At 35.2% G+C, this 144,179-nt stretch overlaps 1 protein-coding gene and 2 pseudogenes across 1 annotated transcript; 1 reads left to right on the top strand and 2 right to left on the bottom strand.

Annotated features, from left to right (window-relative positions):
• Positions 1-13,162: 13,162 nt before the first annotated feature.
• LOC129065504 (elongation factor 1-delta-like) lies at positions 13,163-13,710 on the top strand (annotated as a pseudogene).
• Positions 13,711-56,813: 43,103 nt separating this feature from the next.
• Positions 56,814-121,338, bottom strand: LOC129065503 (keratin, type I cytoskeletal 18-like). The gene is made up of 3 exons (XM_054566741.1): positions 121,029-121,338; positions 120,518-120,705; positions 56,814-57,466 (listed from the first exon to the last, which is right to left on the bottom strand). Exons 1-3 carry the CDS (start codon positions 121,336-121,338, stop codon positions 56,858-56,860), a joined length of 1,107 nt encoding a protein of 368 aa, XP_054422716.1. The 3' UTR covers positions 56,814-56,857.
• Positions 102,264-102,347, bottom strand: LOC129065550 (uncharacterized; annotated as a pseudogene).
• Positions 121,339-144,179: the final 22,841 nt, after the last annotated feature.

The following is a 144,179-nucleotide window of genomic DNA, read 5'->3' as shown; positions in this document are numbered from 1 at the left end:
AGCACTCCTTGACTCCAGGCCAATGTCACATGGACAAAACCCAGCCACGCCCAAATCAGAAACAGTATCCAGAAATCTTGCTCCATTCTAACCTGTAGACCAGGACTGCTAAGCAGATGGCTCTTGGGCTTCAGTGTCTCTCCCTGAAGTCTGTGCGTGTGGGGCCAGTGCCATCGTCGCCATACAGCAGCTTCCCACACTAGGGGCCTGGGGCTGCTGCCGATATCTGTAGCTGGTCATGCAAGCACTCTGTCCACAGGCCCCAAGGCTGTCTCAGCCACTGGGGCCAGCAGGCACTTTGGCCCATGCATCTGTGAGTGGATCCCCAAGGGAAAGATGTAGCCAGTCTCTGCTCTTGCTCCATTTAAATCTCCTGGCCCAAAATTCCATGTGCTCTGGCAGGGTCCAGCTTCCCTAGCCAGCCCCCTTTCCAGGCTAGACTGGCAGGTTAGCACCTCCCCCTCCTGCCATATTAACCTTTGGATACATGTACTTCTGTGACCACTGGTTTCCCCTTCAATCAGGACCTGGAAGGGGACAGGAGCGTTTTCCCTCCATCCATCATGCTCTATCCTTATGCAGACTCTGTGCAAGGCTTTCTGCTGTGTCTCCCCTGGGGCAGGGGGTCTGTCATGTGTGGTGCTAACTTGGTTTCCAGAGGCAAAACCATACTGCCACACTGCCTCAGGTGTTTTCTGGCACCCCTCTGTCACCTCAGGGAATGCGGCTTCTCCCACATTGCCTTGGGGCCCCTCCCTCACTTGGCCCAGCAATCTGGTCTGGTCAGAACTCCCTGTATCACTAGGGTTAATAATTAAATTTAGTTTTGGATATGCTGAGCTTCAGCTATTTATAGACCTCTGAGGAGATTTGTCCTAGTACAGAGTCGAAGATTGTTAGAGCAGGGTTTCCATTAAGGTGAGTGATGAATAAACAAAGAAACAACTGGTGAATATTTTCTCACTGAAGGAGGAGGAAAGAAGAAAAGCCAAAGTGGGTTGCAATAGCTTTGTTTTGGGCCTGGAAGGGAGTTGAAAGAGTTCTTGGTTGATGTCCTTGATTTACACAGTAAGTAGGCTAAGGCTGAGGCACAAGTATTATAGAGTTTTGAAAAGATAGGTGAAGTTTTAGCAATATTTACTAAGAACAATAAATGGGAGAGACATCTGAAAGAAAATTTCTTAGGGAGTTATTAAAGAGCCAAATGAAATTACATTTAAAGTGATTTTGACTCAATGCTTTAAATAACTACATGTCTTTTTTTTTTTGGTAATCAGAGATTTATGATACATATGATATGACCTATTATTTGAAAATATTCTCTAATTCAAACCTTTCACTCATTCTATTATAGTCTTACACTAAGAACAAACCAGTGTATATTCCAAGAGCAGCTGCTCTTATGGTGATTGCCTTCTAAGAGTTTTGTATGTTATTCATTCATTTAATTCTTATAGCAATCATAGGAAGCAAGTGATATTATTTTTCTCATTTTGTCTGTAAGGAAATTTAGTAATAGATGATTACGAACGTGTTCAAATTCATGTGACACAAAGGAGATTACTAGTTCTGCTGGCTCCAGAGCTGATGCTCTTTACCTGCTTCTTAATGTAGAATAGCTATAGAGTCTATACGTACACATCAGTTATTTAATTTCATTATACAGGGTGGGTCAAAGTATGTTTACATATGTTGATCACATTCTTTTGATTAATAAAGCTATTGTAATAATCATGACCTATGTGCCTTTTTCCATATCAGTAACTGTAAACCTACTTTTGCCCACCCCTCAATTTTTTTCACCATTAAACCAAATTAAGAAGATACAAAACAAAAAATGTAAAAACAACAAAAAAGTAACACAAAAGTGAGCACCTTTATTTAGTTTTATTTAATGCTATTTGAGTAAATACTTAATATTTCAAAAAGGATATAATCATATGATAACATAATCTTTAAAAATTGAAGAAATATCTTCTACGATGTGCTCACTGTGTGGAAGCAGTTTTCTTCTCATCAAAAGTTGAGAAAAATCTATAAATTCCCTTTGATCACATCATAGAAGCCATTCCCAGGCAATCATATGCAACCATGGTATTTTAGGGGATCTCTGCAAGATCAATACTATCAAAATTGTTAGTTATATAAGTGTACATGATGAAATTTCATTACTTTAAGGATAAGGTATTCTGTAATTATATAGATTGATATGCCCCTGAAATTTACATGACATTTCTATTAAAATATGATCAATACAAGTTATGCAAAATGGCGAGAAAAATTTGACAGTTCCTTAATGGCTCATGCATGTAAGTTTAACTGACACGTAAGAACAAAGAATTTTATATCATATTTTGTAATCTCTACCAACTCTAGTAAACTAACATTAAAATTTATTATTTATAAAAATGAATCATAAGGATTTTATTAATTTCAAGTCCTCAATTATAAAAAACTAACATAAATACATTTAAAAGAAACAAACTGACCAAACTGACAAATATAGCTAAAATTCTAGTGGCCAGAGACAGCTCATCAATTAGGTTCCACTCCTCACAAAATGCCTTTTAAGTCTGGCAGATAAGTCTACAAAATATTGAGTAGCACCATAGCTTAAGTCATATTTTGATTGATATTAATATTAATTAATATTAATATTATATTTAAAGATTATATCTACCTTAGATTTAGTGTATGATTATCTACAAAATAGAACTTTTGATATCTCTGTTTTGCCGTGATGCCAGTTTTCTGAGAGAACATAAGCTTTAGTCTCATTACTATTTAAAAGCATCAATCCAAAGAACACCATGCTTTTAAAAATGGCCTGTGGCATCCCAAACTCATTTATATTGTATTAGCTACTAATTGAGTAATGTGCTGCTTTTTTTGTTGTTTTAATAACATGAACTGTGAGTTTGAAAGAAACCTTATGGTGCTTATTTAAGTGGGGAATTAGGTACCTTACTGAAGAGTTTCCCTATTTCTGTTTCCTCAGTGCATTAATCCATACCACACATCAAGTAATTCAGTAATTATTATTAAGGGTACACCATGTACCAGAAAGTGTGCTAAATGCTGGTTATACAAAGCAGGGTGAGACAATATAAGAATATTTCATGAATTAATTTTGTTGTATTAAAGATTGATACAGAGTGTGGGGCAATCTATAGAAGTATATTCATTAAACATATAGTTATTGGGCATGTATTATATACCAGGTTTATAATGTTGTACAGTCTCTATAAAATAAAATTTATGAACTGAAGAAAGTTAGGTGAGTTTTCTTGAAGAAGCTGACATCTAAGCTAGGTGGTACTGTAATTAAAGAAGCAACGTATACAAAGGTATAGAGATACGAAATAGCAAAAGTTGGGGATCATCAAGTGGTTTAATATTGCCAAATTATGAAGTACACAACAGAAAAGAGATCAAAAGTCACGGCATGAAGGGTATAAAATCTTCCTTAATTATAACTATAAGCACTATGATATCTTCAGGTGTTCTCAATTCCATATCAAATCTATCTTAAATAGTTAGTTACACATGGAAATAAAGATTTGAGAAAAATTCTGATATTAGCCTACCTTTCCATCCTTGGTAACTCATTCTTTCACTCCAGGCAAATTTAGTCTTTACTGTCCTCCTAAAAATATTTGGCATGTTGTCACCTTGCTTCATTGTTCATGCTGTTCCCTGTGCCTGAGAAGCTACATGTATTTGTCATGATTTCACTCTTCATTGAAGCTACAGTTCAAAAGGCACAATTGCATAAAACATTCAGAGATTTCATAAGCCAGTATTATCTCTGGTCTTCCTGAAAACCCCTGAGTTCCTGTATTCAAGATAATTTTTCTCTTAGAAGCTTTTCACAACAGTGAGCTTTTAATTTGTGTGTATTTGTAAAGTTCTCTTCAAAAGTTCCTTAAACCAAATAATGTGTCTTAAGGATCTTTTTATTTTTTGCTACTTGCATTAATTAGAGGAGCAGAGGCTATAGTAAAAAAAAAGTCTCCTAAAGTAATGGCTCTGCTCAATAGAAATTTCTTTTTTTTTTTATTGTTGTACAATTTCAGTTGCCCCCGTTTCGCCCCATTAATCTCCCCAGCTCTACCCACCCCCACCTCCCACATTCCGTCCTCCCCCCACCCCCATTGTCTTTGTCCATGGGTCCTTCATCCAAGTTCCCTGATGGCCCTCCCCCTTCTTTGCCCCATTATCTCCCTCCCCCTCCCTTTTTGTTCAGTTTGTTCTTTATTTCCATGTCTCTGGTTATATTGTGCTTGCTTGTTTGTTTTGTTGAATAGGTTCCAATAATAGGTGAGATCATATGGTATTTGTCTTTTACCTCCTGGCCTATTTCATTTAGCATAATGCCCTCCAGTTCCATCCATGCAGTTGCAAAGGGTAAGAATTCCTTTTTCATTTCTGCTGCATAGTATTCCATGGTGTAAATGTATCACGGTTTTTTGATCCGCTCATTTAAATGCTAGGTGATCGGCACTTAGGCTGTTTCTAGCACTTGGCTATTGTGAATTGTGCTGCTATACACATTGGGGTGCCTAGGTTCTTTTGAATTTGTGTTTTGGGATTCTTAGGGTATAATCCCAGCAGTGGAATTGCTGGGTCGAAAGGCAGTTCCATTTTTAGCTTTTTGAGGAAATTCCAAACTGTTTTTCACAGTGGCTGCACCAGTCTGCATTCCTACCAACAGTGTACTAGGATTCTCTTTTCTCCACAGCCTTGTCAGCACTTGTTGTTTGTTGATTTGTTTATGATGGCCACTCTGACTGTTGTGAAGTGATATCTCACTGTTATTTTAATTTGCATCTCTCTGGTGGCTAGTGATGCTGAGCATCCTTTCATATATCTCTGGGCCCTCTGTGTGTCCTCCTTGTAGAAGTATCTGTTCAAGTCCTTTGCCCATTTTGTAATTGGATTGTTTGTCTTCCTGGTGTGGAGTCATGTGAGTTCTTTATATATTTTGGAGATCAAACCTTTGTCCAAGGTATCATTGGCAAATATGTTTTCTCATGAGGTTGGTTCCCTTTTCGTTTATGCTGACGTTTTCTTTAGCTGTGCAGAAGCTTATTATTTTGATGAAGTCCCATTTGTTTATTCTTTCCTTTTTGTCCCTTGCTCTAGGGGATATACCAGTGAAAATATTGCTGTGTGGAAGAGCTGAGATTTTCTGGTCTATGTTCTTCTCTAGGACTTTTATGGTGTCGTGACTTATATTTAAGTCTTTCATCCATCTTGAGTTTATTTTCGTGTGGTGTAAATTGGTGGTCAAGTTTCATTTTTTTTTTTTGCATATAACTGTTCAGATCTCCTAATAACATTTGTTGAAGAGGCTATTTTTATCTATTTTATGCTTCTGCCCTCTTTAGCAAATATTAATTAACCATAGAGACATGGGTTTATTTCTGGGCTCTCTATTCTGTTCCACTGATCTAATTGTCTGTTCTTATGCCAGTACCAGACTGTCTTCATTACAGCAGCCTTGTAATATAGTTTGGTATCAGGTATTGTGATCCATCCTACATTGTTCTCTTCTCAAAATTGCTGAGGCTAGTTAGCATTGTTTACGGTTCCATATACATTTTTGTAATGTTTGGTCTATATCTGTGTTCATGGAAAAGTCCTAGGCAAGTGGACATGTTGACTGTGCAGTTGTCATCTATCTACACGTTCAAGGAACCAGGCTGTCAGAGACTCTACCATTTTCATCAAGTACCTTCCAAGGCTACCACTAGTATTAACATCTAACCATCATGAAATGAGAATGGACATTGAATGTAAGTAACATTTTATAGGACAGGCACTCCTCACATGGCTACACTAAACAGCAAATAAGTCATACATTTGTATTCCAGATAATTTAGGTGTTCATCTACCAGTCTCTGCCATGTTGGGTTGTTATAACATCTTATATATAATAATACAATCCAATATTTATAAAGCATTTGTTAGACAGTTTTTCCATAGTTATTAACATGTATTAACTTATTTACAAAGTCTTATAAATATAGAGCATCTCATATCTTATTGTGGAAGATGTTGAAACAGAGAAAGTTTTAAAAACTTTACTAAGGTTATATAGCTAGAATGTGGTATCCAAGGGCCTGATCCCAGAGTCTGTATGCCATATTGCATTTAGGAGTGTAAATAACTATGCATATTGTCTTCAGGAGAGTAATCTCTCAGTAGGTGTCCATTGAATAAATACAATGAAGGTATTTCAGGTAACCAAACAGCTCTAGGAAATAAAGATCAATCATTAACATTAACATTTCAATTTCCATACACAGAGAATGGGGCAATGGTTTATTTGAGCTATCCTCAAGGTAAGTTTTAGCGGTCTACCTGCAAAATGTTTACAAAGCAATTTTAAAGACATTATGGAATCGTTCATAGCATCATAGTGAGTTTCATCATCAACATATGGAAATATTAGGAAGCAATAGGCAATTTTCATATTTCATTATTTAGTATAATTCTTAATCAATATATGAAAGCCTATAATAAATATAAAGGTAGTTTTCCTACTCTTCATTATAACATTGCCTGGAGGTGCCTGGTGTGCCAGACATCCTGGAGACTCTGTATTGATAGCTGAGCCTTTGAGTAAATCAATGGACTTGTGCTTTGACACCAGTTCAAAAAGTGCTTTTACCAATCCATAGAAGACTACTGAAGGTAAATGGAAAGCCTTCAGTGAGTGGGGTCATCCATTTTTGTACTTTGTTTTTACTTTTTAATAACAAAGGTAACCAATATGTCTCAACAGGTCATCATGTTTATTTTTTTATTATTTCACTTTAGATTTATGCTCTATGCTGTATAGTCCCCTCCATGAAGAAAAGCATTTATTGATTTCACTTTGTGCAGCCAACTGCAAACGAGAATCTCTTAGCTCAATCAACCATATCCAAAGTATTTGCAAAGCATTAACCCTGAATGATTTTATGGGATGTTTCTTAAGTCTTATCAATTGAGGGAGGCATACTTAGAATAATTTATATATTAGGATTGAGTTTATGTATGGATATTTTTATCAATACAGATATACAATAGTGACTACCATCTTTTGAATTCCTAATAACTCTACCACATTCTTTTCATAACAGTATTTATATTTTTATTTGTGTCACTACCTATTCCTCAGTCCCTGAATGAGGTAGGCCAGTTATCTTTTGAGATTGGCCTTTGCCCATTTCTGGACAGAAGATCACATTATTTGGTTCCAAGGTCGGTGAAAAAAATGCATGAGATTTTGACTAGGGCTACGAATATAGGTGAACAAACTTTTTCTGTTGAATTGAAACTGGGATGATGGGAAGCTGGAGTTATTATTGCTACCTCTCTTTCATTAATCCATTAACTTATTTAATCACTCAATATATAGTTATACAACACCTACTATGTGCCTAACACAGACACTTGGGAAACAGGAATGAACAAAACTGACAAAATTTCTGGACAATTAAATGTAAGAGTCACCCTGAGAATGGAGTTAATACAGATGAAGTGGAGCTGAGAAATCTGAGGTTTTGTTGACATTATTTGTGTCCCAGGATCAAGCTGCCTGAAGAAGATCATACTGGCGTGAAAAATTCTATTTCACAAGCCAATACATTTCCTTCTTTAGTTAGTGTAGTTAAATTTGTCACTTGTATTCAAAGGCAACCAATAAATCCTCAGACTTAAACTAATTTACACTATAAAAATTAGCTGACTATTTTGTAGGAGTTGGACATTTTGTCTTGTTATTTTAAATTTCCAATTTTTCCTGTCTTGCATTCTAGTCTGTTTTAAACCTTGTGGAAAAATATAAAGATTGCATTATAATCAACATTTTATGGTTGAAAAAAATTGAGAATTGGGTACAGAAAGTATACATGTAATTTTGTTTTTCCAGTGCCTGGGACTTGGAATATAAATCAGGAAAGACAACCAACATGATTTGATGCAGTCTCTTTTCATTAGCAATACATCTACTTTATATTGATCTAAGGTATAACATAATTTACTAGCAACATGGTATTTTTAATTGCAATATGCACTCTCAAATTTTAAATGTTTGAATAATTCTTCTTGCACAGTAGTCATATTATTTGAGCAAGAAGAATGATGCTCTGGAAAAGTACTTTTAAGCTGAAAATACAATTGGGCACTTACCATTTAAGCTACATGTTTTTATGTGTGATCTCATATTTGTTTCCAACATGGAAAAAATAATATGTAATCTACAGATTAAATTATAGTTTCTTAATAGATTATGTAATTTATACTATATGCTATTAGAGCAAATACAGAAAAATATAAAGTAAATAAAAATCACCCATAATGCTTCAATCAACTGGCATTCTGGTGCATTTACTTCCAGAATGTATTTAACTAAATAGCTAGCTAGCTAGATATTTTTTAAATGTAAATATTTTTGGATGACTAGTTTTCTGCTCAAAGTATTAGATGCTTATTTTCATCTACTCCTATGTTCTGAACATTTTCTCTCTTAAATGTAAGAAAATAAGATTTTAATGGTCCCCTATTATTCTATTTTACAGACATAGCATAGTTTACTCAAAGTTCCTTTGGTGTCCCAATTTAGATTGTTTCTAATTTTTATCATTTTAAACAATATCATTTCTTATGCCATACTATTTATTTGCACCTCTAATTATTTAATAATGAAAATTTCTGGAAGCTTATTTTTAAAATGTGAGAAAGAATATTTTGTCTTAAATTCTGATTTTAGTTTATTACTTAACATAAGTAAATTTTCTTTTGAGGTTCTTTTCTCATTTTTTTCTACTAACATGCTTTCTTTTTCACTTTGTATTCCCTGTATAATTAAATTAACCCTTGTCTTTCCTATTTATTGACAAAGTTTCCCTTTTTTTTTCAATCTCATATAAGAGGCTGTTGGCATGGAAAGGTTTAAATCTGAATGCTGACAAACTTTATATTATTTTTCTTTGTGATTTGTTTTAGTCCTTTTTTATTTAAGGAAACCCACACCCACTCTTAAATTATTTACATAATCTTTAGATAAACTTTCAATGAACCTTTTAATATATATGATACTAACTTCTAAGTTTAGTTTGTTAGTCAGTTTGGAGCTAGTTTTGAATTGTGGTGTGAGGCAAAACCTTTTTTTAAATTTATATATTTTCTCCCTAAATAACTTATTGTTTAATTTACATTTTCCTCACTGATTTTGATAATTCATTCAATGTATGATTAGGTACAATAAAAATGGTCTCTGCCATTATGTATTCGGATTTATTTATAGTTTTTTCTTCACTGCTATATTCTATTAATGTCTAGAGATATGTCTCTATATCTAGTACAATATCTATATCCCTATTTTTTAACATTTTTCCCCTTAACTATTTATGTATATAGATACACTTTAGAATCATGTTTTAAAAGTATTATAAAAATTACTTTATACTCTTATTGGGACTTAATTGAATATATTAATTAAGAAAAATTTTTTTACTTTCCTGAAACATGATGTGTATCTCTTATTTATTTATGTCTCCTGAAATATCTTTGCACTGATATTTATATGGATGGATGCATATATTTAGGTTTTATTGTCAATATCTAATGTATTTTTTCTTTCCTATCAGTTAGTGTACAATGCAGAAAGATCACGGCTCCTTAGATACTTTAATTATTATGAATTCTACATAGAAAATTAACTACTTAGAGCATGGTTCTTAGGGTAGGAGGAGTGAGACTCAGGGAGCTATCTGATTTCAAGAACACTCCCTTGAACACTATCCGGAGACCAGGAAACTACTGCTACCTTGTCTACTATAACAGTTTCTGGTCTCTATAAAGTTTTCATTGGCCAGTAGATGCAGGGTATGGTCATGAAAACTGTCTCTCAGCACTCATGTTGCTGTATTATTATTGCTTATAATCAGAAGGAACACCTGGAAGAGGGCTTCAGCTTAATTTCTCTCTACTACATCTGGCAGAAATGCAGTTAATCGATTGTCATGATCTTTTTCATGATCTCATTAAAAATTATTGTTGATCCAAAATGCATCTGTGTTCGAACACTCTGTACTATTTTAATTCAAGTTTATTTAATGCAACACTAGTTACAAAAACTATATATATATATATAATTTATCATTCTAAAAAATGTGTTTGTACTTGAAACCTGGTAAATTTAGATTTATACTTCAGATTATAAATTTATAATTTAGATTAATAAAGCATGGCAAATTATATAACCAAAAATGTCAGCATTAAGTCAAAATGAGACTTGTAGTTGGTACTTATAGGTGAGAATAAACTCTTTCAAAATTTTCTTTTCCTCATGATCTAAAAACCAGTTATTCATCTTCTGGAATGTACACTATAGAAGGGGACTATACTTTTCATTAGCTGTGTTTTTGTCTAGTCTACCTTTACTTTGACTCTTGAAAGACATCAGTACTGAATTTGATAACATTTTCCCTACACATTGATTTGATATCCCAGAAACCAAATTATTTTTACTGTCAATACAATAAATACTGTAAATGTGGTCAGGTTACATAAATTCTGCTTCAGAAAATGTGAATTGGCTTGTAATGATTTAGTTGTTAAAATGTGATTAACTTAATATTTTGTTAATTTAAAAATAAGTAGTCTTAATATACCTTATTTTTGAGAATGTTCTTATTTTCCAAGCTTACATATAATATAAAAATTAGCAAAAATATTGTATAGAGCACTACTCCTATCACTTTCATACTTCTACATTAAAAAAAAATCATTTCAAAGCATGCTACAAAAGAAGCATTCTATTCTGATTTTTGTTATTAAACATTCTTTATTGTGGTTGATGTTGGGATGGGAGAGGAAATTCAGAAACTATTACCAATAATTTCCCCGGTTCTCTCTTAATAGTCCTGCTTTTAGTTCACACCGTGGTCAACAAGAAAAGCAATGATGGCATTGACAAGCAACTTAAAAGAAATTTCTTTTATGAAAACGCCTCTCTCTATTCTTAGTGTGTCATTTTATTTTGTAATATTTAAGTGAGTAATGCCAGTTATATTTGTATACTGTTTAGTGTTCTCTATAATTTCAGTATTATTCAGTGCAACATCCTTATAATACAGTAATATTTTATGAGGCTGGATGATTTAGTACATCTAATGTTACTATCAGATAAAAAAGTTTGCCGGTGGAAGGCTTCATTTCTAATTTATTAATGATGTTCTGCAAAAGGTATTGTGTTTATTGTACATGATGTCTGGGTATTTGTATGTATAGTTGTGTGTGGGAATTCACAATTACAATCCTTTGCCCCAGGCTTTGCCTTTATTTATTACCATGCCTATTCTCTTACTCCTCACCAGCAGTCTTCTGTTCTGTTTATTATAGTCTGAGTCAAACACCCTAGCAACTTCAAGTGTCGATACCACAAAAACAGGGTGCAATTAGTTCAAGACTAAAGTAAACCAAAAACTTATAAATCAAGATGTTTTATTTTTCCCTTATTTCCTTTTGTCTGTACCTTCTGAATTTGAAGACAACTGTACACGTGTCGATTTGTGACTATGAATGTGAGAACTTTCTATAGATATAGTAGCTAAAGTTCACTCAGTGACATTATGTTTGCAGCAGACAGAAAACTGACCTGGAAATCAAGAAATTGGATTTCTAGCTTTCTCTAATGTGTTGAACTGAAAGAAGCAGTGTTTTCTTTTCTACTTCTCGTGCTGAAAAGGCAGTTAGAGCTGGAGGGAGAATACCGTTGAGATTAATACTGTGATTGATTATGACAATTATGTACAAGTTGAAGACAAAGAGATTTTCTAAAAAGGAAAAGAAATGTAGAGTCAGGTTCCATGATGGGGAATAAAATGGAGCCCTAGAGGTTTGCTATGTGTATAGGAAACAATTAAATAATACACTTACCACAAACCAGTTCCATCTTCTGGATAATCAATTTATTTAACAAAAGCCATCTATGTAAAGAAGTAAAACTTTAAGATAGATTTCTACATTTAAATCCTAGCTTCAATATACCTCCGTTATATGTGGTAATTTAATACATGTAGCTTAATATAATTAGGATTTAATATTAATTAATTTAATATTTACTGAAAATCAAGTAGTGGAAGTATTGGTCTAGGAGCTGAGCACACACTGTTAAAGAAAACAGAAAACATTAATATTGCTGATCTTGTAAAATTTATACTTTAGGGATTTCAAGTACCGTATATTAACACTGCTAAGATTAAAAATCTTCTACATGACTCTACATGATAAAGTTCCAATAGGGAAATAGACAAAGACTTGAATATTTAGCTCAGAATAAATATTTTATAATTGGCCAATAAATATATGAAAACATGTTCCTCTTCCTTAGTCAGCATGGATATACACATTCCATGTGATACTACTCCACACCCATCAGACTTCCTAAAATGAAAAAGATGGAAAAATACCATGTTCACAGAGAATTAGAGTTAAGCTCTTGCTTCATGAGTAGGAGTAGAAATGGCCATAACTACATTAGAAAATTATCTGGCAATATCTTTCAAAGATGAATGTAAGCATACTCTAAGAACCAGAAATTCTACTGTGAGGCATAGACAAACTACAAATTCATAGATCTTTTCAACAGAAAGCATGCATTATACTGTTTTTATTAGAACTATTTATAACAAACAGAAATGGGAAACTAGCAAAATATCCATACTCATAAATAGTAGAATGGAAAAAATAAATTGTTGTATCACAATGGAATGAATTTCATGCAATGTTAAGCCAATAAAGCCAGGTACAAGAGTACACACTACATGGTGTGTGCTATATAACATAAAAAGCCAAGCAAAGCAACTCTGTTGGTTTGTCAAAGCAGCAGTTACCCTGGAGCAGGGGTATTGTGACTGGAAGGGAATTTGAGGGGTACTGTTTAATACTGGTAATGTTAGGATTTTTTACCTGTGGTACGGACTGTGTAAACAGTCCTTATAGTTTGTGAAAATTTGTTGAGTTGTACACACATGAAATATCTCTTTTTCTATATACATGTTATATTCCTATAAATATAAAAAATATGTACATTTAATAAAAATAAAGCTGTTTCCTGACGTATGTCCTACTGAGTTCAGCCCGTGAAGTTAACTGGTTACAATAATCATCTGTGCTGGAGAGAAGCTCACCTGCCAACCTGGCCACAGCCTTACAGACCCAGCACATGTCTCCCACGTGCCAAGTGGAGCCCCCCTCCAAGAAGGCGGCCACTGCCATGAAAGAGGAGGAGGACAATGACATTGCCCTGTCAGGCAGTGACAAGAGGATGACAGGGAGGCTGTCTGGCTGTGGGAGGAGCAGCTGTAACAGTATGCAGAAAAGGACAAGAAACCTGCTCTGGTGGCCCAGTCCTCCAACCTCCTGGATATCAAGCCTTGGAGTGAGGAGGCGCGCCTGGCTCAGCCAGAGGCCTGCGTGTGCTCCGTCCAGCAGGACGGGTTGACCTGTTGGGGCTCCAAGCTGATGCCCATGGGCTGTGGCATCCAGAAGCTGCAGATCTATTGTTTGGTGGAGGACAACAAGGTAAGGACTGACCTGGTAGAGGAGTAGATCCCTAAGTTCAAGAAGCACTTGAGGAGTGTTGACACTGTTGCTTTCAACAAAATCTCAGCCCTAGCATTGGGCCTGGGTGCAAGGTCCTGCTGCTGTTGAAGACTGAGATTCCCTCTCTCCTCCCCTTCAACTCTACCCCGCCCCCACCCCCCACCATATTGGAGATGATTCAAGAGCCAGGTGAGCTTATGACAGATTTAAAAGTCTTTGTTTCTTTTTTTAATAAGATTTTTTAAAAAGATTTTATTTATTTATTTTTAGAGAGAGGAAAGGAGGGAGAAAGAGAGGGAGAGAAACATCAATGTGTGGTTTCATTTCGCTTGCCTCCTGCTGGAGACCTGGCCTGCAACCCAGGCATGTGTCCTACACTGGGAATCAGACCGGTGACCCTTTGGTTCGCAGGCCAGCACTCAGTCCACTGAACCACACCAGTTAGGGTTATAAGTCTTTGTTTCATTAAGGTTGACAATTATGCTTCCAAACATAATAACAGGACTGTAAAACTCTTAAAGAAAACTTTATTCCACATATTTACCATGTAAACACACTAACAGTAATAATAAAAAACTTGTAACTCCCAAGAAATTAAAATTCACTGTATGTTTAAAGAGGTAGTGATTGAAATACTTGCATATATAATATTAGAATATGAAAATAAATAATTATCTCCAAGATATATAAAGAACTCACTCGACTCCACTTCAAGAAGACAAACGATCCAATCAAAAAATGGGCAAAGGACCTGGGCAGAAGCTCTTCCAAGGAGGAGATACAGAGGGCCCAGAGGCATTTGAAAGGATGCTCAGCATCACTAGCCATCAGAGAAATGCAGATCAAAACCACCGTGAGGTACCACTTCACACCGGTCAGAATGGCCATCATAAACAGATCCACAAACAACAGGCGCTGGCGAGGCTGTGGAGAAAAGGGAACCCTAGTCCACTGTTGGTGGGAATGCAGACTGGTGCAGCCACTGTGGAAAGCAGTGTGGAATTTCTTCAAAAAGCTGAAAATGGAACTGCCTTTTGATCCAGTGATTCCCCTGCTGGGACTATACCCTAAGAACACCAAAACGCCAATACAAAAGAACCTATGCACCCCAATGTTCATAGCAGCACAATTGACAATAGCCAAGTGTTGGAAGTAACCTAAATGCCCATCAGTAGATGATTGGATCAAAAAGTTATGGTACATGTACACAGTGGAATACTACGCAGCAGAAAGAAAAAAAGAACTACTAAACTTCGCGACAGCATGGATGGAACTGGAGAGCATCATGCTAAGCGAAATAAGCCAGGGGGTGAAAGACAAATACCATATGATCTCACCTAGAAGTGGAACCTAACCAACAATACAAATATGCAAGGAAAATAAGACCGGTAACACTGAAAGGAAAAGAAATCAACAGAGACAAGAGGGAAGGAGGGAGGGGGTGGAGCAGGGAAAAGGAAGGGAAGGGGAAAGTCAAGGAACATATAGCAAGGACTCATGGACAAAACCAAAGGGGAAGAGCTGAGGGAGGGAAGGAGGAAGGGGACAAGGGAAAGTGGTGGGGGGTAGGCAGAGACAAATGTATTTGAAAAAATAAATTAAAATAAAATTTAAAAAATAAATAAAAATAAAATTTAAAAATCTAAAAAAAAAAAGAAAATACACATGAATATCTTTGGATGTTTTGGAAGAACAATCGTACACTGAGGGCTTAGAAACTATACAAACCTGCTTCTAATCTGGTTGTGCCACCAGATACTGAGTAGTCAATGCCAAGTTAGGTGATCTGAACCATTATTTTCTGTACACTGATCAAGTTATGTGATCTAAAATGACTAAATCATGAGGGACATAAAACAATCTGTTAGATTGATGAGTGTTGCACTGCATTCTCCACTTCTGCATTTCTTGAGGCTAGTTTATCGTGTGGTAAACAGTAGACCTACTAAATTAATATTTGGGAAATAAGAGAGTTGTATATAGGTGCTCAATAAGTGGTTTAATATATGTGTGATTTAGATCACATTTGAGAATTTATAAATCTTATTTAATTCTCACTGACTATTCCCCAAAGAATGCATTAACACTTCCAGATATAATACAATTTTTCAAAATTAGTATGCGAAGTCAGTACTCCAACTAAAAATATCTCTACCAAGGCTAGTGTTTTTTTGACTCTAAAGTGACCAAATAGATGGTTGTTATAAATATGTGGGAAGAAACACAGTCTCATGGACTATGTATAATTTTCATGAATATTTATTCAAGTCTCTAACTGTCAAGCGTCTTTGTCAAACATACCTTGAATACATCCAGTACCAGGGAGTCTCCTTTACCAGTGGGTACTCACTCTATAAATCCATAGCTATAGTTGTTAAGTATTCCTTATGTTGATTTTAAACCAGCTTCCAAAATAAATAATACCCTTTGGAGAGACAGAGTAAGTCATATTCATTTCTATATGATAATGCTTCAACAGTTTAAATATAGCTAAATCTTCATATGGTAGAATTTCTAGATTGTTCACTGTAATGTTTGCCTACCTTTGGTTTTTGTATTTTAAATAAAAGTGGTTACCAGTTTCAGTGATTCATCCTACATTTTTGTTAATATTACAAATATTACTTAGAGTAGCCGCATAACAATATGGATCTATAGCACCTACATTATAGATTTTATCTTTTTCAAACCTTGTCAAGAGGTACTTCATGTAGGTTCTTCAAGGGTCATAAGTTCCACAGTAACCTTTAAGAAAAAAAATTAAAAATATTTTATACCACCTTCATTCATTTTGTCCACACACCACCCTTTGCTTCTGGCAACCACCAGTCTGTTCTTTTTCTGAGTTTTATTATTTTAAGATTCCACATGTAAGTGAGATCATATGGTATGAATCTTTTCTCCACCTGCCTGACTTATTTTAGTTTGCATTAACACCCTCAAGGTCCATTTATGTTGTCACAAAGGGCAGAATGTCCTTCCTTATTATGATCGAATATTATTTCATTAAATATTAAAATATAATATTAAAAAATGTAAATATACTCAAACTCATTTAGCTATTCATCCAAAACCTAGGTTGTTTCAATTTCTTGGCTATTGTAAATCCTACAATTACCATGGGGTGCATATACCTTTTTGAGTTAGTGTCTGTGTGTGTGTGTGTGTATGTGTGTGTGTGTGTGTGTGTGTGTGTTTTGCTTGTTTGTTTTGTTTTGTTTTGATATAAACACCCAGAAGTGAGGCTGTTGGATCACATGGTAGTTCTATTTTTATTTCTTTAAGGAACCTCCATACTGTTTTCCATAGTGCCTGCACCAATTTATGTATCTACTCACAGCGCATAAGTGTTTTCTTTTCTCCACGGCCTTGTCAACACTTACTAATCTTTTTGGTAATAGTCACTCTAACAGGTCTGATGTTAGTTTTTCATTTTAATTATCTAACTGAGTTTTACATTTGCATTTTCCTAATAATTAGTAATGTCGAGCACCTTTTCAGGTACCTGTTGGCCATTTGCATGTTTTACTTGGAAAAATGTCTATTGAGATGAAAACAATGGTTATTTCTGAGTTCATAATTTTTGTGAAAGTCTTAATAGTCACATTCATTCATTAAACAAATATTTATTGATTGTGCACTATATGCCAGTGCTTTTCTAGTGGCGGGGATACAGGAATGGATAAAACAGAGATCTCTGCCACCAAAGGACTTTGTTCCAGTTCATGCAAGTATCAACCAAGACATAAATGGTGAACTGTCTTCTACTTTTTCAGAAATGCACATTTTTTATGAAAAATTTTAGTGCTCCAAGCCTCAATTATTGGCTATTATAGTTAATGAAATAATGCTCTGATATTTAACTAAGGTTATTAAGAACCATGCCTTCAGTGAACAGAGTCCAGTGAGTTAATAGCTTTCTATTGTTCCTAGCAAAATGAACTTTTTATGTAATTTCATTATTCTTTGAGAAGAGCTGTAATTAAAACTCCAATTTACAAACCCTCCAAATAATGTTGATTCTGGAGTGGGTGGAAATGCTTCCTGAAATTTATTCTCTAAAGTAAAATTGAAAATTACTTCAATGTTTACTGAATTAAGTAAAAATAGAAAGGTAGACATTTCATTTTTTTTAACGAGAATAAAAACAAGCACTATACCTCCAAACATCATTATTTGAATTTGTACCCAAGCAAAACTATTACTTTGTTAATTTAGTATAAATTTACAATTTACAAGCTATTGTTTTGGTTATGGTATAACTTTTCATAAATGACAAATTTGAGTGAAGTGCATAATGGTGGTAGTGTTTAGATTATGTTTACTTTATACACTACTTAAATACTATTTCAAAACTCTAGTAATCCAAACCAAACTCTCAGGAGTGAGAGGAAACTTACCCAAAGTATAAGGCACATGGAAATATTTTCTACTTGGAAGAAATAGTTAAATCACAAGTGGGGTAATTATTTGATTCCCAAATTAAATATATTACAGAGGTTAATAAGGATTATCTCACTCTATTACTAGTATTAATTATATTTTTTAAAATAACATACTTTGTTTGAATGAAGCAATATATAAAATGCAACCCTCTAGCACTATGGAAATGCTTAATCACACAACAAATGTTCAACCATGGGTGAGTTACAGTTTCAATTGCTGCTTAAGAACAATTTTACCATCTATATACTAAGACTGTTGTTTAAAGTCAGTTCCCCAACAATATGCAAATACATTCTATTTTCGTATCAGTTGTACATCAAATAGCATATCCATTAAAATCCTCATAGTATATTTATATTTAATTCAGTCTCTAAATTTACTTTGGCATCTCTGAATTCACTGTATTCAAATTGATGTCACTGTTAATGATTGTATATTACTCTACTTGGACTGCCATAACAAACTATCACAGGCTGGATGGCTTAAAAAACAGAAACTTGCTTTCTCACCATTTCAGAGGCTTGAAGTGATCCAGATCAAGGAACTGGGAGTTCTACTTTTTGGTGAGACCTCTCTTCCTGGTTTGTAGATGGCTGCCTTCTGGCTGTGTCCTCATACAACCTTTTTCTATGTAGAGAGGGAGAGAAGGAGACAGAGAGAAAGAGGGAAAGAGAGAAAAAGGTCTATCTCTTTCTCACCAGTCTTATTGGATTAGAGCAACACCCTTATAACTTCTCTTAACCTTAATTACCTCCATAAAGACTCCCTCTCCAAAAACAGCCCAATGGATCTTCAACATACAAATTTGAGGGGGAGAGAAGAGATGAAATCTGTTCATTATAGATTATTTAATATTATTTTTTGAAAAAATAAACTTCTAATTTTAACATAGTTTTAAATATGATATCACTGTTGGTATAACATTGATACTGAGCTGAAGGAATTCTTGTCAGCTCAATGCTCATCCTCTGTGAAGTTCCTCTTTTTGTCGACCTTTTCATACCATATCCTCTGTGAGGGAATAAATATGTGCTGACCACTCTTGAGGAGTCAGGAGTTAGTTTCCACCTTCTTAGGGGAAGAATATCTATGTAAATTACTTAGAATTCTGCTGCACTGAAAATCTGTTTCTTCTACAATTATTTATGCATTTAATCATTTATATAAGTGTCTACATAATCAACGTCCGAACCTGTAGAGAATTTTTATAAGAGTTTATTTGAGCCAAACTGATAACATACGCAGGGGAGCAAGATTTCCAATGAACAGTTTTGCAGTTATTTTGGTGCATTTGAAATTAAGGAGAGGATGTAAGGAAGATTACAAGGAGGTGGAAGAAAGCAAAACTGGGACTGGATTATAGGATAGTTAACAAGATTATGTTCTCCCTTGAGGGAGGTTATCTTATTTCAAAGATGTGTTAACCTAGATGTGTTGAAAAAATGGACAGAGCTTGCTTAAGCAAAGACAAAACTTTTACTTAAAAGTTACAGGCCTGGGATATGACAACGTACTAGGACCTGCCCAGTTAGGAATTTATAATCAATCAGACCACGCTGTGAGGTTACTTTTCATGGAACACCCTCTTGTTTTATGGTACACATAAGTTTATACTAATGAACAATGATTTTATGCATTGAGCTATAGTCGAACACTACTTTATTTTCTTGCACACATTGCCATAGCTTTGGCCATTGAGAGCTCTTTAACTTGGCTCTTTTGTCTCTTTGATATACTCCAACTGATACAGAGAGACCTGATCATATCACTGGGGAGGAGTAGCGAGGGGATGTGGGAGGAGGTTGCCCAAGGCAATGATAAACAGCCTAGGTTGGGATTGGCTGATACATTGAATGCTTCCAGAGCACATGGAATTATGGCCAGAAGATTTAAAATAAAAAAGAGGGCAGAGACTGGCTCTTTGGCTCTCCTTTCTCAAGGGTGCCTGGATGATCATTCTGTAGCTGACTGCATTTCGCAATGGATGGCATTTTGGATGGGAAAGAACTCCAGATGCAGCCTAGGATCAGGCTGGCCTGGCAGAGGGTGGCAGGTTTATTTTTCTTTGGGTGCTTTGAAGGGAAGAGCTCTGAGGCAGAAGCCTGCTATTCTTCCAAAATTGTGTAGATTTTGTATATTATCTGGTTTTAGTTTGTGAACTAACCCTCTAGAAATAAGATAATTAAAACCCAACAGGGGAAATGATAGGAGAACTCAGGTGTTAAAGATTTTAGCCTTAATTGATAGGTTGAAATGATTAAAGAGTTAAAGATTTTAGCCTTAATTGATAGGCTTAAGTGACTAATCCATGTGGAAAGCTGTTATTCCAAAATTGAGTAGCTTTTGAATAAAGACTCCTTTTCTTTATCACCAAACCTTTGCCTCCAGAATTTTACCTAGAGGGTGGCAGTGGGTGGCATTTACTATTCAGTAACACAATTATTCTGTGTTTTTTTTTTCTTTTTAATTGTTTGAGAAAGTTTTTATTCCCTGGCTCTACAAGATGTATCAGGATCCTCTTGTATATTTCCTCCTCTAGCCCTAGAACTGTAGAATCAGCTCTGGTTTCTTTTATCAGAGAAGAGTAATAATCTGGGTGGTAGGTATGCTCATTAACTCTGGGGAGTGGTTACTTCTAGGCCCTCTCCAAGTGACAGAGCAAGTGTAACAGTGGTTTGGCCAAAGCACTGGAGAAGGCAGGGGGTAGAGAGCAAAACCGTAAGGCAGAATTGAAGATTAAAAGCAGCGTGTACTCCCTGAAAAGGGAGGAGCCTCCAGAGGAGGGAGATTGCCCAGAGCAGACAAGCATCTCTTGACTCCACAGAAAGGAGCTTGTACACACCACGCATGGTTCAAGATTTCTGCCACCTTGTGGAAAATGGCAGCCTGAAGAGAGTTGAAAAGGTGGACACTCCTACTGGCTTCCAGAGTACCAGGGATTTTGAGAGAGGACTTTTAAACTGAAGTGGGCAGAAACTGCCCTCTTGCTTTGCCCTGCAGAGGCAGGAATGACAGATGCTGAGATGGCTCAGGGGCTTAGGTCTTACATGGTTGGATGCCAGCTCAGAGAGGCAAGGTCCCATGCTGGGATGCATCTCACTGTGACAAATTGCAATCCCATATATGGGTCCTGGGCTGCTTCCACTCTCTCATCCTGAGGGCAGTGTGCAAAGACTGAGAGCAACACATGGGAGGGGAGTGCTGCTAGGAGGTGATGGTAACTCTGGCACCAGACAGAGAGAGAGCCTAGAGCTGGAGAAGAAGAGACCAATTTCAGTAGTGACCTTAGGTTACAGATAAGCAATAATGGGGAACTTCTGGACACGGCTTTGGACTTGAATCTCTCTGGGAGGGGCTGGTTTTCTGTGCTTTGAGGGAGAATTCAGCTCAGATGGCACAGAGCAGGAATGCTCCCAGCCCCCTGAAATTGGGAACACTGTTAATAAAAACCTATTTCCTTCCCCACAAATCTTGTGGTATGTGTACGCATGGTGACAAGCAGCCAGGCCCCATGCTGCTTAGTTACACAAGGAAATATATTTGTGTATATAATATACATATGTATCTATAATTGTATATTAATAAATATTAAAGAAGTTACTATTGCTATGTCCACCCTAATGAGTTACCACATAAATATCTCCAGTTTTCTCCTCTTGTTTACTTGTCACCTCCTATTCCAATGGTGAGAAACCTTGTTCCCACTATCTGCTACCCATATTCCTAATGATTACATTCCATTATAAAGGTATAGAGATATCACAGCTGTTAACGTATAGCCTCTGTAAAAAACAAGTTTATCAAATATAGCACAGTACTTATGTATAGTTCCTTTTGCTTTGCTTTGCTTTGCAGATTCTACTGATTTTTGAAATTACTTAGGCTAGCAACTTTTCTTCCTACCACTTGCTGTGAGGGGTTTTCATACATTTATAACATAATTAAATTGTTTTTTCACATTTTGCATTCTATCCTGAGGTCCTCCAACCTCCTAAATGATCTTTTAAAAATACATATACATTTAGTTTTATTCTTTGTGCCATAACGTTTTATGTGTTTTGACAAATCATAGTGTCACATATCCATCACAGTATCATATAGTATACTAGTTTCATTCTCCTAAAAAAAATCTTATTTTTTGTCTATTCAATCAATAGCAAACACTGGTCTCTTTACCACCTCTTTACTTTTGCCATTTCCAGAATTTATGTATGGGCATCATCCAATATTTAGGCTTTCAGACAGGCTTTTTTCACTTGGTATTATGTATTTATAATTCATCCTTGACTTTTAGTGGTTTGATAGCTTATTTATATTTATTGCTGAATAATATTTATTACATGGGTGCATGGTCTCCCTTTCTGACATTGAAAATTGTATTCTTTCTCTCCCTCCCTTTTTGATTAACCAGGGTTATTTATTCATTTTTTTAAAAATAGCTTTTAGTTTTGTTGACATTTCTCTATTGTTTATATTTTTAACTTAATTTTTATCTGCTGACATTTGGAATATTTTTTCAACTTGCTTTAATCTAATTTCTTTGCCTTCTCTCTTTTTTCTAAGGTGGAATCTTAGATTAATGATTTTTGATCTTTCTTATTTTTTAATATGTATATTTAAAGTTGTATGTTTTTCTCCAAGGATGGCTTTCACTGCATTCTACAAATTTTCATTGTCATTTAGTTAAAATACTTTTTGAACTTTCCTTGAAATTGCTTCTTTGATCCATGTTTTCTTTGATCTCCAAATGTTTGGGCATTTTCCAGGTATCTTTTTTTTTTTTTTATTAGTTTCTAGTTTAATTCCATTGTGACCTGGAAACACACATTGTATGATTCCTATTCTTTTCTTTTTTTTTTTTTTATTGTTTATGCTATTGCAGTTGTTCCCACTTTTTAAAATTTATGGTCCAGAATATGGTTTATCTTGGTGAATGTAATATTGTATTAAAAGCCAGACATATTGTGCTAAGTAATTAAAATGGAGGTAAATGGGCTTATATAGCATGTAGCTTATCTGACTAGGAGTTGGGCTTTGTTTAATGTTTACTATAGGTGTAGGTGCCAGAAGCTTTGTATTTCTTATTTTTGTTTTTACTCTTGGCATTGGGTTTCCTAAAGTATTTCTCTTCGGAGAGGGGGCTACATCTTCCAGCTCTATCAGTGGTAATTGTCTGCTATTAAAATATAACCCTGTTGGTGTGGTGATATGGTATTGGGGAAGCAAGATATTCTATACTCTTCTGACTAAACTTCAGTTATTTAACGAGTCTGTGTCTCTGTGAGTTTCTGCAGTGTAGAGTATGTCTCCCAACCCACCCCCTCCAATACACACACACTTTTAGGTGAGGTAAGCAAGCTAACTGGGGAGTGACAGGGAACAGTTGTTCTCACCTAGCTGGGATAAGGCTTTGGTAAACATTTTTCTTTGGAGAGTAGTCTTTGTAAGATCCTGGCACAGAACTTGAGGGTAAAGCCTATTACAGTGTGGGGAGCTCCCTAAGTCTTCAGCTTCCAGGAGTTTCTCATGCTCATATTAGTCTATGCTCAGCCTCTAGAAGTTCATGAAATTACCACTTAAGTCTTCTACCCGTCTGGGGCTCCAGCAGTTCTGTTCTAGTTAAGCAGATCTCACCTGTGACTTTAATTTTTGGTTCAGCTTTTGGGGTATCAACTTGCCCTGATACCTCATTCTCTGATGGGCTAAAATAAATCAGTGAGTTTTAGTTTATTCAGACTTTTCTTATTATAAGAATGAAACTGACGACTTCCAATCTATTTACATATCAGAGCTGAAATGTGCAGTCTCATGTTTTTCTTTAAAAGTTTTATGTGGCCAGATGTTTGCCCAGACTCTCAATATAAACATCTGTAGCTATTTAGACAACTCAACAAAATGCTAATAATTTTATTTATGTACTCTGAGAGCAGATAGCCATCTTTGATTGCAGTCAAATCAATTGTGCGTGGTCCCTATCAATGGCAACTTCTGAGTTCATGTTCGAGGCTAAATTTTTGTTTGTGACTCTTTGAGAGTTTATGTGGTTTAACAGCTATCATAAATACTCAAGTTAACATTTCAAAATATCCAGATGACAGCTATAGTAGGCAGGATCCTAAATTTTCCCCCATCATTCCCACCAAGCTGGTGTACATACCCTATATAACATCTCAATTTGAGAGGCACTTGTAATATGATATTGCTTCTGCAATTATGTTACATTATATGGCAAAGGAATTTTGAAGATGTAATTAAGGTTCCTAATCCGTGGTTTTTAGTTACTCAAAAGAGAAATTATCCTAATGTAGCCTAATAGCCTAATTTAATCATTTTAGCCTTTTAAAGAGGTCAAAAAGATTTAAATCAGGAGAGTTTTTTTTTTCTTTTTCCTGACCTTAAAGAAGCAAAATCCATAATTTGAATTGCTTATTTAGGAGCTGAATGGCAGTAAATTGAAGGTGGTCTTTCAGACTGAGACGTCTCTGGTCAACATCCAGAAGGAAAAGGGAGGTTTCAGTGTTATCAGTGAAAGAAACTGAAATCTGCCAATAACTAGTAAGACTGGAAGAGAATGCTGAGCCTTAAAGGAAAACACAGTTCTATCCAACACTTTGATATCAGTCCAATGGGCCTCTGAGCAGAGGTCTCACCTAGTTGCTACCTGGCTTTGAGCTATTGGTAATGAATGTATGTTGTTTTATATCTCAATGTTTTTGGTAATTTGTTACATAGCAAGAGAAAACAAATACAAAAGCAGATAAAAACAAAATGTAAAATATTTTTATACTTTGTTAACATTGGCCCTAGTGGAATTTAGAATTAGTAGAAATAAGTCCTACTTTTATTCCTATAATTATAAAACTTACATAAAAATAAAAATATATTGACTTGATTTATCCAAAGATAACATGCTTAGGTGTTAGTTTGTGCAGGCTGCCATAGCAAAATATCACAAACTGGGTGGCTTATAAAAACCAGAAATTTGTTTTTCAAATTTCTGGAGACTGGGAGTCTAGTCTCAGGGTGCCAGCCATTTCCCAGACACTGACTACCTCTTCTCCTTGTGTCCTCACGTGGCTGAAGGGGTGAGGGAACTCTATGGGGCCTCTTTTATAAGGTCACTAATCCCAGTTATGAGAACTTTACCCTCATTACCTAACAACCTCCACAGACCCCACCTCCTAGTACCATTACCTTGCAATTATGCTTTTAGCATATAAATTTTATGAGAACAAACCATCTAGTCTCTAGTGGGTGTGCTAACACCTTCAGCTGAATTCAGTCTTCATGTGCTCGCGGCAGCCAGACAATGTGTAAGCATCCAACACTACCATGAAACTCAGGTGTATTCATATTAAATGGTCAGTTTTGATACCAGATAGTCCTAAGTAGGTAGTGATTTCTTGTAAGAGCTGTGTGCTTTGGAGTGTTTATTAACTTAATCCTGATTTTAAGAAGAGTAAATATTTGGCATTGTTTATGGCCTTTTAATTCAGTGATCCCACTGCTGGGATTGTACCCTAAGAATCCTGAATCACCAATTCAAAAGAACCTATGCACCCCAATGTTCACAGCAGTGTTATTTACAATAGCCAAGTGCTAGAAACAGACTAAGTACTCATCAGTAAATGAGTGGGTCAAAAAACTATGGTACATGTATACAATGGAATACTACACAGCAGAGAGAAAGAAGGAGCTCCTACCCTTCTCAACAGCATGGATGGAACTGGAGAGCATTATGCTAAGTGAAATAAGCCAGATGGTGAAAGACAAATACCATATGATCTCACCTGTAAGTGAAACCTAATCAACAAAACAAACAAATGAGCAAAATATAACTCAGTACATGGAAATAAAGAACAAACAGACAATGATCAGAGAGGAAAGGGGGATAATGGAGGAAAGAAAGGGAAGGGGCAAGTCAAGGAACATGAATAGAGGACTCATGGGCACAGATAAAGGGGTAAGGATTGACTGTAGGGGGGCAGGGGAGAGCAATGGGGAAAAAGGCAGGACAACTGTAACTGAACAACAATAATATATAAAAAAAAGTAAATATGATTGAGCACTGTATACCTAATTACCATGCAAAATGCTAATTCATATGTTAAGGGAAGATGAAATTAATAAAGAATAGAAATTCTAAATCCATAGATAAAATGGCAAAGAACACAAAAGAAATAGCAGTGAGAATACTACCTAAATGCTATAAGATTAGTCAAATAGGAAAACTGTATGTGAAACATTAATAGATTAAGATAGAAAGAATTATAAATGGAATATGTGTTAAATTGTGTATTTTATTTTTTCAATTTTTTGTTGTTGTTGTCACTTTGTCTATTTGATCTGCCCTCTAATAATTTTTATCTGGATGTATTTCTGTTTTAGCGTTCATATTCAAAAGAAACCTTTATCCCATATGTTTAACTTTCAATAAATAGCCAGAATTTGCATATATCCTCCAAAATCTGATTTCAGCTTCTCAGAATTTGAATCTTGACTTTGATATGTGTTATATCTGAGAATGAGTTTAATTATGTTCATAAGAGATAACGCAAAATATGTTACTATTTTTGACTAAAAAAATAATTTGTTGAAATGTTACATACATAAAAATAAACTATATATACAAACTATACATATATTGTATGTTTGTGCACATTAAAATAACCAAAAGATACTTTTCCTTGGTACTGATTTTCCCATTTACATTACAGTAGGGAACATTTTTAAATGGGTCAGAATTGCTAAAAATAATTCTTATTTAAATTTATTTAGGTATCATTTATAGGTTAAATAACAATGAACACAAATATAACTTATGGAGAAACATTTTTTATTACTATACATTCAATTTTATTTTACGTTATTAATGTTTAAAGATACAGAAACAGGGCCAAATATCTACCTTACCATTTAAATTGTCCTGATAGATCCCCACTCAAATTAATCTTTTGGCACCATTAGCTTATATCTTTAAAAGAATACATATTTCTTTTTTTCCTAAATGTATTCCTTAAGTTATTTTTCTTATGGTGCTTTTCCCTCACAGTTTAAGCCTTCTCAAACTCCCCAGAAGGCATCCCCTTGGAATTACTGTTTCCATCAGTCACAATCCTTTGGGCTTCCCCATTCAAAGGCAAATTCCTTGACTATAATCTCTCCATTCGTTGCAAATTGCTACTCTACCAACCCCTCAGTAAACTGTAATATAAATTCTTCCTTACCAGTTCCCTTCTTAAAATAATTTACTCATTTGACTTTTTTCTCTTCCTACATATTCAGTGACTCCTTTTTTTTCCTCTTTCTAAAGCTTCATCTCTGGGATCTCCCGTGTCATGACCTCCTTTAGATTTCAGGGAAAATTCTTGGAGTTTCACTGGCTTTAACCTCTTTCTCTCACTTATCTCTTATATAAATGTCCTGTGAATAACCAAGTATATTTGATATAAAAAAATCTTTTTTGCTCATGCTGTTTTTATGTTTTATTATCCATTCTTGTTGAATTGCTCTCTTTGATCCCTTTTCTGGTCAAGTGGATGCAGTTTTAAGATTGGCAGTTACAGTATTTTCTATAATGATAGGTTGAGTTTGTGTGATTTCTGTTGCTGTTCATGACTACTATGTTCCCTTATAACTCTATCATAAGTAACATTTTGTGAACATAATAAAAGCCATGAACTTAATGCAAAATATGAATACAATAATAGAAAGTACTTAGCAACTCAACTAACAGAGACACAAAGAATTTCTGACACTTCATATGAAAAAAATTTAATTTGGTTAAAATACTCCCACTGTTACCGAACGTGGACCTGTTGTGGGGGGAGCCCCAGATACTATTACGGGAACAACCCTTTCCTCTCCCTCCCCCGCCCTTTCCCCAGATTCTGTCTATTCTAGGTATCCTACCCTTGAAATTATGGCTCTCAAAGGCAGAGTTTGGTGAAAAGGAAAGAACTATTTATTCAAAAGTTATACAGGTTTTGATTAGTGGCTAAATGTCACCATTGAATCTCAAAATCCCTTTAAAACACCCACCAACAGACACGGTCCCGCCTTTCCCCTTTTGAAGCATCAGGCCAGTCAGGCCAGTCAGGGGTATCGTCCTTCAGAAGGAAAAGAACAGAGATCCGGAGCTCAGCTAGGCAGGCCTCTCGCTGTTTCCAGCCCCATCCGCTGCATTGCCCTCGATCTCCAGTTCTTACTTCAGAACCACATGGCACCTTCTGATGACCCACTAGCAAGAGTGCTTTCTCCCCTTTCCTTCCCCTATGGTCTTCGCATTGTTCCCTCAGGGTGTGGAGCAAACTATCTCTGAGCTCTTGTGCACACACGCTGTAACTAGTGGAGAAATCACCTGCGTGGCTGCTACATCTTGATTTCCTGCTTCCTAAGCCACGTGCTCAAGGGAGCCCTCACTCTGTTCCCAAAATCTTGTGGTCAAAAGTCTCTAGCATGGCTGCCCCGCCTGGATCCCAACCCAGGCGAGAATCCTACCCAGCAACCCCATCTCTGACTCCTTTGGCAACAGGAGAAGCTACTTGCATAGTTACATCCTGGGTTAGAGTTATATAAACCTTCCTGGTTAGCCTTGTTGAGATGAAAAATAACCACCTTTGTAAACGAGGTCTGAAACCATCTTGCTGTTACTGACATGCAAAGTGACTTTCTATGGCCCTGCTCCCTGTCTCCTAGCCCCCTTGCCAGCCTGCCTTGTGTGTGTATGGGGGGAGGGGGCGTGAGAATATCCTATAATTTTGCTTGGACACCCCAACTTCTGGATCCCATTAAAAACCTCGTTTGGGGGCCTAGTTGTACCCTGTTACATCACCATTGTTTTTAAGCCCCACGCAAGGATTTTTTTTTTAAATTGATTTTAGAGAAGAATGGAGACAGAAACATTGATGTGAGAGAAAAACATTGATCAGTTGCCTCCTATACGTGCCCCAACTGGTGATTAAACCTGCAACATAGGTATGTGTTGTGACTGGTAATCAAACCCATAACCCTTTGGTGTACAGAACGACACTCCAACCAACTGAGCCACCTGGCAAAAGCTCCCTCCATTTAAAAAAAATAAATAAATAAAGCCAATAAGCAAAAATTCTGATGATTCTAATGTAGCTTTTAACATAAGAGATTCCTTTCCATATGTATATAATCATTTTCAATGCATATTAGGTATATTTTCTTTCCCCAAAATTTGCTTTGAATTTCTGTTTAAATTGTTACAATGACTCTTATTTAAACTGCTTTTCCATGTCACAGTCCTTTCTTTTATATGCAAATTGGTAACAAAATAATTGGATTAATTGGTGACCTGGGAAATCAATATTCTTTTTTCCATTTGAGGTCAGGTAATATAAAATAAGTTTATAGAGGAATCCTACATAGAAAATCTTCAGTTTACAATCATTGACTTTCCATTACTATTCAACACATTATCTTGACAGTAAATTCAGCGTTCAAGTATCTGTTTTGGAGAGCAAGTCTTAGCACCTTTAAAAATCTCCCCTTCCAAAGTTATGGCATAAATGACTTTTCTGAGATGAATGTGCCAACAATTATAATCAATAGAGTAAAAGTTAAATTAACTTAATTCTTTTTTCTCCAAAATAAAATGTCCAATGCACAATATAATAAAAATATTAATTTAAATAATTTAAAAATTATTTAAAAATTCTGCTTTTTAAAGTCAGAATTCTGAAGAGAAACAGGAGGTTGGAACCTAGAGAGGAATTATGTGCATCATTATTTTATTGATGTTATTATCTTCCTCAGATATTTAATTTCATTTTAAAGCTCTGTTCAGACATATTTAAAGCCGATAAAGAATAAATATGCCAATTGTACCATTTTGTTATATTGTTACAATAAATATGAACACCTGTGTTTTATCTACTTAACAGTGATAATATTTGAAAACCATTTTTTTATCCTCAACCAATGACATGCCTATTGATTTTAGAGAGAGAGGAAGGGAGGGAGAGGAAGAGGGATAGAAAAATTGACATGAGAGAGTAACATCAATCGGCTGCCTCTCGCACACCCTGACCTGGGATGGAACCTGCAGCCTAGGCATGTGTCCTAACCAGGAATGGAATCCAAGGCTTTTCGGTTTACAGGCAGATGCTCCCACCAGCTGAGCCACAGCAGCCATGGCTGAATAACATTCTTAACTTGGTTAGATATGTTCCCTAACTGCAATGTGATATTAGTAGGGGGCATGTATTATTGTGTGGTTTATTTTTCCTAAAATAAAAGACACATTTTTCGTTTTCACCAAACTTTGTTGATAGGATGTTTCAAGTATGTTGGCTATCTTCCGCGTGTTGTAACATTGATTTTTCTCAATTAATGTCTTGATTTGATTGTTATTAACCTCAGTTGGTGTACCTAACCATGGAACATCATCCAGCGCGAAACCTCTAACATGAAACTGCACAAACCACTTTTGACACATTTGATTAGTCACAGCATCTTCTACATACTGCACAAATATTTGTGTTTCAGTTGTGTTTTTACCTTTCTTGAAATAATAAGACACAATATGCCAAAAATGTTGCATATTGTTTTCATTCTTCAATATTAAAATGGCTACACAAAAATTCCCCAATTTTGATAAGTTTTTTTAATGCATGCTGATGTGACAGCTGTCATAATACAACCTCACAAAATTATTTTGAATAAAGCTAAAGACAACTAAACACTACTAGAGCCATCTCTTGGAAAAAAAAAAAAGCAAACAAACTATCAACCGAAACAGATAAATCGAGCAAGGAAGCTTTTGGTACCATGTAACCTGAGATGGCTCACATTGGTCTCTCCTTCCTCCTGTGCAGCAGAGAGCCTAGCAGGGACTGACCTCACTGTTCTTTGTTTTATGCAAGGATTTCTACAAGTACTGGACTTGCTGAAGACGTCCAACAAAGACTGATGTAAACAGTATAAGTGGCTCGCTGAACAAGGCAAACCAAACTCTGGTTATATGCCCATTTGAACCTTTCTTTTTGCCTTAGTCCTAGGGACTAGGCCCACGTAGGCCTGGCTAAAAGACAAAATAATCTGTATAACTGTTGAGGACTGTGTTGATTGAGCAGCAAATAACATTGTACAAATAAAACCAATGACAGCTAGCCTTAGGATAACTAATAATAATAATAGATAAGATATCATGTAAAAAATAATAGTAACTGATGTGTATAATGTTTATAGCTTATCAAATATTTCCTAAAATCATTCTTTGTTTTAATAATGAAAGCAATATTATTATGTATATTACTGTCCTAACTTTAGTAGGAACTAAAGTTTTCAGGGGGCGTGTTTTGCAGCCTACCTAGGCCAAGACTTGGGTAGATGGAAGAAAATGTGCAGAGCCTTGGGGATGCTTGACAAGCCTTTACTGGAGGGAGCCATGCAGGCCACAAGCCTGCGTCTAGGTCTGCACTCGCTCTAAGAAGCCCCTACCTTCTTAAGTACTAGCAAGAACAAAGCTGGCTACAGGCCAAATAATCAGGTGACATAGCATGAGCTGTGCATGCGAGCCAACTTCATGTTAAGGGAGCCGTTTATTGGACCCAGACTCAAGGCTGTGAGACCCAGACTCAAGGCTATGAGAACACTACTTTATCAGACCCCTTCAAGGTTGTGAGAAACTGCTTCCCTTAGTGGCCCAGACACCTGGGTGAGGGAGCCAGACTGCCTCCACTTACCCTACAGGCGGTCGCACACACAGAACTTGTTAGACCTAGCTCTTTTAATTCCAGACTTTGAATCTCTTCGAGACTTAGCAGCTTAAAACATCATGGTTGATTCTGTAGGTCTGCAATTTGGCCTGGATTCAGCTGGGTGGTTATTTTGTTGGTCAAGACCAGGCTTACTCAAGCATCTGAATTCAACAGCCGGTCAGCTAGGTGTCACAGCTCTGGGGGTTGGCTGGCTGTCAGCTGAGGTGAAGGGAGGGATCGAGCCATTGTCTTCTCATCCAGCAAGATTCCAAAATCAGTAAAAGAAGGAAAATCCCAACGCTCAGTTTACTTTTCAAATCCTTGCTTCTCATTGCTGTTGCTTCACTGGTTAAAGAAAGTATCATGGTCAAGTCTAATGTCAGCGTGTGCAGGGAGTACCCAAGGGTATTAGTGCAGAGAGTTATGATCACATTTGAGACCATTAGTGCAACAAACTGCCATAGTTACTTTAAAGAGAAAGCTCCTACACTCTAACAGTTTTTTTAGGGTTATTGCTTTCTGAGGGCACATTAATTCAAAAAGAAATGAAAGAGCAAAGCCTTTCAAAGGTTATGGAGAGAATGTGATATACTTAGTGATAGTCTGGAAAGTCTTTTTACATTTTTTTCAATTTAATAGTTCATTTTTATTGTATTTTTTCCCATTTTTTTGAACAAATCTCAAAGATATTCTATAGACCAACAGTCCTGAAATTTGATCTTCAAAAGGATAAAACTTGTCATTAAAAATATTTAGAAAATACTCATTTTCTTGCCACATGTCAGTCCTAAAATTTCCATATTAGCATGTATGATGGTTAATTTTGCATTTTTATTTATGTTTATTCTGGGTATGTCTAGAAGGTGTTTCCGAGTGAGATTAACATTGGAATTGGTAATGGACTAAAGCAGATTGTCTTTCTTCCTGTGGGTGGGCCTCACCCAGTTAATTGCAGATCTGAATAGAACTCAAAGCCTACATGAACGGGAACACCTGCTGCCTGACTAGTTGAGCTAGAATGCTGGTCTTTTTCCTGCCTTCGGACTCAACCTGAAAAAAATTTCTTTTTAGGGCTCTTAAGCCTGCTTGCTTTTGGACTAGAACTTAAAATATTGGCTCACCTAGTTCTCAGGACTTTGAATTTCAGGAACTCTAGCTTCTGTTCTCCTGGGTCTCCAGCATGGCTACTGCAGAGCGTGGGTCTTCTCAGCCTTCATAATCATGTAAACCAAGTCTTTATAAAAAAAAACAAACAAACCTGCCCATCCATCTGGGATGGATGGATGGATAAATAGATAGAATATCCTATTGTTTCTGTTTCTCTGTAGAACCCTGACTATCACTGCATTTTACACATAAACATATTAATGTCTCTAAGATTGTCTAGAGTAGAAAGTAACTCTTTATCTTTTTAATGTCAAAGGAATTGTAAAGTGAGTAGAAGTGTCTTGATTTAGGTTTTGGTTCTGCTGCTACTACATGACTTTCAGCATTAACTTAGAGGCTCCAAGTAAGTTTCTGATTCTTCACCTATAAATTGGAAGACGGAAAAAATACTTATAAAGTTAGCCATGTGCTAATTGTTTTCTAGAAACTACTGAATAAATTATAGCCATTAAATTATTATTACTACACTTAGATGACTGCTTGAATCTAATTTTTTTTAAACCACAAAACCCTTTGTTGTGCAGTATCTGTTACTATCTCAAGAAGTTAATGTTCCAGTGCACACATTGTTTAAAATATTGTTAAAAAAGTGAAAAGACCAGGAAATGGTAATTTAAAACTTTTGTTGGTATGGTGAATCTTTGACCTGCCAATGGTTTCATAATTTGGCCTTGTATATGTCCAAGAGACACATTTGGGGGCAAAATGATATGGCAGGGTGTGCTTATTCTAGACATAAAAGTTTCTGTGCAAAACAAACAAAACAGAGCTTTCAATGAGAGGATTCTTCTGAGGTACATCTTTTATTTATTTATATTTTTTAAGAAAGGATGGTACTGGATATCTCAGGGAAAGCTTTATATATATATATATATAGTAAAAAGATAATATAAAATTAATAGTAATGACAGTACCATATACTTCACAATCACCGTTTAGTTTATTTTCATATTTGTTATCTTATTTGAGAAGTGATTTATGGACAAAGAAACAGTACATTTGAACCATCTACATAGTTCCGACTGCTGGCAGACTTTGGACAGATACACTACAAAGGAAGCAGAGGTTTGTTCACGTTGCGCAAAGGTCATGGTCACCTTGTCTTTCCACAGTTAAAAAAAATGGCTGGCAGATAGCAACAGACACTGACAAAGCAGATTATACTAGGAAATAAAAAGTAAACCTACAGTTTCTAACTGACTATTTTTTATGCCATTACTACTAATTGGAGAACTATTTTTGAACAATTCCCCTGCTCTCACAAATCTCAAAAAGTGAAATCTTGAACATCATGGTAACCCAGTGAAAGTGGTGTTTTTTTTTTTTTTAAAGGGGGCATATCTATTCTCTTGAATGTTCCCCCTGATACATATTTTATCATCAACCAACTATTTCACTTATGTATAAAAATATGATGATTCCTATACCCATTCTTGTACTACTTCTCCAGTTAGCTTGTAATTTAACATGGGCTTCTGTCATTTTGCTCATTCTTTTGTTCTCATTGATCTGTTAGCACAATTATGAGGCAGTAATAACACTTCTCTCACCATTATAGTAAGGATCATAAAAAGTTACTGTTATTTTCCTAACTGAAAATATAAAATATCTTAATTCTTAACCTATATGACATTAGAAGTAAAATAACGTACAGAAATATGGACTTTTTTTGTATACAGTTTAATAGCAAATAGTAAAAGTCTGCCTGGTAAAATGATGCTTACTTTTGATCTGTGTGGTTACATTGCCATCCCTTGATTACTGACTAGACCTAATCTAGAGTAATTATTTTCTAACTTCTTATTTTTTTCTCAAAGGCCCCACAAAGCAGTTAGTTAAAAGATGAATTCCTATCAACTCAAAATCTTTACTGGGAGAATATGTTCATTTGAATACCATTTTTGAAGGAAAATGTGAGAGCTTTATTTATTAAAAGACAAAGAAAGCTTATTTTAAAATCCTCCAATCTAAAGCTTGATATCCAGTTGCCTCTTTTTCAGACTTTTTCCTTGATTTACTCCACCACTCCTTTTCTCTCCATAGATTCCAAGGTCAAGTTCAAAGTATTCTTTGAAACACTTATCCTGAATAGTCCACCTGTGGTTGTCTTTTCTTTTTTATCTTCCACATCAATATTTTCTATGCTGCCTGTGTGTCCCCCTCATTTTTTTTGTGGTTAATAGCATGGGCCATCAATCTGAAGGGTTGAGGTTCAACTGCTACCTCTACCTTTACTCCCTCTGTACATCAAGGCAGATGTTTGCTGTCCTCAGACCTTCCTCATTGTCCGTGGGATAGAAAAATGCTTATCTACCTTTTCAGGTTGTTATAAAACAATCAGTATAGTATGTAGTGTGCAGAGACTGTTTTTTAAAAGGTGATTATTTTTTTATCATCATTCTCAACATTATCTCATTAACTACATTTTAAGTCCAAGAGGATGAGGACAAGCTCTTACATTACGTATTTTTTAATCCCTACATTGCCCAGCACTAAGTCTTGCTCATAGCAGGTGCACAAAAAAACCCCCAGCTGTCTCACAATGGTGAAGAATAAGGAGAAAAGAAGGAAAGGTAGAGTATAAGATGACTTTATATGGACAGTAGTAATGTTAACAGTAATATCCTGGAATTCAATATTTAGCTTCTGTATTAAATCAACAAATGTTAAAGTTTTTGACAAAGATTCTTTCAGTGTGAGCTCAAGGAATCTGTGATTCTGCTGCTATGAGTAAAAAATCTAGTACTTTTAAAGTACTAGAGAGCCAATGAAAAAAACAATCTGTAATGTTATGAATGTGTAAAATGAGAGGGTTATGTAAATTAACGCTTAGATAAGCATGTACAATTTTTTAGGCACCATAGTCAATGCTGGGAATAAAATGACTATAGGCCACTACTCTAAAGCAGCTCAAGTTCAAGAGGGAAGACGGCTAAGGAATGAATTATAAGACGTGGATGTGCCCTGCAAAAATGTTTACACAGGATTCTAAGGAGGCAAAGAAGGAGAGTATGAGAGCAATCCAGGGAGAAAAGCCTGGGAAGCATTTAGGAAAGTGTTATAGTTGAGTAGACTCTAGAAGACTCAGGAAAATAGGCTGAGAGGCTGCTATGATAGTCCAGGAGAAGAATATAACCAGTGTCTTGAAAAAGAAGCTAAAAAGTGAATTAGAAAAGCCATGAACCAGAAAAAGTAATACAGCAAAACTCTGCTACAGTTCACCCTGAGTTAATACAACTTTGGGAATAAAGGAATTAGGTCACATCCGGTGCCTAACCTATATTGTCAAATGGAACTAAAAGCTTTGCATTTGGAAGAAAAACCAGGGCAAGGAGGAAAACAGCAGACAACTGCATCTTGAGAAAACGGGTCCTCATTCTCATTATTCTCCTGGCCCAAGCCTTCCCGATTGGGTCACAAATGGATCCATTCCTGGTCAGATTCCCGGAATCCTTGCTTCTGTCCCAGGAGTTCCATCCTGTCACAGGACCCAGTTATCCCCATTTGTTAAGTTGGAGTGGACAACTACCGCCAGGTGGCACCAAATCGCAGGCAGGACTTGGCTGGCTTTGGATGTCAGGGGCTCAGGTCCTCTGACCTCCCAGCTGCACAGGCTTGCACTGGTGGTTTCTTTAACCTCATAACAACATGACCCAGCACTTTCTGCAATTGAATATTTCAACCCCACATCTCACATTATGCCTTTATTGCATTTTCAAATAAGAGAAGAAAATTACAGCCTAGGGAAAGAAGACATATGGAAGATAATTTGAATCGGCTGACTCACCAATGCATAAAGCGGTTGGTTGGTGAACAGGGAAGAAGATTGGGTTCACAGAAGGAAGGATGGAATCCTGGCCTCAGCAATTTAAGTTTCTGGAACAGGCATTCACAAAGGAGGGAGAAACTAAAAGCGGGTAAGAAAGGCCATTTGGGTGAGCGAAACCCCTCCTACTGATTTATTTCATAAGCGATGTGCAAAGACTGGAAAGTGGTGGCATCATCAATAGGAAAAATGGGATGTTTTGATGTTCTTGTTTTGTTTTGTTTGGCAGTGTTGTTCAGTTTCAAGAATAATGTGGTTAGTTTGAAATGTTTAAAATAATCTCTACTTGATTCTCTCAGAGAGCGGCATACGAATTATTTTTGCATTCTGATAATAAGAGACTTGCAAGGTCAGCATCCCTGGTCCCCGGGTCTAAATCCAGAGTAGTTGAAGACGCCTAATTTTCATTTGCCCCTGAATCTCCATGTCTCTGCCTTTCCAGCACAGCACTGAGTGTCAGCTCTGCCTAGTGACATAGGTTTTCCATTGTCTCATGTTTAGGCATTTTCTGTCCTCTGTCTATTGTCTAATGTTGTTGCATCTTGCTATGGAATTGCTGGTGTCTGTGAAACTTGCCTCCCAGGGAAACTTTGCCCCTAGTCTCCATAATTGTTACAGCTGTGGAATTATCCTCAGAAGCGTCCTAAACTGAAGGAACTCTTAATCTATCCGAAGGTGTTCTACTAAGGTCTTAGCAGTGAAAAATAGCTGCTTTTTCATGAAAGTAAGTCTCAGGACACTGTCTTTTCTGAGGTTTGAGGAGGGGGACTTTGAGTGTCAGTATTTGAATCTATGTCACTATGCAGCAGTTTAGGCTGCCTCAGGCACAGTGTTTCTGAACTCTGGCTGCACTTGGGAAACACTAGGGGAGTTCTTTAAAAAATATCACCCACCTTATTTAATTAAATAGATCTGAGTTAGAAAATGGGGCTTTAATTATTTTTTAAAGTACCCCAGATGCATGAGTACGTGCAGACAGTGCTGAGAAACACTTCTCTGTTCCTTTAGGGAGGGTCAAATGGTCCTTCTTAATATTTTAACCTGCTTGTTTGGGTTATTCTTTTCATTTCTTAACACATTCTGGGGCATTATTTGATGAAATTGAGTTCCTACTTTTGTTCTATAATTTCTGCATTTTCTGTACTATATGATGTTTTGCTTTAACATGCTGTTCTAGACTTTTTTTTCTGGGGGGTTTCCCTTAGTGAGAAATACAAGCCTGCCAAATATATCAAGCATTCAAAAAACATTGCACCTCGACCTCACCCTGAGTTGGATAATACCACCTAGGAGCTATTTTACCATCAAACTAACACTCCATTTACTATAGTTCCTCCTGATTTCCTTTTGGTATGGTTAATTTCAGAGCTATTACATTTGGTTTTTAGGTCGTGAACCGCAAAAAGAGGTATTTAACCTCACGCTCATAGCAGCGCTGAGTGCCCTTACGTGACAGTGTGTCTGCCCAAAGCACAGAAAAACTTGTATTTCGATTGGCACAGTTTTGCCTTATGGGATAGTTGTGGTACTGCTTATTTTTCTCTACTTTATATTGGCATCGTAATTCAATACGCTTTTCATGTGTGTTCAGGAAACAGGTAATCCTGTACTCCAACCGCTAGTAAAGAAATCACTTTGGAATCAACTCAATCATTCTTTTAGTATCTTACAGAGATATATCTTGTTTTCTCTAAATCCGTTCAAGTTTTCTGTAACCACTTTATGTGCCTATAGCAATCTTTAGGGGCAGATTTTTAATTATTCCAATCTTAGGCGCTCCAGCTGCATGTACCAGAAAGCAATTCTCAATATCTCCTTGGACCCTAAATCTTACCTGAAAGGTCATTTAGGTCTTTTTGATTTTGGAAATTCTGGTGCCAAAGTAATATGGCTGATTTCTGATACCTAGGACAACATTATCTTTCCCAAAACTCTAAGAACAGCTGCATTCCCTTTGTATCTCTTTAACCTGGGCATGTCGATCATTTTCCACTTTATATCTATTTAATACATTAGTTTCTAAGACTCAACTTTTCCCTTGAGGAAATTTCTCTCTTTTCTCAGAATATTCAAAGTTTCTTTTGTTTTTTATTACTTTGCTGTTCCTTATCTGAAAGAACTGAACCATGTTTTCCCAATCATCTTAGTTTCTATTTGATTTTCTGAGCAAATATTATTGTTAAAGCCAAAAGTGCCAACCCTAGCTTTTGTAAGAACCTTCTCAGCCTTTGGGTTTCCTATCATTTCATTGAATTGTTTATCTGTTTAAAAACAAGTAGATGGGATATTCTCATAGGTTTCCTTTATTATTTGTTTATTAGGAAAAAGCAGTTCTCACTTGTGAATGAAGCTCCGTTTGACTGCTAGAAAACTTACGCCATGGTCAGAGCTTATATATTTAATCTGATTTAACAACCAACTTGAGACCAAGGACAGAAGGGTCGGTCTTCTGTTGCTAGGCATGTCCCAAATATGGAGAAACCAGACAGAATAAATCTATCTCATTCTGCTGAGTCAGTTAAGCAGATAGGTCAAGTCTTTGCTGAGGAAAAATGAGTAAATAGGTGGACGGAGACTAGGTGAATTTCTGTAGTGAAAGATTCATTTACGTGGAAAGAGACTTTAGGAGAGAAATCGGTGTGTTCTTTCCCAATGCTCAGTGCTAGGCCCAATGTGCTTTCCTCTGAATGCATGGGGTGTGGAGTGCAGAGGGAAGGCAGTGCAGCGTCATATTAAATGTCTCAATGGTATCCTGAAAATGATCTAGAAAGGTTGCTTTGCCAGAAATTAATGACAGGGAGAATCATGGCACATGACTCTTAGTTAAGTGAATTTTTCTTCAGCCCTACAATTGTGGGTTGTCTTAATTGTAGTGATAAGGAAGACAGATAGCAGAGTTCAAGTATATGTAGAATGTGGTAATATTTACAAATATTTTAGAAGACACATTCTTTTTTATTTCAAATTCTAAAATAACAGATTTACCATTGAAAAGGTTTAACAATAATTAAAAAAAGAAAAAAGTCTAATCTTATCAATTAGAAAAAACAGTTCATGGTTGCCATGTACAAGATTCACTTACAAAAAACAATTGTATTTCCCTCCTGTAACAATAATGGACAAGTATTTTTAAAAATAAATAATGAGATACCACTAATACAAACTCATGAAAATATTATTGGAATTAACTAACAATATCTAACTGCCATAGAAAAATATTAAAAATCAACTAAAAGACCTAAAGATTTAAATAGATGGGGAGAAATAACATTATCATAAATTAATCTTAATTAATTACAAAAATTAATTTGTAAATATATAATTACAAAATTCTGGTTTTATTTGAGATAAATTTTAAATTTTATTTAAAATAAAATTTATTTTAATTTTTTATAAATGAATAAAGGTCCAAAACAGAGTGAATGAACTCTGCAAAAGGGCTGGGAGGATGTAGGGATACAAGGAACTATGTGCAGCATATGGGAAGATAGGGTTTACACAACACAACAGGCTAGATATTCAAAGCATATTGCTGAGTGAAACATGTAAAAATCAATTTACTTCTACTGCACAGCAATTTGCATAGAAATGAATACAAACACACATGAAATAACTATACTTAAAATAAGAAAACATGCTTTAGAATATTTATGAGATGTCAGGATAAAATGATATAAATAAGAAAATCAGAAGAGAATTCTTGAACTCACAATAGAGGTTAATGAACAAAGGTGTATGATTAATGGAATGTTCTTTAAAAAGTCTCAAATAAATAACTAAAACATATTGTAACCATCTATGTCTATTTTTATCTTATTTTTTCTAATTATAAAAGTAATAAATGCTTTTAATTGAAAATGATTAGAAATTTTGAGAATCAGAACATAAAACTATAGCCAACATACTCCTCCCACATTCTTACAAAAGGCAACTCTATGAACATGTTGATGTATTTTTCCATTCAGGCTTTCTCATAGATGCTAGTCTCATAATATTGTTAATTAAATATTATCTAACTCTAAAAAAATTATCTGGACACATATTTAAGTGGCTGTATAGTATCACAATCTTTATGACTAGGCTAGACCAACCTCTACATAGGTCAAATAGAAATTACTTGTTAATTTTTCTAAGAAGCTGGTGATTTAGAATTTGGAGTTTTGAACTCCATATAATTAATTAGATATCTGTAGCAGGGGAGGATGGAGTTTTCTAATGTAAAGTACATTTAAATATAGAGAGACCTTTTTAGATGCAGTACATGTGAGATTTTTCTGCTTTTAGGATGCTTAGCATGTAAGAACCCCTGGAGCCTCACAGTTGTGAGTCCCCAACCTCATCCACACCAGAAGTGTCCACGTCTTTTGAACTAGAAGGAAAAATATATATATAGAAACGCAAGTACCGATGATCTGTTGAGCTACTACTTTTAATCTCAAATGCACTGTTATGCTAGTGACTAGGGTATACCAAACACCTAAAATAGTGGGAAACTTGTATTCTACTGATAGAAATGTGATTACTTGGGCAGAGATTCAGTTTGTATGGGTGGAAAATGACAGAAGGAAATTGAAAGACTTTTTTTAAAAAGATAATTGCGGATTATCTACTTAATAGTAACCACTGAGAAGATAGAACCGATGACTCCTAAAAGGAATCCTGAGAAAAAAGAGATATTAGAAAGTAGGAAACAGCTTTGGTAAAAAAACAGGTGTTCTTCTATTTAAATTTCAGAATGAGGATAGGAAAGTAATCAGTAAAAAAACAAAAACAAAAAATTAATACCTGTAGGAGATGCAGTAATGTTTAGCCTAAAACTAAAGGAGGTTTTGTTAAGGCTGACAAATATCGAGAAGAAATTGGAGAAGAATAACTTTAAAAATGTCTTCCATATTTTAAGATCAATTTTAGAAATGTATAGAATCTGATGTTAAAATTTATAGAATAGAGGAAAATACATATACTGGGAATTAGGACATAGATTCCACATCTAAAACTTCCAGGTTTCTGAGACTTGGGTAAAATGTCTTATGCTGTGCTGTGTATCTTAGCTTATCCACTTTTAAAATGAAGAGTATAATTTATTGATTTCCAAGGCTCTTTTTAATTGTACAATGTTAAAATCCTGAGTGTGACAAAATGTAAGAGAAAAAAGTTTTATGTAGTATTATAAATGAAATAATTTTGATTCATTATGCACATTAGATTGAGAAACATACAGAATATGATTTTAATAATAAATATCCATTTTCACATGTGAATATTAAGATACACTATGAAATTACCTTTTATCTTTATGTCTTCTACCTGTAATAAAAGAATACCTTAGAACAAAAAAGGAGATAAAAAAACACAAGATTTTGAGTTATGCCAGCTGCATGCTTTGCCCATCAGGAAGTAGCCAAGGCGCAGACTGGGGACACGGTCCTGGGGCAGAGCCAGAAGACACAACAGCAGAGGGCCCTGCGTGTTGCCAGTGGCCAGACGTGTACATGAGGCACATCCTTCCTCCACACATTTGTGCTCGACCACAGGGAGGATCCAGGGAAAGAAGCAGATGCCTGAGATATTTGAGTGACTGAGCAATTTTCTAATAACACGGGTCATTATCTAAATGGAGTTGAATTTGGATTTAAATTATTAAATAAACCCTTTAAATTATTGAATTGGATTTAGTTTTAATCTAAAAGTATCCCAAGTGAAAGTTTTTTCTCTACCCATGAATAGAAACTTGTGGAGTTTTATTGGTTATAGGCAAACCAAATTAGTTATATTTCTCTCAGTATGTGAATATTGTGAGTTAAATTTTGGTACTCACATATGCTATTTTATAATGCAGATATCTCAGGGCGTATCCTTTTCCTGTTGTGTTCAGGTATATTGCTGCCTTCTAGAATACAACTTTTATAAACAGAAACAGCTTCTCATAATAGTCCAGGCTGCGAAGTTCAAGGCAAGAGAATTCAGTGAGATCAATCAAAGATTCATTAGTTGAAATTCACAAAAAGGCAATTTGAACAACATGGCAGTGCACTCAAATGGCTTATGTAGTTGCTTCATTTTATGCTGAGGAGATTTATTCTTAAATTCTTTTCTTAATTTATTCTTGATGAGATGCCCTCCATTTGCTAGGAACTGCCCTATTATTAATGGGTAGGAATCCAAAGGGGTGGAATAGACAACAAGATATAAATAGGAAATGTTGACCCTTTATTTATTTATTAAGTAACTGTTGTCACCGAGTATATGTCAGACAGTGCTCTGTGTAGTAGGGATAAAAGCTAAACAAAACACATATGAAGCTTACGTGCCAACGAGGGGAAATAGAGACAATAAGACAATAAATAGGATAACTTCAGATTACAATAAATGCTATAAAGAAGACACAACAAAATCATGTGGCTGGGAGTCTGAGGAGCATGGAAAATTTGTTTGGAACAGATGATGAAAGAAGGACTCTGTGAAAGGGAATCATTTTAATTAAAATTAGAATCATACAATGGAGTCAATCATATGACAAGGGGGTCAGGTAATTCAGGCAAAGAGAATAAAGCCATATGAATGAAAATTGTTTAAAGCAAGAGGATGTATGTTAGTTTGGGTATGATGTGGGTTTGGGCCACCCCAAACCCATGAGTGAAACAAGGAGAAGTTGCAGAGATAGTCAGGGCTAAATCGCAAAAAACCGTGGTAAGCGGTGTAGATCCCTTACAAAGTGAAGTAATGTCTAATATTGGTGCCCAGATTCCCTGAGACCTCTGTGCTCATTTTTGTGCAAATGTCAGCTTCGGCATGCTTTCCGTCGAACAGCTAATGCCTGGGACTTTTCTAGAGGAATGTCCCTAAGTGGCTAGAGCCTGCCTGTTTACACTGCAGAGAATATCTGGAAATTTATGTCTGTGACCTCCACAGCCAACCCTTAGATAATTCATGGGTGCAGCCTCCAGTTGAGAAAACACTGAGGGATCATTATCTCTGTGGAGTCCTTCTTTGGAATAAGGTTGAAAGGACCTCCTCTGGGACTTTGTGATCACTCCCTTGCCCAGACCTCTTCCTCTCTGTTCTGTTCTCCCAGTTGCCTGGGAACATTGTCTTATAAAACTACTTGCATACCATACCTAGTCCCAGTCTACTTCTGGGAATCCCAAAATCTGACAGCTGGAAGATTTTGGAGAACTCTAAAGAGAAGGACAAGAACTACCTAATATTTAAAATGTATGGTGGTTGCTGTGTGAAGAATGATAATGGGAGTTGGGGAAGGCCAAGGAATATAGGACAAATGCAAGCAGGCTTTTTTCAACAGTTTGAACTAGAGCACAAGCTACCATACAAGTTACCAAGTGTTCTCAAAGACTACTCTGAATGGGAGAGACTGTCATCAATGATCCATTGAGGTATGAAATATAATCAATTATATTCCTTTGTACCAGTCTAGAAATCAGGAAATAAATTGTTCTTCACTACTGTTAAATTTGTTGGTTAACAGAAGTACTCACACTGCCACTTCGAAAGACGTTTATGTATTAGGGGATGTGCTTAAAGCTTTGTACTGAGGGTATGGACCCTTGGAAGTGTTTGGAAAACACTTGTGTTAGACACCAATCAGCTTTATGTTCTCTATTAACATGAAGCCTATTGGTAGTTTTATGGAATGCTTTTCTTGCATGCGTGTCTCTAGTAAAATGTTGGCCTTTAATCCCTCATTTTGAGGAGGAGATTTAATTATTTGGATGCCCCTATGGGTTGGTTATTTTGAAGAATGAGGCTATTGATTTTTTTTTCCCCCAAAGAAATGTACAGCTAGTTGTAGGGGTAACTCTGATAATTCTCTTATTTTCTTAGGATAAGAAAATTAAAAGTGCTCCAGATGCTTTAAGTATAATTTTCCATCTACCATAAATTTAATTCAGAATGCTTTTCTCAAACAAGGTCAGGGCATTAGTGCTCATTAAAGACTATATACATGCACAGCTTGAGAATTCATCAGAAAACCAATCAGTTGTTTGAACTCAAAGTCTGTAAAAAAATTGTAAGCTGACTTTTTTTTCCCTCACTCAGCAACCCACTGCCACCTTCTCCAGCAGATATCATTATTTTAAAATGTAGATTCTGTTATTCATGTATGGTCAGGCCTACAGATCAGAGGCAATTGCTGTGAGAGAGGTAGATTGTTACTCATAGTTTCCAAGAGGAGGGACATGCCATCATGCCATGTAATGCAGGGCCACGTGGGGAAGCACCAGAGTCAAGTAGGAGGCAGCAGTGGCAAGAAGGTGTGGCAAGAGCCTTTCCTGTGTTTTTCTCAGGGAAGGCAAGGCAGAGGACCAGGTTTATGATTGGTAAGTTTGAATAATTTCAGACAATCCCGGGGTAAGGGCTGTTTCTACCTGTCTGCTGCCTGGTGCAGAGCTGATTAGGAAATAAAAAAATAGTGGCCTGAGATCCAGACAAAGGACTTTGGGGTGTCCAGTCTTTTGGCATCTCTGGGCCACACTGAAGGAAGAGTTGTCTTGGGCCACACATTAAATACGCAAACACTAATGAAAACTGATGAGCAAAAAAAGAAATTTTAAGTAAATGTATGATTTTATGGCAGGCCGCATTCACAGCCGACCTGGGCTGCATGCAGCCTGAGGCTGCAGGTTGGACACCCCTGCTGGGGTACGAGCTTTGGATTTATTGATTTGCATGTGAAAAGCACACTTGCAGGCAGGTTCATCACTATCTCTAGAGGTTGACTAGCTCTGGGAGTGTTAGCCTGTCCTATGACAGGATGAAGGAAGGAAAGAAAGAAGAAAGAGAGAAAAGAAAGGAGAGAGAAATAAAAGGGAGTGAATAAATAGGGAAAGAAAAAGAAGTAACATGAGAAGGAACAGAGGGGAAAAGGATGAAGGAAATAGTGAAAACTCATTTCCCTTGGACTAATTCTTAACTTAGGATGCTTTTAATATGATAACCTTATAGCAACTTTAAAAGTTATCTTAATTACCTTTATTCTTACCCAGATTGGCTGATTTAACAGTTAAAAAATGATTTAAGACAACTGAATAACTACATTTTCTAAAAGTGACTCTATTGAAAATAAATGGAATGTATTTCAATGTAAGTATTTGCATAATTCCTTTTTGTAAATTGGGGTATGCTGGAATGATTTTTCCCTTAAATAAATAATGGAGATTTTTAGAAGTCAAGAATTGAGAACTTGACAGATGTATAAGAGAGAAGCTGAAACTCATGTTTCTGATAAAATACAGAAAGATTATTTAAAAAAACATATTTTGCTGCTTTTATTTCATATGTTTTCCTCCTAATGGACCAAGACTGTGTACATGTTTATTCAATGGCTTGAATAAACACCATTTAAATGTTGTAAATATTCTAAGTTTTACAGGCATCACAATTTGCTTTTGAGGTCATCTTGGGCTTTGACTCTACTGAAACTTTTGCCACTACTGGAAAAACTTCCAATGTATTCATTTTCCCTCATTTATTCGTAACCTAAAATCACTAAACATTCCCCATAGACATTTCCAAACTAATCATGGAAGATGCCCTCCTTCTGGGTAGTCTGCGCTCAGCTTCCCTGGGCTAGCAACCCCCAATCAAAGCACATCGTAATCCTTCTATTGTTTCCTACTTTGGGTCTCTGCCAAAGGCAACTGCTGGTGGCTGACTCCTTGGACAGCAAGCTCTGAATTGTTTTCTACTTGTTTTCATTTGAGTATTTGTCATTTATTTGCACATCTTTTTTTACTTCTTTTCCTGTGGCTAATTTTTTTTCCTATCACTAGTCTTCACAATTCTTGCTTGTAAAGGGGTGAGTGATGTATTTGTTTAGTACTAAGTATTTTTTGAATAATGAGATATTATGCTATGAAGGAAGAGGAACAGATAAAAATGTGAGTTGGTGTAAGCGATTTTGTTTTTAAGGCTCCCAGACTCTTTATAACTATTTGTTCGTACCTAACTTTTAATATATACCTTCTTTTACTCAATGATAAAACTTTTCTTTCCTTCTTCTAGTACCAAAATAAGTTTTTAGAATTTTTGGGGGGTGGTAGGAATATGGAGTTATATATCAAAGGCCCTGACTTCAAAATAAGCTTTGCCATTCACAAATCTATTAAGCTCAGGCAATTAATTTAACTGCTCTGGGTTTTAGTATTTTAATCTGTTGATAAGACATAAATAGCCATGTTGCCATAGATCAAATTTTAAAATTAAAATATAGAAGTGTTTTATAAAAAGTTAAGTGACTCACAAATACTCCCTCTGCTTTTTTTTTTTTTACTTTAAAAATATTTTAATTGTGGTAAAATACACACAACATAAAACTTACCATCTTATCCATTATATGGTGTTAGTACAGTCATGTTGTTGTGTAACCGATCTCCAAAACTCTGTTCATCTTGCAAAACTAAAGCTATATCCACTAAACAGCAACTTATATCCTTTCTTAGGATATTTGTAAATTCATTTCTGATACAGGCTTTATGGTCACAGGGTGCTATCTTGGCTCGAGGTTCAGGATTCATTCTATAGTAAGATTTTGATGTACATGGAACAAGTTTACCTTGGTGCCTAAAATGGTCCAATTCTGACCTCATTTACCCTTTATTCATTTTGACTGTTCTTGTTTCACATCTCTTCTTGTCGTGTTAGATATCAGCCAAAAGAATATTCCTAAGCTAAAATGAGATCACGTGTCCCTCAGCTTGAAATCCTCTTTGGTGGCTTCTTGGTTTTCTTAGAATAAGACCAAAGTCTTTAATATGCCCTGTTAGACCTTGCAAGTTGTGGTTCAAGCTTATAATAATTTATGTCATGTGCTTGTTCAACCTCATGGATTTTTGGCTCCTGGGGGAGGGATCCAGCTCTCTTTCCAGATCCTTTTTTGTACAGACACATGCTGTGAACATTTTGCAATCCCCCTTCATTTCAGGTTATTTCCAGAATGCCTGAGAGAAGGGCCAGAGCATTTCGTGAGGTCCACTTGAGATCATCTTGTAACAACAAAACTCTATTATTTCACATTACATTACCAGTTGGGTCCAGAAAAGCTAATAAAACTTTCATGGAATGAGGTGTTAATGGAGTACAGAGAGACAATACAGCTTATTATAATGTTTTAAACTACCAAATGGCAACAGAAGTTAAAATAACACCTACAATAAGAAGGGACCTTATATTTGAACACAGACCAAAAACTCAAACTATATGAAAACTGCAGGCAGCTGCAAGAGGTAGTACTGCTCTAAAATGCTGAGGAAAACTCTTCTGAGGACACCATAAAAATGACCAATTGTTTTTACTTTTTTTCTTGTTTAGAGACAACTTTTTTATGTTAATAAGTATCCCTGAAGCCATTTTTTTTTTTTTTTTTTTAGTGGTGAATAATGCCATACACTTTGTAATTCCTTTTTTTAAGTGTGGATGACAGCCAGTCAAACCAAAGAAACAATACTGAAGTATTTGCATAAGTGTAACCCACACAAGTAGAAATTGAATTTTACTGTTGTACCACTCTATGACATGAACGACTTAAGTTCCTTTGCACAGTAAGAGAGTGGTACAATGTATTATCATCATGAGAAAGGTAAATTCTTTACGTTCTGGAAAACCATCTGTGCTAAGGTTTAGCAAAAATCTTAAAACAGGAAAATCAGAATGTAATGTGTAAGAATCTGGTTATTGTGGTCAACTATTTTTATATTCTTCACTGTGATTTCTTTATAGATGAGGTAGCCTGTCCAAAGAAATTATGTGCTGCTTGTCAGAACAATTTAAATTCATGGAGACATAGAGGCAGACAGAAGAAAGTCTAGAATATTTTCTTCAGGCAACTAGCTCTAACTTCTTGATTTATTTTAGCAGACCTGGTTGCCAGTTACCATGGTGGTTAAACCACATCCAAAATTTTGACAGATTCCTGGAAAGTAAAAACAGATTATTTCTAATTAAATGTAAAAAAAGATGAAACTGGTAGACTTTTAAGGACTTTAAAACTATACTTAATATATTAATCCACAGTAATTAATTATTGACCTTTAAAATACTACAGAAAGGAGCTAGAGATGATTATTATTCAATACATGATTTTTTTTTTCCAAGAATTCCTAAAAAGTGAAGATTAAATTGGGCATGGAATGACACTATTTTCAATCGTTATGATTTATTTTTGGCAATTCTAAAATAATTTTTAGTATAAAATATATTCTTTTAAAGAAGTATCTCATTTGTTTTGATTTCCTATATACTGTTAAGAGGTTAGTTATTTCAAGGATTTTAACCTAAAAATCCATCATTAAAGGTTTTGATTTTGAGGGAATGACTGGTTCAAAGGTCAAGTCTATGCTATTCAATATAGCAGACAAATCTTTCCCAGAAACCCCAGCCTGTTTTGCCAGACATTGACATGTTTTTCACCCTTTATAACACAGAAATAACAAACTGTTTGTAATTTTCAACCTGTATCTTTTGCTTCTTGAATACAAAATTCTGTCTCCTGTGAGTTTTCCTATTTTTACTGCTATCTCATCACATCACTGAAAACAAATTGAGATTGAAAATAGTATCAGCAAATAAATGAGAACTTGGAAAATATAATGAAAGTTTTACAACTCCACAATATCAAGAATGTGGAATAAAATTGAAAGAAAATGAAACAAGAAATTTATGCTGTGTGTGATGCACAAAAACTAAAATTTTTTGAAGTCTTTTTCTTAATATGCAAGATAGGCATAATGTCACTGAACATGATGGGCTATTATAAGAAACATGAGAAAAGTATGTAAATCCAGTTAATTGTTTGGTATATTATAAAACTTGAAGATACCTTGGATTTGTCAAATTTTTTTTAAACCGTACATCTTACTTGTCTGGAAAGCAGGTTGATTCTGGTGTCAAATTATGTGTTTGGAACCATCGTTTCTTAACACTCTAGACAAATGAAAAACAAATGCAAGTGACTTTTAACTGTGTGTTTTACATTCACTCTTGCTCTCTCACTCCCAGTGATTCTTGAAAAAAGTTAGTTTCCAATATTTCACCTTTTCAAGACCTAAAATTATTTCCTTTAAAATAAAAAGCAGTCTACAGTATATATGATGGAATATTATTCAGCCACGAAAAAGAACATCCTGACATTTGGAACAACATGGATGGGCCTTGAGAACATTGTGGTGAGTCAAACAGAGAAAGACAACTACTATATGATATCATTTATATATTGGAATCTAAAAAAGCCAAACTTGTAAAAAAAAGAATAAAATGGTTTTTACCAGGGACTGAGAGTGGAGGGATAGAAAAGATGTTTAAGCATACAAACATGTAACAAGTGGTAAATAAGTCCAACAGATCTAATGAACAGTATCGTGAATACAGACAAAACGTAGTATTATAATTATCAAACTTGCTAAGACACTAAATCTTGATTATTCAAACCACTTAAAAGAAATAATTATGTGGCATAATATAGGCTAATTATTACTATAATTGCAATCTTTTAAAATATGTAAATGCATCAAATCAACATGCTGTGCACCTTAAACTTACCCATTGTTATATGCCATTCTAATTGTGTGCTGAAATCTTCCACAGGGCAGGCTGGAATTCTCAATTTCTGTCTCACGGGCTCAGGTTAGCACTCTCCAGGGCTTTTTCTCTCCAGCCGCAGAGCGTAGGAGTGAGACAGTTTTCCCAACTCCCTTAGATCTGCAGCCCTTATCAAGGTCTTGTTTGTTTATTTCTTTGATGCACAGATGGGCAAGATTACTCCCGGGTTCCTACATGTAAGGTCCTGAGGCACTTTTGCTCAGTTATGGATGTCCAATTGTTCTGTAGGAAAGAGGGGAGAAGCGAGAAGCAAGAACCATGTAGACCTCTGTGATGCTGAGATAGCTCTTCCTGAGGTGCTGTGTTCAATAGTCTCACCTTGGTTATATTAGCACCAAACTTTTGGCCTATAAAGAGAGTACTCATGAAGCAAGACTGAAAGCAGTATAATGAAAAATTGTGAATTTCAGGCCAGAATGCTTGTTTAGTTTCAGCCGCCTAAGATGAATGGTTGGGGAAGGGGGGGAAGATATATTTTGATCTTTATTTAACAGATGAGCTCTAAACATCTTTCTGAGGTCTGACTTCAGGGTAATGTTTTGGTTTCTTCTGTATTTGTGGGTAGGCTAGTAAATGGATGTTTAACATGGCAGTGGGTTGTGTTAAAAATGAGAGACACATAAAACAAATAAACAAAGAAAGTTGAAAGGATCAAAGTCAATAAGAAGCAAACATTCATTCCCCAAACAGCAGGATCAACACTGGTATCTGACAAAGTATCAGAGAAGGAAAGAAATACATAACATAAAGGGGGTTATTTTGCAATAATACGTGGAACAGTCAATATTGAACATGTGCTGTGTTCAGGTCCTAAATGATGTATAAAAATATGTAAAGTTAAAACACTTAAAATACAGAAAAGAAATGACAGATGTACAATAGCAGCAAGCTTGGCCACCACCTTCCCTGCAACATAAAACAAGTAAACAAAAAAATAAAATAAAATAAAATAAAAGATCCTAATTTTAAAGAGCACATGGTAGGTTTTAGTTACATGACATATTCCAGATATGACTTATATGGATAGTGGGAAAATCAACCACCAAAATATCAATTGGAAAATATTTACTAGATTCTCAATATGGAGGTTCTTATTATCTTGAAAACATTTGCTCATTTTGTACCTGAATCTCAACAGTATTTATACAAAGAGTGATTGGTACCAGGGAGAAAGACTGAGAAAATTGAAATGACTGATGGATGTTAACATTTGGAACATTGTGCTGGTTAATATACTTTTGCGGTACTGGGGAATTGGAAAGAATGAAGAATATGAGGAATTGAGGCCATTTCTCATATAAACCTGGAAGCTTGCAGAACTCACATAAGTATAGAAATTCTTATGACATTGCCATTGCAAGCCAAGAAATAGCCTTACCAATTAATAGAAATAAGGGGGACTGTGAGGAAATAATATAATAATTTGTGGGCTTTCCTTATAATTTGGTAGAAACATGACCCAAATGCAGAAACACTCATTCATGAGCATTAAACAAATGAGAGTTGTTTATTTTTTGATGCTGAGGAGTCAAATGGATAAACTTCATCAGACTTCTCAGAAAATATCTGATGTTTGAAACTTATCCCTGAGCTCTGTGACAAAGGAACAAGTTTGTAATTTTAATGAAGGAATACTAACTTTTTTCAATTCAATAAATTCTGTTCAGTATTTAGATCCTTAAACAAGTACTTATAATTGGGCATCAAAAAGTTCTTTAATCAATACAGACATTAAGTACTTCATTCCTTTTTTTCTTCCTTTCTGTTACCATACTGAGGAGCACATACTGGATGCAAGCAGTGTTTTGCTTTTTAAAAATACGCTTATAAATATCACAACAACTCAAGGAGTTTCAGAAATATACTTTGGATAAGAAAATTCACGTTCGGAGATATTAATTAGACTGCCCAATATCACAATGCTAGCAAATGGAAAAATATATACAGTTCTTAATACAAATGCAACACTTTTCTATTACGTCATGTTATATCATTTTAAACATATATTCTTTCAATCAATAGTGTTCATTGAGTGCCAACAATCTGTGATGCTCTACTCTTGATACCAAAAAAAAGAAAGAAATACAATGAAGTGTCTTTTCTTATGATTCTCATCATTTAGTGGAGAGAATATTTACGTAAACACGTATTTTGGGCAGCATGGAAATTTCGCTTTAACTTTAGTATTCCTTTTTGGGAATTCCTTATGAGTTGAGAAAATAAATTAAGAGCAAAATGCCACTACAAAATTTCATGAAAGGGAAAGACTCCAAAATATCTATTAATATCTATGATAAATCCCCTTACATTTTTATAATAAAAAATAATAAGCATATAATTTTTGAAGCTAGAGAAAAAAATGATGTACTAAAAATCATATTTGTTTTTCATTTATCAGATTTCAAAACAGAATTTTCACAAGTGATTTAGGAATAGACTTTCTGATGAGTTTAAGGCTATAGAGTCAAGAATTTTGAATACAGTCTTATTAAAATGACTGCAATAGAATGTCAGATATTTTCTGTGGATGAATAAAAAAGAATTTTTATTTTAACCCAAGTTATACATTCTAAATAACAAAACTTAATCATAAGGCATCTTGCTCAAAAAATATTCTTGATTTATATTATGCCATGCATTCCAACAAAAAAATTAGAAGGTTATTAAATCAGTTTTTCTTAATTATATTTAGACATGAAGATGGAAATATGATTTTTAAAGTTTTAGTCAAAAGTTTAGACATAAAGATACAAGCATGATTTTTAGTTTTACTGTGCTAAAAAATATTACTGAATCAGTATTTATCTTAGCTTTATAATCACACATTTAGATGTAAAGATATAATCATATATATTTCAAGTTTTACTATGATTAGTTAATGAAGAATTTAATTACTCTTCTGCTTTACTTGAGAAATTTCTAGGTCTCAAAGTGAGTGGATATGATTGATGAACTATTTATGAAATGGGAAATCATTGAAGCAAATGTCATATAATTGCAACTGACAATGAAACAAATGTGGCAAGGACTAGGAGTGACATGTAAATAAGGAGATAATGATTTTTTTAACCTTTCTGTTTTATGTTAGAAAAGTAATTATAACACAGAATATGTAACAGAATTACTGCCCTTATGCAGGAAAACAGTGAGCTAATGTTATCAATTACTTACTCCAGAAGAAAAATGTACATGACTAAAAAGAGATGATGGAACTGCTTTGTCTGATATCAGATGTTAAAACAAGATAGAATAGAAACCATTACATTTTTTAGGAGATTGAATTAAAGAAAGATTTACTACTGTACTCTGCCAATAACAACACTAAATTTCAAATAAGTTTGCTTGTAGAGAACATAGTTTATTTGCTAGAACCAGCTAAAGAAATAACCAAAATGATGTCATTTGATACTGAAATATTACTTACATTGTGTCTGCTATAAGGAGTCTCCCAATGTTTTACTTCACAGAAATTGCTGAAATTCGTGTGCATGGAATGGAAGCTGAGATGAAGGTGGGAATTTGGAGATCTGTTATATTAAACTTCTCCATTGCTGTATTTCTAGAGCCAATATTAAGATAAATTTTTTAAAAAATTTGAATATGTGATTGTAATACTGAGCACAAAGGTAATACACATGCTGTACACATAGCATTGAACTAGGAGAAGCAGTTTGTTTACAGTTTTGTGCTACTGCCTAAAATATGACTCTTATGGCTAAGTTCTATTGCCTTTTCACTATGTTCAGACAAGAGACTAGAACTAGTGAAGTCTTTCGTCGCAGGAGTCACAGTGAATATTTACATTTGTAGGATTGAATAGGTTAGCTACAAATTGTGATAACTCCCTAAGAAACATACCAAGAGAATAGCTTTATTTTCCTCAATGAACACTTTTACTAATTATTACAAAGGTTTTTTTAGTTATTGAAGAATTTTTTATACCTGCAATGGGAGAGATGTACCACTGGTGTGTTGGAGAGATACAGGGGTTTTGGGGAGGCAGGAAAAATAATCTGAAAAGATTGTCTGGAGAGGACACTGAGAAGTCAAATGTGATGAAACTGCAGAAAAGCTTGAGGAAAATTATCAATATATTATGATATTAAAAGAAAGTTTGATCTGAGCCAGGTAACTATAAAAAAAGAGCTAAATAAAATATTCCTGATAAAATACTATTATAGTCTTCTAAAAATGTGCACAATGTTCTTTAAGCAGTGCAAACAACTGCAATTTGAGGGATTGGTTTGATGAAATTATAGGAATTAAAAAACCAGTAAATCTTTACCTCGATGATGAAAAATCTTTAAATTTAGTGACAACGCTACCATCAATGTAGCCCACATTGACAGAATTACCTGAAAACATTTACACACCCACACACCAAATACAGTTGGAAATGAGTGAAGGAATTATGTTTCCTAACTGAAATTTTAAACTACTAGCACTTTTATTAGTGAAACTGTAACCATAATTACCTTTTTGGGAAATGTTTCAGGTTTTTCCTCAGATCCCATAAGTTCATTCTATAATGGTATTAGTTGGCTCCCCCCAAATATTGATTTTAACATTCAACTATTTGGCACTCAACTAAAAAATGTATTGAGGCCATATCTATAATTATAATGTGGTGCAATAATTTTAGTAATAGAGACATTTAACACAATGTTATCAGGTAGGAGATATAGTAGGTACTGGAGTCTGGAGGTACAGCATCATGAAAACTTCTAGACAAGTAATGTTGGTAACAGTTTGCCAAATAGAAAGTCATTTTTATGATAGTTTTTAAAGAAACAAAAACAACCAAACAAACAGATAATGATAACCAATCTGACAGAATGCTAAAATAGTTATTATAATTTTAAGTACAACTATAATACAATTACATTCTTTTTGAGCAGGTATCAATTGTGTTCTATGTTGTCTGTACAACCAAATATATATTATAAAAATTTACATATTTACTGTAAAATATGTAACATATTGTATCTGAATATTTACATGAATGTTTGATCTTACCATTAAAGAAAATAAGACAGTTCTATTTGTGCCAATTATGAATAACCAAAGATTATACATTTATTTGCACATTCCAGAAAATACTATTTTTTTCCATTTTCTCATTCTTTCTGAACTCAAAAATAAGTTTGTTTTTCTTATGATCCTTGGAATTGACAAGAATTGTCTACAAATTAAAATTAAATGGTACTACTATATTTTCTCTTCATTAATTAAAGAAGTTTCCATTTTCTTTCTTCTACAGAAAGCAGAGCAGAGAGGAGCAGCCATCCTCCTCCTACATCTTGTCCCAGGGAGGCAGAGTGAGCCTCTGCTCTTTGTCAGGCCAAGGTTCTCTTCCAGCACTGACTGTGAAACAATGTAGACATCAGTTATGTGATTTGCCACTTGAAGGAACTTTACAAGCTCAGTAGGAGAAACAATTTGCATGGCTCTAACCTAGTTCTTGCAGCGTGAGGAGTTACATTAACATTTTGTATATAAACCAATGTGTTTTTCCTCTTGACCTCAGCTTTTGAATACATTATAATTATCTTCCAAACCCTTCCAGACTTTATCCGAAGTGGAGTCAGCTGGTCTACCTCTAACTCCTCTTTACTAATTTGCATATGAATTTTCTACAGTAAGAGAAAGACACCATAATTAGGGCTTCTGGGAGTAAGTGTTCTATCCAGTATTTTGCCATACTCCAACTGTATTCTTGATTTGCCTCACTTCTGTGGTCATTAGAATATAATTATTCTATGGTTTTCCCCCTTTTTAGTTTGGCTACTTGTAGTTAAGCTCTTGTGACCTCTGCGTTTCTAGAATGCATCCACTCCACGCATTATATTTCTACTAACCAAACACTGTTGGCATGCCCTCCTCCTCAACAATACATTTCTATGTTACCCTTGCTACCTTTCCTACACTAAGTTGTAAATAGATTTGTAGAATTTTCCTGCATATCAGTAAGATGATATGTTACCCTTGTAACAAGACAAGCTTCATTAAAACCTTCTCTTTATCTATTATGCTTGTTCTTAAGAAGCAACAACATTATTTTTGAGGTAAATTAAGATAGAGTTAATAAATAGTTGTAATAAATAACTTATCTAACACTTCCCAATACTGTGTATTTTCTTTTCTCTTTTCTAAAACTCCTCTTCCACACATATAATCTGCTATATTTTGCGAACTTTTTTTCAAGTATGTTAAGATCACTAAACATGAAGTAAACATGAAGTGTTGTTATTGATACTATATTTAGCTCACAAAGAGTTCATTGTTTAGTACTCATTAATAAAAAGATGATGGTGCATTAGTTCAAATGCAAAAGTTTTACCCTAAAAAATGTATGGTACTTACAGGTGTGAGGTGATATTGTGGTTTTATTTATTTATTTATTTATTTATTTGAACTCTGAACTTTTTATTGGCATCCTGCCTTGCCAAGGGATGCCCCACTTTTGCTGCCTTTAATGCCTCAAAACTTTGGTGTTGTTGACCTCAGACACCACTTTGACGTCCACAATCTTGTGGGTCGTGGTCTTTTGGATGGTTTCTAAGGAGTGGCTCTTGTCCAGGGCATCAAAAAGACTGAAGTCCTCTCCTTTTTCCAGTAGGTGGCGGTAGGTGGCAATCTTAGCCTCCAGCTTGACATTGATGTTCAGCAGGGCCTCATACTCCTGGGCCTGGTGCTGCCCTTCTGCCCGGATCTGGGTCAGCTCTGCCTCCAGGTGCAGCAGGGTCCCATTGAGTTGTGCCATCTGCATAGCACAGCGTATCTCCACCTCCCTCAGGCTGTTCTCCAAACTGACCTTTAGATTTCTCATTGAGTCCAGGTCAGTCTCCAAGGACTGGACCGTATGTCTCAGCTCGGTGAGTGTCGTCTCAGCAGCACCTATCTCAGCAGTCTGTGTGGTGACCACTGTGGTGCTCTCTTCAGTCCGATGGGACCAGGACTTGTCTAGCTCCTCTCGGTTCTTCCGAGCCACGTCTTTATGCTGGGCCCAGAGTTCCACCATGATTTTGCCCAGGTCCTGAGATTTGGGATATTGTGGTTTTAAACTGCATTTCTCTGATGGCTAGTGATGCTGAGCATCCTTTTGTATGTCTCTGGGCCCTGTGTATGTCCTCCTTGGAAAAGTGTCTGTTCAGGTCCTTTGCCCACTTTTTAATTGGTTTGTTTATCTCCCTGGTGTTGAGTCGTATGAGTTCTTTATATGTTTTGGAGATCAAATCCTTGTCTGATATATCATTGGGGAATTCCTATTAAAATACCAATGGCATATTTCACAGATCTAGAACAAATATTTAAAAAAATTATATGGAACCATAAACAACCTCGAATAGCCTCAGCAACCTTGAAAAAGAAGAACAAAGTAAGAGGGATCATAATACCTGATATCAAACTATAATATAAGGCCACTGTAATCAAAACATCCTAGTACTTGCATAAGAACAGATACATAGATCGATGGAACTGAATAGAGAAATAAACCCAGAAATAAACCCAAGTCTCTATGGTCAATTAATATTTTACAAAGGGGACATGAGCATACAATGGAGTAAAGACAGCCTCTTGAATAAATGGTGTTGGGAGAAGTGGACTGGTACTCATTAATAAACTGACAAACAATAAGTGCTGTTGAGGAAGTGGAGAAAAGGAAATCCTAGTGCACTCCTGGTGGATGTGAATGCAGACTGGTGCAGCGACTGTGGAAAGTCGTTTGGAATTTCCTTAAAAAACTAAAAATGGAACTGCTTTTTGACCCCGTGATTCTGCTGCTGGGAATATGCCCTAAGAACCCTGAATCATCAGTTCAGAAGAATCCCTGAACCCCTATGTTCATAGGGGCACTATTTACAATGGCCGAGTGCTGTGGACAGCCTAAGTGCCCAACAGTAAATGAGTGGATCAAAAAATTGTGGTACATTTACACAATGGGATATGACACAGCAGAAAGAAAACAGGAACTCTTACCTTTTGCAATGGCACAGATGGAAATGGAGAGTATTATGCTAAGAAAAATAAGCCAGACGGTGAAAGACACATACCATATAATGCCAGCTATAAGAGTAATCTAATGAACAAAATAAGCTAATGAATAAAGTAGAACCACAGTCATGGAAACCTGAAATAGACTGAAAGGGACCATAAGGGATGGGGAGGGGGACAATGGTGGAAAGAAGGGGAAGGGACTAGACAAAGAACGTGTATGAATGACCCGGGGACCTGGTCGAGAGCGTGAGAATTGGCTGTGGGTACGGGGACAGGGGTTGGGGTGGGTGGAGGAGGGCAAAGGGGGAAGAACTGAGACAACTGTAGCAGAGTAACAATAAAAATGATTTAATAAGAAAAAGAAAGTAGTCACTATGTTAATTTGGTTTTTAAGTAAATATGAGATTATTTTGAGTGTAAATTTCTGAAGAATAAATTTTCATGGCAATGAAAAAAAGCATGATACTTAATTTTACAAAGGTACCCTATTTCGAAAGGCCTCTACAGCATGAATGCTTTTCTCTAAATCACTGTGCCATTATTTCCAGACAGTCTAACCTGAAGTAATTAGTTTTGCATCTTTTTGTGAAATCCATTGAGAGCAGGTCAATGGATAATGAATGTGAATCAGGAAATCCTCAGCACATTCATTTTTAAACAATTCTTCACAATGACTGGCTGTTTCTGGCATGGTCCCCACTGGCCAAGGGCAGCACCAGCGTCCAGGATGCCTCCCCGGGCTCCGCAGTGCTAGATAATGTGAATCAGGTTTCGGCATGTTATTTCAATATTTCGCCTTTTCTCTAGTTAGGCATGAAATATAATGCAATTCCAATCATTACAGTCAAGTAACTAGTTAGTAACATATTTTGTGGTTACCTAATGGGAAATTTATTTTAAATAAATAAATATGAGTAAATAATATAAGTAATAAATATTAATTAACTTTATGATTCTAGAAAGTCATAAGAAACATGTCTTGTTTAATATACATTTAATGTTTTGTAGAACTGTGTGCTAGCAGGGCAATTTTTTCTCTCAAAATAACATTTCTCACCCTGTTTTTAGCCTCCATCCTAGCTCAGAGGTGTGGTGGGATTAAGCATTTCATTATCTAGGTAAAAGGTTAGCAGGGAAGGGTCTATTAGTCCACCACTTGAGGTTGGACCAGGGTTGGGCAACTTGATGTTTATGCCAGTTACTAGTTTTAAGAGAACATTGGTGGGTCAGCATGCTTATATTTGCCTTTAGATGTAATTTCTTTGCCTAGTAATCTATTTTCCTCAATAGATAAATCTAAGGACAGGATCATGGACAAAGAATGGGAATAGCATTTATGGTCCCAGATTCTCAGTGAAGGAAGATTAGTCAGCCAATCGAACAGGGAAGCCTATTCCTACAAAGTATGAACAACTCTAGTGTGTATATAAGAATCAGGTGGAGTATTTGATTCAGTGTACTGTTCCTCCTACTCCTTCTAGATATTATTATTTAGTATATATAGTTTGAATCCTGGGGAACTGCATTTTAAAAAATATTCTTTTGGCCCTGGCTGGTGTAGCTCAGTAGATTGAGCACTGGCCTGTGAAGCAAAAGGTTGCTGGTTTGATTCCTAGTTAGGGCACATGCCTGGGTTGTGGGATCGGTCCCTGGCAGCCAGTTGATATATCTCTCACATATCAATGTTTCTCTCTCTCCTTTCCCATTTCTCTAAAAATAATAAATAAAATATCTTCATAAATATACTTTTAATTTTAGAACAGTTTTCGATTTATGGAAAAATTGTGAAGATAATACATAGAGTCCCTGTATATCCCACACCCATGGAGCTCTATGTGTGTCAGAACTCTCACATTGAGAAGCATTAGGTTACACTATGGAGGAAGCAGAGTGGGGAGTGTTTGGATTTCAGCCACAACCTGAGTTTTGGAAAAAAAGTCTATAGAGACTCCTGGTCAAGATGGTGGCATAAGTAAGCATAGCTCGCCTCCTCACACAACCACATCAAAATTTAAACTAAACTATAGAACAACTATTACTAAGAACTGTCAATAATCAAATTAAACAGAAGGCTGAGTACTACAGAATTAAAGAAACCATATCCTTCCAGACTGGCAGGAGGGGTGGAGACATGGAATGGGCTGGTCCCACATCTACATGAGGTGGAAACAATTTGAGAGGGATATCTCGGGGATGAGGATTCCCAGCCCACACCAGGCCCCTCAGCCCAGGGTTCCAGTGCCAGGAAGATATATCCCCATAACTTCTGGCTGCAAAAACCAGCAGTGATTGAGACGGTGGAAGATACTGATGGAGTTCCAAGCACTTCGTCTTAAAGAACCCACACGCTAACTTATTCAGACCACTCCTTTTGAGCTCCAGCACCAGGGTACCAGTGGCATACAGGGAGGAACTGAAATGTTTGGCATAAAGACAAGAGTGGGGGGACAGCTTTATCTCTGGTGAAAAGGCGGGCAGAGGTCATTGTCCCTTTTCTGAGTCCTCCCCCCAACAGAACCACAGAGCAAGCAGGCAGGTGCCATATCTGAGATTTTATCAACTTAGCTAAAACTGTTTGTCTTGCCCTGGAGATGCTCTGAGACTCCAGCCCACCCAACTTACAGGCCCAACCAAGCTGTTAACAGTGACATTTCCATATGAATGACTGGTCTTGCAGTTCACAACTTCCTAAATCTTCTCAAACAATCAGCAACTGGCCCCCCAGCCCCAATACCTCTTACTAGTGGCCACAGGTCTGGTACTAGCAGTAGCCAGCCTAGGTTCACAACTGGACTTTGCCTGGGAATCTCCAAGCCCAGTACAAGTAGCAGCCATCTCAGAGTGCTTTATAGCTCAGGTAGGGTAGCTCCAAGGAAAACACAGGTGGAGATGACCTTGGCCTGCAACCCAGGAAACTCTGGAGCCTGCGCACCCAGTGGAAAGTTGTAGACTATGATTTGGAACATGAGGAAGCAAAAAACAACCAATCAGAACAACAATAAGAAAAAAGAATCCAAAAAAAAAGAGGATGTGTAAGCAGCCTCTGGGACAACTTTAAGCAAAATAACATCTGCATCATAGGGGTGCCAGAAGGTGAAGGGAAAGAGCAAGAAATAGGAAATTGATTTGAATAAAAAGTGAAAGAAAATTTCCCTAATTTGGTGAAGGAAATAGACATGCAAGTCTAGGAAGCACAGAGAGTCTCAAACAAGACGGATGCAAAGAGGCCCACTCCAAGACACATCATAATTAAAATGCCAAAGGTTAAAGAAAAAGAGAGAACCTTAAAAGTAGCAAGAAAAAAAACAGTTATTTATCTACAGGGGAGTTCCCATAAGACTGTCAGCTGATTTCTCAAAAGAATCTTTGCAGGCTAGAAGGGACTGGCAAGAAATATTCGAAGTCATGAAATGCGGGGACCTACACCCAAGATTGCTTTACCGAGCAAAAATATCATTTAGAACTGAAGGGCAGATAAAGAGTTTTCCAGATAAGAGAAAACTAAAGGAATTCATCATCACCAAACTATTATTATATGAAATGTCAAAGGGATTTATTTAAGAAGGAGAAAAACAAAACTATGAACAATAAATGCCAATAAATACATATCTATCAACATTGAATCTAAAAATCAAACTAGACAAATAAGAACAGAGACAGAATCATAGATATGGAGAGCATTTTGATGGTTGCCAGAGGAGAGGGAGATGTGAGGGAATGGGTGAAGAGGTGAGGGGATTAAGAAATACAAATAGTAGTTACAGAATAGCCATGGGGATGTAAACTACAGTATTGGAAATGGAGTAGCCAAAGAACTTAAATGCAAGACCCATGAACATAAGCAAAGTGTGGGGATTGCCTGAGGGAGAGGGGGGATGCAGGGTTGATGGGGCAAAGGGGGAAAAATTGAGACAACTTTAATAGCATAATCAATAAAATATAATTTTAAAAAAGTCCCTGGGAATAGCAGGCTGTAGTGGAGGTAATTATAAAGAAGTAGATGGTCATTGCCAGAGAAATACCAGGACTGGAAGTTTGACTAAATTGCAGGCTTAATGATTGTGAGACTGAGGCTTCTGATATACTCCCTCTTCAAACAGAAATGATCCTGGCCCAAACCTTCAGGTAGAAGATTTGTGTAAACCCAAGTAAAAGTAACCAGAAGAAACCAAAGGAGAAACACTTTCAAGATATTGGACTAGTTACTAGATACATATTACTAGAAAGCCTCATCATAGAATTCTCTGATATAATGGTACTACTTGTTTATATGATCCTCTAGTCAGGAAGCTTCTACTATTGCACAATGGTATGACGTCTTCAAACTGTAAATTATGTTCCAATTTTCCTGCTTTCAGAGTAATATTTCTTCATCATTCTGTACACCTTGTTCAGACTACAGGCAAAATGCCCCTTACAAAGTTGGAGTTGTGGGTCAATATAATCCAAAAGGGGGCTAAGAAATACAACCTATAACTATGTCTGTAAGAATTTTTAAGGGAATATTGAATAGTTACTTCTGAGTATGGGATTTATCAAATAATTTCATAGTTTAATTTATGGGCTAATCTAATGTTTTAATGAATGTATCACAGAAATGAATGCAAATTCACCACACTTTAAAAATTGATAAATTTCTGACAATGCTATGACAGCTGAATTGATGTGTGAAGTGTCAGTATTAATAATAAGCATTAATAAATACTGCATATAATTGAATTAACTATGATATAAAACATCTATTGCTCCTATGCAAAACCCATTTAACTAGGCAGAATTATTTTTTTTATGCTTAGTATGAACACAATTTCAAAGTGGAGCACCTGTTCCAAGTTTCTCATAGAGTTTCCACTTAATTTGCCTAATCTTACACTCATGAGAGCTAATTTTCTTTTGTGTGAGTTCTTCAGAAACCACAACTTTGTTGCTAAAAGTTAGTATTTATACATTATTATTTTTGAATAAAAAAGTATTGAAAATGTTTAACATCTCTAATACCTACCAGTTCTTGAATTCCTTTTATACTTAATAGGAAACTAGTAACCTCCACTCTGCCAGCAAAGTCTACATTTCAGTAAGGGGCCTCATTGTATACTAGTTTTTGAGTTGTTTCAAAGCAAAGGTACTTTAGATTATTCCAGTACTATCTCTTGTGATGAATAAAAGGAGGGTAATGTTAAAAACAAGGCATACCTCACTCCCTTTAATCCATTAGTGAATTATGTAGCATCAAAAGCAGATGATATAGCTGAAATATTGTTTAATTCAGAATAGCTATATCTTGCCCATGGATAGAAGAAGTGAACTGGAAGTAATTTTTTGAAAATTTGAAAGCGTATGGTAATGATTTATCCCTCTCTTTGAAGATAGATAAGTCTAAAAAGGCCAAATTATGACTAAAAGCCAACACCGTGCAGGTCTTTTGATTACATTGTTTATAGATTTTGCCACATTTGGATTCTAGCCTCTGCTAACGTACACATTCCCTTAAAACCGTCATTGCTCTTCACACAGGATTGAATATTTCTGATCTGTTTGTTCCTGCAGCATTCCACAACTATGCTTCATGACTTACAGTAGCTATTATTAAAAAATATTTGGGAAAATAATTTGGTATCATATGCAATGGAAAATAATTTCACGCACATATAAATTTAGGCAAATAAGCACTCAAGTGAGAAGTTTATTGTCGTCCAAAATCTATTGAAAAACATTAAATCTTATAAACTAAGTTTATAGACTCCATTAGAATCTAAATAATATTTTTAGATATGAAATGACTTTGTGTGTAACTTTTTTAACTTCTAATTATCATCACAATTTGTCCTAGAAGATACATTATTTTAATATGGAAAATTTAAACCATACAATAAATGAGAAAGACTAGAACAGTGGATATAACCATGATATAGAATGTATTTGTGTCTGTGTCTGAGCTATAGTAAGAAAAGAATAATTGATCACTGAATTTTGGACTGAACTGGTAAACACTGAATACCTACTAATGCATGATAGTCATTTTGGGGGAGTTTTTAAAAACATCCTTTTGAGAGTATCTTTTCCAAGTCCTATAAAGTTTATTATTATTGTGCTCTGTTTCTAATGGGAAACATGAAAGTAAGTGAAGGTCAGTGAGACACATTCTGATCCTTCAGAATCATAGTCTGGCACCTGATCTTCTAATTTCAGGTCTAACTCTGTTTTACCAGCTCCAGAGAGACTCTGATCTTCATTTGCGACCAAGAAACGGAAAAGGAGGGTAAGGACAAGGATGAACATAAACACTGGGAGACCATGGGAGAGGGAAGAAGACTGTCTTTCCATTCTAGATCTCCTATCCTGGGAAACACAGTGAGTTGGGAGGAGATGAATATTCTTGGGATATAAGGTTGTAAGCTATCTCCTCTGACAATGACTTAGGGAGGATGGTGACTGAGATGAATGGTTGTCTCATGAGACTTGGCTATTCATCTGATTGGGAAAACAGGGCAAAGTGATCTTCTTCATAGACATAGATGCATCTTAAATGTATGTGAACCAAATATCTTGTGCATTGCTAATATAGATATCTGTTTTTTGCTAATAATAGCAGGTGTAAATGATTCAGATTTATTGTTCAAGTGGCTTGATGTCATACATTAATTTTTAATGGGAAAACAGCTTTCTATTAAGTTGGAAAATTCCATATAACATTGTAAACATTTTTAATAAATCAGAGACCAAGTGAATTGTGAAAAAATACTTCTCATGCTCTACCTCTTCATTGGGACTATTCCCACCCCTCTTTTTTTTCATGAGGTTAAAAGCTCAAATACTTGGCTTCTGGGATGCTTAGCCTGTCTTCTAATTTTAGAAACATCTAACTTGTATTTTATCATAAATCTATAAAACAGTAGATCTTCTTGAAATTAAAGAAGTTCATTTTTTATTGCTTTCCATTGATTTAGATATGACAAATTCATGGGAATTTACCATGGGAAATGACCTTAAAGTTCTCTCTTTTCTGACAATTCTGGCAAGTTTTTATTAGGCCATCTAAACACCTCCAATGATGAGAAATTTGTTATGTACAGGAGTTAGTATAGATTGCTGGTTGGGAGCAAAGACTCTGAAGTCAGATTTTTTGGGGGATTGAATCCAAGTTCCGCCACTGATTGTAACTCATAAAATTATTGTGATTATTTAGAGTTAACACACCGAAGTTATTCATAATAGTGTGCTACATGGTAAATGCCATATAATAATAATAATAATAATTTTTAATTTGTTTTTTCAAATACATTTGTCTCTGTCTACCCCCCACCACTTTCCCTTGCAGTATTATTATTATAACGTCACATTTCATTTCTGAATTTGTTTTCTTTTTAAAAAATTCTTTGTTTTTCTCTTATTGAGCATTTATATTGAGCACAACATTTAGTATCTAAGTAATGTTATAATGTACTTCCTGATACACATGAATTCCTTACCTTTTTTTTTATTATCATAAGATCCTTTAAAGGATTTTAAAACTGGAAAAAAATTAACGTTAGAATATAGTTGCCCAAGAAAATACAGAAAAATTTAATGCTCTACTTCTAACATAACTCTTTATCTCCTGTGAATATAATTTTTAAAGAAATTTTATACCCATCTTTCCACCCTCTCCCCTTTAGTAACCATGAACTTGTTCTCTGTATCTATGGGTTTGTTTCTGTTTTGTCTTGTTTATTCATTTATTTATTTTTTTAAGTTACATGTAAAAGTGAGATTATATTGTATTTGTCTTTCTCTGCCTGACTTATTTCATTTAGCATAAAACTCTTTTCATCTATCAATGTTGTCAAAAATCGCAAAATTTAACTTTTTAATTGCTGAATAATATTCGATATCATGTGTGTATCTCATTTTCTTTATCTATTCATCTGTTGATGAGCATCTAGGTTGCTTCCGTATCTTGGCTATTACTAGTAATGCTGCAAGGAACATGGAGGTGCTTATATCTTTTTGAATTAGAGGTTTTTTTTCCCTTCAGATAAATAACAAGAAGTGAAGTTGTTGGATTATTACAGCAGCTCTCTTTTTTAATTTTTTGAGAAATCTCCATACTGGTTTCCATATTGGCTGCACTAATGTACAATAGCACCAACAACATATGAGGGTTCCCTTTTCTTCACATCCTCACCAGGACTTCTTATTTGTTGATTTATTGATGACAGCTGTTCCAGCAAGTGTGAAGTGATATCTCCTTGTGGTTTTAACTTGCAGTTCTCTAATGATTAATGATATTGAGCAACTGCTTGTATGTTTGTCAGCCATCTATATGTCCTCTTGTGAAAAAATGTCTAGTCAGGCCCTCTCCTTATTTTTTTAATTGGATTGTATTTTGAATTTAGGTAGTATGAGTTGTTTATGTATTTTAAATGTTAATCCCTTAGCAGATGTATCATTTTGGAACATCTTCTCACATTCAGTAGATTATCTTTTCATTTCATTGATGGTTTACTTCACTGTACAAAACCTTTTTAGTCAGACAGTCTCACAGGTTATTTTTGCTGCATCCCTTGCTTGAGGAGATATAGACAAAAAATATTGCTAAGAGGGACGTCAAATAGTTTACCACCTATATTTTATTCTAGCAGTTTTATAATTTCAGGTCTAGCACTTAAGTCTTTAACCATTTTGAGTTTATTTTTGTATATGATGTAATAAAGTGTTGCAATTTCATTTTTTAATGTATCAGTCCAGTTTTCCCATTACCACTTACTGAAGATAGTCATTACCTGATTGTACACCCTTGCCTCCTTTGTTATAGATTAACTGACCATTTAAATTAGGATTTATTTCTGGACTCTCTAATCTAGTCCATTGATGTATCTATCTGTCTTCATGCCAGTACCATGCTGTTTTCATTATTGTATTTTTATAGTATAGTTTGACATCAGGTAGCATGATACCTCCCACTTTGTTATTTCTCAAAATGTCTTTGGCTATCTGGGGTCTTTTTTGGTTCCATACAAATTTTAAAATTCGTTCTAATTCTGCGAAGAATGTCATTGGTACTTTAATAGGGATTACATTGAATCTGTATACAGGGGAACCTTGGTTCTTGAACTTAATTAGTTCTGGAAAATAGTTTCAGAAGTGATTTGTTTGAAAACAATCTCTGTTGTTTGTTGCCTGAGAGATGGGTGACTGCTCACATGGGTATCAACATGAAAGTGTTGTTGTGTAGAGAATCAATATTCCAAGTTTTGTTTGACAACCGAGACATTTTTTGCATGAACAACTTGTTCAAGAACTGAATTGTTTGGGAAACAAGATAGCCGGAAACTGTGGTTTGACTGTATTACTTTAAGTAGGAAGAACATTTTAACAATATTAGTCCTTCCAATTTATGAGCAAGGAATATCTTTCCATTAATTTGTATCTCCTTAAATTATCTTCTTCAATATCTTATAATTTTTAGGTTACAGGTCTTTCATTTCTTTGGCTAAATTTATTCTTAGGTATTTCTATTTTTTAATACAATTGTAAATAAGATTGTTTTCTTAATTTCTTTTGGTCTTTATTATTATTGCATAGAAACACAACAGATTTCTATATATTGATTCTATATCCTGAAACTTTACTGAAGTTACTAAGTACTTCTAATAGTTTTTGTTGGAATCTTTAGGGTATATTATGTGTGTGTGTGTGTGTGTGTGTGTGTGTGTGTATATATATATATATAGATTATATATATATATATAATCTTTATATATTCACTTACTTGTAACTTGTCATACAACTAGTAAATAGAAGATCCATGCTAGAACCAACATATTTTAGCTCTCTGTCTCAAGCACTTACCATAACTGAAAGATTAAAATGATGTCAAATGAGAGTGGGCATTAAATGTCAGGTTGAAGAACTTAAACTTACTGAAGTAGAAAATGTAGTAACATAAACAGATCTGCATAACAGTAGCTTCTATTGGAGTTTATACTCAGAAGCATGGTGAGAAAAAGAAATATAAGTAATGTAACATCAACAGATATAGTAAAGGTTTTGGGATTCTCAGACCTGGCTCTGGGTCTTGGTTTGCTTTTCAAAGCTTCATTACGTTGATGTCACTTTCCTCATCTATAAAGTGATCTGGATAATATCTACACCATAAGGTTATGAGAATCACAACACACCCGTAGCAAATAAATGTGAAAATGCTATATTCATTTAGAGGACTATTATTAGAATAGTGTTCTCAAATTCAAAAGTAACATGTTACTTTGTAAAGCCTTAATGTGTGATTAAATGTGACAGTCTTAGAAGCAGGTGGGAGAGAAACTGAGGTAGGCCTTTCTGTGTGCTCAGGGTCATTGGCCTTGTCTCTCCTAAAGTAAGAATCAGTGATGGTGCAGGTTCAGTATCCTCAGGAACCAATGATATGGTAAATTAAGAATTTGGAAGATTTTTCTCAGGTGATTTTATACTAAAAATAATGCTTGTGATTTAAGATAGGGTAGAAATAATTGGCATAATGTATAAAACTACCCACCTTGTTAGCCAAGGCACACTGTAATTGTAGCACATATGTTAATTATAACTCCAATCAAATGCATCCAATCATCTATAATGGAGGAGATTTAGAACTATAGTAGTTAGCCCTTGGTGGGAGGGCAATGGTGAGATCCAAAAATAAAGAGATGTGGGTTAAGGATATTACTGCAGATAAAATATCAGGACCTTCTTTACTTATTTGAGACAGAGCAAGAATGTAAATTACTGCAGCTGCTATGAGAACAGTACAGAGGTACCTCAAAAAATTTAAAATAAAATTTCCTTATGATCCAGAAATTCCATTTCTGGTTATGAACACAAAAAGAATTGAAAGCAAGGACTCAAACAGATATTTGGGCATTTGTGTTCATAACATCATTATTCACAATAGCCAAAAGTTGGACACAACCCAAATGTTCATCAACAGACAAATAAACAAAATTTGGCATATACTGGTAGGCATCTGAACAGTATAGAGAACAGGGGAGCAGAATAAGTTAGGGGGTGAGATTGAGAGTATATTGCCAGAAATCAATGACAGTTATTTTCAGCAACACAATAGAGAGGTAGATGTATTGAAGCAATCATATCTTTGGATCACTGCCTTTGAGCATAACTGAAGGCAAAGTGGAACTTCAGCAAGCTGAGCAATGCCAACAGAGGCATTGAAGGAATATGGAAACTTGTGACTCTTTTCTCTTTGATATGCCTGTGTCCATCAGTGGGAGGAGGAGACTGTTTATTAAGAATTGTAAAAGAGCTAATCTTTGTGATCAAAGAGGAGGCCCTTTCCCATAGCGTTTTTATTTCTGAGGTTATTATTTAAAAGAAATTTTTAATAGACTGTAGGATGAGGCTACGGCATTTGGAATGTGGTATGGCTTATACACTGCACAAATTTCCACCTTGTTGAGGAACATTGAGTGTCTTTCTATAACGGTTGGCCTTAGAAGATTTTTGGAGCTCCTAGAAAAGATACGAAATGATATAAAACTAAAATTTTCAAATGGTTTGGCACTCAAAGATTAACAACACTAGCAGAGAGGGTCATGTGACTTAAAAATATTATTTGTAAATTTGATAAATAGTTCATGAAGAATAACATTATCGACAGGCTTCATTGATGCTATCCCATGAAAGAGTCATCTAATGCTAGGCAAGCACTGAATAGCCTAGAGTTGAGAATGAGTCTGGATTGTATTAATAAGGCAGTCATTTAAGCTATATGTGTTATTTTCCAAGTATTTATTAAATAAATATAGTATTCAATATAGTATGTTTCTGAGTGTTATAAGAAATATTATAACATTATAAAATTCCATTATCTTAATATTTTCTTACAGTTCCATCTCTATATAAAAACATTTGCAAATTTATGTTTTGTTTAAACTTATATTTGAGACAACCAAAAATATTGCAAATCCTTTGTAAAATGATACCATCAACTTGAACATGTCCCTATGTAGAAGTAGTCTAAAGTAGAAACGGTAAAGCGTGGGGATATGCAGTTAGATCAGGAAAAAATAGTTGTAGAAAAATTATGAAATATCAATATGTTTAAATCCATCAGATACTTATAATTACAGAAATGATCTCAATGTTGCTTTAATTCAGAATTAATGTTAACTTGACTATCATACCTTTCCCCATATTAATATTATACAAATAAATTATAATTAAATGTACCTCAGTAAGCAAATACCATTTTTAAATTCTTTTTTTATTAACTTTGAATTCTAAGACCTGGCTGAGATTCACTTAATATTTTTAGGATGGCTTTGGATTTTTTAAATGTAAACAATCACCTTCTCTATGAATAAAGTCAGTGTTACTTTTTAATTGTCAACTTTTTTGAAATATTTCTTTCTTTTCCTCTTTCTTTTTCTTTCTTTCTTTCTTTCTTTCTTTCTTTCTTTCTTTCTTTCTTTCTTTCTTTCTTTCTTTCTTTCTTTCTTTCTTTCTTTCTTTCCTTCTTTCTTTCTTTCTTTCCTTCCTTCCTTCTTCCTTTCTTTCTTTCTTTCTTTCTTTCTTTCTTTCTTTCTTTCTTTCTTTCTTTCTTTCTTTCTTTCTTTCTTTCTTTCTTTCTTTCTTTCTTTCTTTCTTTCTTTCTTTCTTTCTTTCTTTCTTTCTTTCTTTCTTTCTTTCTTTCTTTCTTTCTTTCTTTCTTTCTTTCTTTCTTTCTTTCTTTCTTTCTTTCTTTCTTTCTTTCTTTCTTTCTTTCTTTCTTTCTTTCTTTCTTTCTTTCTTTCTTTCTTTCTTTCTTTCTTTCTTTCTTTCTTTCTTTCTTTCTTTCTTTCTTTCTTTCTTTCTTTCTTTCTTTCTTTCTTTCTTTCTTTCTTTCTTTCTTTCTTTCTTTCTTTCTTTCTTTCTTTCTTTCTTTCTTTCTTTCTTTCTTTCTTTCTTTCTTCCTTTCTTTCTTTCTTTCTTTCTTTCTTTCTTTCTTTCTTTCTTTCTTTCTTTCTTTCTTTCTTTCTTTCTTTCTTTCTTTCTTTCTTTCTTTCACCTCAAGGTTGAATGGAAGTGATGAAAGTCAACATTCTTGTCTGGTTTCTTGCATTCTTTGAATAAATCAAATTTTGTTATATAATGGATTCTCTTTTAAAAATGCTGAATTTAGTTACCTGAAGTTCATTTATGATGTTAGACGAAAGTTCATGAAAAAGGTTGGCCTACAATTATATATTTTGTAATATTATTTTATCATTTTGCTTTGAAATTACTCTTATAATGGCCATATAAAATGAGCTGAAAATGTTCTCTCTTTTTTTCCTGTTCTCTGAAACATTTCAGTTATTTCTTCATTAGAAGTAAGGATTTACTGATGCAACCATCTGGTATGGAGTTGCTTTTGGGAGATGACTGAATTACTCAGTTTCTTTCATATGTAAATGTTTTTTCAGATTTTCAAAATTTCTCCCGGTTAACTTTGGTAATTTGTGTATTTTTCTTAGAATTTTTTTCTTTTCATTCAAATTTTCAAATTTATTGAAAGAAAATTATTGATACTATTCCTTCATTAATTATGCTGCCTATAGGATCTCTGACACTGTCCATTTAGAAGACTGTATATTTTTCTCTACTCTTACTAAGGGCTTTACAATTATTTCAAAGACTTAACTTTTGACATTGTATATTTCTGTTGGAGATTTCTCACTTATTTTCTGGTCTTACTCCTTTCTAACATCTTTTTAAAAAATACAAATATCTTTTTGTACACGGTTTCAGCTACATCTCAAATTTTAATTATTCTGAAAAAATTTAGTGTTTTTCGTTGTGTTTCTTTGTGATTCATGGGTAAAACTGTATTGCTTACATTTCTAATATTTGGAGTTTTTTAGAGTTTTTAATTTGTTGCTATTGCTTAATTTTATAGTCCAGTGCATGATTTTGAAATTGCTAACACTTGCTATTTGAACATAAAAATCGCCAGTGTTTATAGGGTGTGGCAAAAGTAGGTTTACAGTTGTTCATATAGAAAATAATATAGTATTTAATAAATAATAATATAGGAATTAACTCTCTGTTTCATGTATTCACCACTGTAAACCTACTTTTGCCACACCTCGTATAAGTGTTCTAAAAACACTAGAAAAAAATTTGCATTCTGAAACTCTTTTTTTACTTAAAATTTTTTTTTGTCTTATTGTTTATGCTATTACAGTTGTTCCTGTTTTTTTCCCCCTTTCCCACCTCCACCCAGCCTGACCATTTCCCCTCCTTCATTCAATCCCCTTATCATTGTCCTTGTCTATTTGTCATGCATAAATGTTCTATTGGTTAATCCCTTCACCACGTTTCATTCAGTTCCTCCCTCTACATTTTGGTGGCTGTCAATCTGCTTCCTGTATCTAGGCTTCTGTTTCTATTTTGTTCATTAGTTTATTGTGTTCATTAAATTCCACATATAAATGAGATCATGTGGTATTTGTCCTACATTGACTGGTTTATTTCATTAAACATAATATTCTCCAGGTCCATGCATGCTGTCACAAAATGTAAGAGCTTTTTTGTTTTTAAATTTTTTAATAGTTTATTTTTATTGTATTTTTCCATTGCTATTTATACCCTCTTCAACCTCCACCAACCTCCCTCCCTCGCCCTGCAATCACCACACTGTTGTCCATTAATTCTTAATTTATGTATTTTGAAGATATGATACTAGTTGCTGATAAAACCAGAACCTTTGTGTCTTCCTGAAATATCGACTACTATATAATTTTAAAAATTATTTCTCTTCAGAGTTTACTTTCTTTCTGCCAGTTTTTTGTACTATTTTCCTTAGGTTTATTCTTTGCCACTTTGTATTCTTATAATTAGAGATATCCCTTAAAAGATTAATAAATCTGGGCCTTGTTTTACAATTCAGTGTGAAAATGTCTGCATTTTAATTGGCTTGTATAGTCCCTTTATAGGGATTTGGATTTAAACCTACAATCTTACTTTTTCTTGTCGATTGGTGCCACTTGTTCTGTACTTTTTCTCCTCTCCTTGTTTGACAATTTTGAAATTATTTAGGTTATTGTATTTCTCCTCTTTATTACTTTGCTGTTTATACATTCTATAACTACTACAGGCCTACCTTATTTTACTGTGCTTTTCTTTACTGCTCTTCACAGATTTTTTTTTTTACAAATTGATGTCAAGATCCTCTACGAGCAAAAAAGATTTACTTTATTGTGATACCTTATTTAACTGTAATTACCTTCCTTCTGGCTTTTTCTGTTATTATGGCTATATAATTTAAATCTAAAGTACTTTTAAACCCCACCAGTCATTTTATTATTTAGTTAGCAAATAGACTTACCTACCTACTTACCCGTATGTTAGGTTTAATCACGCATTCCCCTGCTTTGCCTTTCCTCTCTCCATCCTTCCCTTTCTTTCTTCCTCCCTTCTTTATAGTTACATCAGGGATTATTTTCTATATGCTTGAAGAATTCCTTCAATATTTCTACTAGGTTGTGTCAGCTGGTCTTTAATAATTTAATTAACTATTTGTTTAAAAATGTATTTATGCCACTTGCCCTGGCTGGTGTGGCTCAATGGATTGAGTGCCAGACTTCGAAGCAAAGGGTCACTGGTTCGATTCCCAGTCAGGGCACACACCTGGGTTGCAGGCCAGGTCCCCAGTAGGAGGCGTGCAAGTGGCAACCACACATTGATGTTTCCCTCTCTCCCTTCCCCTCTCTCTAAAAATAAATAAATAAGATCTTTAAAAAATGTAGTTATGCCACCTTTAATTTGGAATAATATAGTCACTAAACATAAAATTATAGTTAATGATGCCCAGAGGAACTAGCACAATATTTATGCAATAGTAAGTGTTCTATATATCTGGTGAATTAATAGTTTATTTTTACAATACAATTATTTTGATGACTTGTGTTTGACATACAGCAGAACAATGGAATACTTTTATTATTAGAAAAAAGTGAGGTTTTGATGACCATAATAAAACAATGAATTCCACTCTTTTACCTCTTTCTGATTGTGGAAATAATATTTATGAAACCTCATATTGACTACGAAAGTCTCAAGATCTATATGAAGGTCACAAAAGTTATATAATTGACTATATTCAATTTCAAAAGCAAGTAAATATGTAAAAAATCCTTCTATGCAGGAAGATTTTAGTTAAAATTGAAATATTACAATTCAATGTGTTTAATTTTGTGATGGGCTTACATTCAATTATTATTGATAATAAATAACCCTTAGCAAATGAGTGTAGAGGCATTACAAGAAATTACACTTTCTCAATAACTTAAGATATGCAGGTCATACCATCTTATCGGCAGAAAGTAGCAATGATTTGAAGAAAGGGACAAAGGAGAACTGAATTTGAACACCAAAAAGACAAAAATCATGACTACAGGAGAAATACACAACTTTAACATAGAAAACGAAGACATTGAAATTGTTAAAGATTTTGCTTACCTTATCTAAGTTATCAATTCAAATGGAGACTGCCACCAAAAAATTAAGAGAAGGCTGAGACTCAGAAGTACAGCAATGAAAGAATTAGAAAAGATCACCAAGAGCTAGGAGTGTCTTTGGATACCATGGCAAAAGTCATCCACATTCTGGTATTCCCAATTACCATATACTTAACGGGAAAATTGGACAGGATAGGAAAAAAGTGATTGACTTAAAACATGGCACTGGAGGAGGGCTCCGTGGATAACTTGGACTGCCAGAAAGATAAACAAGAAGGTCTACAGCAAATTAAATACATCATGAGAATGCAGGGTTCTTTGGAAAAGACAATAATGCTGGGAAAAATAGAAGGCAGCAGGAAAAATGAAAGACCAAATATAAGGTGGATTGACCTCATAAAAGAAACTATAGACCTGATTCTACAGGAGGTGAGCAGGACTGTTGAAGACAGGACGTTGTGGACATCAGTCATTCAGAGGGTCACCAGGAGTCAGAGAAAACTCCAGAGTGCATAACACACACAGTCTCATGATATGTGTACAGCATATGTGGAAAAAAGTGATTGAACCCTATAGAGATAGAAGCGTTGTTAAATACAGAATGAGCTAAAAACGTTAATGTATTGCTGCAAATCTTAGTGCACAGTGAGGGGATCATGTAGATTTGGCAATATCTAGTTTTTTGCATCAAGCATGTGTCATCCATATCATTTTGGTGCTTTTTGCATTTATAGTGACAGCTGTCCATGTTTGGTAAACAAAGGCCTTAATGTATGTTCTTGTTATACTATGACTTTTCTAATATTTTATTTTATTTTATATCTTTTATAATGGGAAGAACAAGAAACTAACAAATTATTATTTATCTCTGAAGCCATTTTTTTTTACTTCTATTTGTCTGATTAACTAAAGGGCCCACAAATGAGTGTACGCTATGTACTTATTTATTTAAATTGAATTTATGGGGGTAACACTGGTTAATACAATTATATAGGATATCAGGGTACAGTTATATACTACATCATCCATATATTGCATTGCATGTTCACCACCCCAAGTCAAGTGTCCTTCCATCATCATTTACCGTTTATCTCCCCTTCACCCTCTTCTACCTCCCCACTACTCCTTTTTCCCTCTGGTAATCGCCATATTGTTTTCTGTCTCTAAGTTTCTTTTCTTTTTCTTTTCTTTTGTTTTGTTTTTTGTTTTTGCTTTATCAATTTATTTTTATTTTTTAATTTATTTACTTTTTAAATACATTTGTCTCTGCCTCCCCCCCACCTCTTTCCCTTGCTCCATTTATCTTGTTAAATTTTTAACCAGCACATATTGAACATTTAATATAAGTAAGTAGAATTTTGGAAAATTACTTGGTAAACCTTTATTAACTTCCCCCAATTTAGAGTCTAACCTGCTTTGAAAGATAGCTAAGAAATAAATTTTATATGTCTTTCTGATGTTTGACTACTCCTATGGAAAAAACATTCTTTTCCCAACTTAAATTGTTATATGGTGTGAAATTTCCTTTGGTGTGAAGTATATTTGACATTAATAAAAATATGAATGATTTTATCATCAACCCATTTATTTTTGCATACATTTTTACAATTTTGCCTGATAATTGAGGGAGTTTTCTTCAGAGTCATGCATGTCATCTGTGTCAGAAATAGAAGTAGTTTTCAAATTATTAGTCCAAGTCAGGAACCACCTACCAGCATCACTGGTATCTGTGATCTCAGCGGAGCTAAGAAAGATTTGGTCAGCATCTGTATATGACATCCTTGGTTTCAGAAGACCTGACTTTTTCTTCTTCATCAAGCTACTATGTAGTACCAATATGTAGAAGCTTAACTTTTTGGAATTATGTAATTTCAGAACAAGAAAGCTTAAATGAGTAGGTACTGAAAGTGAAAAAGAAAAGCAATGCGGAAGAGTATCACTATATATTGTTTGTTTTTCTCTTATTTTGTCATGGTGTTTGTTATATTGCCAATGTTTACTCTCTGATTAGGGTTAAAAATGCTTTCTTATGATTAATTACAAATCTCTAAATTTGATCCTATTTTAAATAGTGTTGATGAGAATTTAAAGTCATGGGTTGAAGTTTCATTTTCCTAATTATTGGAATTTATATTTAATAATTCTAGCTTCCATTTTTTTGGTACCAACTATGGGTTAGGGACTTTATATGCATTTCTTATCCCCCCAAGCAAACACTACTTTATTCCTGAATTATGGGTGAAACTTACCTTTTGTAAATTGTGATAGTACTCCAAACACTGATGTAGAATGTTACGAGAGCATGTCTCTTAGACTCCAAAACACTGAAGTTGGTACTAATAAATTTTTTTCTACTGCACCATATTTTTGAATAGGAACTATGCCAATCTGAATCAATTAAAGTTAACATAAAAGATAAATTATAAAATTGGACTCAAACACATCCTCTATTGAAACTGGAAATTTGGTAGCAAATCTCATATAAGGAGGTTTCCTTGTAGATTTTTCAATCCTTCTGTAAATAAGATAGAAGTCCTACTTTTGCATTCAATGCTGAATATAAACAATAAAAACCTTGCTCCTATTTTATAAAAAATGTCCAAGAAATGCTGATATAAACAAAAGTACAGTAGATTCTATCTTTTAGTCTAATCTAGCAAAGTTTTAATAGGAAAAATAAAAATGATTTATAAACCTATTGGATGACAACGTATCTAAGCAAGATTTATGTTTTATACTTACTCATAGATAAGTCCTTTTATTACTTAAGATTTTTTTCTCTTTGGTTTTGATTAATTTGTTTTTGGTTGTCGGGTTTAGTTACAAATATGAAGATAACTTATTTGCCTTTGTATGGGTCATTATGTGAGATAAATGCAGGTATTTCACTTAATATATTATTAAATTATATTTCCAATACAATAAGTAATTATAACTTACAATAGTAAACAATGATAAAAGGATAAATAGGCATGAGTAAAAATAAGAATATGCCATCTGTATATAATGTAATCAACATATGATATGTTATTTTTAAATTTTATTGGCAAAAAGGACTCATAGATATGGACAGCAATGTGGTGATTGTTGGGGGGAGAGGCTATAAAGGGACTAAGTGGAAAAAATACAATAACAATTAAATCAAAAAATAAATTTCATTAACTTTTAGCTTGTATAGAATATGCATATATAGTTATTAATGGAAACAAATAAATAGTGGCATTAATAAAATGAAAGTTATAAATAATTAATGAAGTATATAATTAGTCATCAAATACTAAATTATTGGCTCTAAATTTTTTTAGAATTCAACATTATGTTATTTATACAATTTAAGACAAGCCATTATAAAAAGGACATTTAGCCCTGGCTGGCGTGGCTCAGTGGATTGAGTGCTGGCCTGTGAACCAAAGGGTCGCCAGTTGGATTCCCAGTCAGGGCACATGTCTGGGTTGCTGACCAGGTCCCAATTGGGGGTGAATGAAAGGCAACCACACACTGATATTTCTCTCTATTTCTTTCTCCCTCCTTTCCTCTTTTACTGAAGATAAATAAATAAAATGTTTAAAATAAAGAACATTTATACAGTTCAATTTAAGAGCAGAATATATGTGTATAGGATATACTAATAGTGATACTATCAGCATTAAAGATAAACTTATTCATTGAAAACTTATATTGTTATAATTTATTGAAGAATTACGATTACATATGGTATCTACTATAATTATTCAAAAATTGTCTCAAGGCAGTTACTACTTTTCTCCGTAATTTACAAACTAGGACAGTGAGCCACAGAAAAGTTAACAAATCTTTGCAGCAATATGCTGCTTGAAATCTAACCAGGATCCCAGCCTAGGTAGTCAGATTTCTGTGTCCATGATTTTAAGTGTAACAAGACTGAATTTATGATGACATCATTTTTATAATATGTTTTCTTTATACTTGTTTGATTGCAGTGATGGGTAGGGTGATATTACTCTTAGGCAAGATAATATAATGCATTACTTTTTTTCTGAGGAAAGTCAGTTCTGATTAATTAGCAGAGTAAATGGGAAACGTCAAGATAAATTATGTTCACAAAATACATGCAATTCATGCCCATGTAAGCCATACTTGCAGAATTACATATTCCATATGGAAGGCCTGTATGAGTCATCTCTCCCTGTATAAAAAGAGGATCACAAATATAGTGGTTTAATACAAGACACATTTATTATCCCACAGTTTCTGTGGGTCAATCCTGTCACAAATTAGCTGGGTTTTTTGTTCAGAGTCTCATCAGGCTGCAGTCAAGGCATCAACAAAATTGTCTTCATTTGAGGGCTCGCTGGGAAGAATCTGCATTCAGGCTTGTTCAGCTGAGTGTTGGGTTTTGGCAGAATGGAGCTTCATTTGGTTTTTGGCAGAATTTATTTCCTTGTGGTTTTATGACTGAGGGCCCTGGTGTGCTGGTGGTTATAGGTTGAAGACCACCCTCAGATCCTAGAGGTTACTTGCAATGCTTAATTGCAGCCTGCAGTTTATTACCACATGGGTTTCTCCAACATTTTCACTCAACTTCATCCAGGCTGCAAGGAGGGTCTCTCTCTAGTATCCAAGATGGAGTCTTATACAGTGTAACAGAATTAAGAGAATAGTATCTTTTGATTTATAACAATCTAATCACAGGAATGATAGTCTATCAACTTTATCTTATTTTAGAAGACCCAGCTCCTACCCATAAGCAAGGAGGGAAGTTTAGCAATAATATTTCACCAGCAATAGCTTTGAATGTATAAACATGTTACTTTAGCTTTCCAAATTTAACTTCACCACCTTCTAGTTCCTACAATATCCCATGATTATTGGAGGTGTATCTTGACAATTAAATGAGAATTAATTACCACATTTTTCCACAAAACTTAAGTTATGACCATGCTTCTGTTCAGTTATACACAAGGAAGTTTAGATACGGTAACACTATGCTTGAAACTATAATACTGCATATTCATGACATAGCTGGGAAACCACAAAGGGCATTCACTTAGGCAACACACACCGAGGACCTACTCTCTAAATTCCGAATGCAGTGGATCTCAATGTGGGGTATAACTTGGAATCACCTGGGAATTTTTTAAAAATTGAGATAGAATTGATATATAATGTGTAAGTTTAAAGTATATAATGTGTTGATTGACACATTTATATATTGCAACATTATTACCAACAAAGCTGAGCTAACACCTCTATCACATCACATAATTATCATTTTTTGTGAAGAGAATATTTAAGATACAATGTCTTAGCAACTTTGAGGTATATAACACAGTAGCATAGACCAGAAGCAGCATACCATGCACCGTAACAACATTAATTCCTCCCATCTATGAACAGAGGATATTTTCCCATTTGTTTTGTCTTCAATTGTTTCTTTAACAAAAGTCTTATAGTTTCAGAGTACAGGTCTTTCACTTCCTCAGTTAAACTTATTCTTAGGTATTGTATTGCTTTTGATATTGTGAATGGGATAGTTTTCTCTATTTCTTTTTTTTTTATTAATTTATTTACTTTTTAAATACATTTGTCTCTGCCTTCCCCCCACCTCTTTCCCTTGCCCCCTCCCACCTTCCCTCCCTCAGCTCTTCCCCTTTGGTTTTGTCCATGAGTCCTTGCTATATGTTCCTTGACTTTCCCCTTCCCTTCCCTTTCCCTGCTCCCCACTTCCCTCTTGTCTCTGTTGATTTCTTTTCCTTTCAGTGTTGCTGGTCATATTTTCCTTGCTTCTTTGCATTGTTGGTTAGGTTCCGCTTATAGGTGAGATCATATGATATTTGTCTTTCGCCCCCTGGCTTATTTCGCTTAGCATGATGCTCTCCAGTTCCATCCATGCTGTCGCAAAGTTTAGTACTTCTTTTTTTTCTTTCTGCTACGTAGTATTCCATTGTGTATATGTACCATCGTTTTTTGATCCAGTCATCTACTGATGGGCATTTAGGTTGCTTCCAACACTTGGCTATTGTAAATTGTGCTGCTATGAACATTGGGGTGCATAGGTTCTTTTGTATTGGCGTTTTGGTGTTCTCAGGGTATAGTCCCAGCAGGAGAATCGCTGGATCAAAAGGCAGTTCCATTTTCAGCTTTCTGAGGAAATTCCACACTGCTTTCCATAGTGGCTGCACCAGTCTGCATTCCCACCAACAGTGGACTAGGGTTCCCTTTTCTCCACAGCCTCGCCAGCAGCTGTTTTTTGTGGATCTGTTTATGATGGCCATTCTGACTAGTGTGAGGTGGTACCTCATGGTGGTTTTGATCTGCATTTCTCTGATGGCTAGTGATGCTGAGCGTCCTTTCAAATGCCTCTGGGCCCTCTGTATCTCCTCCTTAGAAAAGCATCTGCCCAGGTCCTTTGCCCATTTTTTGATTGGATCGTTTGTCTTCTTGGAGTAGAGTCGAGTGAGTTCTTTGTATATCTTGGAGATCAAACCTCTATCTGATGTATCATTAGCAAATATATTTTCCCATACGGTTGGATCCCTTTTCATTTTGCTGATGTTTTCTTTAGCCGTGCAGAAGCTTCTTATTTTGATGAGGTCCCACTTGTTTATTCTTTCCTTTAAGTCCCTTGCTTTAGGAGACATATCAGTGAAAAAATTGCTGCGTGGGATATCTGAGAGTTTCCTGCCAATGTTCTCCTCTAGGACTTTGATGGTGCTGTGACTTATATTTAAGTCTTTTATTGATCTTGAGTTTATCTTTGTGTATGGTGTCAGCTGATGATCCGATTTCAATTTTTTGCATGTAGCCATCCAGCTCTCCCAACACCATTTGTTGAAGAGGCTGTTATTGCTCCATTTTATGCTTCTGCCCCCTTTGTCGAATATTAGATGCCCATAGAGACCTGGGCTTATTTCTGGGCTTTCTATTCTGTTCCACTGGTCTATGGGTCTGTTCTTGTGCCAGTACCAGATTGTTTTGAGTATGGTGGCTTTGTAGTAGAGTTTGATGTCCGGTATTGTGATCCCTCCTACTTTGTGTTTCTTTCTCAAAATTGCTGCGGCTATTCGGGGTCGTTTATGGTTCCATGAAATTTTTGAAAAGTCTGTTCTATTTCTGTGAAATACGTCATTGGTATCTTAATAGGGATTGCGTTGAATCTATAAATTGCTTTTGGTAGTATGGACATTTTGAGGATATTAATTCTTCCAATCCATGAGCACGGTATATGCTTCCATTTATTTGTGACTTCCTTAATTTCTTTTTTCAATGTTGTATAGTTTTCTGCATAGAGGTCTTTTGTGTCTTTGGTTAAATTTATCCCTAGGTACTTTATCTTTTTTCGTGCTATATCGAATGGTATATTTTTCCTGATTTCTTCTTCTTCTATTGCATTGCTGGTGTACAAAAACGCCTTTGATTTCTGAATGTTGACTTTGTATCCTGCTGTTTTGCCAAACTCACTTATTAGGTTGCAGAGTTTTTTGGTAGAGTCTACAGGGTTCTCTATGTACACTATCATGTCATCTGCAAACAATGATAGTTTTACTTCCTCCTTTCCTATTTGGATGCCTTTTATCTCTTTCTCTTGTCTGATCGCTGTGGCTAGGACTTCCAATACGATGTTGAAAAGAAGCGGTGAGAGCGGACATCCTTGTCGTGTTCCCGATCTTAGTGGGAAAGCTTTCAGTTTTTGCCCGTTGAGTATGATATTGGCTGTAGGTTTTTCATATATGGCCTTTATTACGTTGAGGAATGCCCCATTGATTCCCATTTTGCTGGGTGTTTTGATCATAAATGGGTGCTGTACCTTGTCAAATGCTTTTTCTGCATCTATCGAGATGATCATGTGGTTTTTGTCTTTTCTTTGATTTATGTGGTGTATCACGTTTACTGATTTGCATATATTGAACCATCCCTGCATCCCTGGGATGAATCCCACTTGATCGTGATGGATAATCTTTTGAATGTATTGCTGGATGCGGTTTGCCAATATTTTGTTGAGGATTTTAGCATCTATGTTCATCAGCGAAATTGGCCTGTAGTTTTCTTTCTTTGTAGGGTCTTTATCTGGTTTTGGGATCAGGGTGATGCTGGCCTCATAGAAGGAGTCTGGGAGTCTTCCCTCTTCTTGGATTTTTTGGAATAGTCTGAGAAGGACAGGGGTTAGCTCTTCCTTAAATGTTTTGTAAAATTCTCCTGGGAAACCGTCTGGCCCTGGGCTTTTGTGTGCTGGGAGTTTCTTGATGACTGCTTCAATTTCCCCAGCTGTTATCGGTCTGTTCAAGCTTTCTGTTTCTTCCTCCTTCAGTGTTGGAAGATTATACTTTTCTAAAAATTTGTCCTTTTCATCAAGATTTTCAAATTTCTTGGCATATAATTGTTCATAATAGTTTCTGATGATCATTTGTATTTCTGTGGTATCAGTTGTTATTTCTCCTCTTTCATTTCTGATATTATTAATTTGGGTCCTCTCCCTTTTTTTCTTGATGAGTCTGCTTAAAGGCTTGTCAACTTTATTTATCTTTTCACAGAACCAGCTTCTGGATTGGTTGATCCTCTGAATTGTTCTTTTTGTCTCTATGTCATTCAGTTCTGCTCTCATCTTGACTATTCCCTTCCTTCTACTTGCTCTGGGATTTATTTGTTGTTGTTTCTCCAGTTCTTGAAGTTGTAGTGTTAGGTCTTTTATTTGAAATGTTTCTATCTTTTTAAGGTAAGCCTGTATTGCTATGAACTTCCCTCTCAGGACCGCCTTTGCTGTGTCCCATAGGTTTTGGACAGTTGTCTGTTCATTTTCATTTGTTTCCAGAAATTTTTTGATTTCTTCTCTTATCTCATTATTGACCCATTCATTGTTTAATAGTGTACTGTTCAGTCTCCATGAGTTTCCACGTTTTTGAAGTTTCTCTTTGAGGTTGATTTCGAGTTTCAAGGCCTTGTGGTCTGTGAAAAAGTTTGGTATTATTTCAATTTTCCTGAATTTGCTGAGGCTTGCTTTGTGTCCTATCATGTGGTCTATCTTTGAAAAACTGCCATGAGCATTTGAAAAGAATGTGTATTTTTCTCCTTTGGGATGTAAGGTTCTATATATGTCAGTTAAGTCTCTTTGATTCAGTGTGTCATTCAGCGCCACGATATGTTTATTAATGTTTTGTTTGGAAGATCTGTCCATTTTTGACAGTGGGGTGTTGAAATCCCCTACTATCAGTGTGTTGCTGTCTATATCTTTTTTGAAGTCATCCGACAATTTCCTTATAAACTTGGGGGCTCCTATATTGGGAGCATATAAGTTTACAATGTTGATGTCTTCTTGATAGATTCTTCCTTTAAGTATGATAAAGTGCCCCTCTGGGTCTCTCTTTATGGCCTTTGCTTTGAAATCTACTTTTTCTGATACAAGTATGGCAACGTCAGCCTTTTTCTCATGTCCATTTGCTTGGAATATTATTTTCCATCCCTTTACTTTCAATCTGTGTAGGTCTCTTGCTCTGAGGTGGGTCTTTTGTAGGCAGCATATGTGTGGGTCATGTTTTCTTATCCATTCAGCTACCCTGTGTCTTTCGATTGGGGCATTTAGTCCATTCACATTGAGAGATATTACTGATAGAAACTTACTCATCTTTTCTCTTTGTACTTGTGTTCCTCTCTGTCTCATTCTTTTCCTTCATCTGCTTAAACCAGTCCCCTTAGCATATCTTGGAGTGCTGGTTTGGTAGAGATGTATTCTTTTAGCTTTCTTTTGTCTGGGAAACTGCGTATTCCTCCTTCTATTTTAATGGAGAGCCTAGCTGGGTAGAGCAGCCTTGGCTGTAGGCCCTTGCTTTTCATGGCTTGGAATATTTGTTGCCATTCCCTTCTGGCTTGTAGTGTTTCTGTTGAGAAGTCAGCTGCTAGGCGTATCGGGGCCCCCTTGTATGTGACTTTCTCCTTCTCCCTTGCTGCCTTGAGGATTCTCTCTTTGTCTTTGACATTTGCCATTTTAATGATGATGTGTCTTGGAGTGGACCTCCTTGGATCCCTCTTGAGTGTGGTCCTCTGTGCCTCCTGGATCCATGAGAGCCTTTCTCTCCTCAAATTAGGGAAATTTTCCATCATTACTTTTTTGAGGAGGTTCTCTATTCCTTGCTCCTCTTCTTCTCCTTCTGGCATCCCTATTATATGGATATTATTGCGTTTCAGGTTGTCCTGCATTTCCCTAAATGCTTCTTCATTCTTTTTGAGCCGTTTTTCCATTTCTTGTTCTTTCTGGGAGCTTTTTTCTACCTTGTCCTCCATCTCACTGATTCGATCCTCAGCTTCATCCAGGCTGCTTTGGATTCCTTCTACTGTGTTCTTCAATTCAGAAATGGTATTCTTCATATCCCCTTGTGTCTTTTTGATAGTTTCTATGTCCTTTTCCAGGCTGATATAGTTTGCTGTAAGATCCTGATAGTTTCTCTGCAGTTTCTCATAGTTCTCTTTGAGCTGGCTGAGCTCATTGAGCTTCCTTAGAACCATTGTTTTAAATTCCATATCTGAGAGTTCCCTTGCCTCTATGTCATTAAGCTCTCTCTGTGGGGAGTCCCCTTTTCCACTCATTTGGGGGGAACTTCTTTTTCTTCCCATTTTTGTGAGAGTCTGTTAAGTATTTTTGTCCTTTACTTTTCTTTCTGGGCCTGCCTCTGATGATGTCAGTTGTTGACCCTATAGGGCCTTGGGTTGTTTGTTTGAGCCTTTCAGGAGTCTAATGCCTGTGTCTGACTCCTGCTTGGAGCAGCTCTGTGACCCCTTCGGTCAGGGCTGGGCTATTTTTTGGGATCTCTCTGCGCTCTCACGCGAGCTCCTTGAGCGCGTTCCCAGCGCGGCAGGGTCCCCCACCTGCCTGGGCTCGCATGTGTTTGCCCCAGACCAGGGGGCTTATTCGCGACCTCCCATACTCATCTGGCCTCCCTGGCATGTAAGCTTCGCGGTACTGGTCAGTTTAGGGTCTTCTATTGTGTGTTTTCCCCGCTTTTGGCTCTTTGGGTGCGTTGCTTGCCCTCGCCAAATGGGGACTACGGAAATGGGAGGAAGTCAGCTCTAGGACTCTCCGGTTAATCCTGTTTCTGGTCTCTCCTCCAGGGACTCTGGGCAGCTCTACTTATTTTGTGGGCCGCTCCGCAATCGCGGCGGGTAGGTCAATTTACGCCTACCCTTGCCCCTCTGTGCACTCCCTCGCAGGCTGTATGGGTGCCAGTCTGTGTGAGGCCTTGCTGGCAGGTGCAAGCGTTCGCCAGCCCGCGTCGGTCACACACATGCTCGCCAACCCTCGCCAGTCACTGGGCGCAAGTCAGTTTTCTCTATTTCTTCTTCAAACATTTTGTTGCTAGTCTATAGAAACACTAAGTGATTTATATATATATATAATTTATATATATATATAATATATATAATAGGAGAAAAGCAGCCAGTAAATACATAAACAAGTACATGAGTACATGTGGCTGTGTTCTAAAAACTAAGCAGCAGGACAGCTTTTCTTTTCTTTTTTTTTAATTATTATTTTATTTTAATTTATTTTTTCAAATACATTTGTCTCTGCCTTCCCCCCAACTCTTTCCCTTGCCCCCTCCCACCTTCCCTCCCTCAGCTCTTCCCCTTTGGTTTTGTCCATGAGTCCTTGCTATATGTTCTTTTCTTCGGACCATTCTGCTGGTCACTTCTCCATTGTAGGCTGTCTTTTACTTAATCTTGGGCATTTGCTGCTATTGTACAAGGTTCTGCCATGATCTTAGGCTCATGGAGCCTACGGTACCACCTATGAAAATATCTTTTTCCCCCCAAACCTGCGAGCATTTCCATTCTACTGGTCCTTTCCAACTCACACACCCCTCTGAGGGGCAGAGCATAGTAACTCTCAGGAAGGGAGGCAGGATTCTATAAATTGCTCTCAAAATTATACAGCTAAACAACTGCTGTTCAGGCATTACTATTTGCATTATTATGGTACCTAAAGAGAATTAACTGGCAGGCCTTTTTACTAAAACATTTGAAGAGATGCTATTAAGAAAAAAAGAAAGTGTTATTTTAGGTAGTAGAACTGAGAACCGATGTGTGATATACCTTACCTGCCTTCAATGTTGAAGCCTCCACTGCACAGCTTTCTTCTGATAGTCCTGCATGACAAACTTTTGCTATGATGGGTGTGCTGTCTGTAAGATGGTCTCCTATTTATCATTCAAATCTCAGTTCCAATATCACTTTTTCTAAAAAGTCTTCCCTAATCATCTCTTCTCAGAAGTTCCTTAGTCATTCCTTACCAATTTACCTTGCTTTTCTGTTTTTTTTTTCATTAAAGTACATATCTGATGTTTTATTGATTATTTTGTCTTTCTCCCCTTCATTTTGATATTAGGCACTCTGTCTTATGGCTTATTTGTCTCCCAAATACAGACCAGAGCCAGACACATAGTGATAAATGTTTGCTTAATGATTGAATGACATAATGAATAAACATACCTCTTACTCTTATTTAGTTGTTACCCAGGGATCAGAAAGATATGAAAGTTCTAAAGATACTTTGTGCTTACTGCTGTTGAAGTGTTTATAATACTTTATATTATCAGAAATGTGTCTTTAAATTAATTTTATTATTATTTTAAAGTTTTTTAATTGTATTTTCCCATTAATATTTATCTTTCTGATACTCTCTCCCAACTCCCCTCACTGCTCTCCCCCCACAATTGCCATACTGTTTTAAACTATATTCTTAGTTTTAAAAGCCAAAATAACTCCACCTACACTCATTCATTAGGTGGTCATTATTTTTTCCCACGTCATAGAAAGAGGCCTACAGTTTCTCAAGAAATCTAGTCAATCCATAGGTTGGAAGAATCCATAAATCGACTTTGATTTCTTTATCTAATTATCACTCACACATTGTCTAAGCCATCCAGTCTTCTCCTTAAGAAAAGCACGTGCATGTGAACAGAAGTGATACAGAAACCCAACAGTGGGCAACAAGCTCATTAGAGTTGAAGAGATAGCATCATTCATGTTCTAGCTTGTTCGAGAACTTTTGTTGAAAAAACTTTTTTTGTGATTTTTAAGAAATTTTGTATCATATTTTTTCTATTACCATTTAGTCCCCTTATACTCCCTCTCCCCTACAGTCACTACATTGTTGTCTGTGTCCATGAGTTATTTTTTTCCTTCCATGGCCCAACATCCCTCCTCCTCCAGAGCTGTCATTCTGCTCTCTATCCATGGGTCCATCTCTACTGTGGCTGTTAGTTCAGTTTGTTCATTAGAGTCCATAAATGAGTGAAATCATATAGTACTTTTCTTTCTCTGACTCTCTTATTTCACTGTGCCTGGATAACAGGTTCTGTCCCCAGTTGGGGTACACACGAGAGGCAGTGGATTGATATTTCTGTCTCACATTGATGTTTCTCTCCCTGTGTTTCTCCCTCCCTTCCTCTCTTTCTAAAAATAAATACAATCATTATTATCAGAAATTTGATAAGAAATGGACCTAGATCTAGTATGCCAAATAAATTATTAAATTTATGATTATGTAGGCCTAACTGAAAAATTTAAAATAAACTTTGTTTTACCTTAGTGGAACATTACTTTTAAGTATCAGGGGACTTTTAAGTACCCCTGATGACGCTGATACTTGTGGTCCACACTTTTAAGATTAAGGTGTTAGACCAGTTGCCAAGTCTTCTAAGGATCAGAGTGTTGACTTGGTCAGTCTCCATCCAAAGCCTTTGTCCTTTATTTCCCTGCCTAATAATAAGCTCTTCATCTTGACCTTTTGCCCATTTAGGTTCAATAGAAATCACCAGCACAATTTACAATAGCCAAGTGTTGGAAGCAACCTAAGTGTCCATCAGTAGATGATTGGATCAAAAAATTATGGTACATATACACAATGGAATACTATGCAGCAGAAAGGAAAAAAGAACTACTAAACTTCGCGACAGCATGGATGGAATTAGAGAGCATTATGCTAAGCGAAATAAGCCAGGGGGTGAAAGACAAATACCATATGATCTCACCTATAAGTGGAATCTAACCAACAATACAAAGATGCAAGGAAAATATGACCAGCAACACTGAAAGGAAAAGAAATCAACAGAGACAAGAAGGAAGGGGGGGGCAGGAAAAGGGAAGGGAAGGGGAAAGTCAAGGAACATATAGCAAGGACTCATGGGCAAAACCAAAGGGGAAGAGCTGAGGGAGGGAAGGAAGGAGGGGACAAGGGAAAGTGGTGGGGGGGGGGGAGGCAGAGACAAATGTATTTAAAAATAAAGAAAGAAAGAAAGAAATGCTTGGGGAAAAAAAAAAAAAAAAGAAATCGCCAGGATACAGTCCTTCAGGTTACCTTAAATGAAGCAGAACTGAGCAGAAGAATGAAAGGCTGTGATCACTTTGTCTAAGATAATTAACTTTAATTAGAGAATACTGAGGAATTAAGGCATTTATAATGTAAAAAGTTAAGTGATTATTGAAATCTAGGAAATTAGAAAGATATCATATTAAAAATGCTAGAATAAGAGTATATTAAAGTATAATTCCATTTATTAAACAGTGATTTATCAAAAAGCTGCTATAAAAGAAAAAGGGAATTGATATTTTGAAAATGAAGCAGAGAGATAAAAAGAAACAGAATATAAAGAGTTACATAGAGTTTAAGAAAGTACATTGAAGTAGAAAGCCAAATATAGAATGAATTTATTGTTCATAAATGGTTTTTAAGGTTATAATGAAAAGCATTTACAAAGATATCATACTCAGGGGAAATATTCTAGCAGAGAAATACTCCAAAATGTAAGAACATTAATGATGATGTTAAAAGGGAACAACTACTGTCATGTTATTTGTCAATTTTCTCATTAAACTGTAGACAAGAAAGAAATAGAGACCTTGAAAAATTGTCAGTTGACAAAAAAGCAGACAAAAAATAATAATTAGAAAAATTTACCATATGCAAACCAATGAGATCTGTTGACCTTGTTTTCTGTAATTTTCAAAGGATTGTTTTATGTACCTATCATTTTTGAAAACTCCTCAAGGCCTAGGCTGTATTGGCCTGTATATGAAGAGTCATTCAGTACTGGAAATTGCTTGAAAGTCTATAAAACATCCACAGTGAGTCTAATTAGAAAGACAGTGAAATGGGCTACCAGAGATGCTGTATTGTCATAGTAGAATATTTGACAGTTTGGAAAAAGCAAAGCAAAGCATTAAAATGTTCTTTTTAAATGAAACTAAATTGTCAGGCATGACAAAAACTAGTGAAATTCTAAATATTATAAAAAAACTTTAAGCTATCAGTTCAATTTCTCAAATTTTGTCATGAAATACGTAATAACAAATCTAAATCTCACAAAGATTTCTGAACCTTCTGTTTGACTTTAATTGATGATATTAATGTGCCCTTGTATTTTACATCTTAGTTCCATTATCTCCACTGGAAGTTAAAAGAGTTGAAAGAAGGTAGATGAGTATAAAAGTGATACATACAAGTGAAATTTGAACAATGAGAGTGTTTGAATATTGTGTGCCATGTGAGAAGCAGTTATTGCTTTTATTGTTGAGTTTCCTGATTGCATTTTCACCAATTTTATCTTTCTTGTAAGATATCTTGTAAGAATCTAAAGAATGGAAGTGAAAATCTGCAACATATCATCTTCCAGAAGGCTCAAATGCACATCTACCAATTTTATTACAAAACAGGCTCTGAAGCAAAATAAATGGATCATGAAATGATCAAGCTGCTAAATAAAGCAAAAAACTTGCCAAATGAAAGCAACATTTATTTGGTCCACGTTGAAGCCCTAACCCTCAATATTATACTATCTGGAGGTGTGGCCTTTGGGAGGTAATTAAGTTCAAAGGAAGTCATAAGGGTAAAGCCCTCCTATGTAATTAGTGCCCTTATAAGAACAGAAAAAAGAGCACACTCTACTCTCTTAAGCTCTTGCTCCCCCGTACCCCACTTCTGGGCATCTACAAGGATACATCAAGGAAGTTTCTGTCTGCAAATGAGGAAGAGGGCCCATACTAGATACTGTACTAACGGTACCTGGGTCTTGGACTTTGCAGGGTCCTAAACTGTGGGAAATAAATTGTTATTGCTTAAGCCACCAGCTAGTGGTAATCTGTTATAGCAGCCCAAGCTAAGACAGCCTGTGTAAAAATTAGTAACATATCACTACATGACTACAGATGTACGTGTGTGTAAAACTGCTTCTTTTTTTTTTTTTTTGCATAATGTGCTGAAAGGCACACAAGCCTTTACTTAAGCTCTCATAGGAAGTAAATAACAAAGGAAGGAGGAATTATGTTTAGAAGTAGGAACTTGTTCATATCTTGCCAAATCCATTGACTTCAAACCATTTTGAAACAATCAACAAGGGTGTGTTAAAACTGTCACAGCTAGTTTGGTTGAATTCTAATCAATATCATTTACATTTTAAAATAAGAAATTCCGTATATTATTTGCTTGCCCTTTTGGTCCCTTTGTAACATCTTTTAGCCATCTTTTAATGAAGATTATTAGTCTAATGTCAAATACTTATTGGGTAGTTTCAGGGTTTGTGATGGTTAATTTTTTGTGTCAACTTGGCCAGGTGTTTGTGCCCAGTAGTTTGGTCAAATACAAGTCTAGATATTTCTGTGAAGTTATTTTGCAAATGTGATTGTAATTAATAATCAATTGACTTTAAGTAAAGCAAATTACACTTGAAAATGTGAGTGATTCTTATTCAATTAGTTAAAGGCCTTACAAGCAATAATTGAAGTTTCCTGAGGAAGAAATTCTTCTTCCAGACTATAACAGAAAGCTTGCCTGAGTTTCTAGTTTGCTGGTCTGCTGTCTGGATTTTGGATTCAAAACTTTCAACATCAGTTTTGACTGGAATTTTTAGCCTTCCTACTTCACCTAGAGATTTTGAATTTACCAGTGCACACAATCATGTAATCCAATTCGTTAAAATAAAATAAAATAAAAAATAAAACTCCTCTCCTACTCTGTGCCTCTGTGTCTATACCCTATTGTTTCTGTTCCTTTTTTTAATTCATGTATAGCTGATATATAATTTCTCAGTTATATTAATTTCATGTGTACAATATAGTGATTTGATACTTTTACACCTTACAGTGTGATCACCCCACTAATTCTAGTAATCATTTGTCACTGTGCAAACTTACTGCAATTATTATAGACTATACTCAGGTCTTTTTCACATGTCCCCTATGCTCCTCCCCTCTGTTACCCATCACTTTGGTTTCTGTTTCTATGAATTTGTTTTTTTATTTGTTTCATTTTTTTAAGATCACACATATAAGTGAAACCATAGAGTATTTAACTTTCTCTGACTTATTTCACTTAGCAGAATGCCCTCAAGGTCCACTCACATTGTTGCAAATGGTAAGATTTCATTTTTTATTGCTGCATGATATTGCATTGCATCTATCATCTGTCTATCTGTCTACCTATCTGTCTATCTATTGATCTATCATCTATCTCTCATCTATATTCTATCTGTCTATCATCTATCCCACATCTTCTTTAGTCATTCATCTATTAATGGACACCTAAGTTGCTTCCTTATCTTGGCTATGATAATGATGCTGCAATGAATTTCATAGGGGAAGAGGTACATATGTCTTTTTGAATTAGTGTTTTCATTTTCTTCAGATAAATATCAGAAATGGAATTGCTGGGTTGTATGTTACATCTACTTTTAGTTTCTTGAGTAATCTCCATACTGTTTTCCATAGCGGCTATACCAATTTATAGTCCTGTCAACAGTGGTATTCTGTGGCATTTGAATAAAATATCCTTACCAACATAAGTTATTTGTTGATTTTTTAGAATAGCCATTCTGACTGGTACAAGGTGGTATTTTATTGTGATTTTGATTTGTATTTTTCTGATGGTTAGTGATGTTAATCATCTTTTTATGTTGGTTGACCAGCTATATGTCTTCTTTGGAGCAATGTCTTTTCATGTCCTCTACACTTTTTCTTCAAATTATTTGTTTGTTTATTATTATTGACTTGTATGCTTTCCCTATATATTGTGGATATCAGCTCCTTATTGGATATGTCATTTGTGAATATATGAGGCCTGTCTGGAAAAAAACACAACCATTGTTAATATAACAAGAATGGTTTGTGCAACATTGATGTAACTTGGCAGCCAAGGAGAGTGGACTGGAGTGCCAATGTGTGAACAGTGACTTCACTGTACTAGTCAGTTTAGTCAGTGGGTCGGTGTGGTAGGTGCTGTTGAGTGAGCATGTGTACTGTGTGGTTGTAACATTTACAATGACTGAGTAGAGAGTAGAGCAATTAATCTGCATCAAATTTTTCATTGAGCTTGAACATTCCTTCATGGAAACTATTTGGATTATTCAGAAGGCCACAGCTATGAGCAACTGGTGGTTGGCAGCTTCGTCATGACAACATGTCCATTCATGCATCAGGCCTTGTGCAGAATTCTTTGGTGAAACATCAATTCACCCAGGTAACTAAGCTTCCCCTCTAGCCCAGATTTGGCACCCTGAGACTTCTGGCTTTTACCAAAACTAAAATCACCTTTGAAAAGGAAGAAATTTCAGACTGTCAGTGAGATTCAGGAAAATATAATGGGGCAGTTGATGGCGACTGGGAGAACTCTGTGAGATCCCAAGGTGCCTACTTTGAAGGGAAATAAAGTGTCATTGTCCTATGTACAATGTTTTTCATATCTTTTATTCAATTAATATCTCTATCTTTCATATTATATGCTGGATACCTTCTGGACATACCTCATATACTGCCATTCATTAGATTATCTTTTATTTTGTTGGTTTCCTTTACCGTGTGAAAGTTTTTATTTTAACGAAGTCCTATTTGTTTATTTTTGCTTTTTTCCAACCTTGTTTAAGGGGTCATATCCAAAAACATATCACTCATACTGATGTCAAATAGTTTACTATATATGTTTTCTTCTAAGAGTTTTGTTTCAGACCTTACAGATAAGTCTTCATTCATTTTCAGTTTATTTTTGTATATGGTATGAGAGGCTGGTTCAGTTTCATATTTTGCATGTATGTGTCTGGTTGTCTCAACAAACTTGTTGAAAAGACTGCTTTCTCCATTGTATATTTTCCTACTTTTTTTCTAGATTAGTTGACTATTTCTGGGCTCTCTACATTGTTCCATTGATCTTTGTGTCTGTTTTTATGCCAGTACCAAACTGTTTTACTTTGCAGTACAGTTTGAAGTCAGAGAGCATTGTATCTCCAACTTTTTCTTTCTCATGATTGTTTTGACTCTTCATGGTTTTGATGTTATCCCAGAGGTCTTTTACACTATCTTCATTTTTAAAAACCTCTTTTTCATTTTGCTGTTCTGATTAGCACTTTCCAATATTCTGTCTTCCGGGTCACTAATCTTTTCTGTATTAACTAATTTGATATTGATTCCTTCTAATGTATTCTTCATTTCTGGTTCTTTATTACATCTTCAATCTCTTTGTTAAAGTGCTCTGAGTACATGTATTCTACTTTCAAGTTTGTTGAGCATCTTTATGACATTTCTTTGAATTTTTATCAGGGAAATTATTTATCTCTATTTCATTGGGTATTTTCTGTTGTCTTCTTCCTTAATTGGGGGTATATTCTTCTGTTTCCCCATTTTCTTTGATTTTTCTGTGTTTGTTCCTATGAATTGGATTGGATAATTATCTCTCCCAGCCTTGACAAAGTGCTCTCTGTGTAGACTATGTATTGAATAGATGTGGTAGGTCAGTCATAGTCTGGGCAGGTATATGTGGTGCCTTGTGTGTTGCATGGTCTGAAGGAGCATGTTCTGGATCGGGGAGCTCATTGTGTGCATGCTTCCTTGTCCTCCCAATCCATTTGAGGCTGCCTGATGTAGATGAACTGTTTGCCATGCATTTGGCATGCTCTTGTATTGCCCTGTTGCTTTAATTGTTTGTTGCCAGGGGAGGGTTTGGGTGGCTATATCTCAACACCCTGCTAACTCTACCTTTTCTCCAAGTGAGGCAGCCTTGTGTCCTTGTACAGTCCAACTTTGCTATTTCTACATCTTCTCTGCTTAGGGAAACCCTGTGCAGATATACAGCAGTACATACATGGGTCAGCTGTGTGGGTGGCTAACAGGAAGTTTTGCCAGTTCTGTACTTTTCTTTGGGCAAGGCAGGCACACATGCCCATGCAAAACATGTGCCACTATTTCTGCACTTTCTCTGCATGAGGCATCCTGTAACTGAGTACCATAGTTTTTTGGCAGCTCCATAATCTCTTCAGCAAGGGCAGCTCTGCTATCTATGTACTTTCTCTGTACAAGGTAGCTCTATAGGTGAGAATTTGAATAGACACTTCTTCAAAGAGAATGTACAGATGGCCAATAAGCATATGAAAAGATGCTCAATGTCAATAATCATGAAAAAAATTGCTAATTAAAACCACAATGAGATATCACCTCACTCTTGTCAGATTAGCTATCATCAATAAATCAATAAACAGCAAGTGCTGGTGAGGACATGGAGAAAAGAGAACCCTCACGCATTGTTGGTAGGGTTGCAAAGTGGTATAGCCACTATAGAAAAACAATATGGAGGTTCCTCAAAAAATTAAAAGTAGAGCTATCATATGACCCATTAATCCTACTTCTGGATATTTATCCAAATATTCTAAAACACTAATTGGAAAAGACATATGCACCCTTGCATTCACTGCAGTATTATTTACAATAGCCAAGATGATATGGAAGTAGCCTAAGTGTCCATCAATAGATGAATGGAAAATATATAAAATGGAGTATTACTTAGCCACAGAAAGAATGAAATATTGCCATATGTGACAATATGAATGGACCACGCAGGTATTATACTAAGTGAAATAAGTCAGAAAACAGAATACAAGTACCATATTATTTCACTTCTATGTAAAAAAAAAAATTGAACAAACAAAACAGAAACAAGCTCATAGATATAGAAATAATTTATGGTTGTCACGTGAAAGGGAATTTGGGGACTGGGTAAAAAAATGTGAATGAATTAAGTATAAATTGCCAGTTATAAAAGGTTATGGGAATTTAAAATATAACAAAGAATATAGTCAATAATATTGTAGTAACTATGTATGGTACCAGGTAATAATTAATCTTGTCAGGGTGATCACTTTGTAAGTTATATAAATATCTATCACTATGTGTACACCTGAAACTAATGTAATATTGTATGTCAATCATAACTGCATAATATAAAATATTTAAAAATGAAACACAGAATAAAATACACAGAAAATCAGATACAGAAAAATCTAAGTTTATATATTTCCACATTCCTTTCCTTATATGAATTTATTCTTGTGGGAAATGATCTCATTCATTTCATTAGAAAGCTGTAGAGATTATTACATATAATGGCAATAGGAAAATATTAGGGTCGCATGTTTTATACACTTAATCAGTCCTGTTTTTGAGGGGGAAATGTGCCTAACTTAGCACTGTCATAGAACATTTCTCATGCATTTTGAGCTATTTCCTGTACTATATACCGTTGTTTTTAACCTTGAGTATCTTTAACAGATACTGTTTTGTCTAATTAGACTTCTATCTATTTTGATATAAGACTACCATCTACCTATTCATAAATTTTAATAGACTATGGTTTATTTTCCCAAGATCGAAATGTTAGCTACAAGGACAGAGCTTTGCATTGTCATCGTTGTCTGATAAACATTATGCTCCTATTCTGACTGTCTTCATGCCTTCTTTGTGTTCTTGTTCACCATTCACATTCAGATTTTCACCATAATTGATTTTTATGAATTTTTTCACTTGTTAGAGATCATTATATGAGACCTCTTTATTCATCTTTGATGAAAAATGATAAGCTTTTCCGCCATATGTATCAAACATTTTCAAACTGAATTCATTTAATAAACTATTGAAGAACAAAATGTAAATTTTCACTTTTGTCTAGGGAGGCTATTTATTCTAGGTAATTCAGGAAAGACCATTCCTTTTCTGTACCCCTAGGTGGCCTGAAGTGTGTCATTAAATTGTCTGAGGATCTCAAGGCCTATTGCTTTCTATTATTAACTTCCAAAATGTTTTTTATTTACAGTATCATGAAAATTTCTACAGCTATTATCATCTTTTCTTTCTCTTTCACTCTAAAGTTTACCGCAGTTCAATACCTGATAACATTTTTCAAACATATCTGTAGAGATCAGTATATACGAATCTCAGAAAATATGCGCAAATTCTATATACATAAATTACATAGAGTAATTTTCCTTGATAACATTTTCATTGTAGACAAGCCCTTAAACAATAGCATTAATATATTGTGCTCAGTGCAAATGAAGTACCCTCACATTTAAGAACCGAGTGGTTTATCATTTTCAGGTTATTGGAAGCCAAATAAAATAGGCTATCAGTTCTCTCTTATAGTAAAGAAGTTTATATTAGAGATACATTTGAACTAGAATTCCATCTGAAACAAAGTAAAACAACTAATCTTTTGAATTTATTATATTATTACCTGAGTGTTCATTCCCCTTGCAAAATTCCAGTGAATTAAATGTATGTCTATATATCCATTTAAAATATGACATATCATATTGAGACTTTGTGATGTGAATGTCTTTTGGGGCAGCTTTGGGGGGAAAAAAAGAATCTATCTGTGTCTTGGAACTGCAATCTGTGGAGAAATGTGCTGGGGATTTTAAGCCGTGATACTGGTTCAAGGCAGAGTCTTCAGCCATGCTGTATGATTTCTTAAATAACACATAATGATCAGAGCAGAGGCCACATAAATCTACTTATTGGGAAAGTGATGGGGGAACTCAAGAGTTGGAAAGTTTTTAGTTTTAAGTTTTAGTTAATGACCTTAGTAATTACAGCATGTAGAAAGCTAATGTCCAGGAACTGGGATGTATAACTGGACCCCCCTGACTCCAGGAGACCCACAAGGAATTTGACCATTTTGCCCTATGAGGACTGCAAGCAATCAAACTGGTTTCTGAGCCACTGTGCTCCAAGAAGAGACATCTGCCACTCAGGACACAGATAAAGAATCACCAGTCAGAAGATGAAAGGATGCTAGAAAAATTGCTGGACTACAGCATTTATCTGACTAAACTTTTCCCTGAATTCTGATCCCCTTACCTACTTTTTTCCTGGATTCCAAACTCCTTACCTATACTTTTCTTTTCCCTATAAAAAAGGTTGGCTTGATATGAGATGTAAGATGGTCTTTTATGGTACACAACCCCCATATTCTCAGACCACCAGCCATCTGAATAAAGCACCCCAAAAGATTCAATCCTTGTCTCTACTCATTGGGGAAGGAATTCTGGGCATTATTTCTGGCTTTGGTGTTTTGGGGAGCATCTGGGTTTTGTTTGTTTTGCAGAGAGAGGAGCCTGGAGACAGGGAGTACTCCATCCTCCAAAACTGTAAATAAAGACCTCTTTCCTTCTCCACTAACTTTTGTATTTCGACTTTGCATGTGGGTGATGACATGCAGCCAAACCCCAGCTTTGTCTGGTAACACATTTTTTATTTCTTACAGAAATATATTGAAATGTCTTACCCACTGTTTTTCTACCAAATTTTCCCTTCTTTTGAAGAAATTAATTTTTATAATGTTTTCTTTTTTTGTTTTAGTAGAATTAGAAGGTAACTGCAGCTAAACAAAAGTGCCTAGTTAGCCATTTTAAGATTAAACATACCTTTTGAAATTACATGGCTAGGAGTTATTGACTATTATTCTAGGTCCACAAAATGATGTAAAATAAAAACTGAGTATTTGGGGAAACTTTAGTTAACCTATGAGCAATTAGGAGAAATACTTGAAGTCCTTTGGCAACATGAATGCTGACTTTTATCAATCCCATCTTTTCCCAAACTAAACTGATAGGACAGCACCTCCCCCTGCCTCCATGTTGACCTCTACAGTCACATGTGGCTGCATCCTATAGTCCCACTTCCACCCAGGGACTGGAAAGTAGTAGGAGGGCTTTACTGTTAGCCAGCATTGCACAAACTCAGTGCAAAGCTTCCTATTGCCCCCATCTTTGCCCAGAGGTGGGAAATCTGTCATTATGTGCCAAGCTAGCCTCTTGTGACCTCTCCACTCTGTACCCGCTGGCACTTAGGACACCAGCCAGGTCTGTCCAGGCCTATATCTATCAATAGGGAACATTTGAGGTAATGCAGAAAAGAAATATATAGCAGCAAATGGACTTCCAGACAAGATGGAGGTATAGGTAGATATACTTTGTCTCTTCACACAACCAAAAGTTGGACACCAACAAATTTAAAAAGAAAAAATAACCAGAACTGACAGATAATCAAGCTTTATGGAAGTCTAACAACTAAGGAGTTAAAGAAGAAACATTCATCCAGAACAGTAGGGGGGACAGAGATGGGCAGCTGGGGCGGAGAGGATATGTGGCAAGATGGTGGCTGGAGGACCAGGCAGGTGAGGCAGTGGCTGGAGGACCAGGCAGGTGAGGCAGTGGCTGAAGGACCAAGCGGTCCCACATTTGTGTGCAGGTAAACTGGAGGTACAGCTGCAGAGAGAGACAGACCACACAATCCAAGGTTCCAGGGCAGGAAAAGAACGCCTCAAAGCCTCTGGAGATAAAAGCCTGTGGAGGTTGTGGCTGTAGGAGAAACTCCCAGCCTCACAGTAGAGTTCTTTGGAGAGACCCACAGGGTACTGGAAACCCACTCACCTGGCAATCAGCACTAGACGGGCCCAATTTGCTTGTGGGTAGCAGGGGGAGTGACTGAAAGCCACCAAAGAGTCAAGCAAGCGGCATCATTCCCTCTCAGATTCCTCCCCCACACACAGCATCACAACTCAGCAACCTGGGTTGCTCCACCCTGGCGAATGCCTAAGGCTCTTCCTCTTTCAATGTAACAGGCACATGGAGACAAAGAAGTATGGCCCAAATGAAAGAATAGATCAAAACTCCAAAAGTAGAACTAAGCAATGAACAGATAGCCAACTGAACAGATGCACAGTTCAAAACACTGGTAATCTGGATGCTCACTGAATAGGCTGAGTATGCTCACAAAATGGAAGAAAAAGCAAAGACTATGAAAAGTGAAATGAAGAAAAATATACAGGGAGCTAACAGTAAAAAAGAAGGAAACCAGGACTCAAATCAATGATTTGATGCATAAGGAAGAGATGAACATTCAACTAGAACAGAATGAAGAAACAAAAATTAAAAAAAAATGAGGAAAGACTTAGGAACCTCTGGGACAACTTTAAATGATCTAACATCTGAATCAAAGGGGTGCCAGAAGGAGAAAAGGAAGAGCAAGAAATTGAAAACTTATTTGAACAAATAATGGAGAACTTCCCCAATCTGGGCAAGGAAATAGACTTCCAGAAGGTCCAGGAAGCTCAGAGAATCCCAAAGAATTTGGACCCAAGGAAGCACACATCAAGGCACATCATAATTAAGTTACCTAAGATTAAACATAAGGAAAGAATCTTAAAAGCAGCAAGAGAAAAAGAGACAGTTAACATACAAAGCAGTTCCCATAAGATTATCAGCTGATTTCTCAAAAGAAAACTTGCAGAAAAAAAGGGACTGGCAAGAAGTATTCAAAGTCATGAAAAGCAAGGACTTAGATCCATGATTATTCTATCCAGCAAAGCTATCATTTAGAATGGAAGGGCAGATAAACTGCTTCACATATGAAGTAAAGATAAAAGAGTTCATCATCACTAAGCTTATGATATGAAATGTTAAAGGCACTTATCTAAGAAAAGGATAAAAAACTATGAACAGTAAAACAGGGGAAGTGGAGGGGGAAAGTGGGGGAAAAAGTACAAGGAATAAGCAGCATAAATAGTAGGTAAAAAATGAGCAAGGGGAGGTTAAGAATAGTATAGGAAATGGAGAAGCCAAAGAACTTATATGTTTAACCCATGGACATGAACTAAGCGGGCCGGGGGAGGGGGTTGTGTTTGGGGGAAGGGGATTGCAGGGTGGAGGGGGATAAAGGGAAGGAAAAAATGGGACAACTCTAATAACATAATCACATAATAAGTATAGGGACAGTCAGCTATATTTTTTTATAAAAAGAATACATTTAAGAAAAAGATAAGAACTTTTGTAAATTGAAAAAAAGAAGATTGCCAAGTTGAAAATAAATCAAAATAAAGAAGCAAAATATATTTTAGGAATATATCAGGACAATGAATAAAAAGATAAAATACTGAGGTAATTAAAGATAGAAGATAAGGGACACGGTAAGGGGCCATTTTCAGAATAACCCAATTTTCTTTGAATATGGGGGCAGGTAACTCCAAAAAAAAGAATTTCTTAAAGATTAATGCATATTTTCAAACTTTAAAAATATACTTAGTTCTCAGCATAACTGAATACATACCTGCATTTAATTATTATCACTGTGAAATTTCACAACACCAAGAATTAAGAAGAGATTCTAAAAGCTTTTAGAGAGAAACCAAGTAAAACAAAACCAAAGAAAATGAAGCCAAATTTTCTGAGAGAGAACAATGGTATATGCCTTCCCAATGGGGACACTAGATGTCTGAAGACAAAGGAAACATAAACTATTAGCTGAATATCTTGATTTTCCTTAGTTAAATTAATAGTCTAAAGGTATTTGATAGACCTTGGGAATTAAGTATTATGCTGGTAAAATACAGATACTTAAAGTCTAACCTCACAAGCAAGTAAAAACAGTCCACTATTAATATATTAGACAAGTGCAAAAAGGGTCATTTATTTATTTTTTTGAATTGTATGTTTTATTTTTTAAAAAATTCTAAATCATGTTTATTCTATTACAGTTTTTTCAATTCTTCCCACTTTCCCCCCTCCCTTCACCTACCTGCACCCTCCGCTCCCACAGTCAATTCTGTTGTCGATGTCCATGGGTCATTCATACATGTTCTTTGTCTAGTCCCTTCCTCTTCTTTCCACTATTGTCCTCTTTCCCCATCCCCTCTGGTCACTTTCAGTCTGCTCCATGTTTCCATGCCTGTGGTTTATTTTGTTCATTAGTTTATTTTGTTGAATAGATTCCACTTAGAGGTAAGATCATGTAGTGTTTGTCTTTCACCAACTGGCTTACTACACTTAGCATAATATTCTCCAGTTCCATCCATGTTGTCACAAAAGGTATGAATTCCATCTTTCTTTTCTTTTCTTTTCTTTTTTCTTTTCTTTTCTTTTTTCTTTCCTTTCCTTTCCTTTCCTTTCCTTTTCTTTCTTTTCTTTTCTTTTTCTTCCTTCCTTCCTTAGCTGCCAGGTTACATTGATGTGACACAAACTGTTCTCATTCTATTAACAATGGCTTGACTTTTTCCACACAAACCTTGTATGTTGGTACTGTAGATTAAAACAAACAAACAAACAAAAAATTAAGAAGGGAATTCTTAATTTCTTTCTTTCTTTCTTCTTTCTTTTTTCTTTCTTTCATTTTTTATTAAACTGATAAGAACAGATACTACACTTGATCTTAGCCAAAAGGCCAAGAAGCAATCTTTCTTGTTTTTTAAATGCAGATTGCTTTTATTTATTTATTTTAAATGTCCAAGTCAATTATAAAATATTAAAAAATTTAAAACCATAAATTCTCAGTAATTAAAAAACATGACACCAGCACAGAAATAATCAAGTAGATCAATGAAATATAATGAGCATGCTATAGACAAACACATATATTTGTCTAACAATGTAATATATGATTAAATTGATCATTTAAATCAATGGGTAAAATAAGGCTTATTCAACAAATAAGGTGCACGGACCACTATTACTTGAAATAAAACAAAGATAGAGCCCTATTTAATACATTTTACAAGAAATATTCAGGTGAGTTAAAAATCAATATGTAGAATCTAAGGAGTGTTAGGAGACTAATATTTTTCTTCCTCTGAAGTAAAATATTCAAACCCAGAAGCTATAAAGTAAAATATTGACAATATGACTATATTAAACATTTAAGACTATATAGTAATATACATATTAAAAAAGTTAAAGGACAAGTAATGGAATGGGAAAGTATTTGTCACCCATCTAAAAAAAGGGTTAGTAGTTGTGTTTTTTGTTTCTTTTTTTAGGGAAAATAAATTCTACAAACCTTTAATTGTTAAATGGATAAAGAATACCAAAGAGCTAGTTAAAGCTTTTTTAAAAATAATAGAAATAGGCAAGAAATGTACAAAAACAGGTTTAGTTTCAACAAATAATAAAGGAACAATTAAATAACACATCATTGTCACAATCAGATTAATATGTATTGAAAGTATTGGTAATATCAAGTATTGGTAACTGTGAAAGGAACTGGGTATTCATAGATTCTTTTTCTTTATCTTAAAGCAGTACCGTTAGCATATTTTGTAGTGCTGGTTTGGTAGAGGTGTATTCTTTTAGGCTTCTTTTGTCTGGGAAACTCCTTATTTCATCTTCCATTTTAACGGAGATCCTTGTTGGGTAGAGCAATCTTGGTTGCAGGCCTTTGCTTTTCATATTTCACTTGGAATATTTCTTGCCATTCCCTTCTGGCTTGCAGTGTTTCTGTTGAGAAGTCAGATGTTAGCTGTATCGGGGCTCCCTTATATGTTACTACCTCTTTTTTGCTTGCTGCCTTTAGGATTCTGTTTGTCTTTGATAGTTGCCAGTTTAATTATGATGTGTCTTGGAGTTTAATTATGATGTGTCTTGGGACCCTCTGTGCTTCCTGGACTTGTGTGACTTTTTCTCTCCTCAAATGAGGGAAGTTTTCCATCATTACTTTTTCATACAGCTTCTCTATCCCTTGCTCCTCTTCTTCTCTTGCTGGTATCCCTATTATACGGATATTATTATATTTTAAGCTGTCCTGCATTTCCCTCAATGCCTCTTCATTCTTTCTGAGTCTTTTTTCATTTTCTTGCTCTTTCTGGGAACTTTGTTCTACCTTGTCCTTCAGCTTGCTGATTTGGTCCTCAGCCTCATCTAACCTGCTTTTGATTCTTTCTATTGTGTTCTTCAATTCAGAAATTGTATTCTTCATTTCCTCTTGTCTCTTATTGATAGTTTTTACATCCTTTTTCATGCTGTTACAGTATGCAGTAAGTTCCTCATAGTTTCTCTAGTTTTTTGTAATTCTGAGTTCACTGAGCTCATTGAGCTTTCTGATAACCATTGTTTGGAACTCAATATCTGATAGTTTACTTGCCTCAATTTCATTTAGTTCTCATCCTGGGGATTCCTCCTTTCCTTTCAAGTGGGAGGGGTATTTATTTGCCTTCCCATTATTTGTGAGACTTCTTTTTTGCTTCTGCCTCTTAAATTGCTATGTCTTGATTTTCTGACTTTGTGGTGTGAACTTCTAAGGTAGGAGACCATTGTTTTTACTTTCTGGATCTGCCTCTGATGATGTCAGATGTCGTTCCTGCCTGACCTTAGGCAGTCTGTTTGAGACTTCCAGGAATCTACTGTCTGTGGCTGTCTCCTTCAGGTGTTAATCAAGTCACTCTGCACCCAGCAGGCCTGCTTAGACAGCTCGGGGTAGGGTGGAGTCCCTCTGTGGGGACGGGCTTATTGGGTCCTCTCACGCTGCTGCCACTCAGGGGCTCAGGGGAGTGGTTTCTCCCTGAGCAAGATGGCTGATGCTGTATGGGGGAGGAGTCATCACCAGGATTCCACTGGCCAGTCTCTCTGTTCTCTCCCCAAAGCCTCTGTCCCCAGTCTTTCCTCAGGCATCTCCTGTCAACTCTGCCCCCGCCCTTGCTGCAGACCAGGGTAAGTGGCAGTTAGATTGCACTAAATAAAGCTGATTCTTCTGCCTCTGAGGTTATTAGGCTTCTCTCTTGCTGTTGTTCAGTTGTTTGTTCCAGGTGATTTCTCCACAATTTAGTTTTAGTTCCAGGTTGGTCCTGGGAGGAGTTCAGTGTGACTTCCACTCATTCCTCTGCCATCTTGATTCCGCAAAAAGGCTCAATTAAATTGCAAAACATTTACTGTTTATTCAATCTATAGGCCATTGTAGGAAAATAAGTAAATGAACTGTGTTACTCTTACTTGGGTCTATGAAAGAGATTAGGCTTTTCTATTAGTGGAAGAATATCAGTGTCTCATGTTTAGTTTTTATCTTGTATTTGGGATATTTAAAAAAATGGTTTTAGCAGGTTTAAATATAAATACAGCAGGAGTTTGATTTCTTGGCATTATAGCAATACTTTAAAATATAAGAAAAAAGAAACTTTCACCTAAAATTCACACCAGAATAATCTATCAACTAATTGCTAGGATATCATAAAGATATTCTTAAAGCATGTATCCTTTCTTCGGGAAATATTTTGGGATATTTTCCAGGAACACTAGGAAACAAATAGGTGCATTTTATAGAACTGAGGCACAGATCAATCAGCTTGAGTGCCAGCAGGTGTGCTGTAGCACAAGCTTGGTAATTAGTGCTGGATCTAATCCAGAGGAGCAGAGTATATGGGGGCCAGGGAAGTTAGAGGATCATGATGTCAGCCCGCCTATGCTGTGAATATTATAACTGAAACAGTGAGAGTGAGAATGCTCATATGGAGCTCTTTGCAGAGTGGACGGGTATAAAAGGTGAAGGGGGATTTTATGGTCATTACCTATGATCTATGTTATATTCACCAATAGCTCTGTACCTCAATTTTTTCATCTGTACAATATAAATAATAGAATTATTATTAAAAATACAAATTATTGTAAACAAAGCAATAAGAATGATGCATGAATAACACAGGGAAAACAATATTTTAAGTATGAAGGAAAGATGAATGTATGATAATAAGTAAAAAGATTTAGAGAAACTATGTCCAAGAAATTCTAACTTTTGAAAATGTGGCATCATTTATGGAGAATAACAAATTTCCATTTGACTTTGATTCCAGGTACAATATCCTATTAGAGGGCCTGGCTTAATTTTCTAATGGATAAAAAAATATAATTTTAACTCACACCTTGACTCAGTATTGAGTAAGATCTATAAAATCAAGTGACTCAAAGACAAAAACTAGTGTGGTCATCCTGAATGACATTTCAATCTTAAGATTAAACTTCTGCAAATTAAACATTCCTTCAAGAAAAATGAACAGTAGTGATGCTGTGGGATAGACCTAATGATCTCTGCAGTTTTGACCAAAAATAGAACTAAAAAATTTTTGGAAAAAAAAAAGTCTCCACACACCTTGGAAAATATATACTTCAGAACCCAGCCAAACTTATATAGGGAGTTTGAGGAGTGTTTATTCTGGAAATTGTGTTGTCTCCTGAAGAAAGTTTGGGTTTATTTCTGCCTGAGGAATATATCTGTATTGGGTCAAAGGCAGGAGGGCATTAAAGTTACCCACAGAAGTTTGTTGACTGGGGTGAGTTGACCATAGATTGGCTGACTTTTCAAAATGTTAGGCAGATGTTATTTGATTTGCTTTCAGAAGGATGTCCACTGTAATGATCTGTCATTGATCAATTAAACATGAAATCAGTTATGGTATTAATTGTCATGGTGAAAACAGCCATCAATTAAAAGCTTTGAACTTCTTTTGGTATTCACTTACAATCATTGGTTTATAGGATATTTATTTCCTAAAACTATGAGGAATCATTATTTTCATCACTTTGACCTTGTTTTAGATCAGGAGGAGCCCCTGCTCTAGCCAAGTGGAATTAGTTTAATATTATGTGTTTCCTATTTAAATGACCCATTTCTTTACTATCTTTTTAGTCCTGTTGATAAGCATAGATTTCCTCATGAAGCTTTCTCATTCCCAAGGTACTTTAGGAATTTATCAGTTCAGTATTATAGTACAGCAAAGTTTGTCTCTTAAGCACAGTGTCGGTTTTATTGTGTAAATGTATTGAGCGCAAGTACTAGTCCCTTTTTATTCTAAATATAATAGAGAATACAAAATATTTTGTCATGTACACATTTCTGATTTTCTGTTCATATGTTTCTTCATTCCCTCATAAGACATCTACTCATAAGGCAGTATGCATCACTTTTGTTTCATTATTCTAATTACAATTTAGTTAGCTAATAACTATGTTTTTTTCTTTGGGGGATAGGTGGAAAGAATCTATGCTCTTACTTTTTTTTAAATTAGACTGATTTATTTTGAATATATTATGTATTTTTACCATTGCACAGCAGATTAATAAAATACTATGGTAGATATTGATAAATACCTACCTAATATCTATCTTCTCTTCTTTAAAGAGAGAACCCAGTTTGAGTGGAGGGGCCCAGTAAAAACAATGTGACTCCCTTAGCAGATTTTTTTTGCCAATGAGATGTAACTCACTGGATGAAGCTTTAGGAAAACCCCTTTGAAAGTGGGTTGTCTACTGTCTCATGATCATTTGCTCTTCCCCTTTCCTTCCCTTTTTACCTTTTCTGGAATGGGAATGTGATGCTAGATGTGGAGAACAATCTCCTGACATACATACTTGTAAAATGCTGAGTAACAATGGTGCCCTGAACACGATATATAGCACCACTAAGCCAACCTTGCACTGACTACCTTCCTCTAAATTTATCATTAAATGATTGGGAAGTAAACCCTATTAAATATTTCAAATGAAGTTTTGTGTATGTGTGTGTCTTATTTGCAGCTAAATGCATTCCTAAAAATAGCTCTGATTACATGCTATTGCTCTACTAAATAATATCAACTTACATACTTCATAGCCACAACCTGGTAATATATTATATTATTTCACAGTGATGGAACTCAGAAGTATTATGCTAGAAAATATCAGAAAATAGATATTTATAGGATATATATACCTTCATTGATATATATATTTTGCACAGAACTTTATTTTTCAAGTGTTGAACATCTTATTTTGTGTGTCAAGTGGACAGGATGGTATAACTGATTTGTCCAGTAAAACAAAGAAAGTGCAATTCATGCTGACTTTTGTAACAAATGGGCTAAAAAGTCAACTAAACTCATCCCATTTTAAAACTGTTTTGGCATCATGTAGACAGTGCACACATTTTACTGTAGAAAATAATAATGATATACTTTTTAATGATTCTTGCTAGAGAGGACTTGGGAATCTGTAGTTATGAAAAATTCAATCACCTTCTGAAACCACGCTATGACAAGAGATGTAGTTTTGCATTTATTATCCTTCTACTGAGAGCAAAATTTACTTTTAAGTGCCTCTGCTTAACCTTAAAAAATTTAATTTTGATTATTAACTTCTTATTAAAATATTAAGTATAACAAAAGGCAGAAATGTTTTATTGCATTTAAGGAAACTTTTGATTAATTTGAGCTAAAAGCTTGTTGCATTATCTTTTTATTGGTGTAAGAACTCTCCCTTTTTTTCATTATATAAAGTTGATTACATGGGAAAGAGTGAAGCAAAATCTTTGTTTTATTAGTCTCTGCACTGAATTTTGCAGGTCTCCTTGTGCTTCTTTAATAATTCTCCATGTCGAGTTTACTTAAACACTTAAATGTTTATTAAATATATAAAAAAGCATCTAAAAATATATTTCAAGGAACTTGAATTGTCCCTGGGTCTAACATCTGTCACACTTATGTTAATTTCAAGGGCATTATATTAACAAATGTACATTTGCAGTGACACTGGAGGACTTCTTGCTAAGATGTGAATCATCATACACATCTGATTTCAGTATGGCTTTGTGGCATTCAGAACAAAGTGTCTGTATCAGGAAAACCAAGTCCTAGCTTTTAGTCTGTGTATAGTACCTTTTGAAACTTGAGAAAGATTCATCCACATTTTGGATTTGGTTTCCAAGAAGTAAAAGAGGATGTTAACATACATGATGTTTAAAATTTCAACCATATCTGAAAGGCAGTGAAATGTATGGGAGGATGGCAGGAAGTTATTATTCTATTCTTAATACATTTTCCTTTCCTTTCAGGCCATGAGTTTCATCAGTTATTTCACTCTTCTGTATTATGGCACAAGCCAATGGGGAGGGCATAAAGAATGTTGGCTTTAGTATCAGAGGGTTAGAAAAGAACTGGACTGAGTAACAGTTTTACTGCTTACTGCCTGTGTGACCTTTAACGAAGCAATTAACCTGCAGACACTCAATTTTATCATCTGCTAAATAAAGATTACTATTCCTCTAGATATAAACAATGCATGAGATAATTTTTCAAGGCACCTATTAATGAAGTGGCTGGTACATTGTATGAAGTCAATAAATATCTGGCTAATTACAAGTTTACAGTTAAACTCTGACATAGAATACATTGGTTTATTATGATTCATTGATAAGCAGCTTAAATAACTTTATCAAATTCCAGAACAGCAAGAATTGTGTTTGTTCATATTATGACACCAGTACCTTGAATTATGTTTGTTTCTGAAAATGTTTTTTTATTGAACTTGATAAATATTAACAAAATAACTGTATTCTGAAAGATTAAGTGGGACAGTTTGTATATTTTGGTAGGAGAGAATCTTAGGAAAAGTATATAAAATTTAAGACTATACAGCAATTTTCCTAAATGTTAAGTCTATACTGGGACATTCAAAGACTTGTGTCTTCTGTGAAGACAATCGAGAGACACATCTCAAAGGAAAGGAAATACATCAAGGTAGGTAGAATGCACCACAATCAAGATTTTCCTGCTTTATTTCTGGTTAGCCAAATGGGTTTGGGATTTTCATTAGAGGATATAAAAATCATTGTTACTGCTTCTTTTGAGTTAAATTTCAGCTACATTATATGATATAAACTATAATCAATGGAAGTTTTATTCTTTTCTAATAATTTCCTCTGGAATTTGGGTGAAATTAAATATTATTTTAACATTTGTTAATTGTTCTTTATACTGTTAAAATTAACACATTTTTTTTATCTTCTGCCATGATGTATTTATACTATGACATCTCTAACTTATCAATGAGATAGTTTTATAGACTTACCTTAATTCTGTGGTCAAAACTCTGTGGTTGTCAAATCTACCTCTTAGCTGGGAGACTTTACATTTTAATACCTATTAATTATTTTAATTATCTGTGACACACAAACCAAATGTAGACCTCTGTGAAAACTTTTTTCTTGCTCACTGGTCTCCAGATACCAATGGAATAACAAGAACCAGTATTTTCCGAATTAACATCTATGATTTGGCCATTATGACAAGTGGTGCTAAACCAGCTTTCCCCGCTGTCCTAGAATCTGATAAAGCCACCTGAGCTACTTACCAATGATTCATCATAAACCAATGTACTCCACAGTAGGGTTTATCTGTAGGTTTTAATATCTGGTTTAGCACAGATGGATGTCCGTCCAACATTTTCACCCCTTCAGCGATAGTTACTATTTCCACTTTTGTATCTGAAACATTTAATTATCTAAGGTCAGTTATCTTTTAAATGTTTTTGACGATTCATGATCTTGTAAATGTCCAGACATAGAATTTTAACGTTGCTTGTGTATTGCAGCTTAAATTAGATCAAATATTGACTCTGAGGGATTTCATGCTTTATTTTTATGCATCTCTATGTTTTTATACTGATATAAGATTAGCGAAATGGTATATTTTTTAGTAAAGCATTATGTATCCAGGACAATTATACTTGTGAGAGACTAGATATACAGACACACAATGGGCAGATCATATATAAAAACGGAACTCTGACTCACAATCTGCAGTGACCAGCCCAAGAAACCAACTCATTATTTACAGTAACCAGTCCAGAAAGCCATCCTATTATCTTTAAGTCGTACTTACAGGAAGTCAGACCATTATCTCTAGAAAACACCCAAATAGCTAAATAATAACCCTTATATCAATTGGCCCTAATGGTCAGGACTTTAATAACTGACAGCTTCCCTAGGATTTGTCCTGTTTCAAATTTAGTACCAATCAGAGAAAACAAAATATGAATCCCTATTCAGACACACAGGATGTCCTACTTCTCATAAGCCTGTCTACAGCTTCCTCAAGCCAACAGCCTCTAATCAGGGCACACTCAAAGCCTTCCCTTTTTTCTACCATAAAGTTTTTTCTTGCTTCTCTGTCTGCCTTTGAATTTCTATCAAATTACAAGTGATAGTGGTCCACCTCCTTGCTAGAGCAAGCTCTAAATAAATAGGCTTTGCCTGTACTCATTTGATTATATTATTTCCATACTTGTCTAACTTACATAAAATGAATTCAGTTTAATACCCTTGGTGCAAATATTTTTATATGTTAGGCTTTGTGCCAGGCACACAGTTCTGACCATGAACTAGATAATGAAGATCATGCCTTCAATCGATGTATAATTGGCAAAGAACATAAGCAGGTAAATAGAAAATATTTATATCATGGCTTGCCGTTAAAGATAAGCTAGGCCTTAGTTATCTGGGGAATACAGAGTGATCTTCAAAGAGGAAAGATTGTGTGCTGAAAGAGAGTAAGACATACACACCATTTTTAATATAAACAGATAGTGAATGATTAATAAATACAATCAATGTTATGCTTTTATTTTCAATTAATTCCTCTACTTATAAAAGGTTTATACCTTTCATTATTACAACTTTAAAGTAGTTGCAATACATCTTTCTCAAATATGCCCCTTCAGATTTGCTATTATGCTAATACATATTTAGCTCAGCATATTTTTTTTTTCTTTTGGACTAATGAGATTAGATACTTCCTTGAAGAGTATTTAATAGATGTTTCTTTTTATATTCTCATGTGGTTTTGACATTATACATTGACCAAAAGGAAGATTTTGATAATTTGGATTTGGTAATTAACATTCTCCAACTGCCTCCACATTTAAATAAGACCATTTAATTTCAGTTTATAAAACATTCTCTGCAAAATTTTGGGTATAATATTAGACAAAAAAATTCTTATCTTCTTGGGAATAAGATAGGTTGTTTGTTTTCTAGTATATTACTACTAGATTCCTAATTTCTTTTCGAAATTTTAATACTATTCACGTGTCAAAAAGTTGCCCCTCAAAGTTTGTGTCTTTAAAACATTTTAAATTATATCTACAATTTTGTATTAATTTTTTAAGTATATGATTATTATAAAAATTGTGTTTTCTACACTAAAAATAACTTGTTATTGTAATGAAAAATAAGGTATTCACCATAGAACAACAAATACAGAGTTAAGCAAAAGTTTCTGGTTGTGAGCATGTGAAACCAGTTTATTCTTGTATTCTTATTATTTGTTAATTGTATTATTTTTCATATGAACAACTATAAACCTACTTTTGCCCCACCATGTACCATAGAAATTAATTTTTGTAAAAATACATGAGCTCTGTGGCGAACACTAACTCTGAAAAGGATTATAGAAAATTATCTGTATATATGGCAGCTATTACATACAAAAATAAGAGCAACTGGAAAATACAAATACTGAAGAAAATTACATCATTTGTTATGGAAACACTTCACTTTCTGTCTTCATTTATCTGTTATTTCATAAAATTGATAGTAAAAAGTCTTGCTCAGTAAAATACATTTTTCATGTGAAATAAAATTTTAAACTAGTCAGTTGAAGATATATAAGAGCATTTTAATGAAAAACAAAAAATGTTTTGAATGAATATGTACTTAAAATATAATAATAAAACACATTTTAAAAATTTGCAAGTTATAAATTTCTGAAGGATCAAATCTTATGCTACAAAACACAATTTCAGGACATCCTGGCAACTCAGTTGCAAATAGGTTAAATTAAAATATGGAATTAATTTCATGCTTAGTATTCTATTGCCATCAAAGTTCCATTTTTTTTTTTTGTATAGCAACTATAAGAAATACGAAAGAAAATCAGAAATTACACTTTCATACTCCATTCAACTGAAGAAGTTAATCACCTGTTCTGAATTAGGGTCCATATTTCATTTCCTCTACTTTTCTACTTGTCCTTGCTATATAACCTAAAATACATTGTCACAGACAAAAAAAAGCAGCATTTTGTGAACTGAAATGGAAGAGATTTACTCTGTTATTTGTTCAGAAGTGTGTGAACAAAATGATTTAGTCCTAAGGATTTGTGCAGAGATGTGTAACAGATTGACCTCACTTTGCAGGTGACAATTCAACTCACGGAAAAAATTGAAAGTGTATTTTTACATTTATAATTACATTATGTAGAAAATTAATTAATGAAATTAAATAAGGTGAAATTTCTGAATTGATGCCCTTTAAATTTTGATTTCACCTTTTCTCTCTCTCTTTTTTTTTTTGCATAGATTTTTCATTAACTTTTAAACTGGAAGGCAGTGGTATTGTTTAAGCATAGATCTTAACATATGCCAATGAAGTAGGGAAAAGGATCTTCTCATGGACCCAAATCATCTCTATAACAATTTTTTTTTTGCAGAGGACTAGTGCCAGTTATGCTCTCTTCACATTGATAATAAGTTGTTAGGATTATATATTATTTTTTTGATTTCCTTGCCATATTATAATATTATTATGATGCTAATTTGCAAATTGTATGTTCACCAACTTATTTTGATTTTTTAAAAAGTACAGGAACAAATTAGCATGGTATATGACAAAATAACTGTAATAGCATAAATTTTAAAAAAGGGGGAGGCCATGGCCAGGTAGCTCAGTTGGTTAGAGTATCGTCCTGATATGCCAAGGTTTCAGGTGTGATCCTCAGACAGGACACATATAAGAAGCAACCAATGAATGCATAAATAAGTGGAACAATAAATCCCTCTCTTCTCTTCCTCTCTCTCTATAAAATCAATAAATTAAAAAAAGGAAAGTGGACAAAAAGCACATAGTTGAAGTTACTTGGAAGATGACTCTATTTTATTTTTTGAGATAAAGGTTGAGATTTGTCTACTCTTGGTGTAAATTTCCATTAAAATGGTCATTATAATAGACACTTATGAAGTTTCAAATTGAATTGACCATTGCTATAACAAAGACAATTTTTTTCTATGAGGGGTTTCCTGAATTTTTGATTCATTGGGAATATATAGCATAAGAAGTTTGTCCTAACATTCTAGAAACTCCTAGCCTCCTTGTATGCAAATATGTTTGCATTTTAAGAACTATTTATTCAAGGTAGATTAATCAAGCACTATGCTAGTGTTTTATAAGCAAGAATGAAACCATTAAAACTCTGTAGAGTAGAATGTTAATTATTTTACTAAAACTAAATTTTAAGAACACTAAAATCAGATTCTGAAACTGTATGTGCAAGTAAAGATACCTGAAATGCAGTAGGCATGCAATTAATTTAAAAAAATACATAAATGGATGAATGGATTACTAGATAACCATATTTTTTTTCTGTTTTTAGTTATTTACTGTGGCATTAGCAGACCTGTTTTACAATGTATGTAGTGTGACAATCTTAGATTTGCTTTGGGATAGAATGTACTGAAAGGGAAGTGTAATCTCTGGGTGACCAGTCACACATTATAATGGAATAGCATAAAATGATACACAGAAATAAAACAATGATATTGGCACATGCCTGGCACATCATATGCCAATTCTTTTCCCTTCAGCAAATTGCTCTTTAGTGACTGTGCAGTCCAATTGGTATTGAAGTTTGATTTGTGACTGGTGAAGGCAGCTCATGTCAGGGTGCCAGCACAATCGCTTGGAGAGGAAGGAGATCTGTTCTCATAGAGACCCAGAACAAAACCTGATGCTCACAAAGACCCTTGGCACAGGGGCACCGATTCTTGAAGCCAAGTAACCTTTGCAGTAAAATGGCTTAGGAGAGAAAGAGTAAATGGATGCTTTGTATTCCTTTGTTTGTTTTGACCACGCTTGTGTCTAAAAGATAATTAATACCCTTAGAGTATAAATGGCCTCCCGGCTCAGATTGTATTTAGGTTTTTGTTGCTGGTATCAGTTCTCCTGGGAATTTATTCATTAAAAAATGGTGGCTTATTTTGTGCCCCTTCAAATAATGAGATTCCAGGCCTGGCCTTTTAAAACCTCATGTTTGGGTCTCGTCCACCAAAGAGAGGACCTGAACATGATTTATGATGTATATAATGCCTGAATTTTTTGGAAAGGGATTAATGAGTGTTATTTAGTGTTGTCTAAATACTTCTGCTGGGAAAATTAAAGATTTTAGAGTTAGGCTATTCCAAAAAAAATTTCCATGGTTTTCATAGTGCAGTTATATTAACCTCTATACTGAGCTGAATAGTGTCCCTTCAAAATTTACATCTACCTGGAATTTGTCAATGTGACCTTATTTGGAAATGGAATCTTGAAAAATGTAATCAGGTAAAGATTAGTATAGGCCCTAAATCCAATATGATTGATATATTTATAAAAGAAGAGGGATATTTTGACACAGGGAAGAAATCCACGTGAAGATGGAGGCAAATATTGGAACTTCAATGATTGCTAATACCAAGAGAAGCTGGGAAATGCAAAGGAAAAATTCTCCCCTACAGGTTTCAGAGGAAAGAGGTATTATTGCTTAAAGCTTGATTTTGAATTTCTACATTACAGAAAATCCAGATTCTGGTTCAGAGAAGTTGGGTGCTATTATGACAAATATCTAATATTTTAAAGTGGTTATAGTAAACACATGGAGATATTTTTCTTTTTCACATATCCAAAAAAATATTCTCTTAAAGTTAATGGATAGAGCCTAGAAGTGTGTGGAAGCACACGATAGCAAAGCCTAAAATGCCTTTAAGGAAGTTTTGGTAGAAATATGGACATTGAAGTTTATTCTAGGGAGAACTAAAGGAAGTAAACAGAGCTGTACAAAAGCTCCTACCATCTTAGAAAATACATATATTGTAATAAACATAATGTTGTTAGAAACATGGACATTAGTGGTATTTCTGGTGAGGTCTCAGATGGAAATGAAGAATATGCTATTGGAAACTGGAGGAAAGGCTATCTTCGTTATAAAGCAGCATGAAACTTGGCCGATTGTTTATTGCTTTTGAATGAAAGATAGAACTTGGAAGCAATTAACTTGTATATTTAGCCAAGGAGATTTCAAAGCCAGGTATACCTATATATCTATGTACCTTCTATAGAAGGTACAGCCTGATTTATCCTACTGCTTATAGTATTTTGTGAGAAGGAAGAGATAAATTGAAAAATGACTTGTTAAGTACAAAGGAACCAGCCCTTGACGATTTGGAAAATTCTTATCCAACCCAGATATCACATTCTGGGAAAAGGGCCAAGGGTGTAGTTGGACAACCATTTATGAAGATAAACATTAGGCATGTGATTAGGCATGTGACTTATGGATCTAACAACCTCCTCAGCAGAAGCCATAAATAGAGATAGACTTATCCAGAAAGAATCTGTGGAGAACCCTGGTGTCTAGTAGCATGAATCCCCTCAATGTTAATGGAAAGCTAACAAGGGGTTTGAGGATTTTATACCAGCGGAAACACTGGCAACATGGACTGAGAGGGATAGAGATGGGATGAATGTCTCTTGTCTTAAGCCACCAATTTTGTTTTAATTTATTGTAGAAGTCCTGGGAAACTAATATAATGTCTAAGAGAAGGAAAATTTCATTGAATAGTTTCATGCCTAAGGAAGAATATGATCTTCTATAATGGAAGGCAGAAGCCTGAGATTACCTATGTGTGACTCTTTATTTTGAAAAGAACTCTAATGACACACTGAGTTCAAGCAGAAAAGATAAACACCTGTTTATATCCATATCCATTGCCATTGTCACATCTATTTCTATATGTCTGTATTTATAGTTATATCTATATTTTTATCTTCCTATAAAAGAATACATACATAACAGCATAGGAAAAGAAGGAAAAAACAAAATCAAGAGAACAAGATATACCAAGGAAGGTATAAAACAAACAAAAAAAAGTTCAAGAGCATTCTAGGTTAGATCACAGGTAAACACAGTGATTGACAACTCATATCCCTTTGAGAGCTACATAGGCAAATTAAATGAGAGAAACACATCAAATGTTTATATGTTGAACCCAAGAATATTGTTTATTTATTTATACAAATAAACATGTTCTCTCAAAATTTTCTTGAAACTACTATTTCAAAAATGCTTTCTGGCTCCATGAAAATGTATTTTCCCACTTTTGACTGAGACATTGTTATAGCTACATGGTCTTTGGGACAACTACTTAAACTCTACCATTGTATTGTAAAAACTGCCATAGATAATCAATAAAGGAATGAGCAAGCCTGTATTTTATTTACAGAAAAAAGAACAGGATAGATTTGGTCCATGAATCCTAGTTTACTGATTTCTGCTCTAGATAACAACAAAATTAATACTTTTCATCTCTACCAAAGAGATGTGTAGACATCTATGCAACATAGTGCTTGATGTTAAATTCCGAGTCTGGGCTACAAGTATATGGAATATGGCAGCAGCCATCCTACTGGGTAGGCTTCTGAAATGCTTAACCTTGATCCTTTTAACACACCATTGTCCTGATGTACAGTTCTGAATGTGTTAGTTTCCTACAAAAACATCTTCATAAGATTTCCTTGTAATAAGAGAAGAAAGTTCAAACCCCCAGCCTCCCAGCCATCAGGATTCCTTAAAATTACTCCCATTATGCTCCTGAACACATTTCGTTACATGGAAACACTGCCTTCATCCAGCCGCTTTCTCTGTGGTCATTTTTTTCCTTCCAATTTCATATGTCTGTATTCACAGCGAACTGAAATGTCACTTTTCCTCTTTTTCTAATAAAAATGTTCTTCCACCCCCAAGTAGATGCCTTTCTTGTTAGAACTTCCACAACATTTATTTTATTCGTACTTCATTTATGGCACTTTATTGTTACATTCTGTTTGTATTCTTTGTATGTCTTTTATTATAATAAGATTTTTGAAGATAGTGCTGGTGCTTCACTCATCTTTATTTGTTCTCAAAGTATCTCACTAGGTGCCAAATACATACTTTTTTGAATAAATGTATAAGACAAAACTGTAACATAGCTTTATTTGGAAGATGAGATTCTATTTTATTTTATTTATAGATTTATTCTTCGTCACCCCATTTTGCATAGAACTTAAATAATATTGCCTGAGGCTTTTTTTCTTGTTGCAGCTATATTATGCATATACAATGCATACATACACATATATGTATTCTTTCATATTCTTTAAAGAAATATTTGATTAAATATGGAGATCTTTAAAATAGAATGGATCAGTTTAGAATAAAATGAAGGCATGTTCAAGAACAAGGAGTGGGGCCATCAACAATAACCTTACTTTTCAGATTTTAATCTGTAAAAAATGATAAGAAAATGTCTCTCTTCTAGAGTTTCCATTAGGACTAAGTGCTTAGGACAGATGGGACATATAATTGGTACTTCAGTTAATTTTGAGTTTTAGAATCATTAATCAATAGTAAGTGGCAGCCACATATGTATCACACTATGTGTAATGGTGTATAAGTTCTAGACTCCTACACTTATCACTAATAACTTTCACTTTTCAAGTAACTTAGGCTAGAATTTTCATTTGTGTTACTTTTTATATTCTGTGGCTACAGCTGTTAACATTCCCCATCAGTGCAACCACAGCAAATACCACATATGGTTCCAATGGGGTGCCAATGACAGCAACTCTAAATACATTAATATGTATAGAAACTATAGTTAACTGAGCAATTTAGGAATAACACAAGTTGTAATAAGTCAGCATTACTATTTATGTTGAGTAAAGCAATTTACACCAGGATACAAAAATATTTAGAGATTGAAAAAAATCAGAATCTATTTTCAGCAGAGAAACACCATGGATCTTCAGTTTTTCTTTTCCTTTTAAAATAAAATATGCGATGCTTCTCTAGCTTTATCTTTTCATAAATTGAAGAAAAAATAGTTGAATTTATATTTAACAGATTAGAATTATCTTACTTTATTTCATAAATATAATTCATTAATAAATAAAACTTCATAGGACATAGCCAAAAAAAAACAACAACAACAAACCAAAAAAACAACGACAAAAACAGCCCATGCTAAAAGTCTGGAAAATTAGTCCATTTTCCTGCTATCCTTAGACATTAATAATTCTCTCTCTCTCTCTTTTTTTTTTCCACTGAATAACACACACTTTCCATTCCAAATGGGAATCCCTTGAGGATCAGGATTTTGATAATTGAGTTAGTTTCTGGTTTACGAAGCTGCTGCCTCTGTGGGAACTTAGTTTTGGAAGAGATAATAGCATTTAAGTCCACTGGTTGCTGCTACAAACTACCAAACTGTGCTCTCAAAACTTGGCACATACTTTTAATGTAGCATTTGATTATTTTAGTACTAGTTTAATGCGCATCAGTTTAATTGTAAATCAGATTTTCTACCATATCAAATTTAAAGAAGCTTCTCTAAATATGGTGTAAGTACTGAATCTCATGTTATTCTTACCAAGTAGCACAATTTAAATATAACTTTTGGAAAAGTATTGCTCTTGAGCCAACCAGGCAATAGATACTGCTGTTATGCCTCAGGGTCTTGAGTAACGGAATATCTAGTTGAATGCAAAGGGGAAAATAGCAACTAGCAAGGTGGAACACTTCAGGTCAGGTAGCCTGAAGCTAGATAGTAGGCCAAAATTGAAGTAGTAGCCTCTATATGCCAACGTCTAAATGAACAACCTTAAATGATTGCAGAAGTGCATTGTGGACTAAGACCACACATAAATGCAGTAGCCTGTAGTCTTATGAGTCAAGGGACCTCATTTCAAAAATAAATGTTTTTTGTTACAGACATATTTTCTCATAAGCCAGTGGAGTTGTAATCTACCTTTTTTACCTCTGTCATTACTGGCAAGCTGCTTAAATGGTTCTCAATTATATTTATCACCCTGAAAGGTCCAAATGTCCTGGATACTGGGCATTAGGTCTTGCAGAATTTTCACCCCTGTTGCCACGTTCAGTTGGATTTTGTACAATAGTGATCCTGAAAAAAATCAAGAAATTGCAATTCAAAAACAATAGCCAAATAAGTTATGCATGCATGTATAAACATATAAAGTACAGAAAGAACCTCTGAGATATCACTTGGAAAACTATTTGCAAGTAAATAATATAAAAGAATCTCTGGCATTTCACCGATATGTTTCAATTTGTTTGATATTAAAAATGCTATATAAAATTGTGATAAAATGATGATAATCACCTCTAGATATGCATCTCAGTGAACTGGAAACAGTTAAAAACATATTCATTTGTGCTATAGTTTTGCTTACTATAAATAACATTTTATCATTTACTCAAATTGGTAGGGGATGGAAAGAGAAAAAGAGGGAGAGAGAGAAAAAGAGAGAACAAAATGCAAGCCATGTGAGACAGGAGAACTGCAAAGAAAAATAAACAAATCGATTAATAATATAGATCAGAAGAATTATGACTCTTGCAATAGTTACAACTAGTGAAAATAAGAAAAGTGCTAAGAGGTCAATTATTACAAGATTACAGGAGTCACACCTTTAAAGGGGTTGAGTTTTTTAATTAAGGACATAAGAGTATTTAGAACTCTAAATTAGAAGACTTTTGGAGTTTGATAGACTTTGGATAAATCTTGAAATAGGTAGATCTGACCAAGTGGCTGGACAGAGGAGGGGCTGAGTGAGGGAGGGATTGCAGGAAATGCTGGGGGCTGTGGGAATAAAACCTTGCACCGATAATGTGGTGTATAACAGTTTTTTCTACCCCTGGCTGAGGCAGTGTGCAAGAGGCTGCATTTCCCAGGTAAACAAACCAGCCACAGCAGCATTGCCTGGGCAACCCGGGTAGTGAGGTGTGTTAGGACAGATTCCATCATGGACAGAGGCGCTGCGGGGGAAGCCTTGCCGGAGTTTGTGCAGACCGGAGAGCATGATTGTTGGAGGAAAAAACCCTCCAGTTCTGGATTGAAGGGGAAACTAGATGTCACAGAGGTGCGGGTACCTACAGGTTAATATGGCAGCAGAAGGAGGTACAGACCTGCCAATCTAACCTACAGATATTAGGTCTGGGGAAGCTGGGTACTCGCAGATCGCAAGTAATTTGGGGCCCAGAGATTTAAAGGAAAAGTTGAGCCTTGGCCCTTCTTCCCCTTGCTTGTCTAGTCAAGAGCCAGCTCTCTCTGAGGCCAAGCCCTGAACGCTGGGCTGCACCCCAGAGATGCACACCCCCTTGGCGGCCCACGGGAAACCACAGTTTCTTGGGAGCTACTGGGATGGTCCTGGGTCACACCCTGCTCTTCCTCTGAGATCAGTGCAAGGACACACCAGCTGGAGTGCTTGCTGGCTCCGGGGCTGGGGCAGCCTCAGGTGCTTGCCCCATAGACCTGCACGACCCACCGGTGGCAGCTTTCTGCTTCAGCCCCCGGCCCCAGATTTCTGTTGCAGCCCTCGGCCCCAGCTCGGTGATGATATCTGTGCCAGCACCACATGCATGCGTTCCAGGGTGTGAGCCAGAAGCTAGAGAGCAGGCCAACCAGCAGCCTCGTGCTGCAGGACAGATAGGGTTGGAGCGGCGTTTTTGGACTCTCTTTCTGGGTCTGGATATGGCTGGATTTTGTCTGTGTGATATTGGCATGGAGCCGGGAAGTCTCTGCTCTCCCAAACTGTGCAACCCTTTAATAAAGACCTTTTTCCTTCCCCACCAACCTTTGTTTTATGCCACTGTTTGGCGGAGGGAGCTGAACCCCACTTTGGTATGGTAACAATCTCACTTCCTGCATTTACAGCTTTGTTTGCTTGACCAAATTTATTAAATCAATTGAGGTTTGGTCTGTTTGCATGTAAAACTAGAATAATTTATCTCCTCAAAGAATTATTATAAAAATTAAGTGGAAAAGTAAATATTGGCTGCTCTGGGGTAATTAACATACTGCTAGCATCAGTAAATCCTGTTTAATGTTGGTGCTTTCTCGTTTTTTTTTTCTCTCAACATATGACAATTAGAACTGTACACATAATTGGAAATTCACTTTCACAGCCCAGAATTGGGATTATTTTTATGTTGATTTATAAAAAAAAATCCTAGTACTAATATAACCAACTTGTGAATTAAATTCTTCTTCTTACTGATTTAGTTAATTTTTCTATATATTATCTGAAACCTTAGTCTCTTTCACATGAAGAGCAGCTGTAGGTCAGTGTTTTCACTGTGGAATGTTGCTACTTAAATATATGGTTTATAATCTCATTTTGCTGGATTAATCTCACCCTGGTAATATTAGAAGTCTTTGGATTTTTAATTTTTATCTTGATCTCAATTATTATTATTATCTTTAAGAATGGGCCATGTATATTGCTGTGCAAAATACTTTTTGAAAACATGCTATAGATATTTGGTGTATGGAGCTTGAACCACAGTGTCCTGGACTTTTCTCCAAGTTGACCTTAGTATATTGTTCGTGTTTTTTAATATGGAGTTTCAGACCTCATTCTCATTTAGCTCATGGATTTCATCATGTGATTATGATAATCCTGAGATTTAATGCTAATGTCTTGCTGAAATTCTGACATACTCTGTATAGAGAGTCTACCTAATTTCATAATATAAGAATTGATGTCAGTCTAACATGTCTGATACCTAGCCATCACTACTTTCCTTTTCAAATATTTATCAGCTTCTTTAAATAATTCATTTAAAGATTTGGTCTGGATCCAGGTTAATTATCATGTATATTTTTACATTATTTTTGCTCTTTCAAAAATTGAAATCATTTCCCCGTACCTTTTCTTTCACAGCTTTCCAGCTAGCCATGATTACTCAAACATTACTATCAATGCCTTAACAGTTTTACTACAGATTTTCTCAGTGCCCTGATAGTAATTGTTTCTGTAGCTGAAGAGAAAATTCACTGGAGAATATATAAGTATTTTTTAACTATCTCCTCAATCACTTTTAGCTTCTGTTCAGATTATACATCCATCCTACCTTTTCTAGGATGAAGATTCTGCTCCTTGACAGAGGCCAGGAAAGTAAAAATCAGGTCTTATTACTCTCTGTCTGCTAAACTTACTACTCCAAGATGTGACTACTTCCTTTCTTTGTTTCTCTTACTGCAGTGTAACTAACAATTCTCATCCTCCTTCCCTTTTTCTACAGTATCATTTTTATGAAACTCAAGGCATTCTGGGTAGGTGTACTCGACCCTGGGAGCACATCATTCTTCTTTCACAAAGAAGTCAATTGTTAGGCATAACCAAATGTATTTATGACGCAGTTTTAGTTATAATCTATCTGTACTCAAATGTTTGCTTCCTGATAGCTATAGGAGATGTTGATTATACTCTATGTCAAATAAAATAATATTTGGACTCCTTTAAATACGATTTGAAAGGGTAAAGCTAGAGGACTTGTGGATTTCAACTTTGGTATTTACAGTATCTTCAGCCAAACCATATGACAGTACGTCCAAGAATATTCTAAGAATTTTGAAAGTAAAAATAAATAACCCCTCTCTTAAGTGGTGTTTCCTGGGAAACAGACTATGAGATGGAAATTTGAATGCCTACAGTTTATTAGAAAGTGCTCTTTGGATCAACACATATTATGGAATAAAGGAATAAAGACAGGGATCAGGTGAGGCTGTAATGCTCTGCAGGAAACTCTGAATTTGAGATGTCTTTATTTTAGGCAAAATGGTTAGGATTTCATACCCCTGCCTTGATCAGACAGAGATGAGGACTGTCCCTGAGATGAAGAGATAGCCTCAAGTGAAGTAGTTCCCTTCAGCTGAGGGCATTTTTTTGGAAAATAAATTTCCCAATCCTAAGAGCTAGCTGGAACACCTTAACGTTTACTTCAATTTACCTGTTGCATCACTAAGATTCATTATAATAATGAACTGACCCCATTTTTGAAATTCTGATGAATTCCTAGTCCTGGGGAAACTTATAGGAGGAAACTTGGAAGACAGACACTAAGCTCTCCACTGCAGTTGGTCTTAGCACTACAACTGATACTCATTATCTCTTCCCTTTACTACTTATTCTAGCATCCCTTCATCTTTGTTAGAAACTTTAATGAGTAGGTGCCTTACTAGGTGGGGTGACCTAGACACTCATCCTTAAAAATTCAATGTTCTCCCTCATCAATCCTTCCACATGCTGTATCTGCTATATTTATCATTATATGATAAAATGTGCATGCAGGTGATCCGTAAGAGCACATTTACTGAAATCTTGAATGTTTCTTATTCTTGGGGAATCTGGCCTTCAGTAACATTTTTTTTCCCCACACATCTATCTTGTTCCTAGGATTGTTGTGTTCTATTAATTACTGTCATTCCTCTGTGCGTCTCAGACTACCCTGGCTGTCATCTCACTTTGCTCATCCATAAAGCATGCCCAAACACTGTGCCTCTACTTGAGCTCTGTTATTAGGGGACTCAGTTCTGTAACATTTCTACTCTCATTTAGAGCCTACAGAGGATAATTCCTCTCAAGATTCTCCATAAAGCTGTTGTGTTCTTCCTAGAGCATTCCTTGTGTCTGCAGTAAATGGACTGTCTTTTACATCCCTTTATGGAGATTAGTCAGCTGGTGAGTTTTCTGTCCTCAGGCTGTGTATCTGTTCCAACATGCCAACTTTTCTGAGCCAGTGATCCACGTCCACTTTCAACCATGACAGTTCTAGAATTTCTGCTCCACATAATGTGGATTATCCATTACCGTTGGCTTCTAATAGTGATTCTAGTTGTGTATTAATACCATGTCCTGGGACCTTATTAAGGTGTTAAAACCTGTATCATGAGTGTTCCATATTGATCATTTCTCTTTTATCCAGATTTATATACCACACCCTTGGGCTCCATTCCCAAACATATTCTCTTTACTGCTGGTACATGTATTGCAGCTCTTGTAGGTTATTAGCTGACCTGAAATTTTTCTGACCCTGCAATCTTCATTATTGGTCTAGTGGCTAGGATAAGGGGTGAAGATGGAACTTAATGGGACAGTATATTTCCTGGTGAAGCAGGGGCCTCTGCATCCTCTTCATGAAAGGGGAAATTCAAGTTTAGCTGAGAGAAATGGGTTCCTTCTATAAGCCCAGAGAGTCCAGAGGGACTTGGGGTTTCAAAAATTTTGAGTATAGTAATCCTGATACTCTTATCTACAAACCCCAGTGTCTCACTCCTTCCTAATCAGGACTCTGATTTTAATTTATTAGTTCCACTAAACTCACAATAAAGTCCTGGGCAAGATCTTAAACTTCCATTGTTCTCTGGCTATATGAGATAATAGTCTCTTTAATAAGCTCCCAAGGGGACCATGTTACTTTCAAATTTTATCTTATGTTGGTAGAAAATCAACTTTATTGTTCTTTTCCAAATTATAAGTAGCCCTCCAAAGTAATCATTCACTTTCATGGTTCTTACAAGTACTTATTCCCCAAACCTCACAAACATCTGAGAATCTATTTACCAGTATATTCCTTTACATTGGGAAAATATCCCAGTTTATTACCAGTGAAAGCTGGGGGAATGAATGGCTCAGTCTGTAAGGGACCATCTGGGCATGCACTACAGCATCCACTGCTGATCTCATGGAGTACACAACAGAGCAGAATAAAACCTATTTCCATGGAGGGAGTGTGATCCAATAGGGCAATATAATGTAATGCTGCACTATCCATTATATTTTCAGTCAACATGTGATACACTGAGTGAAAAACAAAAAATTCTCAGAAAATATGCTCACGAAATTTTTAATATGTTGATAAAAAGCTTTCTCTTTGTTACTCACCTGGTTTCTAAAAAGTATTGAAGTAATAACAATAATCACACTTTCAGCTTCAGACAACAGAATACCCAAAAAGTAACTTAAATAATGTAGACAAGTATTACTTCACAGATCAGTGAAATGTGAGATAAGCATTTTACAGGGTTAGTTCAGAAACTCAACCATTTCAACAGGAGGCTAGGGACTTCTATATTTTCACTTAGTCCTTGGTGACACTCCAAGCATCGCATCCTGACAAAAGTGTTTCACAAACAAGAAGTGGTTGGGGGTAAACATGAATTCCTTTCTGTCCACTTATGTCAGAAATAAAAAAAAAATTAACTAAGTTCCTTATGCCCATTATCCAGAAATTTTTCACTTGATTACCCTTAGAAATTCAAATAAGGGATAAAATTACTATACTTGGCAGAAGCAAACTGATTAATTGCCTGAAATAGGGTTCATTGGTTCCCATACCTACTAAATTAGCACATATAAGGAAAGGAAGGGGGCAATAATTGTTCGATAGGCAAACAATGTCTTTTGCCACAGATACTGTAGGGAAATCATACTCGTGTAAATCAGGATGTGGAATATGAGATGCTCACATTTAAGGAATAGTGGGTCTGATATGTACTAAACAAAATTTTATTAACTCCCACATGAGCAATTTCTTAAATGTTGTGGGAAACACTGTTTTGAGAGAGTCTGAACAAACCTAATGTCTTAGTGATTATTATATGACATATTATTTAATATTTTGCATTAAAATACCATCATTTTAATGTATGGCATATCAATATGCCAATTGAAAATGATGACAACTAAATTTTTACTTCAATGTTTTTGTTCTTCTTAAGTATTCAAAGTGTTATGTATTTCAGAAAGGTGATGCAGTATATGGTTTATTATGGAAAGCATACTATTCTTGCTTTTCTCTGTCCTACAACACACACAGACACCCACAGACACAATCATAGCACCACTGTCCTTGGAAACAGACACAGCCTTCCGCTACAGTATGTTTGAAAGGAAATAATTTATTTCAAATTGTTTATAGATGAATGAATTTAATATCTGCGTCTGTAACTTCCCTTACTCTTTTCTTCTAGCTCCTTGACACAGCTTAGTTTGGCTTTCTGTCAATAATAGTACACAGGCCTGGAGCACTTCTGGCTTTTGCCTTCTAATAACTCTCCACACTTTTAACATTGCTCTTCATCCTTACGTCTTTGGCTCCACCGCTTCGCTTTGGTAACTAAAGCAACACTCACTGAAGTGTGACTGCGGGTCTCTCACCTGAGGCTCTTTCTCAGTTTAGCTTGCCCCCTGAGTGGCCCAGAGGTTTGAGTTCAACTTGTTACTGTAAGATTTTAAGGTTTTTTTCTCTACATTTAATCTTTTGACAATCTATATTTTTAAAGATTGAAAAGGAAAGGGAAGGGGAAACTCAAGGAACATATAGCAAGGACTCATGGACAAAACCAAAGGGGAAGAGCTGAGGAAGGGAAGGTGGGAGGGAGCAAGGGAAAGAGGTGGGGGGGAGGCAGAGACAAATGTATTTAAAAAGTAAATAAATTTAAAAAAAAAGAAAAAAAAAGATTGAACAAGCCAATAAATATTCAGAAATATTTTTTCCCACAAAGAATTGTCTCTAAAAGAAAAAAAAACCTTTTATATTTTTGAATTTTAAGCTTTATGTTTTACAATAAAAATTAACTGACATTCTATACTTTTGAATTGGTTTTTCTCCCAGAGCAACCATTTAAGAAAACTTTCTACAATGTTATATGTTTTAAAGAGGCTGGTTAATGTTTACATTTTTATCTCACAGTATTAAGATTTCAGTGTGCATATGGATCTATCACATATAAATGCTCATTAATGTGAATTTTAAAAATTTAAAATGTCTTGTTTTTATTTATTCACTTTATCCATCACCCACGCATGAGGATAATAATGGGAATACAAAGAATGAATGCGATATTAAATGCAAACTGATGCGGAATTTCCTGTCATGGAAAATCATGTATTAATCTGCACTCTACTCAAGTAGCTTTTCATCAAAATTTATGAAATAACCATTTTTTCCATAAATACAGGATATAGTTGCAGTAGCTTTAGCAGTGTTCTCTTGCAAAGAATTATGATTATTGCATTAGAACAAACTGATTCTAGGTGGTTTTTCCTAAAAATCAATGGGAATCATTGAAGAATTATAAGCAAGAGTAACAGAATCAGTTAAGTTATTCCTGTGTCATGGCAGAGAATGAATCAGAGAAGAAAAGTTGCTTAAGTAAGGGGAAGAGCCAGGGAATATTAGTCTAGCAATGGGTGGATAATCCACAACTTTGATACCCAGGAGGTCCCTAGAACTCCTTAAATTACACAGTTTCAAAGGATAACTAACAAATGGAGGGAGTTCAGCCATCATGTACCTATGGGGCAACAACAATAGGGCTGATCAAAAAGCACAGGCTCTGGAGTCAGACACCTGGGTTTGTACGCAGCACTTCCCCAGATCAAGCACTTACTTACTCTGGGACCTTAAGCAGGGTGTCAACTCTTTTTCTAAACTTCTGCTTATACATTTGTAAAACGAAGAGAATTGGGGCTGGCTCCCCATTGGCCACCACTCTCATAAAGGGATGATGAATTAAATTAGATTAAGTAAGAATCCTTAGAATGGCATTGGGCAGAAACTTTAAAATTACTGTTTAAGGTAAGCTTATTTTTTGTCATTCCATAAACTCTTTAATTGCAACAAATATAACAAAACCTTTTCATGTCTTAAATCATCCTTTCTTCATGTTTCTGATACTTCTATTTTATCTACAAAAATGTATCTTTCCTTAAATAATAAATTCTGCATATGAAAACTGATATATTCTGATAAATTGGAATTAATCCTGAAAATTTGATCTGTAGTCTTAAAAGGATATATATATATATTGGGTTGGCCAAAAAGCCTGTTATACTTTTTTATATGGTGGCTCTAATAGTGCTTAGTTGTCTTTAACTTCATTTGAAACAATTTTGTTAGATTGTATTGTGACAACTGTCATACCAACATGCATTTAATAAAAACATCAAAATTGGTGAATTTTTGTGCAGCCATTTTAATATTGAAGATGGAAGTAAATATGCAGTATTTTGGCATATTATGCTTTATTATTTCAAGAAAGGTAAAAAGCACATCTGAAATTCAAGAAAAGATTTGTGCAGTATACAGAGAACGTGCTGTGATTGATCAAACATGTCAAGAGTGGTTTGCAAAGTTTCTTGGTACTATTGACATTTGGTCAAATAATGCTTTGCTGTGGGGCTGTCTTATGCATTGGAAGATGTTTAGCAGCATCCCTGGCCCCTATGCACTAGAAGCCAATAGCAGGAGATAGCCAACATACTCAAAATATCCAAATCGATAAAGTTATTGGTGAAAATGAAGTGTGTCTTTTATGTAATGTGATTATAACACACTTTAGAATTACTTTGAAACTCTGTCCAATGTCTATTGTTGCATTAGCCATTTTAACATTACTTTTCTAATTAGCTATTACTGTTTTCTTCATTTTCAAATGTGTTTGTGACAATTCATAGCAAAATTTAACATCCAGTTATGATAAAAACACCCAATGAAGGAGGTGTAGAAGAAACATACTTCAACATAATAATGGCTATATGTGGCCAAACCATAGGTGACACAATACTCGATGGTGAGAGGTTGAAAACTTTTTCTCTAACATCAGAAACAAGACAAGAGTATCCACTCTTATGCTCCTATTCAACTGAGTACTGGAAGTAGTAGCCAGAGCAATCAAGCAAGTCATCAGAGCTGGAAAGAAAAAAGTAAAATTGTCTGTATTTACAGATGACATAATTTTATATATATGAAATCCTAAGACACTACCCCAAAACCCCCTAGATTTAACCAACAAATTCAGTAAAGTTTCAGGATACAAAATTAATGTGCAAAAATCAGTAGTGTTTCTATACAATAACAAAAAATTATCTGAAAAAAATAAAATAGTCCCATTTAAAATAATGTCAAAAACAATAAAGTACTTAGGAATAAATTTTACCAGGAAGGCAAAATATCTCCACACTGAAAACTATAAAATATTGATGAAAGAAATCAAGACACAAATAAGTGAAAGGTATCCTGTGTTCTTGAATTGAATAATTAATATTGTTAAAATGTCCATACTGCCCAATGCCATCTGTAGAGTCAACACAATGCCTATCAAGATTCCAACTGCATTTTTTTATAGAAGCTGAACAACAATCCTAAAATTTATATGGAAACACAAAAGACCCCAAATACTGAAAGCAATTCCAAGAAAAAAGAATGAAGTGGGAGGCATGATACTTTTTTATTTCAAGTTATAAAGTTATGGTAATGAAAATAGTATGTTGCTGGCATAAAAATAGGAACACAGCCCAATGGAACAGAATCAATAACCCATAAATAAACATATGCATATATGGTCAATTAATATTTGACAAAGAAGCCAAGAATATTCATTATAGAAAGACTATCTTCAATAAAGCATGCTGGAAAAATTGAATATTCACATCTAAAAGCATGAAACTGGATCCTTATCTTTACACCACTCACTAAAATTAACTCTAAGTGGATTAAACACTTAAATGTAAGTACTGAAACCATAAAATATCTGTTTATTTTTTAATTCAGAAATGATTTAAAAGCACTTTTATCATTTAATATCAGAATAATACATATGAAAGGAACTTTATATGATCAACTTGTCCCTACCCATCTCTTTTGAAAAAGTTTAAACTATGTTCACTAAAACTGTATAAGATATCTAAATACAATATGAATAATTAATAGTTTATTACAAGGATTTCATACCAGCTATTATAATTTTAGAATAAATTATTAATGCCATTATTATATAAATAGGAGTGTATTTAGTTGGTGACAAGACTAGGAATTAAAAACTTCTCATTTTTAGTCTCAGTTATATTTAAAATAATAGTGTTATAGAATTTTAAAGAACATTTTAATAAACTACCTTAAGTGCCTTTAAAATACAAAATAATATTAAAGCTCTGTGAAAAATTTGCATTATGTTCTATTAAACATAACAAAAATGATAAATACATTTCTTTATTTTCTGGAACTTGAGATAATATTAACTCTAATTTTGACTTTCTAGATAAATTATCAACTTACAAAACTAAGTGTTAATTATTTGCAAATGTCCCTGAATACATCTTTATATATGTTCTCATGTGAGAATTTGGCCTATATCAAAAAATTCAAAGAAAAAGCTATATGGAGTTTACAATATATATACTTGTTCACTTTATTTTATTCATACTCATAGCATGCAGCAATTCCAGCATTCCCTGGCAACCAAAAGATTATCTGAGTCAAAATGACCATTTAGCCAATGTGGAATGAGACATGTATTTTCATAAAGATTTTCATTTTTCCAAGGTGCAATGAGTAACGTTACCCATTAAAAGTCCATTTACTTTGTTAATTTAAGGATCAAATATGTAATTATATTTACAGGTCAATAGAACTGAATTCAGTTCGTAGTGGCACAGCTTGCAAGAGTGTGTACAGGGAAGAAAACTGAATCCAGAAATGAGGAGCAGCCACGTTCCTACTGAATTGTACTGGCCACGTGCTCCTATTTCCTATTCACGTTTATTCACCAAGCATTCTGGCGGTTGTCTAAGCTACAGATGGAATGCAAAACAATAAAATTATGATTGCTGGTACACATCTTGAAATAATAGAATTCCTCATTAGTACTTTGTATCCAGCTGTGATGTCTGAAATAAATTGAACATAGTTTTTAATTGGGCTGGCTGAATCCATGAACATATGACCCTTTGGTGTCTGCAGCCAACGCCACGTGTAACTTTATAATAGCTGCTTACTCATAATGTTTCTTTACGCAATTGTATAAAGGCCTTTTAAAATGATATCCAAGAACAAAGTCTTAGTTTTAAATAAAATGTCTTCTCTTTGGGTTATTTGAGCTGACATTTCCTTGGTATTTTGAAGACAACTTAGTTGATTTCTTTCTGCATTACAGATGGGAGAATGGTGGCAACTAACTTTGGAAGCCATGAAAGCTATAACTGAATATTATGCACAAACTTTTAAAAACATAATCACATAAGTAAGGTATAAAAGTGACAACAAATATTAGAAATTAATGCAGATAATAGGAATATCATATAAAAAAACAAATTCAAATAATAAATATATGACTGAAGAAATTTTCTCTAGGGAAAACAAATTTCTAAGTTTTTCTTCTTATTGAGGTTACTGGAAAGACAAACCTTACCTGAAAATCTTAACCTATTGAAAGGTAAAATTCAGTTTCAATGTTTCTATTAACTTTTTTGAGCCTTTAAAAGATAAAGGCATGGAACAAGTGACTTCTTTTTTTTTATGTCCATATCTGAGGACATTTTTTCATTGCTTTTTAGAGAGAGAGGAAGGGAGATAGAGACAGAGAAAAAGAGAGAGAAGGCGAGAGAGGGAGAGAGAGACACACACCCATATTGATGTGAGAGAGAAACGCCCATTGGTTGCCTCTCTTACATGCCCTGACTGGTGGTTGAAGCTGCAACCTTTTGGTTTATGGGAAGACATTCCAACCAACAGAGCTTGTTTTCCAGGGGACTTAAAGGTTTTACACAAACAAAGATCAATCCAAAGCCTGCTTTGTGTTGGAAGATGTTGTCAAACTGGAGTATTATGCATATTAAGGATTAGAAATTTGTGCACCAAAAACTGGCTTATCAGTTAGTATTGGTTGTATATACCTATCTAAAATCTAGACGCTTAAAACAGCAACCATACATTTAGTTCATATTCTGCAAATTGGCCATTAGAACTAGGTTCAGATGGGCATTTTTTCGAAATTGGCCGATCTTGTCCGAACTTGCTCATGTATCATTTTCAGCTGGTATAGCACTGGCTAGTTTATGATAGCTTCAACTAAGAAGTCCGGGATAACTGCAGCTAATCATGTTTATTTATGTGGAAAGTTGTAGCTGGTATAGCACCAATAAGGCAGTCCATACACAAGGCCTTAGTCTCTGATTGCTTTGTATTTTCTACTTTCCAAGGCAAGTCACATTGCCTTGTGGAGAGTAAATTTGGGAGGGAATTAACAAAGGACATGTTTATTGGAGGTATGAGAGACTGTTATTGCAATCAGTTCACTTCAGCAAGTTACTTTTCAGGGAGGACGATAAGAGATTTGATGTGATCCAAATAATCTGAGACACAGGCATGCATCTGTTTACTGTAATAGGTATAGTTCATTTATTTTGGAAATAACATGCCTAATATTTTATTTAGGTTTCAGCTTGATACTTTGTAGTGCTATAATCCCACTTTGATTCCCAAAATTTCAGCAAAAGCTTTTTTCCCCTTCTTTTTAATACAGTCACTTTTTTTTTAGTGGAAAAAGTGATAAAATAAATAAGCTGTGGTGTTATCCTTCATGTGGTTAATTGGAGTACAAAAAGGATACAGACTGAAAGGCAAGATGTAAAAAAAAAGTCTGAAAATCTATTAAAAGCAGGAATTTCAGGCAAGAGATGTTTAGAAAAATTAAGACTCTCATAGAATTTTGGAGATTTTAGAAATATTTTGGTATTTCCTTTTGAAATTGGGATGGACATGTAATAGGAAATAATCTTTATTTGCCAGGTACTAAGCCCTTTTTATATATTAGCTTGTTTAATCCTCACAATGTTCCCTTCAGGTACACTCTGTAGTTACTCTCTTTTTATAAGAATTAAAGCTGCCCTGCAGAATATTTACTTGATCTCCTCATGGTTACAGGACAGATACATGAGACAAATACAGACGGACTGCTTATTGGCCCTAAACTCTTAACTAATCAACTTTATAGGCTGTGTTGGGAAATTAAAAAGTAATGAAAATAAAGGGTTATTTTTATGAATTCAAAACTAACACATTACTACTGTTGTGACGTTGGGAGAAAATCCTAATTTTATTCTGCATTTTGGAATCCATTTAAAGCAAACATATTTTCAATACTTCTTTGTCTACTGTTTATTCCCCTCTTGCCTAGATATTCTACATTTTTTGCTACTCAAAATTTGTGCTTGTTTCACATTTTTAAAATCTTTATATTACCATAGCAGGTCATTCCTTCTTTTATAACAAAATTGTTAATATTTACCTTCACTAAATTTGTATATCAATCACCAAAATGGATGGAGTTAAGTCATTTTATTTTAATATTAAGTAAAGCATAGCTGTAAACAAACAAAACTTTAGTAGCTTTATTGACTGGTCCTGCATTTTTAGAAGTTGCAGCAAGTCTACTTCCTGCAGTATAGCTGAAATATCTCCTTTTTATCAAAAGTGTCGTGGTAGGTGACCCTCATTTCCTCATTATTTTGTATTACAGAGAGGGATTATTTAAGTCTTTCTACTTCAGTATTAAATGAAGTGTAACTACAAAAAAATTAAAAGCTAAAAACCTAGGCTGCCTTGGCCTACTGGTTCTGTATAACCCTGTAGCCCATCAGATACTGCTTTCCAGGAATAGCATGGGAAACGGTTCGGGCTTTCTTTTACTTGTGAAAATGAGGTAATAATAACTGTATTAACCACTGTAGCCTAAGTCAAGGCAGCCTAGCTTCCTATCCCAGGAGTCTGGGTCATTAAGAGAAGCAGTTTCTCACAACCTTGAAGGGGTCTGATAAAGTAGTGTTCTCATAGCCTTGAGTCTGGGTCCATAAGCGGTTCCCATAACATGAAGTGGGCTTGCAGGCACAGTTCCTGCTGTTACCTAACTATTTGGCCTGTAGACAGCTTTGTTCCTTCTTCAGAAGGTAGGGGCTTCTAAGTGGGCACAGACATAGACATGCAGGGGGAATGCAAGGGCCCACATTGGGTACCACGCAGAGGGGACAGGTGGCTTGCATGGTGACACGCAACTTGTAGCCTGTGTGGATCATCCACCCTTGAATAAAGGCACATCAGACATCCCAACATCTACATGAATATTCTTCTGTATGCACGAATCCCATGAACCTGTGTGTCCCTGAATGGTCGCAACACAGCCACTTAGGGCTGCTGTAACAAAATAGGATAGACTGGGTGGCCTAAACAACAGAATTTTGTGTCTCACAGTTTTTTTCATCATGATTTTTAGCATGATGAAAATAAAATTTATAACTTAAAGACATGAAGACCAAACAAATCAAAGTGAAAATTGGTATAGTTACTCAGATAAAAGAATATTCTTAAATAAAAGAGAGACGCTGAATGGAAATCATAATGAACCTCAGGTATAAGTGGTGCTGGGATGTAGGGGACATGCATGTGCAGAAAACCAAAAGAGAAAGACTGTGGTTGGTGGGGTTATGTGGAAGTGAGATCATTAAGAACACTGCAGTGCAGAGTGAGACTTCAGATGTTTTTGAACTTAATCTAAATTGAGTCAAGCTCAGCAACTGTCTGTAATTTGTTTGAGAGACTCTTTATCACACATTATTTGAAATTGGATTTAGTATTAAGATTAACTATACATAATGGATTTTTGATAGGACCTACAGGATAATTGGCTGGGATAATAATTCTGTGATATCAGCAATCAAATAGGCTCAGGAAATCTTTTCTTTTCTTCTTCTTTTTTTTTTTTTTTTTTGAATGATTTGAAACCAGGGATAAGTCTATACATATTAAGTATCTCAATATAAGATGAAACTCTTCAGAATGTTAGATATTTTATTTCTATAAGAGAATATAACTTTAGTGACTCTTTTCACATTTCATTCAAATATTAGTTACCCTGAAACTAACATCTTATGTTTAACTGTTTTCATTTTTCACATTGACTACTCCATATGTCATCAGTTTTATATTTAAAAGTTTAAATTTTATAAATTTAATTTTAATTCAACTAAATAAAATGTTCCCCTTTTTTTATATGTATTATCATTGCAGCCACATTTTATCTCTTGATTGAGTTTCACTCTTTTATTAGTCATAATTAGAACAGTTTACTGTAGTAACAAATAAACTAAAATCTCAGTGAACTGAGACTATATTGATTTATTGTTCATGTTGTGCCCAGCACAGCTTCAATGGCTCTCCTTGGAGTCTATTCTCATATAGTAACACAAGAATCAAGGCCCCTTTCATTCTATGATGTTGTCTTCTTCAACACTTGTTCCCTGGTGTCTTCACAGAAAGGGAGGAAAGGATATATACAGGAAGTTTTAGAGCCAGGTTTCCAGTATTGTATGTCCTGCAAATGCGTCATTTGCCAGAACTCCATCATAGAGCCTCAATACAATCACAAGCATTAAAGTTGAAAAACTTAGTCTTGTTTTGTGATTAGGAAGAGAGATATAAAATAGAAACTAGCAAAACACATTGCATGCCTCTCTCTTATTTATGGGCTTATTCTGGGAAACAAGGGTGAAGGAGAGTCAGAGCTTTTTTGGCAAATGCTGGCTGAGGGAGCAGAGGCTGAAAAGGGACGAAGTTGTGGAGCAAAGTAAAGTTAAGGAAACATGTATTAGAGAGTCTAGCAATATCCTCAGTCTAGTAAACCAGAGAGGAAAAATTCATAAATTATTAAAATTGAGGGGCCAAACCAGTTATTAGGAAGTGATGTATGGAGCAAGTAATTGGAGAGACAAGGTTAACATGTGCTGCGGCATGCTGCTTAGAAGAGTAAATGCAGTAGACTGGATTAATTTTCGATGATATATTTGATGCTCTTCCTGAAGCAATATTATACGTTCACATTCTCTTGAATTCTGGGATGGAAATATAACTTGTGGTGACCAATGAAATATGTGTGCCAGTAACAGGTGTTAAGATACTGACTCTGTCAGCCTATTTTAAGTTCCTGGAACAAAAAGATCTTCCTTACCTCCTGGTAAATGTGCAGTACGAACTTAAAAAACAAAAAAACAAGCAAACAAAAAACCTTGTAGTTTTGAGATATTTAGGTTGTTGGTGATTTCAGAACAGCTTATCCTCTTGGGACTGATGTAGAAATTGACACCAGGAATAAGAGCCTGATCTATCAAAAGCTGCATAATTGGGTAGTACACATGAAGGACTGGGACTAGAGAAGGGTAATTTATGTTATGCAAAACTAAAACATTCCCTTGGATAACTTGGAAGGCAGATGACACATTTAATATTTGTACCTTTCAAGAAAAAGGGAAAACAAAAGAGACTAGAGGTGTGGTTCTCTCAAAAAAGTCTGATAAACTCGAAGTATCCAACATCAATTCTTAAGTGAAAATATACTTCAGACACAGTAGCTATGCCATTATGGACAAAAAATTCTGCCATAAAGCAGACGTAGATGATACACATAGATGACACTATGTATCTTGTCGATTGCTATTATTCCAAGCACATAGCAAATGCCTGGAACATAGTAGTGTTGTCATAAATATTGTAAATGTTTCTGGCTCATAATATTTTCTCTTTCTCAAGAAAACAAAAAGAGAACGAAATAAAGAAAAAATGATACCATCTATTATTTGTTTGTTATTTTTTCTTTTGTTAGCAATAATATTAAAAAGAAAAAAAGCTTTACTTATGTAGCTCTTGACTTTTGCCAAATCCAAGAACACTTGTCCTCTTGAAAATATTGCCCATCACATGAGCTCTGGCTCATCTAAAAATGGTATGTTAGTAATAGATGAAGTCCTTGACCTTGTTCTTCATTATTTTTTTTTTTTGGAAATTCTCCCATAAATATCTATTCCATATTATAATTTTTAAGTTTGCTCATTTTCTACCTGTGGAAATTGATCACTATTCTTTATTCTCTTTATACATTATGGAAGGACTATAATATATTGGCTTTCCTATACAGGTTTAACTTTCTCTTTTCCTGATATCTTTTTACCTTTGTCTTTAAAAATGTCTTTAATTAATTTTCTGGTTTATGCTTTTTTTTTGCACCACCTAAAAACCTCTATGTTCCATCATTTAATAAATGAAATGTCATTGTTTGTTAAAAATCTTTCTCTAACTCCAGTCCAAAATTTTATCCTATGCCGAGTTTGTAGTCCATTATTTATGGACTGTTGAACAGAATATTAAGTGCCTATCTTGTTCCAACAACTAAAACAATCTTTTTCAAATAGAATTTTTTCTCTCCAAACACTCCAGAATTTTATAGGTTTTATTTATTTCTGTAGTGAAAAAAGTAGATTTAAAAAATAATATTATTTTCTAAGTATGTTTTTCAATTCTTCAAATCCATTTATCTATTTTGATTTCAGTTAGTATTTGTATCCAGATATACTTATTCAACCTTTTATTTTTATAGAATGGCTCTATTATCTGATACAATAGGCTTTTCTTACATGTGTTTTTTTCCCTCCTCTATTGGGATATAATTGACATGTAATATTACATAAGTTTAAGGTGCACACATTATCTATTGCAAAATTAACACAATAGGCTTAGTTAACATTTCTATCACCTCACATAATTTACCTTTATTTGTGGTAAGGACATTTAAGATCTATTCTCTTAGCAACTTCCAAGTATATAACACAGAATTGTTAACTATAGCCACCATAAAGCTTAGGGCCTTGAAGCCCTAGAGGAAAAACAATAAACAAAGCTTTATGATACTGATCTTGGCAACAAATTATTTGATATGAGAACAAAAACACAGGAACAAAAGAAGAAATTAGTGGGACTATACCAACCTAAACAGTTTTTGTGCAGCAAAAGAAACAGTCAACAAAATGAAAGATAACCTTTGGGATGGAGCAAATATTTGAAAAAATCTAACTAATAAGGGGTTAACATCCAAAATATATAAGGAACTCATACAACTCAATAGCAAACAGACAAGGAAACAAAAAAAGTCTCCAAACAATCTGATAAAAAAGATTTGCAGAGGAGCTGAATAGTTTTTGAAAGAAGATGTCAAATGGCCAACAACTCTAGGAAACACACAACAGCTCAAATCAACAATGAGATACCACCTCACACATGTTAACATGGCTATCATCAAGATGACAAGAGATAACAAGTATTGGTGAGTGTACAGAATAAAGTGACTCTGAAACCAGAACAGCTGGTGTTCATGGTGCCTGTCACCTACTGGACCCAATAAATAGAGACAGAGATTGAATCATTACGGGCACTTTATTAGATGGTCGGTGAAGATAGTGAAGATTAGATTCTGAGAAGATGGCAGGTTTACACCCTAACAATCAGTCTTAAATTCCGTTTTAAACTGACCTTTTTTATAAGGAGAGGAAACGTGTAGGTAAGGGGATTGGAATTCAGGAAAGAAGTTAATCAGATAAAAGCTGCAGCATTCTTTTATCTGTGTTCTGGGCCAGTGGTCTTTACCTGTGTCTTGGGCTGGGCAGTGGCCATCTCGTTTTGGAGCTCAGTGGCTCAGATACCACCTTGAGTGCTTTTGAGTCCTCCTGGGGCACAAAGGTAGAACTGTTTACAGTCTCCTGGAGTCAAGGTGGTTCATATCTACAGCTCCCGAAACAATAGCTTTTTACATACATTGATTACTAAGTGTGTTAGCTAGTACCTGAAAATGACGTTTTTCCAACATTTGAACCCCCATCAACTCTTTGTGCACTGTTGTTGGGAATGTAAATCAGTGCAGCCACTATTGAAAACAGTATAGTTTCCAAAATTAAAAATGAAAAATAGAACTATTGTGCCATATAATCCAGCAATCTCACTTCGAGGTACACCCAAAGGCAATGAAATCCGAATCTTGAAGACATACCTGCACTCTCATGTTCATTGAAGCATTATTCATAATAGCCAAGACATGAAAATCAAACCAAAACAAAACCTGAGTGTCCATCTGCAGGGGAAGGAATAAAGAAGGCAATCCTGCCTTTGTGACAATAAATGGACCTTAAGAGCGTAATACTATATGAAATAAGCCAGAGAAAGACAAACACAGCGTAATCTCATTTAAATGTGTAATCATCTAAAAAAAGTTGAATTTATAGAAACAGAGAGTGGAATTGTTGTCACCAGTGATTGGGGTTGGTGAAAATGGGGGCATGTTGATCAAAGGGTACAAACTTCCAATTATAAGATGAAAATTTATGAGGTTCCAATATACAGCATGGTGATCACAATAGACTTTTATTTAATTCATACTGTATTCTAGATTCCGTCGAATTACCTTTTCAATACTAAAACTGACAAGTGTAAAAATGGCATGATATACTTAACAATATTTTCTTTCTCATATGTTCTTAATGATATGCAAATTTAGCAGCCTCATAGTTTCCATCCTGACCCCTGACATTTCATAAAAGTTAAAATTTTCATATATTCCAAACATCTGTATACATACAGTAAAACTATTCTGGGCTAAAACTATAATTATTCATTTGTTTTTTTATTTACTTATTCATTTATTCTGTAAATGTTATTTTGGGAGCATAACAGATGCCAAAAGCTGTAACAGATCCTCAGGATACAAAGACAGGGAAGTGCAATGTCAGCTCTCAGGAAGCTCAGGGTAGTGGGAAGACCCCTGTTCTGTCATTCAATACACGTTTATTGAACACTTAATTATTATGTGCCAGCTTCTGTTCTAAGTGTTTAGGGTACAATGGTTACAAGAGAGACAAATATTTCATTCCTTGTGGGGTTTATATTTTAGTGGAGGTAGGGAGAGAGAAATGAGAAAAAACAACAATTATTTTGTAATATATTACATGGTAAAAAGTGCTTTAGAAAAATTAAAATGGGATTAGATTGTGGGGAGAAAGAGAAGTGTGGTGTATTAAATAGGCCAGTCAGGGAGTCCACATTGAGAAGGTAAGACTTGTGGAAATATTTGAAGGAAGAGAGGGCATTAGCAAAGTAGTTTCCTGGAGAAAGAAGGCTCTAAGCAGAGCCAACTTTTAGAACAAAGGTCAAGGTGGCTCAGGCCCAACTCTCTCTTGGTATATGTTTAATGCAAGAGGTCAGTGTGATTGGATTAGTATGAATGAGGAAAGAGAAGTAAGAGATGAAGTTGGAGACATAACAAGGTACAGATAATATAGGTTATTTTAAAGAATTTTGGCCTTTACTAGGGTCAGGTCTTTTGAGCAGAAGAAGAATACACTATAATTTCAGCTCCAAAACCATCAAAATCTGGTTGTGCATGTAAAAATATATGAAAACTTGCAAGTAAAGATGCAAATAACACAAGGCTTCAATTGCTATAATGGCACAAGGTGGCGAGGTAACTCAAGGGAAGGAGCACTATGTCCCTATGTCTTCACAGAGGTTAAAGAAACCCATGTACTTCTCCTCTAATTACTTGACACGGAGATAAAGGCTTTCAAAAAATGGTTTTCTCCTGTAAAGTCCGTGATAGTGGGGCTTTGTTTATATCACTCTCCACTATAACTCAAGTGCCTTTCATGTTGTCTGCCCCATAGATATGAATTTTTGATGGTGGAGGAGAACAGGAGTAACTCAGAATCTGGAGCAGTGGCCTTCCTGGCAGAGGGCAAGGCGGGGAGGCGGGCGCTGTGGGGCACTCAGGCTTCCCAGGCTATGCAGCGATGGCCCTGGTGTAAAGATCTTTACTGCAACTCATTCTTTTCTTTTTTTTTCATTTATAAGTATAACATATTCTTCTCTTTCTAGTTAATTAAAATTTAGACTTGTTTTTCTTTCCGTAGGTTGTATGCAAGCACTTTAAGTCGAATTATGGCTGTATTTCCTGCATGTTTTCCTAGTTCTTCCTTTTAGTCTGTGCCTTCCTGAGGGAACCTACCTGCTCCCTGCTCAAATACTGCCTTATGCTGATGCCTCAAACCTGTCTCTAGCTTCCACCCTGTCCTGAGATCCAGGCCCAGAGATACAACCAAAGTCTAAAAATCATCTCTTCCCTTTCCTGCAGGTCTTTAAAATTGACCTGCCTCCCTTACCTATATTATTCTATTTATATTTCATTGAATGACACTAAAAACCACCACATTTCTTAATCAATTGACTTGGTTATTAGTTGGGTTTTTTCCCTCCTCTGTGCTCTGCCTTTTCAACCACCAAATCCTGTGTATTCCAGTCCTAGGTGGCTGATGAATTTGTCACTTTTTTCTTCTCCCATTGCCAACTTCTTTTCAATGTACCATCAACTCAGGCCAAGATTATTTTAACAGCATTGCATTTTTGCCTCCAATTTCAACTTCCTCCACATTTCTTCCAGCATGATCTTTATAAAAAGTAAACCTGATTTTGGCATTCCCTGCAGAAGTACTTTCTATGGCTTCCTGTACAATAATTCCTTAACTGACTGCACGATATCCATTTCTTCCTTCTTCAGTTATATTCAGGAACTACATTTGTGTTTAGGATAGTTCCTTAAAGGGTATGAACTTGGAAAGAAAGTATGCACTTCGCTCATTCCTCTTTCTTGTGTCTGGAATATGGCTGTGATGTGAGAACTTAAGCAGGCATTTTAAACTATGAGGCTATGAGAATAGGAGCTGCACACTAGGGAAGGCACACAGGCTAAGACGGAGGCAGCTGGGTTCCTGACGTCTGTGGAATAGCCAGGCCGGGCCTGACTTGCTTAGCTCCAAGTGTTTATGATATGAGACAAAAATAAACGTTTACCTTATTTAACTGCTTTTTCTTTTTTTGTTACATGCAGCCAAATCTAATTCCAATTGCAGGATGAGATACATAATTTGTGGAAAAGGGTAAAATATGAAAATGAAGGCCCTCGTTTTTCAAAAATAATTAAAGTTTTCAAGGTGGCAACATCAGAGCATTAAACCAAGTACAAATGTGTACCTCCTTTAACTCAGCGTCCCTGTGGGCCTGCCTATGTCACAAACCCGTGACAGCAGCTCCGTTTGATAGAGAGGCTCCTATTCATCGTTGGTAAATTTCAAAGCCCTCAGCACACTTTAACTAGACCCTTTGTAATCTGGCATTTGCTTGCCTTACCAGGTTCTTTTCTTATCATGTGCATCTATAATGCAATCATAATGAATTATGGTCAGATTCCATATAGCCCTGGGAGATGGCTATTCAACTAACCACACTTTATATTTCTCATCTAACTAACATTTATCCACCTTGAAAATTTCAAATTTGAAGTTATTTCTTTCTGGGAAACTTCCCTGACTTTCCAAGCCTAGCTCAAATGCCCCTGATATAAATTTCCGTTTAAACCTATACTTCTTCCAACATATGTATTTACAAAAGATATCAGTATTAATTATTCCACAGGTAACTACACATAGTTGTCTCCCTTGCTCCACTTTATATTTTTTGCACCTAACTCGGTGTGGTACATATAAGTTTCTCAAATATTTAAAATTGGATGTTGAACAAAAGATACATTTTAAGAAGTGAAAACTTCTAATTTTATATCTAAGAAATTATTCTTCATTTTCCAAAAAACAAACCTATATGATGATAAAATAGTAAAGCAGAAAGATAAAATTGTTAGCCTTTGAAAGGTAGAGTGTCAGAAAGTCAGAAAGACCATTGTAAACATTCAAAGTCTACTGGGACATGAGAGACACTGTGTTTTCCCAGAGGCAGTTCTCAGTGTGTGGAATGTCATAGTCTATGTGGCATTGAGCATCTAAAGCAAAGAACCTGGATTGATATTTCTAAAATATAGATTAAAAATCATATAAAATAATAAAATTAATGTTCACAGACCTCTTAAATCTAAGATTCATTTAGGAAATATTTTCAGTCCACTCAAGTGTTTTTGTTTGTTTGCTTGCTTTTAAAGGTTATTCATATGTTTATTATTACAGAGAGGAGAAGGGGGTGAGGAAGAGAAGGAGAGAAACGTCAGTGTGTGGTTGCCTGTCATGCACCCTCATTGGGACCTGGCCCGCAACTCAGGCGTGTGCCCTGATTGGGAATTGAACTGGTTCATAAGCTGGCACTGAATCTACTGAGCCACACCAGTGAGGGCTGTTTGCTTTTTTGGACATAGATAAACAAGCTGTAAACTTCACAAAGTGGAGAGATGCCTTGTGCAGAGTATGAGAACCAGTGTGGTCCTCACTGACCACAGTCCCAAAAACTAGTAATATAGATCCCGGGGAAATTGATTCAGCTGGCAAATGTCTTACCTTTTTCAAAAGCACAAAAAAATAGTCTTTTTTCTTTTTTGTTTAGGTGTGTATAATTAACACTTTATGACCTCAAGTAGACCATTTTAATGATATAAAACAATAGATATCCCATTACTTACTGGATTTGTTATATCTATCAAAGGCATTGGTCCTAGCTAGATGACACAGATTCTTCTCTGTTACTTAAACGTGACACATAAGCCTCTGTTTGGACTTCATAATAAAATTTAAAATCACTTCACAGTAACTTCTGAAATTATGTTTCTGGCTAACTAGAGAGTGAGTGTGCAGGCATATGCTTGGGTGCCTCTGTGCTCACTTTGGTTACATTTTGTTTTGAGTTAGTTTGAAATACAGAACAATTTTAAATTAAAAAAAAATTAAAATTGGTTTTACTAACTCACTTCCTTTGAGTTTGATTTATTTTTGATTTGCCTGTCTTAATTGCTCTCTCTGTTTCTCTCTCTTTCTCCTTCCCTCCCTCCCTACTCCCCTCTTTCCTATAAGATTTACTTCTATTTTTAATGGGTCCTTTACTTTATGTTCCTCTGGTATTTCTCTCCATTTGTTCTTTAG

This window comes from Pteronotus mesoamericanus, unplaced genomic scaffold, assembly GCF_021234165.1.
Source record: "Pteronotus mesoamericanus isolate MK-2021 breed Mesoamerican mustached bat unplaced genomic scaffold, CSHL_Meso_final contig_180, whole genome shotgun sequence".
NCBI lineage: Eukaryota > Metazoa > Chordata > Mammalia > Chiroptera > Mormoopidae > Pteronotus > Pteronotus mesoamericanus.
This window is presented reverse-complemented; position numbering and strand designations above follow the sequence as displayed.

Bases quoted from the DNA above. Each gene is read 5' to 3' on its own strand.
- LOC129065503 (XM_054566741.1), bottom strand. From the start codon at position 121,338: ATGCCAATATCACACAGACAAAATCCAGCCATATCCAGACCCAGAAAG. The intron at 120,706-121,028 runs GTGTGTCCTTGC...ATTAACCTGTAG, and splicing joins GCCAGCAAGCACTCCAGCTG to GTACCCGCACCTCTGTGACA. The intron at 57,467-120,517 runs GTTTGTTTACCT...CAGCATCACTAG, and splicing joins AGGCAATGCTGCTGTGGCTG to CCATCAGAGAAATGCAGTTT.